The following is a 144,179-nucleotide window of genomic DNA, read 5'->3' as shown; positions in this document are numbered from 1 at the left end:
TCAGCTTTTTAGCTTTTGACTTCAGTTGTCTAGCTTAGTACATCCTAGGAATCCTTGGGCTTTTGCCTCTTTTCTTTGCCTCTTTTTTGTGCGTTGCCTCTTTTTTGGGCTCTTGGCCTCTATATTGGGCTTCTTTTTATTTATTTTTTTTTTTCAAAGAAAACACACAAAGCATCATTCTAAATTACTAATAACGCAAGGAAAATTTCATAAAAAAAAAAATTTTTTTTATCAAAGTCATATTCCCGGATTTACAGTATAAACGCGGAGTAGGCTGCATCGAAGATCCATAAAATGGTGACAGCGGGGAGTCCAGAAACTGATGACAGCAGAGGTTCAAAAAAATGATGACAGCAAAGGTCAGGAAAAAGGTGACAGCAAAGGTCCATAAAATGATGACAGCAAATGTCCAGAAATTGGTGAAAAAAACATTCACAAAATATTTTGAAAGTGTTCCTTTTTAAGATAAAATTTATTTTTATTATTATTTATTGTAATAGTGTTTTTTTTTTAATTTTCTGTTTTTGTTTTATTTTTTTTAACAATTTAGTAGTCCATTTGGTCCATTTTCATGAAATCCTGTCCTGTTTGGGTTGTCTTGAAAATTTATTAATTTGGTCAAAGGGATGTAACCAAAAGAAATTGTCAGCTTGCATCTTCCAGTCCTAATTGTCTCTCTTGTTGAAAAAAAAATTAATAAATAATTTATAGGCAATTTTTAGTAATTATAATTTTAAAGCAAATAAATGATGTATTAAATACATACACATGCACATTTTTAATAGTTATTACTTATACAAACACACACACCAATACATTCAAACTTATTTAGTTCATTGTTTAAACAGGCGTTGAACGTTGTCCAAAGTTTATGTATATTCTACGTTAATGTCAGGGTTATGTATGGAATAATAAAATGCAATGTTTATTTGTTGTAACTTTGGTATGAGTTATATCCATGTTTTATGTACTTTGAGGTTATGAATGTGATACGTCTGCACGTGATGTAAACTTATTTTCTTAATTTTCTTTCTATGTGTTTGAGAAAGAGTAAGTATGTTTGTCCTTTGTTATCTCTGCAGAATGGAAGACCACCGCATCCCTAAACGACTCTTGTATGGCCAACTAAGCGAAGGAAAGCGCTCTCAGGGTTGTCAAAGATAGCGCTTCAGGGACACCCTTAAAGCTTCTCTGAAGGCGTTTAGCATAGACCCAGCCACCTGGGAGACAGAGGCACATGACAGAGCATCATGGCGTCGCGCTGTGAAAACTGGCTCACAGGTTGCTGAGGAAAAAAGAATAATCTGGCAGAAGAAAAACGCCAGAGAAGAAAAGCAAGTCAAACGACACTAGCTCCAGCTGGAATAACCTGCCAAGTGTGCGGCCGAACATTCCGGGCTTACATAGGTCTCACCAGCCACAAGAGGAGGCATGAAACCCCAGTGCAAAGCCCTCAGCCCCCTGGATGACAAAGTGGTCATCCTCGAACCACGATGGACGAACTATATCTATATATCTCTTTGTGGAACAAGAAGTTAGATCGTAATAAATACAAGTGTATCTGAGATATTGTATTTTGAACGTATTGAAAATTGTATATTTCAAGTATGATTGGCCCTTCAACTTGTTTTTTTAAAGTATTCTCTTATAAAGATCCAGTCTTTGTTTTGTATTCAAATAATCAATCACATTCCATGTTTGTAAAAAGTTAAGACTAATGGCCCTTCTACAGTCATTCGAAAGTAAAAACGACTTGTTTTGTTTGGTTATTAATTATAGTAGTTGGATTTCCTTTCAGAATTTGCGATCTATAGAGTAGAAAATGATCTGATCATCTGCTTCGTTAACGAACAATGTTGCCAGCACCAGTCTGAAAGTGTTTTTTTTACCCAAATTACGATACAAAACTGGGTTTGGATGGACTTAGAATAGCTAAGGACAATTATGAAATTGTAATATCTTTGTCGAGATATCAAACCAAGATTTCAGTGTCGGGAGCCTAACGGTTGACTGGTTACTCTTTATGTAGTATTATTCTGCAAAATAATGGACATTAGGTTCTTCAAAATATATAAAGAACGTATAAAACGTATATTTGGTTGTTTATAAAAACGTACAAGTTTTAATAACTTTTAATTGTAGGTTTCAAAAATAATTAGAAGATAATGGATGTTTTAGATTTTTTATAATATACAATTGTAAAATATTTATCTATATATTATGCCTATTTAATTCTAAAACTAAAACAAATATCTTTTTATTATAAAAAATGCAAAAATTTTCTTTAGAAAATGTCAATAGAGTTCTCTATGTCACTCTGTTACGAAAATAATGTACGGAAAGGTCAACCTTCAAAGGTAGATAACTGTTGGAAAAAAGGTTGATCTATTTTTAATATGTATAAGTATTACTAGACTAACAATTTTAAAGGTCAACCGTAAGAAAATATGACACATAAAACCTTTTTTTTTGGTTTTGCTTATTCTTTTAGAATAATCTATAACGTCTTAGTTATTTAAAGTTACAGATTTAAAAACCAATGTTTATGAAGTATAGCCGAAAAAGAAGATTAAGATTTATCATTCAAAAAGAAAATTTATTTAAAAGTAATTTATATAGACTCCAATTTTAAATGTTCATATAGGACGTGTGGCTTTGTCCGTTAAATGGTGGCTTTTGAAGCCAAAGGTACGAGGTTCAAATCTCTCTGTAAGCACAAACATATACAAATTTTTTTTTGTCGAAAACAAAAAACAAAAATCTGTACAACAAAATCGTAAGTAAATAATGATTATTTTGTCTAAATATATATATATATATATTCTTAGAAAAAAAAACAATAGCAAGTCCAATGTATTGTTTTTTATTGTTCATATACATTTTCAAAAAATGTTATGTCTTAAAGTGAACAGATATCTAGAACTTTTTTTTTCTTTTTTTTTTTTAGGAAACCTCAGCTTTTTAGCTTTTGACTTCAGTTGTCTAGCTTAGTACATCCTAGGAATCCTTGGGCTTTTGCCTCTTTTCTTTGCCTCTTTTTTGTGCGTTGCCTCTTTTTTGGGCTCTTGGCCTCTATATTGGGCTTCTTTTTATTTATTTTTTTTTTCAAAGAAAACACACAAAGCATCATTCTAAATTACTAATAACGCAAGGAAAATTTCATAAAAAAAAAAAATTTTTTTATCAAAGTCATATTCCCGGATTTACAGTATAAACGCGGAGTAGGCTGCATCGAAGATCCATAAAATGGTGACAGCGGGGAGTCAAGAAACTGATGACAGCAGAGGTTCAAAAAAATGATGACAGCAAAGGTCAGGAAAAAGGTGACAGCAAAGGTCCATAAAATGATGACAGCAAATGTCCAGAAATTGGTGAAAAAAACATTCACAAAATATTTTGAAAGTGTTCCTTTTTAAGATAAAATTTATTTTTATTATTATTTATTGTAATAGTGTTTTTTTTTTAATTTTCTGTTTTTTTTTATTTTTTTTAACAATTTAGTAGTCCATTTGGTCCATTTTCATGAAATCCTGTCCTGTTTGGGTTGTCTTGAAAATTTATTAATTTGGTCAAAGGGATGTAACCAAAAGAAATTGTCAGCTTGCATCTTCCAGTCCTAATTGTCTCTCTTGTTGAAAAAAAAATTAATAAATAATTTATAGGCAATTTTTAGTAATTATAATTTTAAAGCAAATAAATGATGTATTAAATACATACACATGCACATTTTTAATAGTTATTACTTATACAAACACACACACCAATACATTCAAACTTATTTAGTTCATTGTTTAAACAGGCGTTGAACGTTGTCCAAAGTTTATCTATACTCTCCGTTAATGTCAGGGTTATGTATGGAATAATAAAATGCAATGTTTATTTGTTGTAACTTTGGTATGAGTTATATCCATGTTTTATGTACTTTGAGGTTATGAATGTGATACGTCTGCACGTGATGTAAACTTATTTTCTTAATTTTCTTTCTATGTGTTTGAGAAAGAGTAAGTATGTTTGTCCTTTGTTATCTCTGCAGAATGGAAGACCACCGCATCCCTAAACGACTCTTGTATGGCCAACTAAGCGAAGGAAAGCGCTCTCAGGGTTGTCAAAGATAGCGCTTCAGGGACACCCTTAAAGCTTCTCTGAAGGCGTTTAGCATAGACCCAGCCACCTGGGAGACAGAGGCACATGACAGAGCATCATGGCGTCGCGCTGTGAAAACTGGCTCACAGGTTGCTGAGGAAAAAAGAATAATCTGGCAGAAGAAAAACGCCAGAGAAGAAAAGCAAGTCAAACGACACTAGCTCCAGCTGGAATAACCTGCCAAGTGTGCGGCCGAACATTCCGGGCTTACATAGGTCTCACCAGCCACAAGAGGAGGCATGAAACCCCAGTGCAAAGCCCTCAGCCCCCTGGATGACAAAGTGGTCATCCTCGAACCACGATGGACGAACTATATCTATATATCTCTTTGTGGAACAAGAAGTTAGATCGTAATAAATACAAGTGTATCTGAGATATTGTATTTTGAACGTATTGAAAATTGTATATTTCAAGTATGATTGGCCCTTCAACTTGTTTTTTTAAAGTATTCTCTTATAAAGATCCAGTCTTTGTTTTGTATTCAAATAATCAATCACATTCCATGTTTGTAAAAAGTTAAGACTAATGGCCCTTCTACAGTCATTCGAAAGTAAAAACGACTTGTTTTGTTTGGTTATTAATTATAGTAGTTGGATTTCCTTTCAGAATTTGCGATCTATAGAGTAGAAAATGATCTGATCATCTGCTTCGTTAACGAACAATGTTGCCAGCACCAGTCTGAAAGTGTTTTTTTTACCCAAATTACGATACAAAACTGGGTTTGGATGGACTTAGAATAGCTAAGGACAATTATGAAATTGTAATATCTTTGTCGAGATATCAAACCAAGATTTCAGTGTCGGGAGCCTAACGGTTGACTGGTTACTCTTTATGTAGTATTATTCTGCAAAATAATGGACATTAGGTTCTTCAAAATATATAAAGAACGTATAAAACGTATATTTGGTTGTTTATAAAAACGTACAAGTTTTAATAACTTTTAATTGTAGGTTTCAAAAATAATTAGAAGATAATGGATGTTTTAGATTTTTTATAATATACAATTGTAAAATATTTATCTATATATTATGCCTATTTAATTCTAAAACTAAAACAAATATTTTTTTATTATAAAAAATGCAAAAATTTTCTTTAGAAAATGTCAATAGAGTTCTCTATGTCACTCTGTTACGAAAATAATGTACGGAAAGGTCAACCTTCAAAGGTAGATAACTGTTGGAAAAAAGGTTTATCTATTTTTAATATGTATAAGTATTACTAGACTAACAATTTTAAAGGTCAACCGTAAGAAAATATGACACATAAAACCTTTTTTTTTTGGTTTTGCTTATTCTTTTAGAATAATCTATAACGTCTTAGTTATTTAAAGTTACAGATTTAAAAAAAAATGTTTATGAAGTATAGCCGAAAAAGAAGATTAAGATTTATCATTCAAAAAGAAAATTTATTTAAAAGTAATTTATATAGCCTCAAATTTTAAATGTTCATATAGGACGTGTGGCTTTGTACGTTAAATGGTGGATTTTATAGCCAAAGGTACGAGGTTCAAATCTCTCTGTAAGCATAAACATATACAAATTTTTTTTGTCAAAAACAAAAATCTGTACAACGAAATTGTAAGTAAATAATGATAATTTTGTCTAAATATATATATATATTCTTTATTCTTAGAAAAAAAAACAATAGTGAGTCTAATGTATTGTTTTTTATTGTTCATATACATTTTCTAAAAATTTTATGTCTTAAAAAGAACAGATATCTAGAACTTTTTTTTCTTTTTTTTTTAGGAAACCTCAGCTTTTTAGCTTTTGACTTCAGTTGTCTAGCTTAGTACATCCTAGGAATCCTTGGGCTTTTGCCTCTTTTCTTTGCCTCTTTTTTGTGCGTTGCCTCTTTTTTGGGCTCTTGGCCTCTATATTGGGCTTCTTTTTATTTATTTTTTTTTTCAAAGAAAACACACAAAGCATCATTCTAAATTACTAATAACGCAAGGAAAATTTCATAAAAAAAAAAAATTTTTTTATCAAAGTCATATTCCCGGATTTACAGTATAAACGCGGAGTAGGCTGCATCGAAGATCCATAAAATGGTGACAGCGGGGAGTCAAGAAACTGATGACAGCAGAGGTTCAAAAAAATGATGACAGCAAAGGTCAGGAAAAAGGTGACAGCAAAGGTCCATAAAATGATGACAGCAAATGTCCAGAAATTGGTGAAAAAAACATTCACAAAATATTTTGAAAGTGTTCCTTTTTAAGATGAAATTTATTTTTATTATTATTTATTGTAATAGTGTTTTTTTTTTAATTTTCTGTTTTTGTTTTATTTTTTTTAACAATTTAGTAGTCCATTTGGTCCATTCTCATGAAATCCTGTCCTGTTTGGGTTGTCTTGAAAATTTATTAATTTGGTCAAAGGGATGTAACTAAAAGAAATTGTCAGCTTGCATCTTCCAGTCCTAATTGTCTCTCTTGTTGAAAAAAAAAAAAAAAATTTATAGGTAATTTTTAGTAATTATAATTTTAAAGCAAATAAATGATGTATTAAATACATACATGCACATTTTTAATAGTTATTACTTATACAAACACACACACCAATACATTCAAACTTATTTTCTTCATTGTTTAAACAGACGTTGAACGTTGTCCAAAGTTTATTTATGGTATCCGTTAATTTCAGGGTTATGTATGGAATAATAAAATGCAATTTTTTTTTGTTGTAACTTTGGTATGAGTTATATCCATGTTTTATGTACTTTGAGGTTATGAATGTGATAAGTCTGCACGTGATGTAAACTTATTTTCTTAATTTTCTTTCTATATGTTTGAGAAAGAGTAAGTATGTTTGTACTTCGTTATCTCTGCAGAATGGAAGACCACCGCATCCCTAAACGACTCTTGTATGGCCAACTAAGCGAAGGAAAGCGCTCTCAGGGTTGTCAAAGATAGCGCTTCAGGGACACCCTCAAAGCTTCTCTGAAGGCGTTTAGCATAGACCCAGCCACCTGGGAGACAGAGGCACATGACAGAGCATCATGGCGTCGCGCTGTGAAAACTGGCTCACAGGTTGCTGAGGAAAAAAGAATAATCTGGCAGAAGAAAAACGTCAGAGAAGAAAAGCAAGTCAAACGACACTAGCTCCAGCTGGAATAACCTGCCAAGTGTGCGGCCGAACATTCCGGGCTCACAAAGGCTCACCAGCCACAAGAGGAGGCATGAAACCCCAGTGCAAAGCCCTCAGCCCCTTGGATGACAAAGTGGTCATCCTCGAACCACGATGTACAAACTATATCTATATATCTCTTTGTGGAACAAGAAGTTAGATCGTAATAAATACAAGTGTATCTGAGATGTTGTTTTTTGAACGTATTGAAAATTGTATATTTTAAGTATGATTGGCCCTTCTATTTTTTTTTAAAGTATACTCTTATAAAGATTCAGTCTTTGTTATTATTAAAATAATCAATCACATTCCATGTTTGTAAAAAGTTAAGACTAGTGGCCCTTCTACAGTCATTCGAAAGTACACACGACTTGTTTTGTTTGGTTATTAATTAAAGTAGTTGGATTTCCTTTCAGAATTTGCGATCTATAGAGTAGAAAATGATCAGATCATCTGCTTCGTTAACGAACAATGTTGCCAGCACCAGTCTGAAAGTGTTTTTTTTTTTACCCAAATTACGATACAAAACTGGGTTTGGATGGACTTAGAATAGCTAAGGACAATTATGAAATTGTAATATCTTTTGTCGAGATATCAAACCAAGATTTCAGTGTCGGGAGCCTAACGGTTGACTGGTTACTATTTATGTAGTATTATTCAGCAAAATAATGGACATTAGGTTTTTCAAAATATATAAAGAACGTATAAAACGTATATTTGGTTGTTTATAAAAACGTACAAGTTTTAATAACTTTTAATTGTAGGTTTCAAAAATAATTAGAAGATAATGGATGTTTTAGATTTTTTATAATATACAATTGTAAAATATTTATCTAATTATTATGCCTATTTAATTCTAAAACTAAAACAAATATTTTTTTATTATAAAAAATGCAAAAATTTTCTTTAGAAAATGTCAATAGAGTTCTCTATGTCACTCTGTTACGAAAATAATGTACGGAAAGGTCAACCTTCAAAGGTAGATAACTGTTGGAAAAAAGGTTTATCTATTTTTAATATGTATAAGTATTACTAGACTAACAATTTTAAAGGTCAACCGTAAGAAAATATGACACATAAAACCTTTTTTTTTTTTTTACTTATTCTTTTAGAATAATCTATAACGTCTTAGTTATTTAAAGTTACAGATTTAAAAAAAAATGTTTATGAAGTATAGCCGAAAAAGAAGATTAAGATTTATCATTCAAAAAGAAAATTTATTTAAAAGTAATTTATATAGACTCAAATTTTAAATGTTCATATAGGACGTGTGGCTTTGTACGTTAAATGGTGGATTTTATAGCCAAAGGTACGAGGTTCAATTCTCTCTGTAAGCATAAACATATACAAATTTTTTTTGTCAAAAACAAAAATCTGTACATCGAAATTGTAAGTAAATAATGATAATTTTGTCTAAATATATATATATATTCTTTATTCTTAGAAAAAAAAACAATAGTGAGTCTAATGTATTGTTTTTTATTGTTCATATACATTTTCTAAAAATTTTATGTCTTAAAAAGAACAGATATCTAGAACTTTTTTTTTTTTTTTTTTTTAGGAAACCTCAGCTTTTTAGCTTTTGACTTCAGTTGTCTAGCTTAGTACATCCTAGGAATCCTTGGGCTTTTGCCTCTTTTCTTTGCCTCTTTTTTGGGCGTTGCCTCTTTTTTGGGCTCTTGGCCTCTATATTGGGCTTCTTTTTATTTTTTATTTATTTTTTTTTCAAAGAAAACACACAAAGCATCATTCTAAATTAATAATAACTCAAGGAAAATTTCATTAAAAAAAAAACATTTTTATCAAAGTCATATTCCAGGATTTACAGTATAATCACGGAGTAGGCTGCATCGAAGATCCATAAAATTGTGACAGCGAGGTGTCCGGAAATTGATGACAGCAGAGGTTCAAAAAAATGATGACAGCAAAGGTCAGGAAAAAGGTGACAGCAAAGGTCCATAAAATGATGACAGCAAATGTCCAGAAATTGGTGAAAAAAACATTCACAAAATATTTTGAAAGTGTTCCTTTTTAAGATGAAATTTATTTTTATTATTATTTATTGTAATAGTGTTTATTTTTTAATTTTCTGTTTAGTTTTATTTTTTTTAACAATTTAGTAGTCCATTTGGTCCATTCTCATGAAATCCTGTCCTGTTTGGGTTGTCTTGAAAATTTATTAATTTGGTCAAAGGGATGTAACTAAAAGAAATTGTCAGCTTGCATCTTCCAGTCCTAATTGTCTCTCTTGTTGAAAAAAAAAATAATTTATAGGTAATTTTTAGTAATTATAATTTTAAAGCAAATAAATGATGTATTAAATACATACACATGCACATTTTTAATAGTTATTACTTATACAAACACACACACCAATACATTCAAACTTATTTTCTTCATTGTTTAAACAGACGTTGAACGTTGTCCAAAGTTTATTTATGGTATCCGTTAATGTCAGGGTTATGTATGGAATAATAAAATGCAATGTTTATTTGTTGTAACTTTGGTATGAGTTATATCCATGTTTTATGTACTTTGAGGTTATGAATGTGATAAGTCTGCACGTGATGTAAACTTATTTTCTTAATTTTCTTTCTATATGTTTGAGAAAGAGTAAGTATGTTTGTACTTCGTTATCTCTGCAGAATGGAAGACCACCGCATCCCTAAACGACTCTTGTATGGCCAACTAAGCGAAGGAAAGCGCTCTCAGGGTTGTCAAAGATAGCGCTTCAGGGACACCCTCAAAGCTTCTCTGAAGGCGTTTAGCATAGACCCAGCCACCTGGGAGACAGAGGCACATGACAGAGCATCATGGCGTCGCGCTGTGAAAACTGGCTCACAGGTTGCTGAGGAAAAAAGAATAATCTGGCAGAAGAAAAACGCCAGAGAAGAAAAGCAAGTCAAACGACACTAGCTCCAGCTGGAATAACCTGCCAAGTGTGCGGCCGAACATTCCGGGCTCACAAAGGTCTCACCAGCCACAAGAGGAGGCATGAAACCCCAGTGCAAAGCCCTCAGCCCCTTGGATGACAAAGTGGTCATCCTCGAACCACGATGTACAAACTATATCTATATATCTCTTTGTGGAACAAGAAGTTAGATCGTAATAAATACAAGTGTATCTGAGATGTTGTATTTTGAACGTATTGAAAATTGTATATTTTAAGTATGATTGGCCCTTCTATTTTTTTTAAAGTATACTCTTATAAAGATTCAGTCTTTGTTATTATTCAAATAATCAATCACATTCCATGTTTGTAAAAAGTTAAGACTAGTGGCCCTTCTACAGTCATTGAAAGTACACACGACTTGTTTTGTTTGGTTATTAATTAAAGTAGTTGGATTTCCTTTCAGAATTTGCGATCTATAGAGTAGAAAATGATCTGATCATCTGCTTCGTTAACGAACAATGTTGCCAGCACCAGTCTGAAAGTGTTTTTTTTTACCCAAATTACGATACAAAACTGGGTTCGGATGGACTTAGAATAGCTAAGGACAATTATGAAATTGTAATATCTTTGTCGAGATATCAAACCAAGATTTCAGTGTCGGGAGCCTAACGGTTGACTGGTTACTATTTATGTAGTATTATTCAGCAAAATAATGGACATTAGGTTTTTCAAAATATATAAAGAACGTATAAAACGTATATTTGGTTGTTTATAAAAACGTACAAGTTTTAATAACTTTTAATTGTAGGTTTCAAAAATAATTAGAAGATAATGGATGTTTTAGATTTTTTATAATATAGAATTGTAAAATATTTATCTAATTATTATGCCTATTTAATTCTAAAACTAAAACAAATATTTTTTTATTATAAAAAATGCAAAAATTTTCTTTAGAAAATGTCAATAGAGTTCTCTATGTCACTCTGTTACGAAAATAATGTACGGAAAGGTCAACCTTCAAAGGTAGATAACTGTTGGAAAAAAGGTTTATCTATTTTTAATATGTATAAGTATTACTAGACTAACAATTTTAAAGGTCAACCGTAAGAAAATATGACACATAAAACCTTTTTTTTTTTTGTTTTACTTATTCTTTTAGAATAATCTATAACGTCTTAGTTATTTAAAGTTACAGATTTAAAAAAAAATGTTTATGAAGTATAGCCGAAAAAGAAGATTAAGATTTATCATTCAAAAAGAAAATTTATTTAAAAGTAATTTATATAGACTCCAATTTTAAATGTTCATATAGGACGTGTGGCTTTGTACGTTAAATGGTGGATTTTATAGCCAAAGGTACGAGGTTCAAATCTCTCTGTAAGCATAAACATATACAAATTTTTTTTGTCAAAAACAAAAATCTGTACAACGAAATTGTAAGTAAATAATGATAATTTTGTCTAAATATATATATATATTCTTTATTCTTAGAAAAAAAAACAATAGTGAGTCTAATGTATTGTTTTTTATTGTTCATATACATTTTCTAAAAATTTTATGTCTTAAAAAGAACAGATATCTAGAACTTTTTTTTTCTTTTTTTTTTAGGAAACCTCAGCTTTTTAGCTTTTGACTTCAGTTGTCTAGCTTAGTACATCCTAGGAATCCTTGGGCTTTTGCCTCTTTTCTTTGCCTCTTTTTTGGGCGTTGCCTCTTTTTTGGGCTCTTGGCCTCTATATTGGGCTTCTTTTTATTTTTTATTTATTTTTTTTTTCAAAGAAAACACACAAAGCATCATTCTAAATTAATAATAACTCAAGGAAAATTTCATTTAAAAAAAAAACATTTTTATCAAAGTCATATTCCAGGATTTACAGTATAATCACGGAGTAGGCTGCATCGAAGATCCATAAAATGGTGACAGCGAGGTGTCCGGAAATTGATGACAGCAGAGGTTCAAAAAAATGATGACAGCAAAGGTCAGGAAAAAGGTGACAGCAAAGGTCCATAAAATGATGACAGCAAATATCCAAAAATTGGTGAAAAAAACATTCACAAAATATTTTGAAAGTGTTCCTTTTTAAGATGAAATTTATTTTTATTATTATTTATTGTAATAGTGTTTTTTTTTTAATTTTCTGTTTTTGTTTTATTTTTTTTAACAATTTAGTAGTCCATTTGGTCCATTCTCATGAAATCCTGTCCTGTTTGGGTTGTCTTGAAAATTTATTAATTTGGTCAAAGGGATGTAACTAAAAGAAATTGTCAGCTTGCATCTTCCAGTCCTAATTGTCTCTCTTGTTGAAAAAAAAAATAATTTATAGGTAATTTTTAGTAATTATAATTTTAAAGCAAATAAATGATGTATTAAATACATACACATGCACATTTTTAATAGTTATTACTTATACAAACACACACACCAATACATTCAAACTTATTTTCTTCATTATTTAAACAGACGTTGAACGATGTCCAAAGTTTATCCATGTTATCCGTTAATGTCAGGGTTATGTATGGAATAATAAAATGCAATTTTTTTTTGTTGTAACTTTGGTATGAGTTATATCCATGTTTTATGTACTTTGAGGTTATGAATGTGATAAGTCTGCACGTGATGTAAACTTATTTTCTTAATTTTCTTTCTATATGTTTGAGAAAGAGTAAGTATGTTTGTGCTTCGTTATCTCTGCAGAATGGAAGACCACCGCATCCCTAAACGACTCTTGTATGGCCAACTAAGCGAAGGAAAGCGCTCTCAGGGTTGTCAAAGATAGCGCTTCAGGGACACCCTCAAAGCTTCTCTGAAGGCGTTTAGCATAGACCCAGCCACCTGGGAGACAGAAGCACATGACAGAGCATCATGGCGTCGCGCTGTGAAAACTGGCTCACAGGTTGCTGAGGAAAAAAGAATAATCTGGCAGAAGAAAAACGCCAGAGAAGAAAAGCAAGTCAAACGACACTAGCTCCAGCTGGAATAACCTGCCAAGTGTGCGGCCGAACATTCCGGGCTCACAAAGGTCTCACCAGCCACAAGAGGAGGCATGAAACCCCAGTGCAAAGCCCTCAGCCCCTTGGATGACAAAGTGGTCATCCTCGAACCACGATGTACAAACTATAATTATATATCTCTTTGTGGAACAAGAAGTTAGATCGTAATAAATACAAGTGTATCTGAGATGTTGTATTTTGAACGTATTGAAAATTGTATATTTTAAGTATGATTGGCCCTTCTATTTTTTTTAAAGTATACTCTTATAAAGATTCAGTCTTTGTTATTATTCAAATAATCAATCACATTCCATGTTTGTAAAAAGTTAAGACTAGTGGCCCTTCTACAGTCATTCGAAAGTACACACGACTTGTTTTGTTTAGTTATTAATTAAAGTAGTTGGATTTCCTTTCAGAATTTGCGATCTATAGAGTAGAAAATGATCTGATCATCTGCTTCGTTAACGAACAATGTTGCCAGCACCAGTCTGAAAGTGTTTTTTTTTTACCCAAATTACGATACAAAACTGGGTTCGGATGGACTTAGAATAGCTAAGGACAATTATGAAATTGTAATATCTTTGTCGAGATATCAAACCAAGATTTCAGTGTCGGGAGCCTAACGGTTGACTGGTTACTATTTATGTAGTATTATTCAGCAAAATAATGGACATTAGGTTTTTCAAAATATATAAAGAACGTATAAAACGTATATTTGGTTGTTTATAAAAACGTACAAGTTTTAATAACTTTTAATTGTAGGTTTCAAAAATAATTAGAAGATAATGGATGTTTTAGATTTTTTATAATATAGAATTGTAAAATATTTATCTAATTATTATGCCTATTTAATTCTAAAACTAAAACAAATATTTTTTTATTATAAAAAATGCAAAAATTTTCTTTAGAAAATGTCAATAGAGTTCTCTATGTCACTCTGTTACGAAAATAATGTACGGAAAGGTCAACCTTCAAAGGTAGATAACTGTTGGAAAAAAGGTTTATCTATTTTTAATATGTATAAGTATTACTAGACTAACAATTTTAAAGGTCAACCGTAAGAAAATATGACACATAAAACCTTTTTTTTTTTTGTTTTACTTATTCTTTTAGAATAATCTATAACGTCTTAGTTATTTAAAGTTACAGATTTAAAAAAAAATGTTTATGAAGTATAGCCGAAAAAGAAGATTAAGATTTATCATTCAAAAAGAAAATTTATTTAAAAGTAATTTATATAGACTCCAATTTTAAATGTTCATATAGGACGTGTGGCTTTGTACGTTAAATGGTGGATTTTATAGCCAAAGGTACGAGGTTCAAATCTCTCTGTAAGCATAAACATATACAAATTTTTTTTGTCAAAAACAAAAATCTGTACAACGAAATTGTAAGTAAATAATGATAATTTTGTCTAAATATATATATATATTCTTTATTCTTAGAAAAAAAAACAATAGTGAGTCTAATGTATTGTTTTTTATTGTTCATATACATTTACTAAAAATTTTATGTCTTAAAAAGAACAGATATCTAGAACTTTTTTTTCTTTTTTTTTTAGGAAACCTCAGCTTTTTAGCTTTTGACTTCAGTTGTCTAGCTTAGTACATCCTAGGAATCCTTGGGCTTTTGCCTCTTTTCTTTGCCTCTTTTTTGGGCGTTGCCTCTTTTTTGGGCTCTTGGCCTCTATATTGGGCTTCTTTTTATTTTTTATTTATTTTTTTTTTCAAAGAAAACACACAAAGCATCATTCTAAATTAATAATAACTCAAGGAAAATTTCATTAAAAAAAAAAACATTTTTATCAAAGTCATATTCCAGGATTTACAGTATAATCACGGAGTAGGCTGCATCGAAGATCCATAAAATGGTGACAGCGAGGTGTCCGGAAATTGATGACAGCAGAGGTTCAAAAAAATGATGACAGCAAAGGTCAGGAAAAAGGTGACAGCAAAGGTCCATAAAATGATGACAGCAAATATCCAAAAATTGGTGAAAAAAACATTCACAAAATATTTTGAAAGTGTACCTTTTTAAGATGAAATTTATTTTTATTATTATTTATTGTAATAGTGTTTTTTTTTAATTTTCTGTTTTTGTTTTATTTTTTTTAACAATTTAGTAGTCCATTTGGTCCATTCTCATGAAATCCTGTCCTGTTTGGGTTGTCTTGAAAATTTATTAATTTGGTCAAAGGGATGTAACTAAAAGAAATTGTCAGCTTGCATCTTCCAGTCCTAATTGTCTCTCTTGTTGAAAAAAAAAAATAATTTATAGGTAATTTTTAGTAATTATAATTTTAAAGCAAATAAATGATGTATTAAATACATACACATGCACATTTTTAATAGTTATTACTTATACAAACACACACACCAATACATTCAAACTTATTTTCTTTATTGTTTAAACAGACGTTGAACGTTGTCCAAAGTTTATCTGTGCCATCAGTTCATTTCAGGGTTATGTATGGAATAATAAAATGCAATTTTTTTTTGTTGTAACTTTGGTATGAGTTATATCCATGTTTTATGTACTTTGAGGTTATGAATGTGATAAGTCTGCACGTGATGTAAACTTATTTTCTTAATTTTCTTTCTATGTGTTTGAGAAAGAGTAAGTATGTTTGTACTTCGTTATCTCTGCAGAATGGAAGACCACCGCATCCCTAAACGACTCTTGTATGGCCAACTAAGCGAAGGAAAGCGCTCTCAGGGTTGTCAAAGATAGCGCTTCAGGGACACCCTCAAAGCTTCTCTGAAGGCGTTTAGCATAGACCCAGCCACCTGGGAGACAGAGGCACATGACAGAGCATCATGGCGTCGCGCTGTGAAAACTGGCTCACAGGTTGCTGAGGAAAAAAGAATAATCTGGCAGAAGAAAAACGCCAGAGAAGAAAAGCAAGTCAAACGACACTAGCTCCAGCTGGAATAACCTGCCAAGTGTGCGGCCGAACATTCCGGGCTCACAAAGGTCTCACCAGCCACAAGAGGAGGCATGAAACCCCAGTGCAAAGCCCTCAGCCCCTTGGATGACAAAGTGGTCATCCTCGAACCACGATGTACAAACTATATCTATATATCTCTTTGTGGAACAAGAAGTTAGATCGTAATAAATACAAGTGTATCTGAGATGTTGTTTTTTGAACGTATTGAAAATTGTATATTTTAAGTATGATTGGCCCTTCTATTTTTTTTTAAAGTATACTCTTATAAAGATTCAGTCTTTGTTATTATTCAAATAATCAATCACATTCCATGTTTGTAAAAAGTTAAGACTAGTGGCCCTTCTACAGTCATTCGAAAGTACACACGACTTGTTTTGTTTGGTTATTAATTAAAGTAGTTGGATTTCCTTTAGAATTTGCGATCTATAGAGTAGAAAATGATCTGATCATCTGCTTCGTTAACGAACAATGTTGCCAGCACCAGTCTGAAAGTGTTTTTTTTTACCCAAATTACGATACAAAACTGGGTTTGGATGGACTTAGAATAGCTAAGGACAATTATGAAATTGTAATATCTTTGTCGAGATATCAAACCAAGATTTCAGTGTCGGGAGCCTAACGGTTGACTGGTTACTATTTATGTAGTATTATTCAGCAAAATAATGGACATTAGGTTTTTCAAAATATATAAAGAACGTATAAAACGTATATTTGGTTGTTTATAAAAACGTACAAGTTTTAATAACTTTTAATTGTAGGTTTCAAAATAATTAGAAGATAATGGATGTTTTAGATTTTTTATAATATACAATTGTAAAATATTTATCTAATTATTATGCCTATTTAATTCTAAAACTAAAACAAATATTTTTTTATTATAAAAAATGCAAAAATTTTCTTTAGAAAATGTCAATAGAGTTCTCTATGTCACTCTGTTACGAAAATAATGTACGGAAAGGTCAACCTTCAAAGGTAGATAACTGTTGGAAAAAAGGTTTATCTATTTTTAATATGTATAAGTATTACTAGACTAACAATTTTAAAGGTCAACCGTAAGAAAATATGACACATAAAACCTTTTTTTTTTTGTTTTACTTATTCTTTTAGAATAATCTATAACGTCTTAGTTATTTAAAGTTACAGATTTTAAAAAAAATGTTTATGAAGTATAGCCGAAAAAGAAGATTAAGATTTATCATTCAAAAAGAAAATTTATTTAAAAGTAATTTATATAGACTCAAATTTTAAATGTTCATATAGGACGTGTGGCTTTGTACGTTAAATGGTGGATTTTATAGCCAAAGGTACGAGGTTCAAATCTCTCTGTAAGCATAAACATATACAAATTTTTTTTGTCAAAAACAAAAATCTGTACAACGAAATTGTAAGTAAATAATGATAATTTTGTCTAAATATATATATATATTCTTTATTCTTAGAAAAAAAAAACAATAGTGAGTCTAATGTATTGTTTTTTATTGTTCATATACATTTTCTAAAAATTTTATGTCTTAAAAAGAACAGATATCTAGAACTTTTTTTTTCTTTTTTTTTTAGGAAACCTCAGCTTTTTAGCTTTTGACTTCAGTTGTCTAGCTTAGTACATCCTAGGAATCCTTGGGCTTTTGCCTCTTTTCTTTGCCTCTTTTTTGGGCGTTGCCTCTTTTTTGGGCTCTTGGCCTCTATATTGGGCTTCTTTTTATTTTTATTTATTTTTTTTTCAAAGAAAACACACAAAGCATCATTCTAAATTAATAATAACTCAAGGAAAATTTCATTAAAAAAAAAACATTTTTATCAAAGTCATATTCCAGGATTTACAGTATAATCACGGAGTAGGCTGCATCGAAGATCCATAAAATGGTGACAGCGAGGTGTCCGGAAATTGATGACAGCAGAGGTTCAAAAAAATGATGACAGCAAAGGTCAGGAAAAAGGTGACAGCAAAGGTCCATAAAATGATGACAGCAAATGTCCAGAAATTGGTGAAAAAAACATTCACAAAATATTTTGAAAGTGTTCCTTTTTAAGATGAAATTTATTTTTATTATTATTTATTGTAATAGTGTTTATTTTTTAATTTTCTGTTTTTGTTTTATTTTTTTTAACAATTTAGTAGTCCATTTGGTCCATTCTCATGAAATCCTGTCCTGTTTGGGTTGTCTTGAAAATTTATTAATTTGGTCAAAGGGATGTAACTAAAAGAAATTGTCAGCTTGCATCTTCCAGTCCTAATTGTCTCTCTTGTTGAAAAAAAAAATAATTTATAGGTAATTTTTAGTAATTATAATTTTAAAGCAAATAAATGATGTATTAAATACATACACATGCACATTTTTAATAGTTATTACTTATACAAACACACACACCAATACATTCAAACTTATTTTCTTTATTGTTTAAACAGACGTTGAACGTTGTCCAAAGTTTATCTATGCTATCCGTTAATGTCAGGGTTATGTATCGAATAATAAAATGCAATGTTTATTTGTTGTAACTTTGGTATGAGTTATATCCATGTTTTATGTACTTTGAGGTTATGAATGTGATAAGTCTGCACGTGATGTAAACTTATTTTCTTAATTTTCTTTCTATATGTTTGAGAAAGAGTAAGTATGTTTGTACTTCGTTATCTCTGCAGAATGGAAGACCACCGCATCCCTAAACGACTCTTGTATGGCCAACTAAGCGAAGGAAAGCGCTCTCAGGGTTGTCAAAGATAGCGCTTCAGGGACACCCTCAAAGCTTCTCTGAAGGCGTTTAGCATAGACCCAGCCACCTGGGAGACAGAGGCACATGACAGAGCATCATGGCGTCGCGCTGTGAAAACTGGCTCACAGGTTGCTGAGGAAAAAAGAATAATCTGGCAGAAGAAAAACGCCAGAGAAGAAAAGCAAGTCAAACGACACTAGCTCCAGCTGGAATAACCTGCCAAGTGTGCGGCCGAACATTCCGGGCTCACAAAGGTCTCACCAGCCACAAGAGGAGGCATGAAACCCCAGTGCAAAGCCCTCAGCCCCTTGGATGACAAAGTGGTCATCCTCGAACCACGATGTACAAACTATATCTATATATCTCTTTGTGGAACAAGAAGTTAGATCGTAATAAATACAAGTGTATCTGAGATGTTGTATTTTGAACGTATTGAAAATTGTATATTTTAAGTATGATTGGCCCTTCTATTTTTTTTTAAAGTATACTCTTATAAAGATTCAGTCTTTGTTATTATTCAAATAATCAATCACATTCCATGTTTGTAAAAAGTTAAGACTAGTGGCCCTTCTACAGTCATTCGAAAGTACACACGACTTGTTTTGTTTGGTTATTAATTAAAGTAGTTGGATTTCCTTTCAGAATTTGCGATCTATAGAGTAGAAAATGATCTGATCATCTGCTTCGTTAACGAACAATGTTGCCAGCACCAGTCTGAAAGTGTTTTTTTTTACCCAAATTACGATACAAAACTGGGTTTGGATGGACTTAGAATAGCTAAGGACAATTATGAAATTGTAATATCTTTGTCGAGATATCAAACCAAGATTTCAGTGTCGGGAGCCTAACGGTTGACTGGTTACTATTTATGTAGTATTATTCGGCAAAATAATGGACATTAGGTTTTTCAAAGTATATAAAGAACGTATAAAATGTATATTTGGTTGTTTATAAAAACGTACAAGTTTTAATAACATTTAATTGTAGGTTTCAAAAATAATTAGAAGATAATGGATGTTTTAGATTTTTTATAATATACAATTGTAAAATATTTATCTAATTATTATGCCTATTTAATTCTAAAACTAAAACAAATATTTTTTTATTATAAAAAATGCAAAAATTTTCTTTAGAAAATGTCAATAGAGTTCTCTATGTCACTCTGTTACGAAAATAATGTACGGAAAGGTCAACCTTCAAAGGTAGATAACTGTTGGAAAAAAGGTTGATCTATTTTTAATATGTATAAGTATTACTAGACTAACAATTTTAAAGGTCAACCGTAAGAAAATATGACACATAAAACCTTTTTTTTTTGTTTTACTTATTCTTTTAGAATAATCTATAACGTCTTAGTTATTTAAAGTTACAGATTTTAAAAAAAATGTTTATGAAGTATAGCCGAAAAAGAAGATTAAGATTTATCATTCAAAAAGAAAATTTATTTAAAAGTAATTTATATAGACTCAAATTTTAAATGTTCATATAGGACGTGTGGCTTTGTACGTTAAATGGTGGATTTTATAGCCAAAGGTACGAGGTTCAAATCTCTCTGTAAGCATAAACATATACAAATTTTTTTTGTCAAAAACAAAAATCTGTACAACGAAATTGTAAGTAAATAATGATAATTTTGTCTAAATATATATATATATTCTTTATTCTTAGAAAAAAAACAATAGTGAGTCTAATGTATTGTTTTTTATTGTTCATATACATTTTCAAAAAATTTTATGTCTTAAAAAGAACAGATATCTAGAACTTTTTTTTTTCTTTTTTTTTTAGGAAACCTCAGCTTTTTAGCTTTTGACTTCAGTTGTCTAGCTTAGTACATCCTAGGAATCCTTGGGCTTTTGCCTCTTTTCTTTGCCTCTTTTTTGGGCGTTGCCTCTTTTTTGGGCTCTTGGCCTCTATATTGGGCTTCTTTTTATTTTTTATTTATTTTTTTTTTCAAAGAAAACACACAAAGCATCATTTTAAATTAATAATAACTCAAGGAAAATTTCATTTAAAAAAAAAAACATTTTTATCAAAGTCATATTCCAGGATTTACAGTATAATCACGGAGTAGGCTGCATCGAAGATCCATAAAATGATGACAGCGAGGTGTCCGGAAATTGATGACAGCAGAGGTTCAAAAAAATGATGACAGCAAAGGTCAGGAAAAAGGTGACAGCAAAGGTCCATAAAATGATGACAGCAAATGTCCAGAAATTGGTGAAAAAAACATTCACAAAATATTTTGAAAGTGTTCCTTTTTAAGATGAAATTTATTTTTATTATTATTTATTGTAATAGTGTTTATTTTTTAATTTTCTGTTTTTGTTTTATTTTTTTTAACAATTTAGTAGTCCATTTGGTCCATTCTCATGAAATCCTGTCCTGTTTGGGTTGTCTTAAAAATTTATTAATTTGGTCAAAGGGATGTAACTAAAAGAAATTGTCAGCTTGCATCTTCCAGTCCTAATTGTCTCTCTTGTTGAAAAAAAAAAAAATTTATAGGTAATTTTTAGTAATTATAATTTTAAAGCAAATAAATGATGTATTAAATACATACACATGCACATTTTTAATAGTTATTACTTATACAAACACACACACCAATACATTCAAACTTATTTTCTTCATTGTTTAAACAGACGTTGAACGATGTCCAAAGTTTATCCATGGTAACCGTTAATGTCAGGGTTATGTATGGAATAATAAAATGCAATTTTTTTTTGTTGTAACTTTGGTATGAGTTATATCCATGTTTTATGTACTTTGAGGTTATGAATGTGATAAGTCTGCACGTGATGTAAACTTATTTTCTTAATTTTCTTTCTATGTGTTTGAGAAAGAGTAAGTATGTTTGTACTTCGTTATCTCTGCAGAATGGAAGACCACCGCATCCCTAAACGACTCTTGTATGGCCAACTAAGCGAAGGAAAGCGCTCTCAGGGTTGTCAAAGATAGCGCTTCAGGGACACCCTCAAAGCTTCTCTGAAGGCGTTTAGCATAGACCCAGCCACCTGGGAGACAGAGGCACATGACAGAGCATCATGGCGTCGCGCTGTGAAAACTGGCTCACAGGTTGCTGAGGAAAAAAGAATAATCTGGCAGAAGAAAAACGCCAGAGAAGAAAAGCAAGTCAAACGACACTAGCTCCAGCTGGAATAACCTGCCAAGTGTGCGGCCGAACATTCCGGGCTCACAAAGGTCTCACCAGCCACAAGAGGAGGCATGAAACCCCAGTGCAAAGCCCTCAGCCCCTTGGATGACAAAGTGGTCATCCTCGAACCACGATGTACAAACTATATCTATATATCTCTTTGTGGAACAAGAAGTTAGATCGTAATAAATACAAGTGTATCTGAGATGTTGTTTTTTGAACGTATTGAAAATTGTATATTTTAAGTATGATTGGCCCTTCTATTTTTTTTTAAAGTATACTCTTATAAAGATTCAGTCTTTGTTATTATTCAAATAATCAATCACATTCCATGTTTGTAAAAAGTTAAGACTAGTGGCCCTTCTACAGTCATTCGAAAGTACACACGACTTGTTTTGTTTGGTTATTAATTAAAGTAGTTGGATTTCCTTTAGAATTTGCGATCTATAGAGTAGAAAATGATCTGATCATCTGCTTCGTTAACGAACAATGTTGCCAGCACCAGTCTGAAAGTGTTTTTTTTTACCCAAATTACGATACAAAACTGGGTTTGGATGGACTTAGAATAGCTAAGGACAATTATGAAATTGTAATATCTTTGTCGAGATATCAAACCAAGATTTCAGTGTCGGGAGCCTAACGGTTGACTGGTTACTATTTATGTAGTATTATTCAGCAAAATAATGGACATTAGGTTTTTCAAAATATATAAAGAACGTATAAAACGTATATTTGGTTGTTTATAAAAACGTACAAGTTTTAATAACTTTTAATTGTAGGTTTCAAAAATAATTAGAAGATAATGGATGTTTTAGATTTTTTATAATATACAATTGTAAAATATTTATCTAATTATTATGCCTATTTAATTCTAAAACTAAAACAAATATTTTTTTATTATAAAAAATGCAAAAATTTTCTTTAGAAAATGTCAATAGAGTTCTCTATGTCACTCTGTTACGAAAATAATGTACGGAAAGGTCAACCTTCAAAGGTAGATAACTGTTGGAAAAAAGGTTGATCTATTTTTAATATGTATAAGTATTACTAGACTAACAATTTTAAAGGTCAACCGTAAGAAAATATGACACATAAAACCTTTTTTTTTTTGTTTTACTTATTCTTTTAGAATAATCTATAACGTCTTAGTTATTTAAAGTTACAGATTTAAAAAAAAATGTTTATGAAGTATAGCCGAAAAAGAAGATTAAGATTTATCATTCAAAAAGAAAATTTATTTAAAAGTAATTTATATAGACTCAAATTTTAAATGTTCATATAGGACGTGTGGCTTTGTACGTTAAATGGTGGATTTTATAGCCAAAGGTACGAGGTTCAAATCTCTCTGTAAGCATAAACATATACAAATTTTTTTTGTCAAAAACAAAAATCTGTACAACGAAATTGTAAGTAAATAATGATAATTTTGTCTAAATATATATATATATTCTTTATTCTTAGAAAAAAAAACAATAGTGAGTCTAATGTATTGTTTTTTATTGTTCATATACATTTTCTAAAAATTTTATGTCTTAAAAAGAACAGATATCTAGAACTTTTTTTTTCTTTTTTTTTTAGGAAACCTCAGCTTTTTAGCTTTTGACTTCAGTTGTCTAGCTTAGTACATCCTAGGAATCCTTGGGCTTTTGCCTCTTTTCTTTGCCTCTTTTTTGGGCGTTGCCTCTTTTTTGGGCTCTTGGCCTCCATATTGGGCTTCTTTTTATTTTTATTTATTTTTTTTTTCAAAGAAAACACACAAAGCATCATTCTAAATTAATAATAACTCAAGGAAAATTTCATTAAAAAAAAAACATTTTTATCAAAGTCATATTCCAGGATTTACAGTATAATCACGGAGTAGGCTGCATCGAAGATCCATAAAATGGTGACAGCGAGGTGTCCGGAAATTGATGACAGCAGAGGTTCAAAAAAATGATGACAGCAAAGGTCAGGAAAAAGGTGACAGCAAAGGTCCATAAAATGATGACAGCAAATGTCCAGAAATTGGTGAAAAAAACATTCACAAAATATTTTGAAAGTGTTCCTTTTTAAGATGAAATTTATTTTTATTATTATTTATTGTAATAGTGTTTATTTTTTAATTTTCTGTTTTTGTTTTATTTTTTTTAACAATTTAGTAGTCCATTTGGTCCATTCTCATGAAATCCTGTCCTGTTTGGGTTGTCTTGAAAATTTATTAATTTGGTCAAAGGGATGTAACTAAAAGAAATTGTCAGCTTGCATCTTCCAGTCCTAATTGTCTCTCTTGTTGAAAAAAAAAAATAATTTATAGGTAATTTTTAGTAATTATAATTTTAAAGCAAATAAATGATGTATTAAATACATACACATGCACATTTTTAATAGTTATTACTTATACAAACACACACACCAATACATTCAAACTTATTTTCTTTATTGTTTAAACAGACGTTGAACGTTGTCCAAAGTTTATGTTTGCCATCCGTTAATGTCAGGGTTATGTATGGAATAATAAAATGCAATGTTTATTTGTTGTAACTTTGGTATGAGTTATATCCATGTTTTATGTACTTTGAGGTTATGAATGTGATAAGTCTGCACGTGATGTAAACTTATTTTCTTAATTTTCTTTCTATATGTTTGAGAAAGAGTCAGTATGTTTGTACTTCGTTATCTCTGCAGAATGGAAGACCACCGCATCCCTAAACGACTCTTGTATGGCCAACTAAGCGAAGGAAAGCGCTCTCAGGGTTGTCAAAGATAGCGCTTCAGGGACACCCTCAAAGCTTCTCTGAAGGCGTTTAGCATAGACCCAGCCACCTGGGAGACAGAGGCACATGACAGAGCATCATGGCGTCGCGCTGTGAAAACTGGCTCACAGGTTGCTGAGGAAAAAAGAATAATCTGGCAGAAGAAAAACGCCAGAGAAGAAAAGCAAGTCAAACGACACTAGCTCCAGCTGGAATAACCTGCCAAGTGTGCGGCCGAACATTCCGGGCTCACAAAGGTCTCACCAGCCACAAGAGGAGGCATGAAACCCCAGTGCAAAGCCCTCAGCCCCTTGGATGACAAAGTGGTCATCCTCGAACCACGATGTACAAACTATATCTATATATCTCTTTGTGGAACAAGAAGTTAGATCGTAATAAATACAAGTGTATCTGAGATGTTGTTTTTTGAACGTATTGAAAATTGTATATTTTAAGTATGATTGGCCCTTCTATTTTTTTTTAAAGTATACTCTTATAAAGATTCAGTCTTTGTTATTATTCAAATAATCAATCACATTCCATGTTTGTAAAAAGTTAAGACTAGTGGCCCTTCTACAGTCATTCGAAAGTACACACGACTTGTTTTGTTTGGTTATTAATTAAAGTAGTTGGATTTCCTTTAGAATTTGCGATCTATAGAGTAGAAAATGATCTGATCATCTGCTTCGTTAACGAACAATGTTGCCAGCACCAGTCTGAAAGTGTTTTTTTTTACCCAAATTACGATACAAAACTGGGTTTGGATGGACTTAGAATAGCTAAGGACAATTATGAAATTGTAATATCTTTGTCGAGATATCAAACCAAGATTTCAGTGTCGGGAGCCTAACGGTTGACTGGTTACTATTTATGTAGTATTATTCAGCAAAATAATGGACATTAGGTTTTTCAAAATATATAAAGAACGTATAAAACGTATATTTGGTTGTTTATAAAAACGTACAAGTTTTAATAACTTTTAATTGTAGGTTTCAAAAATAATTAGAAGATAATGGATGTTTTAGATTTTTTATAATATACAATTGTAAAATATTTATCTAATTATTATGCCTATTTAATTCTAAAACTAAAACAAATATTTTTTTATTATAAAAAATGCAAAAATTTTCTTTAGAAAATGTCAATAGAGTTCTCTATGTCACTCTGTTACGAAAATAATGTACGGAAAGGTCAACCTTCAAAGGTAGATAACTGTTGGAAAAAAGGTTGATCTATTTTTAATATGTATAAGTATTACTAGACTAACAATTTTAAAGGTCAACCGTAAGAAAATATGACACATAAAACCTTTTTTTTTTTGTTTTACTTATTCTTTTAGAATAATCTATAACGTCTTAGTTATTTAAAGTTACAGATTTTAAAAAAAATGTTTATGAAGTATAGCCGAAAAAGAAGATTAAGATTTATCATTCAAAAAGAAAATTTATTTAAAAGTAATTTATATAGACTCAAATTTTAAATGTTCATATAGGACGTGTGGCTTTGTACGTTAAATGGTGGATTTTATAGCCAAAGGTACGAGGTTCAAATCTCTCTGTAAGCATAAACATATACAAATTTTTTTTGTCAAAAACAAAAATCTGTACAACGAAATTGTAAGTAAATAATGATAATTTTGTCTAAATATATATATATATTCTTTATTCTTAGAAAAAAAAAACAATAAAGAGTCTAATGTATTGTTTTTTATTGTTCATATACATTTTCTAAAAATTTTATGTCTTAAAAAGAACAGATATCTAGAACTTTTTTTTCTTTTTTTTTTAGGAAACCTCAGCTTTTTAGCTTTTGACTTCAGTTGTCTAGCTTAGTACATCCTAGGAATCCTTGGGCTTTTGCCTCTTTTCTTTGCCTCTTTTTTGGGCGTTGCCTCTTTTTTGGGCTCTTGGCCTCTATATTGGGCTTCTTTTTATTTTTTATTTATTTTTTTTTTCAAAGAAAACACACAAAGCATCATTCTAAATTAATAATAACTCAAGGAAAATTTCATTAAAAAAAAAAACATTTTTATCAAAGTCATATTCCAGGATTTAAAGTATAATCACGGAGTAGGCTGCATCGAAGATCCATAAAATGGTGACAGCGAGGTGTCCGGAAATTGATGACAGCAGAGGTTCAAAAAAATGATGACAGCAAAGGTCAGGAAAAAGGTGACAGCAAAGGTCCATAAAATGATGACAGCAAATATCCAAAAATTGGTGAAAAAAACATTCACAAAATATTTTGAAAGTGTACCTTTTTAAGATGAAATTTATTTTTATTATTATTTATTGTAATAGTGTTTTTTTTTAATTTTCTGTTTTTGTTTTATTTTTTTTAACAATTTAGTAGTCCATTTGGTCCATTCTCATGAAATCCTGTCCTGTTTGGATTGTCTTGAAAATTTATTAATTTGGTCAAAGGGATGTAACTAAAAGAAATTGTCAGCTTGCATCTTCCAGTCCTAATTGTCTCTCTTGTTGAAAAAAAAAATAATTTATAGGTAATTTTTAGTAATTATAATTTTAAAGCAAATAAATGATGTATTAAATACATACACATGCACATTTTTAATAGTTATTACTTATACAAACACACACACCAATACATTCAAACTTATTTTCTTTATTGTTTAAACAGACGTTGAACGTTGTCCAAAGTTTATCTGTACTATTAGTTAATTTCAGGGTTATGTATGGAATAATAAAATGCAATTTTTTTTTGTTGTAACTTTGGTATGAGTTATATCCATGTTTTATGTACTTTGAGGTTATGAATGTGATAAGTCTGCACGTGATGTAAACTTATTTTCTTAATTTTCTTTCTATGTGTTTGAGAAAGAGTAAGTATGTTTGTACTTCGTTATCTCTGCAGAATGGAAGACCACCGCATCCCTAAACGACTCTTGTATGGCCAACTAAGCGAAGGAAAGCGCTCTCAGGGTTGTCAAAGATAGCGCTTCAGGGACACCCTCAAAGCTTCTCTGAAGGCGTTTAGCATAGACCCAGCCACCTGGGAGACAGAGGCACATGACAGAGCATCATGGCGTCGCGCTGTGAAAACTGGCTCACAGGTTGCTGAGGAAAAAAGAATAATCTGGCAGAAGAAAAACGCCAGAGAAGAAAAGCAAGTCAAACGACACTAGCTCCAGCTGGAATAACCTGCCAAGTGTGCGGCCGAACATTCCGGGCTCACAAAGGTCTCACCAGCCACAAGAGGAGGCATGAAACCCCAGTGCAAAGCCCTCAGCCCCTTGGATGACAAAGTGGTCATCCTCGAACCACGATGTACAAACTATATCTATATATCTCTTTGTGGAACAAGAAGTTAGATCGTAATAAATACAAGTGTATCTGAGATGTTGTTTTTTGAACGTATTGAAAATTGTATATTTTAAGTATGATTGGCCCTTCTATTTTTTTTTAAAGTATACTCTTATAAAGATTCAGTCTTTGTTATTATTCAAATAATCAATCACATTCCATGTTTGTAAAAAGTTAAGACTAGTGGCCCTTCTACAGTCATTCGAAAGTACACACGACTTGTTTTGTTTGGTTATTAATTAAAGTAGTTGGATTTCCTTTAGAATTTGCGATCTATAGAGTAGAAAATGATCTGATCATCTGCTTCGTTAACGAACAATGTTGCCAGCACCAGTCTGAAAGTGTTTTTTTTTACCCAAATTACGATACAAAACTGGGTTTGGATGGACTTAGAATAGCTAAGGACAATTATGAAATTGTAATATCTTTGTCGAGATATCAAACCAAGATTTCAGTGTCGGGAGCCTAACGGTTGACTGGTTACTATTTATGTAGTATTATTCAGCAAAATAATGGACATTAGGTTTTTCAAAATATATAAAGAACGTATAAAACGTATATTTGGTTGTTTATAAAAACGTACAAGTTTTAATAACTTTTAATTGTAGGTTTCAAAAATAATTAGAAGATAATGGATGTTTTAGATTTTTTATAATATACAATTGTAAAATATTTATCTAATTATTATGCCTATTTAATTCTAAAACTAAAACAAATATTTTTTTATTATAAAAAATGCAAAAATTTTCTTTAGAAAATGTCAATAGAGTTCTCTATGTCACTCTGTTACGAAAATAATGTACGGAAAGGTCAACCTTCAAAGGTAGATAACTGTTGGAAAAAAGGTTGATCTATTTTTAATATGTATAAGTATTACTAGACTAACAATTTTAAAGGTCAACCGTAAGAAAATATGACACATAAAACCTTTTTTTTTTTGTTTTACTTATTCTTTTAGAATAATCTATAACGTCTTAGTTATTTAAAGTTACAGATTTTAAAAAAAATGTTTATGAAGTATAGCCGAAAAAGAAGATTAAGATTTATCATTCAAAAAGAAAATTTATTTAAAAGTAATTTATATAGACTCAAATTTTAAATGTTCATATAGGACGTGTGGCTTTGTACGTTAAATGGTGGATTTTATAGCCAAAGGTACGAGGTTCAAATCTCTCTGTAAGCATAAACATATACAAATTTTTTTTGTCAAAAACAAAAATCTGTACAACGAAATTGTAAGTAAATAATGATAATTTTGTCTAAATATATATATATATTCTTTATTCTTAGAAAAAAAAAACAATAAAGAGTCTAATGTATTGTTTTTTATTGTTCATATACATTTTCTAAAAATTTTATGTCTTAAAAAGAACAGATATCTAGAACTTTTTTTTCTTTTTTTTTTAGGAAACCTCAGCTTTTTAGCTTTTGACTTCAGTTGTCTAGCTTAGTACATCCTAGGAATCCTTGGGCTTTTGCCTCTTTTCTTTGCCTCTTTTTTGGGCGTTGCCTCTTTTTTGGGCTCTTGGCCTCTATATTGGGCTTCTTTTTATTTTTTATTTATTTTTTTTTTCAAAGAAAACACACAAAGCATCATTCTAAATTAATAATAACTCAAGGAAAATTTCATTAAAAAAAAAAACATTTTTATCAAAGTCATATTCCAGGATTTAAAGTATAATCACGGAGTAGGCTGCATCGAAGATCCATAAAATGGTGACAGCGAGGTGTCCGGAAATTGATGACAGCAGAGGTTCAAAAAAATGATGACAGCAAAGGTCAGGAAAAAGGTGACAGCAAAGGTCCATAAAATGATGACAGCAAATATCCAAAAATTGGTGAAAAAAACATTCACAAAATATTTTGAAAGTGTACCTTTTTAAGATGAAATTTATTTTTATTATTATTTATTGTAATAGTGTTTTTTTTTAATTTTCTGTTTTTGTTTTATTTTTTTTAACAATTTAGTAGTCCATTTGGTCCATTCTCATGAAATCCTGTCCTGTTTGGATTGTCTTGAAAATTTATTAATTTGGTCAAAGGGATGTAACTAAAAGAAATTGTCAGCTTGCATCTTCCAGTCCTAATTGTCTCTCTTGTTGAAAAAAAAAATAATTTATAGGTAATTTTTAGTAATTATAATTTTAAAGCAAATAAATGATGTATTAAATACATACACATGCACATTTTTAATAGTTATTACTTATACAAACACACACACCAATACATTCAAACTTATTTTCTTTATTGTTTAAACAGACGTTGAACGTTGTCCAAAGTTTATCTGTACTATTTGTTAATTTCAGGGTTATGTATGGAATAATAAAATGCAATTTTTTTTTGTTGTAACTTTGGTATGAGTTATATCCATGTTTTATGTACTTTGAGGTTATGAATGTGATAAGTCTGCACGTGATGTAAACTTATTTTCTTAATTTTCTTTCTATGTGTTTGAGAAAGAGTAAGTATGTTTGTACTTCGTTATCTCTGCAGAATGGAAGACCACCGCATCCCTAAACGACTCTTGTATGGCCAACTAAGCGAAGGAAAGCGCTCTCAGGGTTGTCAAAGATAGCGCTTCAGGGACACCCTCAAAGCTTCTCTGAAGGCGTTTAGCATAGACCCAGCCACCTGGGAGACAGAGGCACATGACAGAGCATCATGGCGTCGCGCTGTGAAAACTGGCTCACAGGTTGCTGAGGAAAAAAGAATAATCTGGCAGAAGAAAAACGCCAGAGAAGAAAAGCAAGTCAAACGACACTAGCTCCAGCTGGAATAACCTGCCAAGTGTGCGGCCGAACATTCCGGGCTCACAAAGGTCTCACCAGCCACAAGAGGAGGCATGAAACCCCAGTGCAAAGCCCTCAGCCCCTTGGATGACAAAGTGGTCATCCTCGAACCACGATGTACAAACTATATCTATATATCTCTTTGTGGAACAAGAAGTTAGATCGTAATAAATACAAGTGTATCTGAGATGTTGTTTTTTGAACGTATTGAAAATTGTATATTTTAAGTATGATTGGCCCTTCTATTTTTTTTTAAAGTATACTCTTATAAAGATTCAGTCTTTGTTATTATTCAAATAATCAATCACATTCCATGTTTGTAAAAAGTTAAGACTAGTGGCCCTTCTACAGTCATTCGAAAGTACACACGACTTGTTTTGTTTGGTTATTAATTAAAGTAGTTGGATTTCCTTTAGAATTTGCGATCTATAGAGTAGAAAATGATCTGATCATCTGCTTCGTTAACGAACAATGTTGCCAGCACCAGTCTGAAAGTGTTTTTTTTTACCCAAATTACGATACAAAACTGGGTTTGGATGGACTTAGAATAGCTAAGGACAATTATGAAATTGTAATATCTTTGTCGAGATATCAAACCAAGATTTCAGTGTCGGGAGCCTAACGGTTGACTGGTTACTATTTATGTAGTATTATTCAGCAAAATAATGGACATTAGGTTTTTCAAAATATATAAAGAACGTATAAAACGTATATTTGGTTGTTTATAAAAACGTACAAGTTTTAATAACTTTTAATTGTAGGTTTCAAAAATAATTAGAAGATAATGGATGTTTTAGATTTTTTATAATATACAATTGTAAAATATTTATCTAATTATTATGCCTATTTAATTCTAAAACTAAAACAAATATTTTTTTATTATAAAAAATGCAAAAATTTTCTTTAGAAAATGTCAATAGAGTTCTCTATGTCACTCTGTTACGAAAATAATGTACGGAAAGGTCAACCTTCAAAGGTAGATAACTGTTGGAAAAAAGGTTAATCTATTTTTAATATGTATAAGTATTACTAGACTAACAATTTTAAAGGTCAACCGTAAGAAAATATGACACATAAAACCTTTTTTTTTTTGTTTTACTTATTCTTTTAGAATAATCTATAACGTCTTAGTTATTTAAAGTTACAGATTTAAAAAAAAATGTTTATGAAGTATAGCCGAAAAAGAAGATTAAGATTTATCATTCAAAAAGAAAATTTATTTAAAAGTAATTTATATAGACTCAAATTTTAAATGTTCATATAGGACGTGTGGCTTTGTACGTTAAATGGTGGATTTTATAGCCAAAGGTACGAGGTTCAAATCTCTCTGTAAGCATAAACATATACAAATTTTTTTTGTCAAAAACAAAAATCTGTACAACGAAATTGTAAGTAAATAATGATAATTTTGTCTAAATATATATATATATTCTTTATTCTTAGAAAAAAAAACAATAGTGAGTCTAATGTATTGTTTTTTATTGTTCATATACATTTTCTAAAAATTTTATGTCTTAAAAAGAACAGATATCTAGAACTTTTTTTTTCTTTTTTTTTTAGGAAACCTCAGCTTTTTAGCTTTTGACTTCAGTTGTCTAGCTTAGTACATCCTAGGAATCCTTGGGCTTTTGCCTCTTTTCTTTGCCTCTTTTTTGGGCGTTGCCTCTTTTTTGGGCTCTTGGCCTCCATATTGGGCTTCTTTTTATTTTTATTTATTTTTTTTTTCAAAGAAAACACACAAAGCATCATTCTAAATTAATAATAACTCAAGGAAAATTTCATTAAAAAAAAAACATTTTTATCAAAGTCATATTCCAGGATTTACAGTATAATCACGGAGTAGGCTGCATCGAAGATCCATAAAATGGTGACAGCGAGGTGTCCGGAAATTGATGACAGCAGAGGTTCAAAAAAATGATGACAGCAAAGGTCAGGAAAAAGGTGACAGCAAAGGTCCATAAAATGATGACAGCAAATGTCCAGAAATTGGTGAAAAAAACATTCACAAAATATTTTGAAAGTGTTCCTTTTTAAGATGAAATTTATTTTTATTATTATTTATTGTAATAGTGTTTATTTTTTAATTTTCTGTTTTTGTTTTATTTTTTTTAACAATTTAGTAGTCCATTTGGTCCATTCTCATGAAATCCTGTCCTGTTTGGGTTGTCTTGAAAATTTATTAATTTGGTCAAAGGGATGTAACTAAAAGAAATTGTCAGCTTGCATCTTCCAGTCCTAATTGTCTCTCTTGTTGAAAAAAAAAAATAATTTATAGGTAATTTTTAGTAATTATAATTTTAAAGCAAATAAATGATGTATTAAATACATACACATGCACATTTTTAATAGTTATTACTTATACAAACACACACACCAATACATTCAAACTTATTTTCTTTATTGTTTAAACAGACGTTGAACGTTGTCCAAAGTTTATGTTTGCCATCCGTTAATGTCAGGGTTATGTATGGAATAATAAAATGCAATGTTTATTTGTTGTAACTTTGGTATGAGTTATATCCATGTTTTATGTACTTTGAGGTTATGAATGTGATAAGTCTGCACGTGATGTAAACTTATTTTCTTAATTTTCTTTCTATATGTTTGAGAAAGAGTCAGTATGTTTGTACTTCGTTATCTCTGCAGAATGGAAGACCACCGCATCCCTAAACGACTCTTGTATGGCCAACTAAGCGAAGGAAAGCGCTCTCAGGGTTGTCAAAGATAGCGCTTCAGGGACACCCTCAAAGCTTCTCTGAAGGCGTTTAGCATAGACCCAGCCACCTGGGAGACAGAGGCACATGACAGAGCATCATGGCGTCGCGCTGTGAAAACTGGCTCACAGGTTGCTGAGGAAAAAAGAATAATCTGGCAGAAGAAAAACGCCAGAGAAGAAAAGCAAGTCAAACGACACTAGCTCCAGCTGGAATAACCTGCCAAGTGTGCGGCCGAACATTCCGGGCTCACAAAGGTCTCACCAGCCACAAGAGGAGGCATGAAACCCCAGTGCAAAGCCCTCAGCCCCTTGGATGACAAAGTGGTCATCCTCGAACCACGATGTACAAACTATATCTATATATCTCTTTGTGGAACAAGAAGTTAGATCGTAATAAATACAAGTGTATCTGAGATGTTGTTTTTTGAACGTATTGAAAATTGTATATTTTAAGTATGATTGGCCCTTCTATTTTTTTTTAAAGTATACTCTTATAAAGATTCAGTCTTTGTTATTATTCAAATAATCAATCACATTCCATGTTTGTAAAAAGTTAAGACTAGTGGCCCTTCTACAGTCATTCGAAAGTACACACGACTTGTTTTGTTTGGTTATTAATTAAAGTAGTTGGATTTCCTTTAGAATTTGCGATCTATAGAGTAGAAAATGATCTGATCATCTGCTTCGTTAACGAACAATGTTGCCAGCACCAGTCTGAAAGTGTTTTTTTTTACCCAAATTACGATACAAAACTGGGTTTGGATGGACTTAGAATAGCTAAGGACAATTATGAAATTGTAATATCTTTGTCGAGATATCAAACCAAGATTTCAGTGTCGGGAGCCTAACGGTTGACTGGTTACTATTTATGTAGTATTATTCAGCAAAATAATGGACATTAGGTTTTTCAAAATATATAAAGAACGTATAAAACGTATATTTGGTTGTTTATAAAAACGTACAAGTTTTAATAACTTTTAATTGTAGGTTTCAAAAATAATTAGAAGATAATGGATGTTTTAGATTTTTTATAATATACAATTGTAAAATATTTATCTAATTATTATGCCTATTTAATTCTAAAACTAAAACAAATATTTTTTTATTATAAAAAATGCAAAAATTTTCTTTAGAAAATGTCAATAGAGTTCTCTATGTCACTCTGTTACGAAAATAATGTACGGAAAGGTCAACCTTCAAAGGTAGATAACTGTTGGAAAAAAGGTTGATCTATTTTTAATATGTATAAGTATTACTAGACTAACAATTTTAAAGGTCAACCGTAAGAAAATATGACACATAAAACCTTTTTTTTTTTGTTTTACTTATTCTTTTAGAATAATCTATAACGTCTTAGTTATTTAAAGTTACAGATTTTAAAAAAAATGTTTATGAAGTATAGCCGAAAAAGAAGATTAAGATTTATCATTCAAAAAGAAAATTTATTTAAAAGTAATTTATATAGACTCAAATTTTAAATGTTCATATAGGACGTGTGGCTTTGTACGTTAAATGGTGGATTTTATAGCCAAAGGTACGAGGTTCAAATCTCTCTGTAAGCATAAACATATACAAATTTTTTTTGTCAAAAACAAAAATCTGTACAACGAAATTGTAAGTAAATAATGATAATTTTGTCTAAATATATATATATATTCTTTATTCTTAGAAAAAAAAAACAATAAAGAGTCTAATGTATTGTTTTTTATTGTTCATATACATTTTCTAAAAATTTTATGTCTTAAAAAGAACAGATATCTAGAACTTTTTTTTCTTTTTTTTTTAGGAAACCTCAGCTTTTTAGCTTTTGACTTCAGTTGTCTAGCTTAGTACATCCTAGGAATCCTTGGGCTTTTGCCTCTTTTCTTTGCCTCTTTTTTGGGCGTTGCCTCTTTTTTGGGCTCTTGGCCTCTATATTGGGCTTCTTTTTATTTTTTATTTATTTTTTTTTTCAAAGAAAACACACAAAGCATCATTCTAAATTAATAATAACTCAAGGAAAATTTCATTAAAAAAAAAAACATTTTTATCAAAGTCATATTCCAGGATTTAAAGTATAATCACGGAGTAGGCTGCATCGAAGATCCATAAAATGGTGACAGCGAGGTGTCCGGAAATTGATGACAGCAGAGGTTCAAAAAAATGATGACAGCAAAGGTCAGGAAAAAGGTGACAGCAAAGGTCCATAAAATGATGACAGCAAATATCCAAAAATTGGTGAAAAAAACATTCACAAAATATTTTGAAAGTGTACCTTTTTAAGATGAAATTTATTTTTATTATTATTTATTGTAATAGTGTTTTTTTTTAATTTTCTGTTTTTGTTTTATTTTTTTTAACAATTTAGTAGTCCATTTGGTCCATTCTCATGAAATCCTGTCCTGTTTGGATTGTCTTGAAAATTTATTAATTTGGTCAAAGGGATGTAACTAAAAGAAATTGTCAGCTTGCATCTTCCAGTCCTAATTGTCTCTCTTGTTGAAAAAAAAAATAATTTATAGGTAATTTTTAGTAATTATAATTTTAAAGCAAATAAATGATGTATTAAATACATACACATGCACATTTTTAATAGTTATTACTTATACTAACACACACACCAATACATTCAAACTTATTTTCTTTATTGTTTAAACAGACGTTGAACGTTGTCCAAAGTTTATCTGTACTATTAGTTAATTTCAGGGTTATGTATGGAATAATAAAATGCAATTTTTTTTTGTTGTAACTTTGGTATGAGTTATATCCATGTTTTATGTACTTTGAGGTTATGAATGTGATAAGTCTGCACGTGATGTAAACTTATTTTCTTAATTTTCTTTCTATGTGTTTGAGAAAGAGTAAGTATGTTTGTACTTCGTTATCTCTGCAGAATGGAAGACCACCGCATCCCTAAACGACTCTTGTATGGCCAACTAAGCGAAGGAAAGCGCTCTCAGGGTTGTCAAAGATAGCGCTTCAGGGACACCCTCAAAGCTTCTCTGAAGGCGTTTAGCATAGACCCAGCCACCTGGGAGACAGAGGCACATGACAGAGCATCATGGCGTCGCGCTGTGAAAACTGGCTCACAGGTTGCTGAGGAAAAAAGAATAATCTGGCAGAAGAAAAACGCCAGAGAAGAAAAGCAAGTCAAACGACACTAGCTCCAGCTGGAATAACCTGCCAAGTGTGCGGCCGAACATTCCGGGCTCACAAAGGTCTCACCAGCCACAAGAGGAGGCATGAAACCCCAGTGCAAAGCCCTCAGCCCCTTGGATGACAAAGTGGTCATCCTCGAACCACGATGTACAAACTATATCTATATATCTCTTTGTGGAACAAGAAGTTAGATCGTAATAAATACAAGTGTATCTGAGATGTTGTTTTTTGAACGTATTGAAAATTGTATATTTTAAGTATGATTGGCCCTTCTATTTTTTTTTAAAGTATACTCTTATAAAGATTCAGTCTTTGTTATTATTCAAATAATCAATCACATTCCATGTTTGTAAAAAGTTAAGACTAGTGGCCCTTCTACAGTCATTCGAAAGTACACACGACTTGTTTTGTTTGGTTATTAATTAAAGTAGTTGGATTTCCTTTAGAATTTGCGATCTATAGAGTAGAAAATGATCTGATCATCTGCTTCGTTAACGAACAATGTTGCCAGCACCAGTCTGAAAGTGTTTTTTTTTTACCCAAATTACGATACAAAACTGGGTTTGGATGGACTTAGAATAGCTAAGGACAATTATGAAATTGTAATATCTTTGTCGAGATATCAAACCAAGATTTCAGTGTCGGGAGCCTAACGGTTGACTGGTTACTATTTATGTAGTATTATTCAGCAAAATAATGGACATTAGGTTTTTCAAAATATATAAAGAACGTATAAAACGTATATTTGGTTGTTTATAAAAACGTACAAGTTTTAATAACTTTTAATTGTAGGTTTCAAAAATAATTAGAAGATAATGGATGTTTTAGATTTTTTATAATATACAATTGTAAAATATTTATCTAATTATTATGCCTATTTAATTCTAAAACTAAAACAAATATTTTTTTATTATAAAAAATGCAAAAATTTTCTTTAGAAAATGTCAATAGAGTTCTCTATGTCACTCTGTTACGAAAATAATGTACGGAAAGGTCAACCTTCAAAGGTAGATAACTGTTGGAAAAAAGGTTGATCTATTTTTAATATGTATAAGTATTACTAGACTAACAATTTTAAAGGTCAACCGTAAGAAAATATGACACATAAAACCTTTTTTTTTTTGTTTTACTTATTCTTTTAGAATAATCTATAACGTCTTAGTTATTTAAAGTTACAGATTTAAAAAAAAATGTTTATGAAGTATAGCCGAAAAAGAAGATTAAGATTTATCATTCAAAAAGAAAATTTATTTAAAAGTAATTTATATAGACTCAAATTTTAAATGTTCATATAGGACGTGTGGCTTTGTACGTTAAATGGTGGATTTTATAGCCAAAGGTACGAGGTTCAAATCTCTCTGTAAGCATAAACATATACAAATTTTTTTTGTCAAAAACAAAAATCTGTACAACGAAATTGTAAGTAAATAATGATAATTTTGTCTAAATATATATATATATTCTTTATTCTTAGAAAAAAAAACAATAGTGAGTCTAATGTATTGTTTTTTATTGTTCATATACATTTTCTAAAAATTTTATGTCTTAAAAAGAACAGATATCTAGAACTTTTTTTTTCTTTTTTTTTTAGGAAACCTCAGCTTTTTAGCTTTTGACTTCAGTTGTCTAGCTTAGTACATCCTAGGAATCCTTGGGCTTTTGCCTCTTTTCTTTGCCTCTTTTTTGGGCGTTGCCTCTTTTTTGGGCTCTTGGCCTCCATATTGGGCTTCTTTTTATTTTTATTTATTTTTTTTTTCAAAGAAAACACACAAAGCATCATTCTAAATTAATAATAACTCAAGGAAAATTTCATTAAAAAAAAAACATTTTTATCAAAGTCATATTCCAGGATTTACAGTATAATCACGGAGTAGGCTGCATCGAAGATCCATAAAATGGTGACAGCGAGGTGTCCGGAAATTGATGACAGCAGAGGTTCAAAAAAATGATGACAGCAAAGGTCAGGAAAAAGGTGACAGCAAAGGTCCATAAAATGATGACAGCAAATGTCCAGAAATTGGTGAAAAAAACATTCACAAAATATTTTGAAAGTGTTCCTTTTTAAGATGAAATTTATTTTTATTATTATTTATTGTAATAGTGTTTATTTTTTAATTTTCTGTTTTTGTTTTATTTTTTTTAACAATTTAGTAGTCCATTTGGTCCATTCTCATGAAATCCTGTCCTGTTTGGGTTGTCTTGAAAATTTATTAATTTGGTCAAAGGGATGTAACTAAAAGAAATTGTCAGCTTGCATCTTCCAGTCCTAATTGTCTCTCTTGTTGAAAAAAAAAAATAATTTATAGGTAATTTTTAGTAATTATAATTTTAAAGCAAATAAATGATGTATTAAATACATACACATGCACATTTTTAATAGTTATTACTTATACAAACACACACACCAATACATTCAAACTTATTTTCTTTATTGTTTAAACAGACGTTGAACGTTGTCCAAAGTTTATGTTTGCCATCCGTTAATGTCAGGGTTATGTATGGAATAATAAAATGCAATGTTTATTTGTTGTAACTTTGGTATGAGTTATATCCATGTTTTATGTACTTTGAGGTTATGAATGTGATAAGTCTGCACGTGATGTAAACTTATTTTCTTAATTTTCTTTCTATATGTTTGAGAAAGAGTCAGTATGTTTGTACTTCGTTATCTCTGCAGAATGGAAGACCACCGCATCCCTAAACGACTCTTGTATGGCCAACTAAGCGAAGGAAAGCGCTCTCAGGGTTGTCAAAGATAGCGCTTCAGGGACACCCTCAAAGCTTCTCTGAAGGCGTTTAGCATAGACCCAGCCACCTGGGAGACAGAGGCACATGACAGAGCATCATGGCGTCGCGCTGTGAAAACTGGCTCACAGGTTGCTGAGGAAAAAAGAATAATCTGGCAGAAGAAAAACGCCAGAGAAGAAAAGCAAGTCAAACGACACTAGCTCCAGCTGGAATAACCTGCCAAGTGTGCGGCCGAACATTCCGGGCTCACAAAGGTCTCACCAGCCACAAGAGGAGGCATGAAACCCCAGTGCAAAGCCCTCAGCCCCTTGGATGACAAAGTGGTCATCCTCGAACCACGATGTACAAACTATATCTATATATCTCTTTGTGGAACAAGAAGTTAGATCGTAATAAATACAAGTGTATCTGAGATGTTGTTTTTTGAACGTATTGAAAATTGTATATTTTAAGTATGATTGGCCCTTCTATTTTTTTTTAAAGTATACTCTTATAAAGATTCAGTCTTTGTTATTATTCAAATAATCAATCACATTCCATGTTTGTAAAAAGTTAAGACTAGTGGCCCTTCTACAGTCATTCGAAAGTACACACGACTTGTTTTGTTTGGTTATTAATTAAAGTAGTTGGATTTCCTTTAGAATTTGCGATCTATAGAGTAGAAAATGATCTGATCATCTGCTTCGTTAACGAACAATGTTGCCAGCACCAGTCTGAAAGTGTTTTTTTTTACCCAAATTACGATACAAAACTGGGTTTGGATGGACTTAGAATAGCTAAGGACAATTATGAAATTGTAATATCTTTGTCGAGATATCAAACCAAGATTTCAGTGTCGGGAGCCTAACGGTTGACTGGTTACTATTTATGTAGTATTATTCAGCAAAATAATGGACATTAGGTTTTTCAAAATATATAAAGAACGTATAAAACGTATATTTGGTTGTTTATAAAAACGTACAAGTTTTAATAACTTTTAATTGTAGGTTTCAAAAATAATTAGAAGATAATGGATGTTTTAGATTTTTTATAATATACAATTGTAAAATATTTATCTAATTATTATGCCTATTTAATTCTAAAACTAAAACAAATATTTTTTTATTATAAAAAATGCAAAAATTTTCTTTAGAAAATGTCAATAGAGTTCTCTATGTCACTCTGTTACGAAAATAATGTACGGAAAGGTCAACCTTCAAAGGTAGATAACTGTTGGAAAAAAGGTTGATCTATTTTTAATATGTATAAGTATTACTAGACTAACAATTTTAAAGGTCAACCGTAAGAAAATATGACACATAAAACCTTTTTTTTTTTGTTTTACTTATTCTTTTAGAATAATCTATAACGTCTTAGTTATTTAAAGTTACAGATTTTAAAAAAAATGTTTATGAAGTATAGCCGAAAAAGAAGATTAAGATTTATCATTCAAAAAGAAAATTTATTTAAAAGTAATTTATATAGACTCAAATTTTAAATGTTCATATAGGACGTGTGGCTTTGTACGTTAAATGGTGGATTTTATAGCCAAAGGTACGAGGTTCAAATCTCTCTGTAAGCATAAACATATACAAATTTTTTTTGTCAAAAACAAAAATCTGTACAACGAAATTGTAAGTAAATAATGATAATTTTGTCTAAATATATATATATATATTCTTTATTCTTAGAAAAAAAAACAATAAAGAGTCTAATGTATTGTTTTTTATTGTTCATATACATTTTCTAAAAATTTTATGTCTTAAAAAGAACAGATATCTAGAACTTTTTTTTCTTTTTTTTTTAGGAAACCTCAGCTTTTTAGCTTTTGACTTCAGTTGTCTAGCTTAGTACATCCTAGGAATCCTTGGGCTTTTGCCTCTTTTCTTTGCCTCTTTTTTGGGCGTTGCCTCTTTTTTGGGCTCTTGGCCTCTATATTGGGCTTCTTTTTATTTTTTATTTTTTTTTTTTTTCAAAGAAAACACACAAAGCATCATTCTAAATTAATAATAACTCAAGGAAAATTTCATTAAAAAAAAAAACATTTTTATCAAAGTCATATTCCAGGATTTAAAGTATAATCACGGAGTAGGCTGCATCGAAGATCCATAAAATGGTGACAGCGAGGTGTCCGGAAATTGATGACAGCAGAGGTTCAAAAAAATGATGACAGCAAAGGTCAGGAAAAAGGTGACAGCAAAGGTCCATAAAATGATGACAGCAAATATCCAAAAATTGGTGAAAAAAACATTCACAAAATATTTTGAAAGTGTACCTTTTTAAGATGAAATTTATTTTTATTATTATTTATTGTAATAGTGTTTTTTTTTAATTTTCTGTTTTTGTTTTATTTTTTTTAACAATTTAGTAGTCCATTTGGTCCATTCTCATGAAATCCTGTCCTGTTTGGATTGTCTTGAAAATTTATTAATTTGGTCAAAGGGATGTAACTAAAAGAAATTGTCAGCTTGCATCTTCCAGTCCTAATTGTCTCTCTTGTTGAAAAAAAAAAAAATAATTTATAGGTAATTTTTAGTAATTATAATTTTAAAGCAAATAAATGATGTATTAAATACATACACATGCACATTTTTAATAGTTATTACTTATACAAACACACACACCAATACATTCAAACTTATTTTCTTTATTGTTTAAACAGACGTTGAACGTTGTCCAAAGTTTATCTATGTTATTCGTTAATTTCAGGGTTATGTATGGAATAATAAAATGCAATGTTTTTTTGTTGTAACTTTGGTATGAGTTATATCCATGTTTTATGTACTTTGAGGTTATGAATGTGATAAGTCTGCACGTGATGTAAACTTATTTTCTTAATATTCTTTCTATGTGTTTGAGAAAGAGTAAGTATGTTTGTACTTCGTTATCTCTGCAGAATGGAAGACCACCGCATCCCTAAACGACTCTTGTATGGCCAACTAAGCGAAGGAAAGCGCTCTCAGGGTTGTCAAAGATAGCGCTTCAGGGACACCCTCAAAGCTTCTCTGAAGGCGTTTAGCATAGACCCAGCCACCTGGGAGACAGAGGCACATGACAGAGCATCATGGCGTCGCGCTGTGAAAACTGGCTCACAGGTTGCTGAGGAAAAAAGAATAATCTGGCAGAAGAAAAACGCCAGAGAAGAAAAGCAAGTCAAACGACACTAGCTCCAGCTGGAATAACCTGCCAAGTGTGCGGCCGAACATTCCGGGCTCACAAAGGTCTCACCAGCCACAAGAGGAGGCATGAAACCCCAGTGCAAAGCCCTCAGCCCCTTGGATGACAAAGTGGTCATCCTCGAACCACGATGTACAAACTATATCTATATATCTCTTTGTGGAACAAGAAGTTAGATCGTAATAAATACAAGTGTATCTGAGATGTTGTTTTTTGAACGTATTGAAAATTGTATATTTTAAGTATGATTGGCCCTTCTATTTTTTTTTAAATTATACTCTTATAAAGATTCAGTCTTTGTTATTATTAAAATAATCAATCACATTCCATGTTTGTAAAAAGTTAAAACTAGTGGCCCTTCTACAGTCATTCGAAAGTACACACGACTTGTTTTGTTTGGTTATTAATTAAAGTAGTTGGATTTCCTTTCAGAATTTGCGATCTATAGAGTAGAAAATGATCTGATCATCTGCTTCGTTAACGAACAATGTTGCCAGCACCAGTCTGAGAGTGTTTTTTTTTTACCCAAATTACGATACAAAACTGGGTTTGGATGGACTTAGAATAGCTAAGGACAATTATGAAATTGTAATATCTTTGTCGAGATATCAAACCAAGATTTCAGTGTCGGGAGCCTAACGGTTGACTGGTTACTATTTATGTAGTATTATTCAGCAAAATAATGGACATTAGGTTTTTCAAAATATATAAAGAACGTATAAAACGTATATTTGGTTGTTTATAAAAACGTACAAGTTTTAATAACTTTTAATTGTAGGTTTCAAAAATAATTAGAAGATAATGGATGTTTTAGATTTTTTATAATATACAATTGTAAAATATTTATCTAATTATTATGCCTATTTAATTCTAAAACTAAAACAAATATTTTTTTATTATAAAAAATGCAAAAATTTTCTTTAGAAAATGTCAATAGAGTTCTCTATGTCACTGTGTTACGAAAATAATGTACGGAAAGGTCAACCTTCAAAGGTAGATAACTGTTGGAAAAATAGTTTATCTATTTTTAATATGTATAAGTATTACTAGACTAACAATTTTAAAGGTCAACCGTAAGAAAATATGACACATAAAACCTTTTTTTTTTTGTTTTGCTTATTCTTTTAGAATAATCTATAACGTCTTAGTTATTTAAAGTTACAGATTTAAAAACCAATGTTTATGAAGTATAGCCGAAAAAGAAGATTAAGATTTATCATTCAAAAAGAAAATTTATTTAAAAGTAATTTATATAGACTCAAATTTTAAATGTTCATATAGGACGTGTGGCTTTGTACGTTAAATGGTGGATTTTATAGCCAAAGGTACGAGGTTCAAATCTCTCTGTAAGCATAAACATATACAAATTTTTTTTGTCAAAAACAAAAATCTGTACAACGAAATTGTAAGTAAATAATGATAATTTTGTCTAAATATATATATATATATTCTTTATTCTTAGAAAAAAAAACAATAGTGAGTCTAATGTATTGTTTTTTATTGTTCATATACATTTTCTAAAAATTTTATGTCTTAAAAAGAACAGATATCTAGAACTTTTTTTTTTCTTTTTTTTTTAGGAAACCTCAGCTTTTTAGCTTTTGACTTCAGTTGTCTAGCTTAGTACATCCTAGGAATCCTTGGGCTTTTGCCTCTTTTCTTTGCCTCTTTTTTGGGCGTTGCCTCTTTTTTGAGCTCTTGGCGTCTATATTAAGCTTCTTTTTATTTTTTATTTATTTTTTTTTCAAAGAAAACACACAAAGCATCATTCTAAATTAATAATAACTCAAGGAAAATTTCATTAAAAAAAAAACATTTTTATCAAAGTCATATTCCAGGATTTACAGTATAATCACGGAGTAGGCTGCATCGAAGATCCATAAAATTGTGACAGCGAGGTGTCTGGAAATTGATGACAGCAGAGGTTCAAAAAAATGATGACAGCAAAGGTCAGGAAAAAGGTGACAGCAAAGGTCCATAAAATGATGACAGCAAATGTCCAGAAATTGGTGAAAAAAACATTCACAAAATATTTTGAAAGTGTTCCTTTTTAAGATGAAATTTATTTTTATTATTATTTATTGTAATAGTGTTTATTTTTTAATTTTCTGTTTTTGTTTTATTTTTTTTAACAATTTAGTAGTCCATTTGGTCCATTCTCATGAAATCCTGTCCTGTTTGGGTTGTCTTGAAAATTTATTAATTTGGTCAAAGGGATGTAACTAAAAGAAATTGTCAGCTTGCATCTTCCAGTCCTAATTGTCTCTCTTGTTGAAAAAAAATAAAATAATTTATAGGTAATTTTTAGTAATTATAATTTTAAAGCAAATAAATGATGTATTAAATACATACACATGCACATTTTTAATAGTTATTACTTATACAAACACACACACCAATACATTCAAACTTATTTTCTTCATTGTTTAAACAGACGTTGAACGTTGTCCAGAGTTTATCTATGTAATCCGTTAATGTCAGGGTTATGTATGGAATAATAAAATGCAATGTTTATTTGTTGTAACTTTGGTATGAGTTATATCCATGTTTTATGTACTTTGAGGTTATGAATGTGATAAGTCTGCACGTGATGTAAACTTATTTTCTTAATTTTCTTTCTATATGTTTGAGAAAGAGTAAGTATGTTTGTACTTCGTTATCTCTGCAGAATGGAAGACCACCGCATCCCTAAACGACTCTTGTATGGCCAACTAAGCGAAGGAAAGCGCTCTCAGGGTTGTCAAAGATAGCGCTTCAGGGACACCCTCAAAGCTTCTCTGAAGGCGTTTAGCATAGACCCAGCCACCTGGGAGACAGAGGCACATGACAGAGCATCATGGCGTCGCGCTTTGAAAACTGGCTCACAGGTTGCTGAGGAAAAAAGAATAATCTGGCAGAAGAAAAACGCCAGAGAAGAAAAGCAAGTCAAACGACACTAGCTCCAGCTGGAATAACCTGCCAAGTGTGCGGCCGAACATTCCGGGCTCACAAAGGTCTCACCAGCCACAAGAGGAGGCATGAAACCCCAGTGCAAAGCCCTCAGCCCCTTGGATGACAAAGTGGTCATCCTCGAACCACGATGTACAAACTATATCTATATATCTCTTTGTGGAACAAGAAGTTAGATCGTAATAAATACAAGTGTATCTGAGATGTTGTTTTTTGAACGTATTGAAAATTGTATATTTTAAGTATGATTGGCCCTTCTATTTTTTTTTAAAGTATACTCTTATAAAGATTCAGTCTTTGTTATTATTCAAATAATCAATCACATTCCATGTTTGTAAAAAGTTAAGACTAGTGGCCCTTCTACAGTCATTCGAAAGTACACACGACTTGTTTTGTTTGGTTATTAATTAAAGTAGTTGGATTTCCTTTCAGAATTTGCGATCTATAGAGTAGAAAATGATCTGATCATCTGCTTCGTTAACGAACAATGTTGCCAGCACCAGTCTGAAAGTGTTTTTTTTTACCCAAATTACGATACAAAACTGGGTTTGGATGGACTTAGAATAGCTAAGGACAATTATGAAATTGTAATATCTTTGTCGAGATATCAAACCAAGATTTCAGTGTCGGGAGCCTAACGGTTGACTGGTTACTATTTATGTAGTATTGTTCTGCAATATAATGGACATTAGGTTTTTCAAAGTATATAAAGAACGTATAAAATGTATATTTGGTTGTTTATAAAAACGTACAAGTTTTAATAACATTTAATTGTAGGTTTTAAAAATAATTAGAAGATAATGGATGTTTTAGATTTTTTATAATATACAATTGTAAAATATTTATCTAATTATTATGCCTATTTAATTCTAAAACTAAAACAAATATTTTTTTATTATAAAAAATGCAAAAATTTTCTTTAGAAAATGTCAATAGAGTTCTCTATGTCACTCTGTTACGAAAATAATGTACGGAAAGGTCAACCTTCAAAGGTAGATAACTGTTGGAAAAAAGGTTTATCTATTTTTAATATGTATAAGTATTACTAGACTAACAATTTTAAAGGTCAACCGTAAGAAAATATGACACATAAAACCTTTTTTTTTTGTTTTACTTATTCTTTTAGAATAATCTATAACGTTTTAGTTATTTAAAGTTACAGATTTTTAAAAAAATGTTTATGAAGTATAGCCGAAAAAGAAGATTAAGATTTATCATTCAAAAAGAAAATTTATTTAAAAGTAATTTATATAGACTCAAATTTTAAATGTTCATATAGGACGTGTGGCTTTGTACGTTAAATGGTGGATTTTATAGCCAAAGGTACGAGGTTCAAATCTCTCTGTAAGCATAAACATATACAAATTTTTTTTGTCAAAAACAAAAATCTGTACAACGAAATTGTAAGTAAATAATGATAATTTTGTCTAAATATATATATATATTCTTTATTCTTAGAAAAAAAAACAATAGTGAGTCTAATGTATTGTTTTTTATTGTTCATATACATTTTCTAAAAATTTTATGTCTTAAAAAGAACAGATATCGAGAACTTTTTTTTTTCTTTTTTTTTTAGGAAACCTCAGCTTTTTAGCTTTTGACTTCAGTTGTCTAGCTTAGTACATCCTAGGAATCCTTGGGCTTTTGCCTCTTTTCTTTGCCTCTTTTTTGGGCGTTGCCTCTTTTTTGGGCTCTTGGCCTCTATATTGGGCTTCTTTTTATTTTTTATTTATTTTTTTTTTCAAAGAAAACACACAAAGCATCATTTTAAATTAATAATAACTCAAGGAAAATTTCATTAAAAAAAAAAAACATTTTTATCAAAGTCATATTCCAGGATTTACAGTATAATCACGGAGTAGGCTGCATCGAAGATCCATAAAATGATGACAGCGAGGTGTCCGGAAATTGATGACAGCAGAGGTTCAAAAAAATGATGACAGCAAAGATCAGGAAAAAGGTGACAGCAAAGGTCCATAAAATGATGACAGCAAATGTCCAGAAATTGGTGAAAAAAACATTCACAAAATATTTTGAAAGTGTTCCTTTTTAAGATGAAATTTATTTTTATTATTATTTATTGTAATAGTGTTTATTTTTTAATTTTCTGTTTTTGTTTTATTTTTTTTAACAATTTAGTAGTCCATTTGGTCCATTCTCATGAAATCCTGTCCTGTTTGGGTTGTCTTGAAAATTTATTAATTTGGTCAAAGGGATGTAACTAAAAGAAATTGTCAGCTTGCATCTTCCAGTCCTAATTGTCTCTCTTGTTGAAAAAAAAATAAATAATTTATAGGTAATTTTTAGTAATTATAGATTTAAAGCAAATAAATGATGTATTAAATACATACACATGCACATTTTTAATAGTTATTACTTATACAAACACACACACCAATACATTCAAACTTATTTTCTTCATTGTTTAAACAGACGTTGAACGTTGTCCAAAGTTTATCCATGCCATCTGTTAATGTCAGGGTTATGTATGGAATAATAAAATGCAATTTTTTGTTGTTGTAACTTTGGTATGAGTTATATCCATGTTTTATGTACTTTGAGGTTATGAATGTGATAAGTCTGCACGTGATGTAAACTTATTTTCTTAATTTTCTTTCTATGTGTTGGAGAAAGAGTAAGTATGTTTGTACTTCGTTATCTCTGCAGAATGGAAGACCACCGCATCCCTAAACGACTCTTGTATGGCCAACTAAGCGAAGGAAAGCGCTCTCAGGGTTGTCAAAGATAGCGCTTCAGGGACACCCTCAAAGCTTCTCTGAAGGCGTTTAGCATAGACCCAGCCACCTGGGAGACAGAGGCACATGACAGAGCATCATGGCGTCGCGCTGTGAAAACTGGCTCACAGGTTGCTGAGGAAAAAAGAATAATCTGGCAGAAGAAAAACGCCAGAGAAAAAAAGCAAGTCAAAAGACACTAGCTCCAGCTGGAATAACCTGCCAAGTGTGCGGCCGAACATTCCGGGCTCACAAAGGTCTCACCAGCCACAAGAGGAGGCATGAAACCCCAGTGCAAAGCCCTCAGCCCCTTGGATGACAAAGTGGTCATCCTCGAACCACGATGTACAAACTATATCTATATATCTCTTTGTGGAACAAGAAGTTAGATCGTAATAAATACAAGTGTATCTGAGATGTTGTATTTTGAACGTATTGAAAATTGTATATTTTAAGTATGATTGGCCCTTCTATTTTTTTTTAAAGTATACTCTTATAAAGATTCAGTCTTTGTTATTATTTAAATAATCAATCACATTCCATGTTTGTAAAAAGTTAAGACTAGTGGCCCTTCTACAGTCATTCGAAAGTACACACGACTTGTTTTGTTTGGTTATTAATTAAAGTAGTTGGATTTCCTTTCAGAATTTGCGATCTATAGAGTAGAAAATGATCTGATCATCTGCTTCGTTAACGAACAATGTTGCCAGCACCAGTCTGAAAGTGTTTTTTTTTACCCAAATTACGATACAAAACTGGGTTTGGATGGACTTAGAATAGCTAAGGACAATTATGAAATTGTAATATCTTTGTCGAGATATCAAACCAAGATTTCAGTGTCGGGAGCTTAACGGTTGACTGGTTACTATTTATGTAGTATTATTCAGCAAAATAATGGACATTAGGTTTTTCAAAGTATATAAAGAACGTATAAAATGTATATTTGGTTGTTTATAAAAACGTACAAGTTTTAATAACATTTAATTGTAGGTTTCAAAAATAATTAGAAGATAATGGATGTTTTAGATTTTTTATAATATACAATTGTAAAATATTTATCTAATTATTATGCCTATTTAATTCTAAAACTAAAACAAATATTTTTTTATTATAAAAAATGCAAAAATTTTCTTTAGAAAATGTCAATAGAGTTCTCTATGTCACTCTGTTACGAAAATAATGTACGGAAAGGTCAACCTTCAAAGGTAGATAACTGTTGGAAAAAAGGTTTATCTATTTTTAATATGTATAAGTATTACTAGACTAACAATTTTAAAGGTCAACCGTAAGAAAATATGACACATAAAACCTTTTTTTTTTGTTTTCCTTATTCTTTTAGAATAATCTATAACGTCTTAGTTATTTAAAGTTACAGATTTAAAAAAAAATGTTTATGAAGTATAGCCGAAAAAGAAGATTAAGATTTATCATTCAAAAAGAAAATTTATTTAAAAGTAATTTATATGGACTCAAATTTTAAATGTTCATATAGGACGTGTGGCTTTGTACGTTAAATGGTGGATTTTATAGCCAAAGGTACGAGGTTAAAATCTCTCTGTAAGCATAAACATATACAAATTTTTTTTGTCAAAAACAAAAATCTGTACAACGAAATTGTAAGTAAATAATGATAATTTTGTCTAAATATATATATATATTCTTTATTCTTAGAAAAAAAACAATAGTGAGTCTAATGTATTGTTTTTTATTGTTCATATACATTTTCTAAAAATTTTATGTCTTAAAAAGAACAGATATCTAGAACTTTTTTTTTTCTTTTTTTTTTAGGAAACCTCAGCTTTTTAGCTTTTGACTTCAGTTGTCTAGCTTAGTACATCCTAGGAATCCTTGGGCTTTTGCCTCTTTTCTTTGCCTCTTTTTTGGGCGTTGCCTCTTTTTTGGGCTCTTGGCCTCTATATTGGGCTTCTTTTTATTTTTTATTTATTTTTTTTTTCAAAGAAAACACACAAAGCATCATTTTAAATTAATAATAACTCAAGGAAAATTTCATTTAAAAAAAAAAACATTTTTATCAAAGTCATATTCCAGGATTTACAGTATAATCACGGAGTAGGCTGCATCGAAGATCCATAAAATGATGACAGCGAGGCGTCCGGAAATTGATGACAGCAGAGGTTCAAAAAAATGATGACAGCAAAGGTCAGGAAAAAGGTGACAGCAAAGGTCCATAAAATGATGACAGCAAATGTCCAGAAATTGGTGAAAAAAACATTCACAAAATATTTTGAAAGTGTTCCTTTTTAAGATGAAATTTATTTTTATTATTATTTATTGTAATAGTGTTTATTTTTTAATTTTCTGTTTTTGTTTTATTTTTTTTAACAATTTAGTAGTCCATTTGGTCCATTCTCATGAAATCCTGTCCTGTTTGGGTTGTCTTGAAAATTTATTAATTTGGTCAAAGTGATGTAACTAAAAGAAATTGTCAGCTTGTCCAGTCCTAATTGTCTCTCTTGTTGAAAAAAAAAAAAAATAATTTATAGGTAATTTTTAGTAAGTATAATTTTAAAGCAAATAAATGATGTATTAAATACATACACATGCACATTTTTAATAGTTATTACTTATACAAACACACACACCAATACATTCAAACTTATTTTCTTCATTGTTTAAACAGACGTTGAACGTTGTCCAAAGTTTATCTATTGTGTCTGTTAATGTCAGGGTTATGTATGGAATAATAAAATGCAATGTTTATTTGTTGTAACTTTGGTATGAGTTATATCCATGTTTTATGTACTTTGAGGTTATGAATGTGATAAGTCTGCACGTGATGTAAACTTATTTTCTTAATTTTCTTTCTATGTGTTTGAGAAAGAGTAAGTATGTTTGTACTTCGTTATCTCTGCAGAATGGAAGACCACCGCATCCCTAAACGACTCTTGTATGGCCAACTAAGCGAAGGAAAGCGCTCTCAGGGTTGTCAAAGATAGCGCTTCAGGGACACCCTCAAAGCTTCTCTGAAGGCGTTTAGCATAGACCCAGCCACCTGGGAGACAGAGGCACATGACAGAGCATCATGGCGTCGCGCTGTGAAAACTGGCTCACAGGTTGCTGAGGAAAAAAGAATAATCTGGCAGAAGAAAAACGCCAGAGAAGAAAAGCAAGTCAAACGACACTAGCTCCAGCTGGAATAACCTGCCAAGTGTGCGGCCGAACATTCCGGGCTCACAAAGGTCTCACCAGCCACAAGAGGAGGCATGAAACCCCAGTGCAAAGCCCTCAGCCCCTTGGATGACAAAGTGGTCATCCTCGAACCACGATGTACAAACTATATCTATATATCTCTTTGTGGAACAAGAAGTTAGATCGTAATAAATACAAGTGTATCTGAGATGTTGTATTTTGAACGTATTGAAAATTGTATATTTTAAGTATGATTGGCCCTTCTATTTTTTTTTAAAGTATACTCTTATAAAGATTCAGTCTTTGTTATTATTCAAATAATCAATCACATTCCATGTTTGTAAAAAGTTAAAACTAGTGGCCCTTCTACAGTCATTCGAAAGTACACACGACTTGTTTTGTTTGGTTATTAATTAAAGTAGTTGGATTTCCTTTCAGAATTTTCGATCTATAGAGTAGCAAATGATCTGATCATCTGCTTCGTTAACGAACAATGTTGCCAGCACCAGTCTGAAAGTGTTTTTTTTACCCAAATTACGATACAAAACTGGGTTTGGATGGACTTAGAATAGCTAAGGACAATTATGAAATTGTAATATCTTTGTCGAGATATCAAACCAAGATTTCAGTGTCGGGAGCCTAACGGTTGACTGGTTACTATTTATGTAGTATTATACAGCAAAATAATGGACATTAGGTTTTTCAAAATATATAAAGAACGTATAAAACGTATATTTGGTTGTTTATAAAAACGTACAAGTTTTAATAACTTTTAATTGTAGGTTTCAAAAATAATTAGAAGATAATGGATGTTTTAGATTTTTTATAATATACAATTGTAAAATATTTATCTAATTATTATGCCTATTTAATTCTAAAACTAAAACAAATATTTTTTTATTATAAAAAATGCAAAAATTTTCTTTAGAACATGTCAATAGAGTTCTCTATGTCACTCTGTTACGAAAATAATGTACGGAAAGGTCAACCTTCAAAGGTAGATAACTGTTGGAAAAAAGGTTTATCTATTTTTAATATGTATAAGTATTACTAGACTAACAATTTTAAAGGTCAACCGTAAGAAAATATGACACATAAAACCTTTTTTTTTTTTGTTTTGCTTATTCTTTTAGAATAATCTATAACGTTTTAGTTATTTAAAGTTACAGATTTAAAAAAAAATGTTTATGAAGTATAGCCGAAAAAGAAGATTAAGATTTATCATTCAAAAAGAAAATTTATTTAAAAGTAATTTATATAGACTCAAATTTTAAATGTTCATATAGGACGTGTGGCTTTGTACGTCAAATGGTGGATTTTATAGCCAAAGGTACGAGGTTCAAATCTCTCTGTAAGCATAAACATATACAAATTTTTTTTGTCAAAAACAAAAATCTGTACAACGAAATTGTAAGTAAATAATGATAATTTTGTCTAAATATATATATATATTCTTTATTCTTAGAAAAAAAAACAATAGTGAGTCTAATGTATTGTTTTTTATTGTTCATATACATTTTCTAAAAATTTTATGTCTTAAAAAGAACAGATATCTAGAACTTTTTTTTTTCTTTTTTTTTTAGAAAACCTCAGCTTTTTAGCTTTTGACTTCAGTTGTCTAGCTTAGTACATCCTAGGAATCCTTGGGCTTTTGCCTCTTTTCTTTGCCTCTTTTTTTGGCGTTGCCTCTTTTTTGGGCTCTTGGCCTCTATATTGGGCTTCTTTTTATTTTTTATTTATTTTTTTTTCAAAGAAAACACACAAAGCATCATTCTAAATTAATAATAACTCAAGGAAAATTTCATTAAAAAAAAAAAAAACATTTTTATAAAGTCATATTCCAGGATTTACAGTATAATCACGGAGTAGGCTGCATCGAAGATCCATAAAATAGTGACAGCAGTGTGTCCGGAAATTGATGACAGCAGAGGTTCAAAAAAATGATGACAGCAAAGGTCAGGAAAAAGGTGACAGCAAAGGTCCATAAAATGATGACAGCAAATGTCCAGAAATTGGTGAAAAAAACATTCACAAAATATTTTGAAAGTGTTCCTTTTTAAGATGAAATTTATTTTTATTATTATTTATTGTAATAGTGTTTTTTTTTTAATTTTCTGTTTTTGTTTTATTTTTTTTAACAATTTAGTAGTCCATTTGGTCCATTTTCACGAAATCCTGTCCTGTTTGGGTTGTCTTGAAAATTTATTAATTTGGTCAAAGGAATGTAACTAAAAGAAATTGTCAGCTTTCATCTTCCAGTCCTAATTGTCTCTCTTGTTGAAAAAAAAAAAATAAATAATTTATAGGTAATTTTTAGTAATTATAATTTTAAAGCAAATAAACGATGTATTAAATACATACACATGCACATTTTTAATAGTTATTACTTATTATTAGTTATTACTCTTTTTTGGGCTCTTGGCCTCTATATTGGGCTTCTTTTTATTTTTTATTTATTTTTTTTTCAAAGAAAACACACAAAGCATCATTCTAAATTAATAATAACTCAAGGAAAATTTCATTAAAAAAAAAAAAAACATTTTTATAAAGTCATATTCCAGGATTTACAGTATAATCACGGAGTAGGCTGCATCGAAGATCCATAAAATAGTGACAGCAGTGTGTCCGGAAATTGATGACAGCAGAGGTTCAAAAAAATGATGACAGCAAAGGTCAGGAAAAAGGTGACAGCAAAGGTCCATAAAATGATGACAGCAAATGTCCAGAAATTGGTGAAAAAAACATTCACAAAATATTTTGAAAGTGTTCCTTTTTAAGATGAAATTTATTTTTATTATTATTTATTGTAATAGTGTTTTTTTTTTAATTTTCTGTTTTTGTTTTATTTTTTTTAACAATTTAGTAGTCCATTTGGTCCATTTTCACGAAATCCTGTCCTGTTTGGGTTGTCTTGAAAATTTATTAATTTGGTCAAAGGAATGTAACTAAAAGAAATTGTCAGCTTTCATCTTCCAGTCCTAATTGTCTCTCTTGTTGAAAAAAAAAAAATAAATAATTTATAGGTAATTTTTAGTAATTATAATTTTAAAGCAAATAAACGATGTATTAAATACATACACATGCACATTTTTAATAGTTATTACTTATACAAACACACACACCAATACATTCAAACTTATTTTCTTTATTATTTAAACAGACGTTGAACGTTGTCCAAAGTTTATGTATGCCATCTGTTATTGTCAGGGTTATGTATGGAATAATAAAATGCAATGTTTATTTGTTGTAACTTTGGTATGAGTTATATCCATGTTTTATGTACTTTGAGGTTATGAATGTGATAAGTCTGCACGTAATGTAAACTTATTTTCTTAATTTTCTTTCTATGTGTTTGAGAAAGAGTAAGTATGTTTGTCCTTTGTTATCTCTGCAGAATGGAAGACCACCGCATCCCTAAACGACTCTTGTATGGCCAACTAAGCGAAGGAAAGCGCTCTCATGGTTGTCAAAGATAGCGCTTCAGGGACATCCTCAAAGCTTCTCTGAAGGCGTTTAGCATAGACCCAGCCACCTGGGAGACAGAGGCACATGACAGAGCATCATGGCGTCGCGCTGTGAAAACTGGCTCACAGGTTGCTGAGGAAAAAAGAATAATCTGGCAGAAGAAAAACGCCAGAGAAGAAAAGCAAGTCAAACGACACTAGCTCCAGCTGGAATAACCTGCCAAGTGTGCGGCCGAACATTCCGGGCTCACAAAGGTCTCACCAGCCACAAGAGGAGGCATGAAACCCCAGTGCAAAGCCTTCAGCCCCTTGGATGACAAAGTGGTCATCCTCGAACCACGATGGACGAACTATATCTATATATCTCTTTGTGGAACAAGAAGTTAGATCGTAATAAATACAAGTGTATCTGAGATATTGTATTTCGAACGTATTGAAAATTGTATATTTCAAGTATGATTGGCCCTTCAACTTGTTTTTTTAAAGTATACTCTTATAAAGATTCAGTCTTTGTTTTGTATTCCAATAATCAATCACATTCCATGTTTGTAAAAAGTTAAGAATAGTGGCCCTTCTACAGTCATTCGAAAGTACACATGACTTGTTTTGATTGGTTATTAATTATAGTAGTTGGATTTCCTTTCAGAATTTGCGATCTATAGAGTAGAAAATGATCTGATCATCTGCTTCGTTAACGAACAATTTTGCCAGCACCAGTGTTTTTTTTACCCAAATTACGTTACAATACTGGGTTTGGATGGACATAGAATAGCTAAGGACAATTATGAAATTGTAATATCTTTGTCGAGATATCAAACCAAGATTTCAGTGTCGGGAGCCTAACGGTTGACTGGTTACTCCTTATGTAGTATTGTACAGTAAAATAATGGACATTAGGTTCTTCAAAATATATAAAGAACGTATAAAACGTATATTTGGTTGTTTATAAAAACGTACAAGTTTTAATAACTTTTAATTGTAAGTTTCAAAAATAATTAGAAGATAATGGATGTTTTTGATTTTTTATAATATACAATTGTAAAAGATTTATCTAATTATCATGCCTATTTAATTCTAAAACTAAAACAAATATTTTTTTATTATAAAAAATGCAAAAATTTTCTTTAGAAAATGTCAATAGAGTTCTCTATGTCACTCTGTTACGAAAATAATGTACGGAAAGGTCAACCTTCAAAGGTAGATAACTGTTGGAAAAAAGGTTTATCTATTTTTAATATGTATAAGTATTACTAGACTATTAATTTTAAAGGTCAACCGTAAGAAAATATGACACATAAATCCTTTTTTTTTTGTTTTGCTTATTCTTTTAGAATAATCTATAACGTCTTAGTTATTTAAAGTTACAGATTTAAAAAAAAATGTTTATGGAGTATAGCCGAAAAAAAAGATTAAGATTTATCATTTAAAAAGAAAATTTATTTAAAAGTAATTTATATGGGAATAAACTTTAAATGTTCATATAGGACGTGTGGCTTTGTCCGTTAAATGGTGGCATTTGGAGCCAAAGGTACGAGGTTCAAATCTCTCTGTAAGCATAAACATATACAAATTTTTTTTGTCAAAAACAAAAAACAAAAATCTGTACAACGAAATTGTAAGTAAATAATGATAATTTTGTCTAAATATATATATATATTCTTTATTCTTAGAAAAAAAAAAACAATAGTAAGTCTAATGTATTGTTTTTTATTGTTCATATACATATTCAAAAAGTTTTATGTCTTAAAGTGAACAGATATCTAGAACTTTTTTTTTTCTTTTTTTTTTTTTTTTAGGAAACCTCAGCTTTTTAGCTTTTGACTTCAGTTTTCTAGCTTAGTACATCCTAGGAATCCTTGGGCTTTTGCCTCTTTTCTTTGCCTTTTTTTTGGGCGTTGCCTCTTTTTTGGGCTCTTGGGGCACCTGAAACAAACGGCCCCCCACGTGTTAGACTTCCTCATATCCACGCCCCAAATTACTATGAATCTTCAGTCTCTAGATCTAAATAAAAATAATTAAATATTGTCTTGGTTTCAAGTGAGGCAACCCATAGAAATGTTTTGAAAAATATATGCTTAAACAACTTGTTGCAAAAGTCATTAACAGCCTAGATCCTCACCAATTTGCATACAAAGCAGCTAGAGGAACTTAGGATGCCATTCTTTTGCTTTTGGACCAGCTTCATAAGCATCTCGATATACCCAAAACGTATGCACGAGTCCTCTTCGTAGATTTCTCCTCGGCTTTCAATACCATACAGCCACATCTAATGATAAACAAACTGAGTAACTTAAATGTAAGTCCTTACTTTCAAGCATGGGTTCTAAATTTTTTAACCCAACGGCCCCAGTATGTTAAAGTCAACAACACCAAATCGTCAACTCGAGTACTATGTACGGGTGCTCCACAAGGTTGTGTACTTTCTCTTGTGCTATACACTCTTTACACTAATGACATAAGAAGCATCTATGAATCAGTTAAAATCACTAAGATCGCTGATGATACTGCCATAGTCGGTCTTATTTCAGGAGACGAAACTCAGTATCGAAGCTCGATAGAAGAGTTTACAAACTGGTGCACCGACAACTTTCTAGAACTGAATGTAACAAAAACTAAAGAACTTATAATAGATTTTAGAAAGAAAAAACACACTCTACGTAAACTGCAAATAAACACTACATCTATAGAACAAGTAAAGGCATATAAATATCTAGGCGTTATCATCAACAACAAGCTTTCATGGGAAGACCACCTTGGAACTCTGACAAAGAAAACAGCCCAGCGACTCTTTTTTCTATACAAACTCAACAGTTTTAAATTAAACAAGAAGATCCTTGAGACATTTTACGGCGCGACTATACAAAATCTGTTAACATACGGAATAAGTTGTTGGCAAGGCAACGCCTCATCTAAACTGTTGCAACGTCTAGAAAACATCATTAAAAAAGTATCAAAAATTACACTCACAACATTACCACATTTAAAGGAACTTTTTGAACAAACGTGCCTAAGAAAAATCGAAAAAAATTTAGAACACAACGGCCACCCGCTCCATCAGAACTACGCCAGGTCGTCGCGAAGTGGGCGACTGCTGTCAATCAAAACAAGAACGGAGCGTTAAAAAACTCGTTCGTACCTCACTCGGTCAGACTCTATCACCGCCACTCATTGATTAGGGAACATGAAATGCATCAAGATACCTGTGTGTAGTCGCTGAATGAACTCTTTATCTTGTCTGTTGTATTTATGTGTATTTTTCTGTTGTGTTGTCTTTATATGAGAAACGAGTCCTTGTAATCACAACAAATTTCCGTAAGGATCAATAAAGCAGTCTTAGTCTTAGTCTTAGTCTTAGTCTAGAAATCATCCCAAACTTTCCCTGTCGTACAAGAAAAGCCGCAAATGTATACAATAAATATTTTAGCTTGAAACCTACCCAGCATAAGAAGTAACTCAAACTAATTTGCATGGTATACTAAGTACTTAAGTGTAAGACAACTTAATTAATTTTTGTTTTTTTTTTGTTATAAAAGAAGATATAAACACTTATACATATAACCACACGCACAATGTATAGTCTGATAGCGATTGTTCATTTATTTGTTAAGAAACAAAACTCATGAACAATTGTCATATTGCAATAACTTTCATTGATTAACTCCCCTAACAATTTTTTTTTAATTCTTCTTTTTTTTTTTTCTCTCTCTCTCTCCATTCCACCTTCCCTTAAAAAAAATAATTATAGGTTTGAATTGTGATATTCAACAAATTCTACATAAGCACAAAAGACAACGTAAAAACAGAGATCTATACAATAATGCCACCATTATTAAATAAAGTGACCATTATGAAGGTTATGTCACAGAAGCGGTCAATGTCCACAATGCGACTACTTAACTGTGATATGTCTCAAAGAATTTCCTTACCCAAGGCTAACCGGAAAAACGTTTGCCGTTTTAACATTTAAAAAAGTCAACACTGTGAAATCTTTAAGTATAACTCACCAGAGGCCCAATTTGTATGAACTAATGGTTTACATTACTAGAGATTGAAGAAAAGACTAGAGATTGAAAACTAGACTAGAGATTGAAGAAAAGACTAGAGATTGAAAACTAGACTAGAGATTGAAGAAAAGACTAGAGATTGAAGACAAGACTAGAGATTGAAGAAAAGACTAGAGATTGAAGACAAGACTAGAGATTGAAGACAAGACTAGAGATTGAAGACAAGACTAGAGATTGAAGAAAAGACTAGAGATTGAAGAAAAGACTGGAAAAGACTAGAGATTGAAGACAAGACTAGAGATTGAAGACAAGACTAGAGATTGAAGAAAAGACTAGAGATTGAAGAAAAGACTAAAGATTGAAGACAAGACTAGAAATTGAAGAAAAGACTAGAGATTGAAGAAAAGACTAGAGATTGAAAAAAAGGCTAAAGATTGAAGACAAGACTAGAAATTGAAGAAAAGACTAGAGATTGAAAACTAGACTAGATATTGAAGAAAAGACTAGAGATTGAAGAAAAGACTAGAGATTGAAGAAAATACTAGAGATTGAAAACTAGACTAGAGATTGAAGAAAAGACTAGAGATTGAAAACTAGACTAGAGATTGAAGAAAAGACTAGAGATTGAAGACAAGACTAGAGATTGAAGAAAAGACTAGAGATTGAAGAAAAGACTAGAGATTGAAAACTAGAGATTGAAGAAAAGACTAGAGATTGAAAACTAGACTAGAGATTGAAGAAAAGACTAGAGATTGAAGACAAGACTAGAGATTGAAGAAAAGACTAGAGATTGAAAACTAGACTAGAGATTGAAGACTACAGATCAAAGGTGTACTCCATTGCAGATGAGTAGAGATTGAAGACAAGACGAGCGTGAATGTGTTTCACAAACAAAACAAGTTTAAATAATATGAATAAATTGAAAACCTCCTTACGTAACTAATTCGAGACCCACAGACGCATTTTCATTGAGTGTTTTCACTTCTGAAATACCACAACAAGACGAACCAAGTAAGATTGACTGAGACAGCTCTCCGGATTAGTATAATCATAAAATTTAGTATATCCAACTTTGTCTTGTGACTACGAGTATTGATTTTAGAGGTAACTGCAAATATTATATAAGCGTTTACAAACAAATGGTGAATCACCTTGATTTGATGTAAATTTGAGAGAGAGAGGAGAGAGAGAGAGAGAGATACAAAGAGGGAGAAGGAGAGAATCTCGGGATCTAAGGGAGCCTCTGAGTCTACCCATCTCTAAAGAAAAATCTGTATATAATGAGTACATTAGCGCATGAGATTTTAAGTATGTTTTTTTTAAATGCCTCTATTCAGGTTACAACTTCATGGAACCTGGAAATTGGAGTGTGGGCGGAGGGTGGAAGGTGTAACCTGGACGCGGATCTCAAAAACGGCCCAAACGATTTTCCTAAAAATTTAACAGTTGATGTATGTCGCTTAGAAAAGAATTACTAGCTCGTTGGCCACACTAATGGATGGATTGGTCACAGCTTTAGAACAGATACCAACACAAGCGCTAGACAGACCTTAGAGTGAACCCCCCAGGGCATTAGACGCAGTGGAAGACCAAACAAGAAAGTGGCGACGTGGTGTACTAGATAAAGCCGAGGAGACAGGAAATAGCCATTGAAAACATTAGCAAGAGACCGTGGAGAGGGGCGTGTATTTACTGAGGCCGTATGTTCCATGAAGAGCGCAAAGGAAAGTTGATGATGATAGCCACACGGGGGGAAACTCTTGTTTGACTCTTATCATTTTTCAAGTTAAAAAAAATAAATGTAGAGCCGTTAGAGCCATTTTGAGATCCGAGTCCAGGTTCCATGAAGTTCTTACTGGAATAGAGGAATGGTATAAAAACAACGTATTTTACATTTTATTCTAGTTTAAATTTTTCCTGTTCTTTATTTTGTGCGCAATTTGATAAGCTGTAAAACAGAGGCATACTCATGGTCTCATGCATGGACTAAAGCACCTTCTCTGTCTCTGACTTGTTTAGTCCTAGAAAGCTAATATGCTCTACATTTGTAATTGTCACATCACAGTTGACAATAAATTCACACGTTAAGCCCATGGAAACTCATCTACACCTAAAATAAAACAAATTTGATCTGATTTAAAAAACTCCAAACAAGAGGGAATTTCGGCTGCAAATACTGTATACATTACAATCTAAAGTCGGGAGAGATAACAAGGCTGATCCTCTCTCCCTTGGAAGTCCCTTAAAGGAACGGTATGTGATGCTCTCCTTCACTCCATTTAGAACCCCAATGGCGGTTCTGCCTCACCTTCCTATTGGCCCATTCGTCTGCCTTAACACCAGAGCGACACGTTGAGGCTGAGAATAGTTTCCCACGGAATCCATGTGGGCCCATCCTTTGTCTCTTTCAAAACTGACGTATCAGTAAAAATGTTTGCTTCCAAAAGGGACGTATCAGAAACCTCATTAGTGCTGAGATTACTCCCTTAGAGCACGTGAACGGAAGCGGGAAGTGAGTTTTGAGGTCGCCTTGTGCCCGTACAAAGATAGAATGAATTATTGTCGCACATTAACCAGTTCTCTCTCCCCCCCCCCCCTCTCTCTCTCTCACTCTCTCATCCCTCTCCCAATTGCCCTTTATGCATAACGCGACATTTTTTAAGAATGTGGTTGACTGTTTCTTCATATTCCATGCAGTGGCGGCACCGTGTGTCGTAGTTCTCTCGGAGCCATCTGAAGTAAACACCTATTGGACAGTGGCCGACTCTGAACTGGGCTAGGGAGGTACATTCTACCCTGTTATGTTATGATTAAACTTTAATAACATTTATTTTTGTTTGCAATCAGAAAATGTTGCATTTGGTATAGAATTATTGGAGAATGCATGCTCTTTTCATATAACACACTTTTTACTTTCTAAAACCAAAAATTAATTTAATTAAATGGGGTCCAATCAACGATTTAGGAGAGAGAGTTAAAACGCTGGTAGTGTAATGCCTTCGCCTTGTGGTGGACAAATGTTAATTAAATTACTTTTTTATAACTAGCGATCTATAGGAGGAAGATGGTATTATCTGTTTTTATGGCCTACTATTTAACGAGCACAACGACCAACCGCCTTTACTTTAAAAAGTCTGTATCATTTCAAGTAGAGTTAGATCTATGTAAACACAGGGTGTCTTAAAGATAAGTTCAGAATCTCAGTTTTCACCGGATTATGGACCCATCCAAGGGGAGATCAGGCAGTTTACCTGATGCATTGCTTATCAGTGGTGTTCCATTTCTAATTTTAGTAGTTTTACATTATTTAAATCCTTAAAATTTCTTCCTAACCTCTTTTTCTAAACATTTTCTCATTCCCTTAATATTAATATCTGTACTGTAAACCAACGAAAAAGCATTTATTGAAAATGTTTTAATTCTTGTGTTGTATTTAAAATACTTTTTAGCGCGCTAAAATGGACGGAATGTTAACGCCACATTAAAAGTGATGTAATTTTAATAGCAAAGTCTAGATAATTATAGTAACATACAAGACAGACTAGAACCGTCATGGAGGTAATCAGCACCACAGACCTACATATTATATCTAGACTAGACATGGAGATCTCTTTTAACACTACAAATAATGCGAATTTTTTTTTTTTAAACCCGAGTTGATATGTGTTTTATATAGGTTGCACCACTCGGTGTTTAGGAGTAACATCCCTTGTAACAGTTGTTGTCAACCAAGATCATGGATGGCATACCAGCTGATTTTGGTGTGTTTAGCTTTAGCTTATAGACATAAAATCTTAGATCTAGAATCTATCTTTTTTTCACGCGCTGTCTCACGAAGATTTAAAATAATTATTAGATCTAGAACTTGTTGATGCAAATAAAACAGCGTTCCTTTCAATGTGTCAGTTTATTTCTAGACTCCAAACTTAAACTTATTGATTATTGTTTGATTGTTTCTGTTTAGACAGTTTTAAGTTTACCTAGTTCTAATTCATTGACTCCGAGTGATTGAGTCACATTGGTCTTCAGTAGACAGTCATAAGTCATAGACATAGATCTAGTATATATACACATTTGATCATATCTAGATCTAGATCTAGAAAACAAGACTAGATTCTAATGCAGATTTACATAAATTTGTGGTATCTGACAATTCAGACATGCTCTCAATGTCTCATCTCTCTTGTTCCATGTCAACCGATGTTAGGTCAAAATGCCAAAAAAAAAAAATCATAACTTTCTGTTAAACTTACAGTCATAATTTATACACCATTGGAAAGTTCTGTTAAAGTATTTTAAATGTACTAACGAAAAATTGTTTTTTCAACGATAAATTTTTTATTTCTCATCCATACTATTAGTGTCACTCTATCAGAAGCTTCTTTTTATATGTCATAATATACCATACATCCTAATGCTCCCCTCCCCAAGCCATGAATTTTAGTATCCCATGCCTCCATATGCAACAAAATTTAAAAGCCCTACAATGGACTACATACATTTCATTTTGTTTTTAATAATTAGTTATGACTCAGTGGTATATGTTTAAAATTCTTGGTCCTGACCACAAATGCATTCACTCATTAAATCAATAATTCTCACACTTGCAGTGGATGATAAAATACAAATATTTAACCTATTCTTTTTAACTGAAGCCTTAGACAACTAAGCTATTGTCTAGATTGAAACTGCAGCGGTTAAATTTACCATAAAAATTTATTTGCAATTTCTACAAGCTTATCTATATTTGAGAGCCAGCATTTTAAACTTTTTTTTGTTTTGTTTTTCTAATCTGTATGAAAGCATGTGTGTGTAAAAAAAACTTTATTCTAAAGCAAAAATTTAAAGTCCTAAAAATTGTCACAGTGAATATAAGGGCATGTTAAAAGTGTAAAGGTGTATGTGTTTGGTGGGTGGGGGTATAACACAGTTTGTAAAGATTATTCTAAATTTATAAGGTGCCTCTCTAGATCCAGATCTATGACAAAATAAAAATCAATAAGTAAAGAGTTGACTAAGTAGCAAATAAAGAAATGATTGTAGTACTGGTTGTTCCACTGAATATACAAGGGCCAAAAAGTGTAGTGTTGGGGGAGGGGGTGTTTCTTTAAAAATAATATATGTGTGTTTTTGGGAGAATTTTAATGTAGGTAGATAAGACTACTACTGATGAACCTAAGAAGAGTTTGTGCATATTCCATAATATGGGTTTTCAGGCCATTCGATTGAATGATCAAAGAGACAAAAAATAAAGGTGGCTTATAAATCTGAGGGCTAGAAAATTGTGTTAGTTGTGGGGTAGCATTTTTATGCAGGCTTTTTTATTGATGGATTCAAAAGTGTTGAAGGGGATATACACATATAGCAACTGTAGCGCAGCATGGGTATCAGATATAGCTATGTGTTTCTAGAATTCGAGGACAGCAGTTTCATAAGATTATCTACAATGGCCAAACTGATAGGCCTAACAAGTGTTTGTGTTTTTGTTTGTGAAAAATAATAGTAGTTAATTAGTGAATAATTTTTATTTTTTTTTGTAATAGGGGAAAAATGAACAGGCCAAATCTACACTTATCTTGTAGTTAGTTAAGCACCACTAGTGATCTGCTGAGTAGTACTATTCATTTCTTTTATATTCCAGCCATCTCCCCTGCATTGTTAGCCATCCATTCTTGAAATTCTTTTGTTTTGATCTCTTGCTATGTCTTGCTTTGTCACAAGATTATAAGAAGTGATTTGCTGAAACTGAAATAGATACTTTTATGTTTGTTTTTAGGTAGTTCTTATGGTGAAGAGTGGTTCAGGCAAGACCAGTATGTGGTCCATAATACTTGCTAATTGTATTGCAAGGGACACAAGAAGAATTGGTGTAACAAGTAAGTTCTACCTCGCACTCATACACACTTAATACTAATGTTTTCATGGTTTGCCAAAAGTTAGGCCATAGAGGCAGTTAAAATTGTTCATATTTCTTGTTAAATCAATTGCCTGGTTGGCAACTATTTCTTGGATAACTGAAAAAAAAAAAAACATTAATATTATTTTATTATTATTATAGCTTTTATATAGCGCTACTTTCATGCTTATAGCATGCTCAGAGCGCTTTTGGTCCAATCTCATTTGTGGACCAGGTGGGGGGAGGGGGTATCTAGGAGTTGGTTTTCCATGCTGCCTTTAGGAACTTAAGGAAACTTAATCATTCAAACATAGCTTTCAAGTAGGTTTTCTTGTAGTATTTTTGCATTTTCCCTTGTCTTTCAACTCATTGACTGCAGTGTTTTTTTGTTTTGTTTTTGTAAAGATACTTTTTTAGAAAATGTATTTTTTTCCTAACATGACTAAAACACAAATTTGTAATATAAGTACTAGCAATAACAATCGACACCAGTACTAAATCTGTCAGACTTTTTAAAAATTTAAAACAATAAGTTTTAGACATTCCTGATAAAAAACAAACATTATTGTTCCCTGGATGTGATCAGTGACAGCTGGGTTTTAAGTCAATTTAAAATTTATCTTTTTAAAAATGTATGCAAAGCAGCAAGTTATAATTTTCATTATTAATTAAAAAATCTCTAAGCTGTATATTTATCTCTGTATATCATCCTCACCTGTCCCTTAGTATATCCATTTTTTTTTTTGTCTTTTGCCTTGAATAGAATCTTTTCAGTGACAGACCCATCCATTCTTTAATGTTGTCTTCCCATCACTTTCTCCTTCTGCCTCTTCCTTTTTTCCTGGTACTGTTCCTTGAAGAGAGAGTCTTTGCAAACCCTGAGAACCTTGTAATTGGTCATTAAGTTTTAGTACCCATTTTTTGGCTGTAGTCAGCAGGTCATTGTGAGTGTGATCCAGTTTTGAATCTTCTCATAGAAAATAGTTTGTTTTTAATTGTGTTATAAACCAAAGGAGGTGATGGGGTAGGCAGGAAATTAGCAAAATAACTGTACAGGATAGACACAAGACAACATATTTCCTTCTGCATCAGTAAACATTGTCAGATGTAAAATGAGAATATTTTACTTTCTGAAGTTTTGAGCAATTAAGCAGCAGTAAGGACTCACATAAGATTGGAATCTTGATTAGATTGTATCACATTCTTAGCTGTATGGCTTGATAATTTTATTTGCACAACTATACATGCTAACTCTGTTTTTTTTATCTTAATCCTCTAAATCTGTTTATTTGAATCTTTCTCCAAACCTCTATATTATATTATGATAGATGTCATAGTAATAGCAATAAGTTTCCTATGCTGAAAGCTAAGTTTATTTTATTACAAAAAAAAATTGTTATATTAATTGTCCTATGCAGGAACTTAAACATGCAGATTATATACTACAGTAGCTATGTTCCTTTGTCAGAGATTTTCATTCATACTTGAAAGTGCAGAGAGAAACATCCTTCTTGTTTTAGAAATTCTTTAAATTCTTTAATGATGTAGTGGTAAATTGTTTTCTAAGTTTTACCTGAAACTGGGTTTTTCTATTAGTGCAATTAGCTAGAACTAATATGTGTGTTTCTACCTACTTTTCATTCATACTTGAAAGTGCAGAAAGAAACATCCTTCTTGTTTTAGAAATTCTTCAAATTCTTTAATGATGTAGTAGTAAATTGTTTTCTAAGTTTTACCTGAGACTAAGTTTTTCTCTTAGTGCAATTAGCTAGGACTAATATGTGTGTTTCTACATACTTTTGGAATGCTGTCACTACCAACCTCTCAGCAATCATTTTGTGATTATGTTTAAAAAGAATTATTTCAAATATTATTTTTTTTTTGTTTTGTCTGCAGTGTTCTTGTGGCATCCAATGATATTGTCAGGAACCAGCCGAGAGTGGAATGAAAAAAAAAAAGCACTAAAATGTCATTTGCTGGCACTGTTGCCTGAATGGCATCAAAAGTCATTTGAAATAAAATGTGCAGTGAAATGAAAAAGTAGACATTTGGTAAGTAGCCTGGTGCGATTTCTCCTGCCTAAAAAAAATAATTTACCTGTATTTTATAATATGACTTTATGGTCTTCCACACTCATAATCACAACAAATTTCCGTACGGATCAATAAAGCAGTCTTAGTCTTAGTATTGATATGCAAGATATGATTCCTTAAGTTTTCATCATTTTTTGTGTGTTGTTGTTGCTGTAATTTCTTTTTTTCGATAAAGATGTATATATAATTTCAATGACATTGTTATAAAGCCAGTCAGAATAAACATTATAATTGACATTTTAGAACTAAAAATGAGAAATAAGATGTTTAAGATGACCCAAAAATTTAACCAGCAGACACAGCTGTACATTAGTTTTCATGTCTGAAATCTTTGTCATGTGTGATACTTTTATGCAAACAAGGTTTACTACTATTAATTGACTAAAATATATGCAATATTTACCACACACTCTATATAAATGAAATTTATAAAATCATCAACACACTCCTTAAAAAAAAAAGACCATCACCAAAGAATAGTAAATATCTTTCTCTTTTTTTTAGGAATGCAAAGCTCAAAAATAGACCATCATTTAGACAAATTCTCATGCACCTTGAGATTGCCTCTGCTAAATTACTTTGGTTCAGTCGGGAGGACTTTTCTGAATCTCAATGAAGTCCTTAACTGAAAGACACAGATTCTGTCATTATCATCAAGATATTCTAAGAAAGGATCTGAGGTATTCTCATTTTCTAATTACAATATATGGATAAAAAACCTGCAAACAACAACACCGCCTATCGATAACGCTCTAACCTCTAGACCATTGGAATGTCCAAAAAACATTCTTTTGGGTCCAGAGTCATTCGCCTATATGCAAATTACCACCCCAGTGGTCAATTGTCACTGGTTCGATCCTTGGTCAGTGCAGTCCCTTTTTTCGTCACATTTAATTCACTACTTTCTCTCATTTAAAAACTCGGTCCCATGTGCTGCTGTTTATTTATGTATGTATCATTAAATGTATCCAAATAAGTGTTTCCCAAATTTTTGTAATAACAAATTTTTGCACATAGGAAAAATTTAGCTTAACATTTATCTAATTTTTAAAGGTAGAATGTTCCTCACATGTGAAATATATATTTTGAAACACATTTTCTATTTTCTATTAGAATTTATGTTTAGCATAAACTTTGTTGTTATAATCAAAATATTGAAAGAAAATGACTTTATGACTTTGGGTCCTTGAAGTGCATACCCGGTATCTTATTTAAATTAGACCCAGCAGTGGTAAGTTCAATGCTAACAAATGGATTTTGAACCCAAGAACCCAAGTTATGTGAAATAATTTTGGATCTTTTCACCTCTTCATTCATAAGTTTAAATACCCCCTAACCTGACCCTTACTTATTTATGATGTTGATGTTTTATTTTCTGTATGATTATTTTGTATCATTGCAAACATTCAATTTTAATAATGAATTTTTTTTTATCAGGTGAGAACAATTACTGACTATGTACAATAACAGTAGTAAGAGTATAATTCGTCCAATCATAAAAGTTCTAGAAAAACTAGATCGACTTGGTAAAAAAACTGACACATAGGTCAGAGTCTGAAGTCACCATGTAAGTAAATTTTCTTGTTGTGTGAGTGTATCTTTATTTTCACTATCTATAGCTCACACTCCACTATCATACCACAAGGGATACTTGGCCATGTAGGCATAAAGAGAAATGAAAAGATAGACTTATGAAAGGAAATAAAGAGGCGGACTTTTAGGCTGAAGTTAAATGACAAGGTAGACATAATGTCAAAGTTAGGGTCCTCAATTGAGGAACTGATAAGACTTGTAATTTACTACACTGTTAAGTAAATATTAACTAGCAATCATAAAGAAAATCTTTATCCATCCATCCATCCCAGTGGCGCTACAGCCCATGGAGGGCTCTGGCCTGCTTCAACACATCCTTCCATTCAGATCTCTTCTGGGCCTTTTGTCTCCATGCCCTGACCCCAAGCTGCTTCAGATCTGCTTCTACATCATCAATCCACCGCATTCGGGGTCTGCCTTTAAGTCGCCTGCCTTTTGGTTTTTGTCTGTAAACGATTTTCGCTCCTCTGTTATCTGACATTCTTTCAAGGTGACCTGCCCAACGTAGTCTGTTCTTTTTTATTTCTGTCACTATTGGTGGGTCTTCATACAATTGATATATCTCATGGTTAGTGCATGTCCTCCACCCTGTTTCATCCTGTATGGCACCATAGATTTTCCTAAGAATTTTCCTTTCCCAAGTATTAAGTAAATTTTCAGATGTTTTAGTCAGTGTCCAGGTCTCACTTCCATACATTGCTGCTGGTCTTATTATGGTTTTGTATATTATTTTATTGGTTTTCCTTGAAATTGTTTTGCTCTTAACTAAATGGTGGGTGCTATAAAATGCCCTGTTGCCTGCTGCTATTCTTTCCTTTATTTCTGTTAGTAGGTCATTTTTGAAATTAATAGTACTTCCTAGATATTTGAAAGTTTGGACGTTTTCAAATTCGTGGTCTTTGATTTTGATATGCTGTCCCTCTGTTTGATTGTCTCTTGTCATTGCAATGTACTTGGTTTTACTGTCATTGACCTCAAGTCCTGCTGGTCGAGATGCTTCTTCTAGTCATGTGAAGGCTCTAGCGATGTCAGAGGTTTCTTTACCCAATAAGGCAATGTCATCGGCATAATCAAGGTATTGTACAGGTTGGCTGTATTTTGTCCCTGTTGGTTGTGGACCCGTGTTTTCTCTCCTGAAGTAGTTAGTGATAGTTCCCCTCATGTATATGTCTTTACTTCTTATAACTCTCTCCAGTGTCAAATTGAAAAGCATGCAGGAAAGTGCGTCTCCTTGTCTTAATCCTCGTTTAATCCTAAATTCCTGTGAGTGTTCTCCTTGTATTATGACTTTGCTTTTTGAGTTGTTTGATGTCATAGATATAAGCCTTGTCAGCTTGTTGGGTATTCCAAAATCCTGTAGAGTGTCATATAGGTATTTCCTTCTGATACTGTCATAAGCCATTTTATAGTCTATAGTCTATATAGAGTTGGTGGATTGGTATGTTGTATTCATGGCATTTTTCTAGTATACATCTTAGTGTGAAGATGTGTTTGGTTGTGGATTTGTTGGGTCTGAAACCACATTGGTAGTAACCTAAGATTTCTTCTGAATATTTTCCAAGCCTCTTAGTTATAAGCCTAGACAGTATGTTATAAGCCACATTTAGTTGAGAGATTCCTCTGTAATTACAGCACTTTAACTTGGATCCTTTTTTGTGTATTGGGGTTATAAGAGCTGTTTCCCATTCTGTTGGTATTACTTCTTCTTCCCAAATTCTTTTATTAGTCTGTGTATTTGGGAATGTAAGTCTTTCCCTCCATATTTAATTAGTTCTTCTGTGTTTTGGTCCTCTCTTGGGGCTTTGTGATTCTTCATGGTCCTAATTATTTCTGATGTTTCAATGAGTGTTGGAGGGTTCACTAAGGGATCTGGTCCCCCATGTTGTTTTCTGTAATAAGCTGACCATCTTTGTTCTCACACATGTGTGATCTAGCTTGAAATCCGTGCTTTTCATCTTTAATTTTCATATACATTCCTCTCATGTCTCCCTCCTTTGCTAGTTTCTCACAACTTTTGTGGCCCTTCTTCTTGCTTCATTGTATTGCTGGTTTCTCTCTGTAGCATTATCATCCGAGCATTGTTTTTCTCTTCTATAATTTGTCTACATTCATCATCATACCACCCCATTCTCTTGTTCTTTTGTTTAAATCCAACTACCTCTTCTGCTGTTCTTTTGATAGCATGCTTTATTATTTCCCAATGCTCATTTATGTTATTTTCGCAGTCCTTTTCTAATGTTGTCAGTTGTGTTTGGAGTGCCATTCTATAAGTTTCTGCAACAAATGGATCCTTTGTGAGTTTTTGACTATCATATTGCTGTGCTCTCTGTCTTTGGTAATTGTGTATGGTACTTATTAAGCTATCAAAGGCTGGTTCATCTATGGAACAACCAGATAGACCTGTTACTACCTCACCCTAAGGTCAATGTTAGTCAACAATCACAAAGAGGAGTGGCTCAACCAATGGGCATCAGGAAACACAGGCAGAGCCATGTACAAAGAAATGACTATGCCTAACAAACTGGATAGTATTAACTTCTTCCCCCGCAAAGAACAATCTACAATCTTCCAACTAAGAACAGGACACACACTTCTATTAAATTACCACCTGAACAAAATAAACTCTACACAACTCCCCCTTTGCAAACACTGCGCCCACCCCTTTGAAACCCTAAACCATATCCTCTTTGAATGCCCCTCCCTAATCCACCTTAGGCAGACCCTACTTCCACTACAGCCCAACATAACCAACACCCTGTACGGCAGTGCTGAACAACTGAAGAAAATAGCACACTTTTTTTCCTTGGCACAGTCTGCAAAAGAGCTCACAGCTCAGCAGCAATAAAGCTGGCTAGAAGAAGTAAAATGGTACTTATTCTTTGTCTAAGTTTAGCTTTTATTATTAGGTGGTCTGAGTCAGCATTTACTCCTCTGAAACTTCTTACATCTAGTATATTTGATCCATGTCTCTTATCTAGGAGTATATGATCTATTTGATTCTGGGTGTTGCCATCAGGTGAGATCCAGGTAACTTTATGAATATTCTTATGTTGGAATTTTGTGCTGCTGATAGACATTCCTTTTACTGATGTAAAATCCACTAATCTTATGCCATTATTGTTGGTCTCTTCATGTAAGCTTTCTTTGCCAATTATTGGTATGAATGCTGGTTCCTTTCCAATTTTTGCATTGAAATCTCCTAGGACTATTTTGATGTCATGCTTTGGTGCTTCATCATAAATTCTTTCCAGTCCATCATAGAAGGCTTCTTTTGTATTATCATCTGCATCTTCAGTAGGGGCATGAACATTGATGAATGATATGTTGAAGAATTTTCCTTTCAAACGTAGTGAGCAGGGTACTGTTCCCTGAAGGAAGGTCTTTGCAAGCCCCGTAGATCTTGTTATATGGCCATAGATTTTAAGCTTGCATTTTTTTTGCAATAGTTAGCAGGTCATCATGGGGTCCGATCGCTGCAGTAACCCTGTCTCAAATCTCGTGGTTTGTGATGTGGTCTTTGAATGTGATAACTAGGATCCTTCTGTCTCATCTCAGTTTCATTGCTAGGATCCTCCTCTTATCTTCTTATCTTATCTTATATAATAATAATAATATTATATAATATATAATCCTCTCTAGCTCTGCAGTCAGCGTCCACGACTGGCAAGCATATAAAAATGTGGCCATTACCAGGGAGCACATCAGTCTGATTTTGCTGCCGAGGGCTAAGCCCTTGTCTTTCCATATTATTTTAAGTTTTGAAAGGGCTGCTGTGGACTGTGCTATTAGGACCAATAGTTTGGTATTCAGAAAAAAAAAAGAAATGAATTTTAGAATGTTATACATCTAGTTTTTTTTTTAAGAGATAGAGATGAGACAACAAAAATAAAGACACTTTTTTTTTCTCTTTAGACTTTAGGCCTGACTCTAAAAAAAACCCAGAAGGGAGCATGACAACCAGGTCTTAGCTGGTACCACAACCTCCTACGAAAATGCGTGCCAGGAAGTCTCGTCATCGTCGCAATAACAGCAGAGGGTCTATGAAAGACATTACCTCTCGGCTCAAATCTCAAGCTTCACTGGACACCCAAACATCAGACAAACTAAACTATAGATGAAGCTGATGGGCAAGAGAATAGGTTAACAACATTAAAAAACGTCAAGTTCATTGTAGCAAAAACTCATCCATTTCTGCCGCAAGGCACTCGCCAATCTCAAAACTTTTTCCTGTAAGTAAAAGCAGAACTCATCCTATGAAGACAATAACTTTAATGATGTTTGCTTTGGCTATGATGGTGGCTGCAGTGATGCTACTTATAGCAGCAAATGCTCATCCCAGGTCAGTGCTGATCTGGAGAACACATGTGACCTATGCCCAGCCCAAAACAGAACATGGAAACTATGAGTGAAAATCCTCTCCGGATATTGACCTCTCATCCTGACCTGAAACCTTATTTCAATGCTGACATAACAAACAGATGGTTTGGTTATTGTTGTATTTGAAAAACACAAATGTCTACCAAAATTAAGGCCCACTTTCTTCAATTCTTTACAAAGGTAACCTGCAGCATGTTAAAAGGATGAAGTTTGTGATAGGCTTCTTAAAAAGTTGGTTCCAATAAAAATTAAACTGAGTTAATTCATAAGTATCAATTTTAACCAGGTGTAATAAATTGTATTTCAAATGTCTAATAAGTCCACTTGGGCATTATTTGTTTATTGGGAGCTCTGTTTGATTAGCCAGTGCACTAGGAATTTTGTCTCTTTCATAAAAATTAGCATTTTAAAAAATGTCCTTTAATCTTAAAGATTATCTTAGCCAATACACAAGGAACTACTGCATATTGGTTATAAGCTAATGCACAGGAAAATAGTATTTATTGACTATTGCTAACAACCAATATAAAAAGGATTTTCAGCCAGTGCATGTTTTCAAGAGGGGAAAATTCCTCTTAAATAAATACACACAATGATTTTGTATGCAGTTTTCTTTGCTTCTTTTCTCCTCATTTTCATCTTTGCTAATGACACTTTTATTTATTTAATAACAATATTTTATCAAATCTTTGAAATATAAAAAATAATTTGAAACTAACATATCACATTTTTTAAAACTGTTTTGTTATGTATCTTAGAACATGGTAACCACTATTGGCAATCCGAGATAATAATAAAAATAGATGCATATTTTTTCATGTCTTTTTTTTTTGCATTCTTAAACAGAATGTATGCAGCCAAAACAGTGTTACCCAACCTAGTGCCTGCAGGCCATATCTGACCCATGATGCAGTGTAGTTTGGCTTTTGAAGCTTCTGCTCATGGTGCAGAGACTAATTTCATTGGACTTGCCTTTTTTTTGTGTGGCCCATGACATGTATAAGAAATTCAGCCTTAAGGCTGGAAAAGGTTGGGCAGCACTGACCTAAATCATCCCTTTTGAGTTTTGTCCACATCAATACATGATTTTATTTCCTGTCCAATTTTTCATAGACCTAAAAAACTTGTAGGATTTTTTAAATGTTGATAGAACAGAAAGAAAAAAAAGTTTTCTTTTTCAGGGTGGGGTGCTCTGTACCCTTAAGTTTTTGGACTAGTATTTAAAAATAGTATTCAGTCCTACAAAAAGATTAGTTTATTGAGACTTAAAATTGTTTTGTTGTTTTATAAGGTCCATTTTAAAAATGTCATCACCTCCAACTTGAATTATTCTCAATATGAAAAACAAAGTGTGAATTATTTTGTCATAGAAACATTTATTAAACATAAACTGAAAAAAAAAAGTTAAATATTATATAAATATTGTATATTACAATAGCTCATGATTTTTACTAACGAGTTTCACTTCAGTTTCTCTGTGGCTAATTACTCTTATTTCATACATTTATAAGTGTATATTTGTTTGTATAGATCTTTATTTATTTTAACACATATCTTCTTTTCTCTAGAACTGTTCTTAAAGTTTACCAGTGACATTTGTATTAGATGTCCAGATGATACTTATTTTTATTTGACCACATAAATTTGTCATTATTCCATTCATTAGACAAACTGCAAAAAGTTTTGCTGGATAAAACTTGCTTCATCAAAACATTGGTTTTGCTGGCTGGACTATCACCTCTTAAAAGTGTTTTCTATGTTGTTTTTTTTACGCTTTATTTTAATTGACATTTATTTTCTTTTGTTATTCATTCTCTAAGTACCAGTATGAAGAAACCAAACAAGCTGCTGAGGGAACATCTGATTAATACTTTTTTATATATATAAATTGTATTTGGTAGCGTTGTTTTTTTCTTTCTAAAGCCTTTATTGTTGACTTAATTTAAAATATTCTTTTATCTCAGATTTGTGATTAGTACATTAAAACAAAAACAATTTTGTAATATGATATATTATTATTCATCACTGTTACTAATCCATATTTTTTTTTTTAGATTTAAACACCTTGTATATTGACAGAACTCTTTTGTGTTCTGATTCCTACAATCATTCTAGTGGTGGCCATTTTATTTCTTGTCATTTGTAGAACTATGATTCAGTTGTTATTGTTGTGAATTAGTTCTGCCAATGGTTATTTATGTATTTATATGGTTTAAAATTTTTAAAAAATTATTGTAAAGACAATCTAAATAATGCCTGTCCTGTCAGGACTTTATTTATGATTAGATTTTTAAATGTCTAGGTAATTAAGTAAAATTTTAATTGCAATATGTGTGTGTATTAAAGAATAATTGTTATCTTTTGCTTGATGATTATACATAGTCTCGAAGTTCAGCCTAACAGACATACCATACACACTCAGTTTGTTCATAAAATAATTAACAATATGTATGATAAGTTAAAAAAAAATATGAGTTTAATAGAATAATATTTATACAATAATATCGAAAGGAATAATGTGAATGATAATTTTTCACAAATAAATATAAAGATAAAAAGTCATAAATTCATTGTAAGTAATAACTTTAAAAAGCATAAATAAAGTAAGCACCAATATGTTGCTTGAAAACACTGACTTCAACATCACAGTTTCATATCGTATGCCAAAGATTGGTCTCTGTAATAAGTTCTGTATAAACTGCCAACGGACATCAATCATGATAGCGGCATTATAGAACTGTCATTAACTTCTGACCAACAATACAAAGATGACGACGACAATGTCCAGGGTAATACCAAAAACCCACAGCATTGAATCAACAATGAAATAATTAACTGAAACCCTATAAAAATAACAATCTCTAAAACTAGAAATACGAACAAATCTGTTTAAAGAATATTGTTACAATATAAAATACAACTCACCCTAAACAGAGGTCAAATAGTCCTAACAAGAATTAATCCAAGGCAATATGGTAAGGCTGACCAGTAGTATAAAACCAAGATTCCTTCAGGACCTCAAAAAGTACATCTTGTCTATCAATTACAATAAGGCGAAAATGCCCCCAAAATAAGAGCTGATAAATTACGTCACTCATGACAATAGGACAAGGAATAAAATGTTGCACAAAATATTGATACCATGAATGACGTCATCGCCTACAGAAGAAAGTGGCGCTATTTGATAGTGTACATTTTTACAAATATACTCAACAACATTACTAGTACGGGCCTCTTGGTAAAGAGAGCAGTTTTGGAGGACATGGTCGGCATTATCTGGTGACACTCCACATGGGCAGATTTTGAGCTTCCGGGCTCTATGTTTTTATTCTAGACATTTGTATTGTGCTAGCATTTTAAACATTATTTTATTGTGCATTAATGTTTATGTAAGAAAAATTTTCCTTATTACTGATTTTATTATGGATAAATATTTGTACAAAGTGAAAAGAATAAGATCGAACTGTAGGCATACAGTTGAATAATTATATCTAGGCCTATATGTCAAATTCAACCCCCCCCTCCAAAAGTTATGAAAAGTTTGTTTGGTTAACTATATTTTGAAATTCATGATAAAATTTTAGTTTAACTACTTTATTTTAGTTGAAAACTTTAGTGCAATCAATAATCAAACTCATTTTGTTATAATAAAAATTAAACTATTTTGTTTTTAAAGCCATAATTCAAATAATATTCTCAGCCTGTACCCAATTCATAATTTGAAAAAACTGGAATTCTTAACATTCATAATCATTGGCTGTACAGATAAAAGCAACAAGGGTGAGGTACAATTCAGTATTTAATCACAGTATTAAGTTACAAAATTTCAAATCTAGAATTAACAGAATTCACTGATCTTTATGACAATTGAAGAAAGCCACAATACAAAGTTGACACTGTGAAAAGTCTTCTAAGAAAAAACTGTCATGCTGTGAAAACTCACTCTTTTTCATTTTGGCTGAAAGAAAAAAAAAGAAATAATTTTATTTAGCTTTTTTATTTTAAACATTAGAATACATTGAATACCAAAGCACGATATAGCTGGAGTATATTAAATGAAGATGTGATGCTCTGTTGAGTTTATAAAAGTTTAGGGCTAGTAGCGGATTCTTTGTCCTCACATGAAATGTATCATGTAATGATAATGCAAAGAACAATCCACAAGTTGTAATTTGTACACTGTAACTTAAAGAAATTTAACAAGATTTAAAAAAAAAAAAAGGTTTAAAAAAAAATACCGCAGGTTATAAGATGCTGTCTTTTCCAAACAGAATGAGACTTTGTAACCAAAAGTATGTTAAGAACTTACATAATAATTTGTATCAAATCAAATCATATACTATCAAATATCTTAGTTTATGAGAACTGATCTGGTTTTCGAAGTTGGCTATAACAATGGAATCTCTAATTGCAGGGGGGCGGTTGCCCCACTAGCTACCCCCTACGGCCACTACTGCTTTAACTGAATGTATTGAAATATAGCCAATAAGAATAATCTTTCATTTACATGAAACATTTTATGAGACATTGACAAATATTTATAAAGATATTTAAAATTAGTTTTAATTTATTTGCATTTTTATATGTATATATTGTGGACACACCTGATTTCTGTATGTGTCCGCAGACCGCATATTATGACGGGTGGCATGCAGCCCATAATTTGCTAACCCTGCTATAGACTATAGTCTAGGTCTAATATTTAATTTAAGTCATTGGTTAATATGCATGACTGAATGCAAGACGCGTTGGATGTAATCATCTTCTTTTTTGAAGTAACGTCTGTATTATAGAAGAAGAGGAAGAGCAATCCCTTTTCTCCATTTCAAGACTTGTCTGTTTCAACCACAAGTGAATATTTTTACAGAAAAAAAAAAAACAAGCACTAATCTAGAACAAAAAAGTGCTAAAAAGAAAGTGTTAGGCAAGATAATTACCGCTCCAGTTCACTTTTGAGTCTCTGGAAAAAAAAAAAAGATTTTAATCTTCTTTCTCTCTCTGACACCTTTAAGAAAAAAAAATGTATTGTCTAAAAATTTTCATAGCTTTTTTTATTCTTACCTGGATTTCTTTGTCTTTCTGTCTGGTTATGTAGTTGTATTTCTGAAGAGAAAAACAAATATTTGTTAATCAGATTCATTTTCTTATTCTATTCTTATCACAATTTTACTTACAGACTTTGTATCAAATAAAAAGGTAACTAGATCCTACACCTTTCAAACTAGTTATGCATGTTAATCAATGACTTTTTGCTAAGTCCTTGGTTTTCCTGGATGATTTGAGCAACCCTTTCCATTCTCTAATGGCACTAGGGAAGAAGGAGAACTTGCAGGAATTTGTTTAAGCATATGGAATAAGGGGTGGTGGTGGATGAGGGGTTAAGTGCTTGGCTTCTGAAACTGGGGTCCTGGGTTGGAATCTTAGGGAAGACTGGGAATTTAAATTTCGGGATTTTTAGGGCGCCCCCGAGTCCACCCAACTCTAATGGGTACCTGACTTTAGTTGGGCAAAGTAAAGGTGGTTGGTCATTGTGCTGGCCACATGGCATCCTGCTATTTGACAGTTGGCAATAGAAACAGATGGCCTTAACATCATCTGCGCCATAGATCTCAAGGTATGAAAGGGAAACTTTACTTTTTTTTTCTGTATGGTCCTTAAGATCAACTTTGATTGTAAAAAGATATAACTTACTGATCTAAATTGTGTCAGCTGTTTTACTAGCATGATTTTTTCATGCTCCACATCCTGAAAAGAGAGCAATTTAAAATATACACAAATTGTCTTGAAAGATATAAGCTACATCCTAATAGCATTTCCCAAGACAAAATTTTTAATCAATTTCTCTAAGACTGATAAATTTTAAGAAATTAAAGAGTTTACCAAAAATTAACCATTTGATATTGAACATTGTATAAACCCACAACATCCTACCCCCGATTACCTTTATAATCTTAAGCAAAAGAGAAGTAGGTCACATTTTTGTATTTAATATAAAAATACAGACTACAGCTAGAAAAATAGAGATTATAACTGAAAATAAGGTATAAAGATTCTTCCTTTTAATGAAAAATAAAATCAGTTTTCTCCAAAATGATTTGTAATTAACCTAGCAATGAAACTGAAGAAATATTTAATTTAAAAAGTTTCAAATATTGAAAAGGGGTTTTAGGAACATCTAATAAAAACAGTATAGGACTAAAACGTTCTGGACAGCAGAAGTGGCTAATGGGTTTAAATGTTGTTTTGTTTGTTTATTTATTAAAAAAAAAACCTGTTATGTAAGGTCATCTGTTTCTGTGGCCAAAGGTTAACAAAGGTGTCATGTGGCCAGCACAACAAACAACCACCTTTACTTATCCTCAACTAATGCTAGGTACGCAATCACAAAAATTAATATCCATCTTCATCAGGACTTGAACCCATGACCCTTTGGTTCAGAAGTCAAGTCCTTTACCACCCAGCCACTATGTTATTTGTTCACCTTGGGTCAAAAAGCTGATAGCATGAGAAAAACCTCAAAGAAGAAGAGGAAGTGATAATTACTAAACTCAATTTAAGTCAGTTGTCTTTGGTACTCGGAGCAGTACACATGTATTGAAGTGGCTAGTTGTTACCCACTATGATGGCTAAGTACCTGAGCAAACATGTCTCTCAGTGAGCTACCACTGTATGCTCTAGCGAGTGTACCTGAGTGTACCTTCACGTGGTGGGGATGTGAGAAAGGCTTGCTAACCAGTTCAAAACCCACCGCTGTTACCCCTATGGGTGGTGAAGGTCCCCTCATGGGTGCGGGTTAGGGTACTAATTGATTAATTTTTTAAATTGATTCTTGTGTTTTCAGGTAAAAGAAATAATTGTACAAATTTCAGCTTAAGATTGGGTGTCAGAGAAATATTGTGTACAAACTTTTGGCCAGACAGACAGACAGAGTGAGTTGATATAAGTTTTTAAATACTTACTATCAACCTTGACTTTATGTTACTAACTTCATTGCTTGTGTTTCTCAAGTTCTCTTCACTCCTAGCTATAACATAGAGATGTAGTTTTATTAGTCTTTTTCTAAGGCAACAAATATTACAAGATTTTAGCTTATTAAGCACTTTGCCTGTATTTCATCAAACAGGAAAAAGTAACAGTTTTTCATCAGCGTGTCATTATTCAAGAAGAAACCCAAAGGTGTCCAAATGGTTTTCCAGACTTTGAATTTGTCCTTCATCTCCATATGAAGTCAACTTTTTTTCCAATTCACCCCAGAGATGGGCCAAACTGAAAGAAGCTGGAGCCTGGAGTTTAAAAAAAGGACAGTAATACAAGGTGGTCTGCAAGAGAGTAAACTACGTGGGCAGTTTCTTTGCAGCTTGACAAAATCATCAAGCTGTTGAAGAAACTTTCTGAATCAGCAACTGTAGGATGGACACTAGAAGCAGCGCACAGAATGAAATCTCTTCAGCACTGCTTCTCTTATTAAGAGACATTTTCACTACTTCAATAGCTGTATCTTTGTATGCATCATCTGACTAGTGGTACTTTTCTTCAACACGTTCATGGTCTCCTTTGTTTTCAGTGCTCTTAAACTACCCTTTATACAAAGTTACTTCCTGAGAGTAACACGGCACTAGTCAGCGCTACGGAAGTTAATCCTTGAAATTGAGGATGACCCCGCATGGAAAGAGTTAATACTCTGTGTGGAATACATGCAACAGGGTCACTAACTGATATAACAATGTGAAAGGCGGGATTACATGAAAGTGACGTAACATTTAATTTATTTAAAAACAAATTTCAGACACTCAATTTGGGGGAATCTTCAAATTCTCCCCCCCCCTCCTCTCCTCACCCGAGCTACGCCACTGGCTTCAGGGCATTTTTCTTAACTTTTGGAAATCATGTAAAATACAAATGGAAACAAAGGCCAACAAAACAAAATAAAATAATGAAACAAATCAAAATAGTAGGACAGGTTCAGTTCAAAATAATCAAAGAACCAGCATCACAGAGGCACAATAGTGTCTCATCTCAAAAACCAAAACAATGGTTTACAATAATATAATAACTGTCATAATCAAATGACAACATCCATGAGACACACTACTGTCTCATATCAAAACAAAAGATGTCTTTTACAAAAAAAACCATACATACTATTTACATAAACCAACTTACTACTAACAAATAAATAAAGTCTACTTAGTTCGTTAACGAAACACTCTTCCCATAACAGTTGCACACTCTTCTTGAGTAACACAGTCAGAGCACAACAACACAAGTATTAGTTAAACATTATGGATGGAGATTTCGTTCAAAATGCACTGGTCAGCTCAAGAGAGAGTGGCTATTGTAAACAGTCAACCGAGAATTAAATAGTATATTAAAGGGAGCTAACTCTTACTGAAAATAAAGTAGCTACCCTTATTGTCCCTCTTGTCACAACACACAAGAACAGATCAGTTCACAATACACAACAAGAACATAAATACACAACAAACACTATTTTAAAAAATTTAAATAAACATTTAGAAATTACACTGTGACAACACTATGGAGAAAAATTTTTAAAAAATCATTTTTTTCCGGCTGGGCAGTCTGGGATTCTATCAGGTTAGTATCTCTGCCCCTGCCTCTTTTACTTTTTTCTGAGCTAATCATGTTTTAAAAAAACAAAAACAAATAATTACTAACAGAAAATTCAGCGATGGCTACAAATAACTAAAGACCAGTATAATAGTGTCTCTCTACATATGCATACATATTTATATATATGACTGCTTGTCTTGACCATTACTTGTTGTTTTTTTTCAAAAATATTTCAAGATAAGTATAAATGAATAATTCAATAAATGATGGCTTACACGGAATGGCTGCTTGGTTGTTCATGGTCTATTGGCTGCCATCCCACGTCTTCCTGCAGGAAAATTGAACTGTCTCTTGTAAAATATTAAATGTGCAAAGAAGTTAGTTACTGATTTATCCATTCAAGATTAAAAAAAAAAAAAATATTTCTTTCTAATTGTTTAGCTTTATTTATTTTCTTTCTGAATTCAGTAAGCTTAAATTGCTTTTTTTCCTTTTGTTGTTTCAGAGTGTGAGTAAATATAAACAAAAAAATACACCATACAAGTAATGCTAGAGCAGACAATGTACAGAACATAGGGTAATAAAAAGACTGGAATATACCAGTCAGCTCTGCTTCATGTAATTTCACAAAGTTGAGAAACAAAATAATATATTTGATAAAATACTTGTAATTTTAATCAACACTCACAGATCTATTTCAGTGCTGTCAGAGTCGCTCAAATGTTCACATTGTTTGTTTTGCTCTTTGACCTGTGCAAAAAACAACATATGTTATGTGCTAAGTTGAAGTAGAAGCAGAAAGCATTATCAGAGTCAGAATTGGAATATGTTGTTTTTTTTGTAAAATGTTTTACATCAGAGTTGAAGATAGTTTACTTAGTCCAGACCTCCTGCAGAATGATGGGGTATTATATGGGGTGTTCATTTTGCAGCTTAATGTATTTCTAAAATACCAACAGGAGCCATAATAATTTTTAAAAATAAATTTCAAAGAGAGTTTGTGTTTTCACATAAGATCAGAGGGAGCCCTCCACTAGATCCACCTAGGCAGGTAAAAAAGAAATATCAATAGGTATAAACTATCAACAACCACAATCCTATCTCCTTCTATACAAAGTAGATGTGTGCAGGAGAAAGTATTTTGTTTGGCTGACTGCTGAGGTATTATTATTGTTATTACATTCTTAATATTTATAATGGGGCGCAGTGGCTGAGTGGTTGAGAACTTGGTTTCCAAATCTGGGATCCTGGGTTCAAATCTGGGATTTTTATGGCGCCCCTGAGTCCAACCAACTCTAATGGGTACCTGAAATTAGTTGGGGAAAGTAAAAGCAGTTGGTCGTTGTGCTGGCCAAATAACCATCCATCCATCCCAGTGGCGCTACAGCCTGCTCATTAACCATTGGTTTAAGAAGTAGATGACCTAAGATCATCTGCCCCATAGATCACAAGGTCTGAAAGGTAAACGTTACTTTTTTGTTTTGGTAACTTTTTAATATTAATAACAGGGTTTGGTAGTCAAGTTCTTGGCTTCTGAACTGAGGGTATCTAGATTACCTGACATGTTTTTTTCAGTGAACTGATTGTTATGAGGATAAAGTTCAGTATGAGCCTAACCTAATGATTGTATTTTTCTGAATTACATTCTTATTGTTTAAAACTTATAGCATAAAATAATGTTTTTGTATGTTGAAAAGAATGCACACAAGACTAAGACTTTATTGATCCTTACGGAAACTTGTTGTGATTACAAGGACTCTTTTCTCATATAAAGACAACACAACAGAAAAATACACATAATTACAACAGACACAACAAAAAGAGTTCATTCAGCGACTACACACAGGTATATTGGTGCATTTCATGTTCCCTGATCAATGAGTGGCGGTGATAGAGTCTGACTGAGTGAAGTACGAACAAGTTTTTGTACCGCTCCGTTCTTGTTTTGATTGACAGCAGTTGCCCACTTCACGACGACCTGACGTAGTTCTGATGGAGCGGGAGGCCGTTGTCTTCCAAGATTTTTTCGATTTTTCTTAGGCACTTTTGTTCAAAAAGCTCCTTTAAATGTGGTAATTTGTGAGTGTAATTTTTGATGCTTTTTTAATGATGTTTTCTAGACGTCGCACCTCAAGGATCTTCTTGTTTAGCTTAAAGCTATTGAGTTTGTATAGAAAAAAGAGTCGCTGGGCTGTTTTCGTTGTCAGAGTTCCAAGGTGGTCTTCCCATGAAAGCTTGTTGTTGATGGTAACGCCTAGATATTTATATGCCTTTACTTGTTCTATAGATGTAGTGTTTATTTGCAGTTCACGTATAGTTTGTTTTTTCTTTCTAAAATCTATTATAAGTTCTTTGGTTTTTGTTACATTCAGTTCTAGAAAGTTGTAGGTGCACCAGTTTGTAAACTCTTCTATTGAGCTTCGATACTGAGTTTCGTCTAATGAAATAAGACCGACTATGGCAGTATCATCAGCGAATTTAATGAGTTTAACTGAGTCATAGATGCTTCTTATGTCATTAGTGTAAAGAGTGTATAGTACAGGAGAAAGTACACAACCTTGAGGAGCACCCGTACATAGTACTCTAGTTGACAATTTGGTGTTGTTGACTTTAACATACTGGGAGCGTTGGGTTAAAAAGTTTAGAACCCATGCTTGTAAGTAAGGGCTTACATTTAAGTTACTCAGTTTGTTTATCATTAGATGTGGCTGTACGGTATTGAAAGCCGAGGAGAAATCTATGAAGAGGACTCGTGCGTATGTTTTTGGGTATATCGAGATGCTTATAAAGCTGGTCCAAAAGCAATAGAATGGCATCCTCAGTTTCTCTAGCTGCTTTGAATGCAAATTGGTGAGGGTCTAGGCTGTTATTGACTTTTGCTACAAGTTGTTTAAGCATATATTTTTCAAAACATTTCATAACAATAGGTGTTAGGCCCAGTACCTAGTGAATTTGTATGATGAATGCATGTATATATTGTTAAATACATCTATTCAAGCAGAACCTGACCCCTAAATGTGGTGTTTTTTCCCCGCTAAATTGTCGAATATGAAGGCCCCTTGAGATGCTGGGCTTCTGGCCTTGTAATGGCAGGGGTAACTGAGCATTGATCACACAAGACAGATAATTAAATGATCATCTATTGTTGATGGTTGACCTTCTAACCAAGAAACTGATGAATGGCCAAACTCTCATTCCTGACTTCTGGAAAAAGTCCTTTCCTTGGATACAATTGAAATGGCCACAGGCCAAGCTTACTGATTATAGAAGCTGGTAATAAATAACACTAAAAGATGCCTTGATTAAAAACATGAATAAATATAGGTGCTTACAACTAGAATATGCATTCTTAAAAAAAAAAAATATTTTTGGTAAACTTTACTAACCCATATAACAGAAAACACATTAATTATATATATATATATTTAGAGAGAGAGAGAGATGTGATAGGCCCTATATATATTGATAGACAGATAGATATATCTGCCTGGTCGTGCGGTTTGCGTGCTGGACTGTTGTTCAGATTTATCGATGGTCCAGGGTTCAAACCCTGCCCGCTCCCATCCCCTGTCGTCCTGCGGGAGGTTTGGACTAGGAAGTAATTATCTTTAACTCTGAAGGAACATCCGAAACATGTAAAACATTTTACAAAACATTTTACAAACATTTTGATATGTAAAAAATGTGAGATGATTACAATGAACATAAATGTCAATTCTGGTTTTTAGATCTTCAAATTCTTTCCTGCAGGGTTCACTGTCGCCGCCTCTGTCTTCACTTTCCAATAACAAACCAACAGGAATGTCTTCCACCCACTAGAACACCCTTTCCACAGTTTTCCTAGGCAACTAACTTCCTGACTAGACAACCCACACAAAGAACCTTGCTGAACCATTACTCTAGGGGGATCAAGCCAAGTTCTTGTCTAAAATATTATATTCTTTCCTTTTCCACTTAGATGGAATTCCAGTTGCTCCAGTTCATATACAGTGATCTAATAGTGCACTGTTGCGCCTTGTGCATGCAGAATGACAACAATACATAATTTTGAAAACAAAATGGTGCGCTATTTTATTACCTAATCCATGTGCTGCGCTATACTTGAAATAGTTGTTACTATATGTTTATTTATCCTTTAAATTGAAGACAGTAGTAATACAAGGCTGTCCCTACACAATAAAATCTGAAAGCAGTTCTTTGGCACAAAGACTTGAACAATAACAACTAAGAATACAGACAAGCTCCAGATATTTACCAATGAATGATGTTTATAATGATCTAGAAGGGTAGGATAAGAAAGTAAAATTCTTTAAAAAAAAAAAAAAAAAACTAACATGCTGATGGGTAACGTTAAAAATGTTCAAAATAAGTTTCTGGCGTTGGTGCTTCTATCAAAATAAAAATCAAAGCACTCACTTTAAAAAATAGCTTATGTTAAGGCTTCCGCACGGTGTTGCTTCTTGACAATATGTCTAGTGTAGATCTGACTGGAAGTAACGCTGAACTCAACTAATTCAGTAACACCGGCGAAAGGCCGAAACAATCAAATATGTAGTCGACGCTGGTGTTGTTCTATAACGATATTTAATACTCAAGAATGGAATCGTCTGATGTCAGCTATGTCCGTAAATCTGTATCTATTCTATTGTACTCAAGTCTACTACTCTACAAGAAGCGTCTTCCTTTTAGTGTCGCTTAGAGCGTTCTTATTTTTTAAAGATCTGTCACGTCACTTGTCGCTAATTAATGTCATAACACTTAATAAAAATCTACAAATAAAAATACATTCTACCAGTGAATATGAATATCATTTGACATGCACTTCTCATTATTGCTTTTATTACAAGAGAAATTAAGGTGTCAAGTGTCAATAAACTATACCTTTGTTGGCTCATTGTTTTCTTGATTTTTCTTGTCACAGCTGGATTTTCTGGTTGGTATTTGTGTGATCAATAATACGATTGCTTTCTTTCACTAGTTGGGCATTTAGCTCCTCAAGAGCAGCAAGTTCCTGGCATTGAAACATAAAACTGATCAATGCAATACCAATTTTATAGAATGACATCAGTTCAATTTATATATTATAAGATAAGATAATTTTATTGATCCAATCAAATAGAAATTCAGTTTGACTACAATTGACAACATCAGCGTAACTACTGTACAATAACAGTATAGATGAAGAATTCAAACAACATTCACACACGAAACACATACACATTCCCAACCAGCGCTTTATGAATTTGAACTTCTATGTACTTCTATGTACTTCTCGATGACGACAGCTGATCTTGTAACACTCTGACCGAAAGTGGGATAAAGGAGTTTTTAAATCTTTCTGTTTTAGTTCTAATGGAACTTCTTTCAGATTTTATGTAACAGTGGTTTATTGGGTGCAGGTTGTCCTTAAGAAGCGAGAGTGTTTTGGAAAGGCATCTTTCATGAAAAAGATCTTCAAGATATGGTAGCTGTATTTGAGTGATGTGCGATGCTTTTTTAATTAGTCTATTTAGTCTAAGTCTTTGTGCCAGTGAAGTGTTACCATACCAGCAGGTGATGGCAAAGTTAATTAGACTGCTGATGGTTGCTGTATAAAAAAGTGAAATAATGGTTTTGTCGATGTTAAATTTTATCTTTCTAAGGTAGAAGAGTCGCTGGTGAATTTTTGTGTAGAGGTTTTGACATTTCAGTTTGTTGTTGATAGTTGTTCCTAGATATTTATATTCTTGTATTTGTTCTATGGTTTGATTGTTCATCTGAATTTCTGCAATATGGCCCAATTTTTCATAAGTCAATAATCATTTCTTTAGTTTTCTGAACATTTAAAATTAGAAAGTTGTCTATACACCATTGGTAAAAGGTGTCAATTGTTGAAAGGTACAGATTTTCGTCACCTGAAATAAGGCCAATGATTGCTTTGTCGTCAGCAAATTTTATGATGGAAGTGTCAGCTGATAGGCTCTGAATGTCATTTGTGTATATGGTATACAATACTGGTGACAGGATGCACCCCTGCAGCGCTCCAGTGCTAAGCTCTCTTGTGCCTTACACATGCCATTCACATTTACATATTGTGGGCGTTTGATAAGAAAGTTTAGAATCCAAGCTTGTATGTTTTTGCTAACGTTCAGTTCAGATAGTTTTTGTTTCATGCGATGTGGTTGGATGGTGTTGAATGCAGATGAAAAATCTAAAAATAATACTCTGGCATAGTGTCTCTGAGTATCAAGATGATGGTATAGACCAGTGATGCTCAAGTACGGCCCGCCAGATCCGGGGGACGTGGTTTGGACCGGCCCACCAAAACATCTACACAAAATGTAGGGAAAAAAAGGTTGAAAAATGAATTTTTTTCTGTTAGGACTCTAGCTTTTTCTTTGATGGACTTCATTCTATTTTCTTGTACTATTCATGTTGATTTGTTTTCTATTTTCAGCAACAAGAATTGACAGTTGTTTTAGAGTCTTGGACAATACCACTGCTATATAGAGCTAGCTGTGTTCTTGACATCTCATGTGTGTAACACTGCACATCTTTTCTGCATCATTTTGGTTCGTGTACTTTTGACAGCAACATGATTGGTACCGTTCCTTGTAACATTTGCACGTTAATGAAATGGGGGAGCTGAAGAAACGAAAATTGGATGTTGAAACTTTCAGGTAAAGTTGACAGATCTTTTTTTTGTTGGTGGAACATAATAAGCCAACATGTTTGATCTGTAAAATGTGTTTTAAGGAACATAGCATAAACGGCACTCTAAAACAAACCATTACAAAAATATGGTGGCATTGTTGGCTTGAGTCACCAAGAAAAGATCACAAAGTTACGTCTAGAGTTGAGTGATTGATGAAAATATTTACCAAGAAGTCAAGAAATGAGTATACTGTAATGGAGGCTACAAAGTTGCTCACATTAACAAGAGAAATGAAGCATAAAAAGGTGCTTGCTAGCAGTGATGGAATAAAATCAGCCTGAAAAAAAAATGAAGCTGTCAGCCTTTCTGGCATGACAATAGCAAAACGAGTCGATTAGACGGTGTTGGTGAAAATCTCTTCAAAACTAAATAACAGAGCAGCAGATTTTGAAATAATTCCTATTGCCGCTGAGGAGTGACACCAACTGGAACTGATTGACTTACGAATCCAGATTTCCAGCTTGAGAAATTTCGAACAATAAGGACAATAGATTTCTACGCCGTGTTGTCTACATAAGACTTGCACATTTCCGAACAAAAATTGATGGTATGATCACAATGTTTACAAGTACTTATTTTAGTAGAAAACTTTTTCAGGTATAAGACAACTGAAACCCTTGTTACGTAACTTAATTATGGTGTAAGTAGGCCCATTGGAGCCACAAATTTGTAATATAACTATTTAAAATGGTTTATTCTATATTTCATTTTTTGGTATCTTTTTGTTAATGTGGCCCGCGACACGAGTGTTAGAAATTAAAATGGCCCACAGGCCGTATAAGGTTGGGCATCACTGGTATATAGACAATTCAGCATGAATAGTATTGCACCTTCTGTACTTCTTGACGGTTTGTTATCGAACTGGTGCGGCGGTCAAGACCTGTTTCGACTTCTTTCAGTAGATGTTTTAAAATCATTTTCTAAAGGCACTTCATTGGAATTGATGTAAGTGCTACTGGACGTAGCAATGATCTTCTTTTTAGGTACTGGAATTATTTCAGATGTCTTCCAAATGGAAGACATTTTGTGCATTTGCCAGGACTTGTTGAATCTAGCACAAAAGCCAGTTATTCCGCACATAGCTTTACAAGTTTGCCACTTACTTTGTCGGGTCCCGATGCTTTGGCGGTGTTTACTTGTTTAAATATCTTTAGTCACTTCTTGTTTATTGAACAGTTCTTGAGACTGTTTTTTTTATTACTGTTTTCAAATGATGCCAATAAATCATGGAGGTCTTTCTCAAGCAGTCAAATCGGCAGTAGAAATCATTTAATTCATTGACAAATTTGTTATTGTCAGCGACGCATGTTGCTTTGCGCTTGGGTACGTAGCCAGTAATTTGTTTCAAGCCACTCCAACAAGCTTTAGAGTTATTTTTCTTGAAAGAGCTTTCAATTTTTTCCTTGAATATCTCTTTTCCTTCAAATAATTTCTTTTTAAGGGCTCTTTTGGCTGAGATGAATTCAGAAGAACTGCTCTTGAACATTCTTTTCTTGTATAGAATCGCTTCCTTTATTTCTTTGGTCATCCAGGGTCAATTATTACTGAATGTTTTAATTTTCTTCTTTGCTACAATCTTGTTTTCACAAAACTGGATATACGAATTAACGGTTGTGGTAAGTTCATCTATGTCTGGGCAGTTGTTTACAAACATGCCCCAATCTGTTTGCTCCAGACAACTTTGTAGCTGTAAAACAGCGTCGTCAGACCATGACTGGATGGACTGTACTACAGGTTTTGTTGTTTTTTACAACTGGTTTGTACTTGGGTGTAAGATGGATCATTGTGTGGTCCAACCCTCCGAGAAATAACTATCGAGATGTGTAGGCCATTTTTATGTTGCTATAACACATGTCCTAGGTTTTATCGAGCCTTGTAGGACAATTAACATATTAACATGTTTTTTTATAACAATAAGCTATAATGTCAGTAGTCATAGATTTGACAAAGACAAAAAAATAAATGTTATTTCTAGTTTACTAAATTCTTACATCTTTGAGGTTTTTTTTCTCTTCTTGAAGACTTTTAATCTTAGAACTCAACTCTGACTGTGTAATGATTATCAAGTATTTTTTGAAGCCTGAAAGTAAAGAAAGGTTAACATTCCTAGTGAATCACTAGAGTTATAAAAATCTAAATCCATCATCAATCTTTTTTTTTCACTCTTTTATATAATAAACACACTTCTATCATGCAAACATTTTGGGAATTATGTAACAAGGATTCAACTGCCTTGTTTTCATAGATCCTTGACATAATGTTAAGTTATACTTTACAATCAATATAGTAATATAGTATTGTCTCTGAAAGGTTATGTTGGAGTGTGGTTTTATATGTGGTTACACATAACATAACATAACATTACAAAAATTTTAGGAAATTTTGGTCCTATTCCCCCCCCCCCCCTTTTGTGAACTGGCCTGTCCCAGCGACTTAAAATAAGATGTTGCAGAAATTTAAAATATTTTCCCAGCATGTAACTAATGTTCTTATATATAGGTTATATAAGTTACTGCAGAGTTCAGCGACAATGAAAACATTTCCATCTACAGCTGACAATCCCTCAAGGCCAATCTAGAATCAGTCCTCTTCAAAGTGAATTTGTTTCAACCTAAGTTCATCAAAAAATAATGAGAACACTCACTGAGCTTCAATACTTTCTTTCTCCTGGAGTAGATTCTTAAATTTGGCATCCAGCTCTCTGTTTCTCTGCTGCTCCTGTTTCACCTCATGCTCTTTTTCTTTCAATGAACTTTCTAGAGACTTGACCCTGAGATCAAGAAAAAAAATTGAAACTAAATAGAAACTTCTGATGCCTACGCAATGAACTTTTAGTTGACATTTCTGGCAAAGCCTATTACAGTTGAAATATAGGGTTGGGACGTACTGGTTTCATTTTAAACATTGTCAATCAAAAAAATGAATTAGAAATAAAGTGTTTAGTTGAATCATTTAGAAAACTGAAATGAAACTATCCAAAAGTGAATGTTGACTAAAAAATTTTTCTTTTTTTTTTTTAAAGTTAAAAAAAACAACAGCTTCTGAGATCAATACAGATACACAAATAAGACAAATGTCCTCAAGCATAAAAAAGACTATTAATGTTAAGGCATGATCGCAAGAAGTCGAGAGAATTTCAACCACTCAGACATAAAGTCACATTTGCAGAGTTACTTTGAAATGTCTTCATGCGGTCACATCTCACGAAACAGTATACATTTTTAAAAGGTCCTTCTAAAAAGATGAAGGATGCCTTTTATTTAAAATATTTTGATTTATTGAAGCAATGGTAAGAATGACATTTTTTGTGTGTGTGTGTTAATATTCAAACATGGAGTGATAACTTTAATGACATTCAAACTTTTATTTTGCTTCTAAAATTGTATTGACTGCCCCCATCCCCCTTTGTCAGGACCTTTAAGACCCTCTCCCTTTCCCCAGTATGAGAAACACTGGAATTTAAATATAGAAATGTGGTGGTTGTACTTTTCTCAGCTCTCCTTCACCTACAAAACTCTCTCTACTGATTGTCCATATCTTGTCAAAATATTTTACAAATGCTCCTTCTTCCCTAGTGCTATTAGAGCATGGAATGGGTTGCCTGAGCTAGCCAGGAAAACCAGTGACTTGGCAGAATTTAAGTCATTGGTTAATATGCACGACTAAATGCATGACGCGTAGGACGTAATCATCTTCTTTTTTGAAGTGGGAAGCGTGGTTGAGAGGCCAAATGCGCTTGAACTTGGCTTGGCTTGGCTACCTAGAAGGGGGCTCGAGGTTCGACACCCGACTCGGGCAGAGTTGTGTTTACTGAGCGCCTAAAGGCAGCACGGAAAACCAACTCCTAGATACCCCCCACCAGTCCACAAATGAGATTGGACCAAAAGCGCTCTGAGCATGCTATAAGCATGAAAGTAGCGCTATATAAAAGCTGTAATAAATAAATAAATAAGTAACATCTGTATTATATAAGAAGAAGAAATCTCATTTTTCTATTGTTGCAGTTTCTTCTAAGACATGTTCATAGGCATTAAAAAGATCATGAGTTGGTCTCACTCTTGACTAAGGTGTATATGTTTATAGTAGGCTAATGCTAATCTTTTTCTAGTATCTTCAACCTTTTCTACTAAAGCTGACAATAATTGGATCATCTGATAAGCTTTTTTTTAAAAAAAAAATATTTTAATTTCACTTTTTATGTATTTCAAGCTAAGTCTGTCTGAATAAGTCAATAAATGAAAGCCTACATTTTTTTGATGAGTGTGCTAAGAGGATATATACTGACTTTACCATTAAAAAAATATTTGCCAAAATGTTTTGCTTTATATATTATGATGTTCCTTACATTGTTTTCATAATACATTCACTAAGTTAATTATTTTTTTTTTCCTTTTACTGTTTCAGAATGAGAGTAAATATTTAAAAAGCTTTGTTCTTGTTTTTTGCTAATTCTAGGATATTATTTTGTACATAACAATGTCTAACAGTGTCATCCATTGGTATTAGTAGGAAATTGCAACTCTTAAGTTTAGTAAGTTATCTTATTTAGACATCCTATTATAATTTATGTCCAAAATGCACATTAGCTGGGGCAATGTAATTTTAAATCTTAAAGTAGACAATGTACAGAACAAAAAGAGGGTAATAAAAAGGCTCTTTAATGAAGATATTGTTCTATTCATATAGAATTGAGAACCCTGTTTTATTTGCCTCATATTTTAAGTAAGAAAAAAAACATATTCATATATTTGATAAAAACATGGTAAAAAAATAAGTAAATAAATATATTTTTCAAGACTCACAGATTGTCAGCTGTTATATCCAGTTCCTTTACTTCACACATTCTCTTCCTAAGGTTTTCTTTAGTTCTTTTTTGCTCCTCTAGTTCAACCTGTCAAAACAAACAGCAACTACTACTCTCGAATGAACTTAAGAAAAAAAAAGTGTAATTTAGACTTTCCTAATTAAGAATAACATAGTTGATTGAAGTGAAAGATTACAATGAGCCCTGCATTCTAAAGTTCAAGCATCAGAAAATGGTGACAAAGTTTTTTACAAGCGTGAAGGCAAAGAAAGATGGTTGGGAACTAGTCTTTCAAGATGGAAAAGTTTTTTTGTGAGACATGGCAGTGTATTTGCCAGAGTGGCACTAAACAGACTTAATAAAGCAAGCCTGGGTGAGGAAGAGAGAGTACAGAAGATAATGAGGAGAACACAGAAACAATTCAAGACGTTGTCAAGAGTGGTGTAAGCGAAATATTTGATGGAGATTGTGAACTTATTAGAGATGAAAGTGACACAAGGACAGACATTCATTTTGTAGCTTGTTTGAAGCCAAATGAACAAACAGAATACAGAATGGAAGCCTTTTAGAAAAAAAAAAAAGTTTTGTGAATACAATGAATAGTTGAAAATCTGGGCAGAGACCAGTAACATTCTGTACAATCATAGCTCAAGTAGGAAGAAAACAATTTTTATTTGTCATGGTACAGGAAATAATGTTAAGTGCCTTAATTCCAAGAATAAGTTAACTAGTCAAGTGGGCTAAAAGTGGAGTGTGTGAGTGAACGACTAGGTAAATAGGTCATTCTTTTAGATGACCTTGAAGAGATGTTTAGGTAAACATGCATGAGTAGTCAGGAATAGGTAGAAGACTAAGAATTATGTAGCAAGAAAGGCCAGGCAACACGAAGCTTCCTAGATGAGTCATTGTTCTGTGGTCATTATTCGACTAGTAGTTTATGTACTTCAGTTATTTGACAATATTGTAAGATAGCCAGCTATTTCATAAAAGTGAGTCATGTTAATTTTTGTATTGTTGGATAGCTTATTTGATTGAATCAAGTTTGAAGAAATTAAACTCAAGAAAGATATATTCTAATTAGATTTCTTCAGTGTGATTGAATAGAGACAATACTACTCTGCAAAAGAGCTCATGACAGTGAGGACAAATACAATATATGCTTGAATCTTACATCAAATTTTTCTATTGCAGATTCCAATAGATGAATATGGTTTGTGTTGTTATCAACTACTTCTTCAAATAAATTGTCAGCTCTTAAGTGGGTGCACTGCACTTGATAGGTCTCTTACAGCTGGCGGTATCTTTGGTGGGTTGACAGTCTCTTCTTTTGTCCTCTTCGTCTGTTATCAAGTCACCATTTTTGTCCTTTACTGGCCTCTCTGACATGGCAACTTTTCCAGATATGTTTTTGATGACTGGTTAAAGTTCTTTGGTACTGTTCTGAAGAGCTGCTTCTTTTGCTAGTGCTTCAATGTATTTTTGCCTGTCTGTTCTGATGCTATGCTTGATACTCCTTATCTATTTCAGCATATTCTTTTTTGTGCTTTTCCTTTTGCTGCTCTTGTTTTACTGTTGTTCATGCCTGCTTTTTTCTCTCTTCTTTCCTTGATCTTCTGAAGAGTTTCTGCTGAACTCCACTCCTTGTGGGTGTATGACTTGAGACCCAGTACTTCTTGGCATGTGAAGGTTACTGGGTTTTTTTTTCAGTTTCTGCCATGTCTGTTCTACTGTCTCCTCTTCTAGGAGCTGGAACTTGTTTGATAAGGTGATCTTCAACTCTTCCTGTTTTGTGCAGTCTTTCAGTGCAATGGTAGTGTAATGTTGAAATTGGCTGGGCTCACTTGTTCAAGTCTTCTTCAGCTAGCATATTGACCTCCAGCTTTTTGCCTTCATTCTGAACCTGGTAAGTCAGGTACAGTGGCTACTAAGCTTGCCATATTTCCAACAAGCTGGGACAGAGCTGCGTGGCTATTTTACATTGGTCGTGGCCATGAAACCACAACCAAAAAAAAAAAAAAACAGTTCTTCTTGACCACACCAGGGCAACCACAATGAGGTGGGTGCTGGAATCACACTAACCAGAAGTGTGTATACATTCCATAATAATATACTAAATATCTCTACCATTCTAAAAAAGTCTATAAAGTATATATTAAACACAGAATACAGCTAGAAACTAATCTAGATTACTACTACTAGACTAAATTAGATTGTCTCCATGATAGAACATAGAGACTCTGACCAAGTTAAGATCTAAATTCAGAGTAGTTCTTATAGTATTGGATCTTCTTATAGTTTTAGATCTTACCTAGATTCTAAAAATCTTTATCAATTTTTAGTATCATCTACTCTGTCACTATGTAAAGTCTAAATCTAGAGTAATCAAGATTTTCCAGATCTAGACATCTAGCGTAATCGTGACGCTAGTCTAGATGACTAGATCTAAATTAATGATAGAATGATTAGATCCTAAAATTTACTAGATTTAGTAATTAGTATAAAATTTAGATTAAATTATAATCTAATATTTGTTGATCTAGAACAGTGATGGCAAATGGGGTTGTTCCAAATTTCTTCTGAGTCACATGGTTATGTTTACATCACATGGTTGTGTTTACATCTCATGCTTACTTTTGTTAATTTACAGTGGGAAGCTGAAGTGTTTTAGAACAATAATTGGTGGTTTTAATTAATTAATTAGTGCCAAACTATAATTTGTTTATAATAGGAGAACTTAGATGTTTATCTTTTTTATAGTTTCAACTTAAAACAGATAGTTAAACATTTGACAGATGGTTCGGAAGCGTTGGCCTATATAATAGATTCTATAGTCTGCAGTACTAAGATCTAGATTTCTTGACTTACACATTTACAGTTATCTGCTCAGAGCATCTGGGTAATCAACCCTAGAAAAAAAAAAGTAACACTTTCATCTACACCCCTCCCTCTCTGCCCTAAAATAAACAGGCTAGAACACTTAATGTTGGACAGTAGACCATAAATGTGTGTTGTATTGGTCTATTGGTCAGATAGGTCTAGGGATTCTAGTCTAGTCGATTATTTGCTTTAAATGATGAAAAGACTGCCAGGTGTTTTTCCTTGTGTATAATAGGGTTGAGTTGTCTAGCAAACAAATAACACATCTGATAGTCAAGGATAAATCTAGATATACTTTTACACAGTTCATATGTGTTTTATCCAGGACTAGATTTGGGAAGTAGAGCAAAAGGTTAATAGAAGACTTTTTTTGCAGCTCCTGAGTCAGGTCGGCTTTAGTTTATGAAGTAGTAGATGTTTAGATAATACAACATTCAACAGTTCCCTTCATTACGTATTAAACTTCTTGTTCGACATTGTTCATCAGCGTTAACTGCCTTAATATTTTTGGCCTTACACCTGTGTTATTTCCTTATTATAGTGTTACCTCTTCTTCTTCTTCTTCATCGTTCTCATTGTTATGTTGGAGTGTTCATATGACTAGACCAATACATGAGATGAACTGCGCAGTGGTTTCCAAATCAGGGAGCTCTCCATATAGTTTTCTTTCTATTGGGGTGATTTGGGGCCAATGTCTTATACGGGCCTCTTGGTAGAGAGAGCAGTTTTGGAGGACGTGGTCGGCATTTTCTGGTGATACTCCACATGGGCAGATTTCACTGGTTCCAATTTTGAGCTTCCGGAACATGTGTTGTCGCATTCTGTTGTGCCCGGTCCTGAGTCGAAAGTGTTACCTCTGATTAGACTTATCTATACAAGACAAAGAGAAGAGGTGCCTAGAAATTAAGATGCAGTCCTTAATATAAGAATTATATTCTATAATTTAGCACATCATATGTGTTAGCTACCTTGAGTATTAAAAGAGGGTAAAGCTCTTCGCTCACATGAAAATCAATAGAAAAATCAAGAAAAAGAATTGAATGAAGGCCTACAAGCGAAAGGTCATAGAAAAACCTGTGATAGTAAGTGAATGTGTTTTGAGTGGCTGGTAGTGCAGTGTGTGTGCCTGTGTAAGAAATGACCAGTTGATCTTCATTGTAAATGGTTGAGTGAACAGCAAAGAAAGTGTGTAAGTCAGGACTGTGTGTAAAAGTGGGTCAGACTCATAACAAGATGCTGGAGTAAAGGAGACGAATGGAAGACTAAAAAAATTCAATGTGTTAATTGAGACTCTTGTTGTTATAGTCTATTACAAAGCCTTTCACCTTTCACAAAGTAAAAGACCCTCTTCTTGAATTCATAGCAATGTAATAGATAGCCTATAGGGGTGCACCGGATAGTCGCTCCGGCTTCTGTCGAATATTTGGCCTTTTTTCCCCATTCTGCCTTATTTGGCTCCGGTCGAATATCACTGCCAGGTAGTTGGCCAAATAGTAAAAAGTACACCTATTTAATATGTACAAAGTGGACCTCCTTCCATCTATGTCTGTTATAGAATGTATTAATGTTAATATTAAAACATAATAATGTGCTTAAAAATAGAGCCTACATGAATATGTACCAAACATCAAATATTATAAAGACAAGGTGTGTAGAAATTAAACTGTACATTACATATGTGTTTTACATATAGAGCAACAATGGTATGCAATTTCATTTTGTCTTGACCTTTGAGCGGGTTAGTTAACATGTTAAGATATTATATCCCTTGACTACGTCATGCTGTCTAGCTGTGCGGGTATATCTCCAGATGTAGAAATGAACAACTCCCACCCCTCTCTTTATTTGTTTAGTCCATCACATTGAGTCTATTGATAGGTGACAACAATTCAAATACGATGGATGTAGGTTTAGTGCCAGCATATTGACACTCTCTAGAGGTCACACCTTACGAGAGAGTTTGTTTACTTGGTAGTAAATCATTAGTAGGGGGTTGGACTTCAAGCCACACCTCTATACGGGTAACCAGGTATATCTTCAGGGGTAGAGATGAAAAACTCCCACCCCCTTTTATTTTAGTCCATCACATTGAGTTCAATGATTGACAGGTGACCACAAGTCAGATACAATGGAAAGGGGCACATGGGGGAACTGAGTTTGTTTACTTGGTAGTAAATCTTAATTAGGGAGCCACACCTCTACACGGGTAACTGGACAATAAGTTTGCTTATTTGTAGAAAAATCTCAATCATGTGACTGTACTAGTGGCCACACCTCTTCCTGTGTGCCTAGTTACTTGGATATAAATCTCAATTAGTTAGCTGGAATAACTAAATGAGTGACCTTTTGCTACACAGAACAAACTCAAAGCATAGCCCAGTTATCCAGTAACTAATTATTTTGTAGAAAAAAGTACAAGTCTCAGATTTGTGTATATTGGCGTAAAAGACACGACCAGGCCTATCTTTAAACACCCCTATATTTTATTTCACTCAATTTACTGATAGAGATTGACCATTTTTAAGCCAGAATGGAAAAACACAATGTGCTAAGGAAGCATACTATACTGTAAATAAATATTACGGTTGATCTAATTTTCCTAACACCTATAGGCTTATTATCGTGCCATTTTGTTAGTTACAGAAACCACAATAAAATCAGAAATAATTAAGGAAGATAAATAAAATAAAACAAAGATGTGCATGTGAAGAAGTTCATTTTTTTGTTTAATTCTATTGACTTATTTTATAATGGAAAAGCTTACAGTAAATTTTAAAATCACATAAAAGAAATTGATCTACGGCACGCAATTATATCTAGCAAAGAAATAACAAACATATACTGGAGTGTTAAGAAACACTTAACCCCTGTAATTAGTGTACGGGTATACTAAGTCTACATGCTTGATTGACCAGGCCAATCCTTTTGCCTGACGACCACTCAACACTGTTGCATATGCCCAAGGTAAAAAAAAAAGTGTGATGGTCAACACCATCAACAATACAAACTACACTAGGACTATATGTGTAAGCCCACTACATCTATCTGACCAGGTTGTTACAATCAGTCAAACATACAGTCTATTAATGTTTTTTTGGTAGGGAGGGTGTGGAAGAGTTTTTTTTTCTTCTATATTTGGTTTTCCTAAAGCTCTTAGACCTATACAACTGTAGATCTAAACAGATCTCAATAATAGGCCTAAAGACTACAATTAAAACTATGGGTTTCGGCACCATCTAAGGTTCAAGCTATAAATAGGTATTATTGATGCTCCCGCTGTTAACCTAATATCATTTACATCAAATGGATTAATCTAAAACAATAAATATTGATCTACAACGCTTCAGATTCCAACTATTAACTAACAGCTATTATCAGTATAAATCCCTTGAAACCAGAACCAGAAGTGGTCTTTGGACTTTAAATTTAAAGTCTGATGATCAGCTGTTGGTCTGAAATTCATGAATACATACATCTACCCACTATACAAGCCAGATTTTACTTTTGAAAAATTTACTTTAGTAACTAGTTACATATTTTCATTGACCCTCCCACACACACCCACTACAGTTGGTCGCACATACACAGACACTCATGCTACACAGATTAGTTAATTAGGCAGGGTTGGGTTAGGGCCCTAACCCTAACCAGTAACAAGAGTTTAAAACAATAAGGTATATACAAGGAAAAAAAAAATATAGGTATGTTATTTAACAGTTTTGCAAAATTTTCATCAACACAAGGTATTTACAAGACATGTAGGTATCCAGATTCGGCCGAATATCATATTTTACTATTCGGCAATATTCAGCTCCGGCCAAATATAAAAAAAGTACTATCCGGTGCACCCCTAGAAATAGACCATATGATGTATTCTTAGCAAGCCTTACATCTGATAACAGAATATATTTGTAAATGGAAAAAAAAAAAGGATTACCTCGTTTCCATCGCCTCTGTTTCCTTCATCTATTTCAGCAGTTCCTTTCGTCCAGTATAATTTTTCATCCACTATAGGAAACATAAAGATGTTAAGAGGTGGCTTAGTAAAGCATAAAGCATTCTGGATTAAAATACAACTACATTCTTGATTCTGAAATCAAGAAATATCAATTTTAATATTTAAAAAAAAAAGATATGTTGTATGCATAGTTATTTGCTTGTTTCATAATCTAGAAATCTAGAACTTGTCCAAAAAAAAACAAAAAAAAAAACAATTAATCAGTTTCAATAATAATACATTCTGAAGTGGATGTTGTCATCTGTGGAGAGCTGATGTGTCCCTCATGTTCGTCCAAGATCCTCTGACTTTTATAGCCTTTTGGGACCTGAAAGAAGGAAAAAATTTCAGAATAAAGAAAATAAATTTTGCACTAGTTTATTTTGTATCTTAATTCAATCTTTAAAAATCTGATCAGCTCAAGTCAGACTTAATCTTGGATATTGGTGCCTAAACGGTTTTAATATTATGTATTAATCCCATATTATTATTATTTACAAGCAAATTTCAGTTTGAACATTTGTCCAATGGCTACTTTTTTTATACATTCTATAAGTTGCAGATTATTACATTTAAGAGGAAAATGACAATGCTGTAAACATATAAGACAGACTCATGCCAAAGGGAAGGACAAAACAACTTAAATGCACCTTAAACGTAGGTCCATGTCCTGGTATGATAAAGTCAGCCATCTCCAATATGGTATATCTTGATTGCACCCGGAGATGTGGTCGCTCACTTTTTTTAGCCAAAGGGAGGGGGAGAAAAGGTCACCTTCACAATAAAATAAATCCCCTGTGAAACACAAAATTGAAAAAACATTAAACATCAGTTTGAAAATAAACAGGAGGCCCAATGGCTGAACAGTAAAGCCCTTGGATTCCGAACCAGGGGGCCACAGAAACATATGACCTTTACATCATCTTCTGTTTAATTGCAAGGTTGGAAAGGGAACTTTAACCATACTTTTTAAAGCTGGATAGTACAATCCTTCAACATGATTTTCTGTGTCATGCAGAAGGTTGTACTTTTCTTACACCACCTAACAACAACAAAAAAAACAACAACTAACCAACCACTGCTAATACTCCAAGATTAGCCTTCTTCACCACCACCGACACATCATTTCCTGTATGACCAGGTGTTGGCCCTATTTCTACATCCTCATCTATGTTGAAGGGCATCCCCTGCAGGAAGAACAAATAAGACCTGCAGTATCAAGAATAAATAAAGAAAAGTTTATCCATAATGTGCAGTGACATAGGGTAGGACTCAGAAAGATATTTGTAAAAATGTAAACATGAGATATTCACTTAACTGATGGCTTCTTCAAGCTATTTCAAGATTGAAATGATGTTTTTATTCAAACGAAATGATTTGTATTTTTATTTATTAAGAAATTAATTTGTTCTGATTTTTTTATACTAAGTTCTATTTTTTTTAATACTAAGAAATTAGCACATAGAAAGGATCTGACATATAAATTCATCATACTCTGTGTTGCCCCCGAACTTAAAGGAAAGGATAATGATGACATTCAAGGTAGTTCAGCACGCAAAGATATTTAAAGAAATTAAACATTGTATGCAATTATTAATGACAAATGAAAAGTAGTTGATAAAACAAGCCATTTGCTTTATTTACTAACAAATGAAGGAAATAGGGAAAAATTACTTAGCTCTATTTAAACAGTCAGTGTAACAATGAAGTTTTCTATTTCTTATCTTGTTTTACACAAAAATAACTCAAGGATATCAAAAGTAAACATCATCAATACAAATACATAAACATGTTCAAAATGCAAGCCAGTCAACAAACAAAACTTCAACTTCAGCATGTCAAAAACTAAAAATGTCTAAATCAGGCTACATCATAATGACATGGTATAGCAGAAGAGGAATTTAAATGGAATGTGATGGGTTGGATAGTTCGATTCTGTTTGAGAATTACCTTAAAATTTGAGAACATTTATGAATGTTTTTGAGTGTTTAAGAATGAATTTGTAGAACAATCACATTTTCTGTCTACATTAAGATGTCTGTCCAATCTTCCCATAGAAAAGTTACATTTAAGACCTGATTAGAATAATCTCTGAGTTTGACAAAGAGCTCTTCAAATGGCCCAGCGACTGATGAACTTTTACTTCACCAGCTATATGGATATTAAGATAGCAAAGGGAAGCTTCGCTAGTTGCATTATTATGTCTACAAAATCTTTATCTATGCAACTACTGCAATCGTAGGGGAGCAATACAAAGAATTTAAACTGTGTCTGCACAAAACACTAAAAACAAACAAAAAATATTAGTCTGTAGATACCTCTTTCAACTCATGCAGTAAGTACTGATCATGTCGACAAATATCATAGCCTACACATTGGACAGCTCTAGAGAAGAGGTTGAGGTTGCCAATCTGTTCTATGTGTCCATTTAAGCAAATAACATAGTGGATGTTTTCAGGTTTCAAACCCTGGTCACTCAAAGCTGCAGAGCATACACAGATTCTAAATAGTAAAAAAAGATCTTAACTCTTATTTTATGTAAGTCAGATCTTATGTATGTGAATTATGATGGAGAAAGTTATTTTAGGTTGTCAAAATGCAGGCCAGATGACTAGTCGCAAGAAAATGATGTACTGGAATTGTCTCATGAATGGCTTGGCCTCAAAGAGAAGAGTACTTGTCTTAAACTAAAGAGTACTTGGCCTAAAAAGAAAAGGGTACTTGGCGTCAAAGACAAATGCACTTAACCTTAAAGCAAAAAAAGTATGTGGCCTCAAAGGGAAGAGTACAGTATTTAAATGTTTGAAAGTAGTAACAATATGAAGACAAATATAAATTGTGTCTAAACATCTGTTTTAGTTTTAAAAAACAACAACATTATTTGTACTGTGACAAGTGTTTTGAAGTTGATTCCTTCTCATGGTGCCCTATTGACTACTGATAAAACCATAAACAATGTATGGTCATGTTACAACATCATTTGTCCTTCATCTGGTGAATTATAAAGGGGGAAAGAATCAAGCAAGGAGTGGACAGAACTGACTCTGTGACTGTCATTCTGAGTGCAGAGAGGGATGCAAGCAACTAGTGGACAGAACTGACTCTGTGACTGTCATTCTGAGTGCAGAGAGGGATGCAAGCAACTAGTGGACAGAACTGACTCTGTGACTGTCATTCTGAGTGCAGAGAGGGATGCAAGCAACTAGTAGACAGAACTTACCCTGTGACTGTCATTCTGAGTGCAGAGAGGGATGCAAGCAACTAGGAAACAGAAGAGATGGCTGCCTAGTTATTTTGGTATGTGTTTTAGAATGTCACCACTATGGTCCAAAGTTAGAACCAGACTGCTTCTATCCCTGCAAGAGGTTTTGGCTAGGACAGTAGTTCTCAAACTGTGGGGAGTGACAATTTGAAAAAATGTGAAAAGGGGGTGGAAGAAAAACAGCGAGTCAATGAACATTTAATACAGATACATAAATTTGGATTCTATACATATTGTAAATATTTATGATAAATAAAATCAGAATATTGTTTTATAATAATATGTCTTCTTTTTCATTACATTCTAAAAGCCTTCATTGTAAAAGCCTACAGCGCTAAAAATTTCTCCAGCCAACTTAAGGCGGCACAAATGAAATTCTTATTGTTTTCATCCAGCAAATATTTGAGAAATACTTGGTTTGGAGATGAAAACTGATCTTAAAGGCTAAGCAAGAATTCTAGTGTGACCCACAGTCCCAAGAAGAAATAGGTAGGGTACCTAACTTAGTTGGGAAAAGTAAAGGCAGTTGGTCATTGTGCTGGCCACATAATCATCTGCACAATAGATTGCAAGGTTCGAAACAGGAACTAGTGAAAGATTAAAGCATGTTAATCATTTTTTCCAATTATGGTCTAATACTTTAAGTGCCTTTCTTTCTGAGAAATAGTTCAAATAGACATAAAATATCTGTCTGAATTAGCCAAAATGAAAAACTAAACATCTGTAACAATGTTAAGAAATGCACGAGTCCAAGTATCAGTATTATATAAGAAAAGATTTTACTGGATGAAAGACAGATTTATAGACAATTAGCAATACAAAGCTATTTAGATGGAAAATATTGGATCGAAGCAATCCTATATGTATTCGAAGCAATCCTATATGTATTCAGTAGGTGACCAAAGAAGTTCAGATACAAATCTAGTCTGGCCTATATAAAGTTCGTATACAAATCTAGTCTGGCCTATATAAGGTTTGGATACAAATCTTTTCAAAAAGATGTGCAGATCATCTAGAGGTAAATATATCCTAAAAAAGGGAAAATAAAAAATGAAAGTAAAATTAAAGTTTACCTTTGAGAAGTAAGTCCCTTTCCCCAAGGGTTCCCGGTATTAACAATAATGTTGCGGTGGGGACATTTTAGTAGTGTCACGGTGCTACATGATCTAACAGTTCCTTCAAAGTAAACGATATATTAATATCATTGTAGATTTTGAAAAAAAAAATATGTATACAGCAAATTTCATAATATTAAAGTAGGAGAATAAATTGGTCTAAAATTTTATAAATCAAAGGAATGAATATTTTCTTATTCATTGGTTGTTGTTTTTTTATATTTTTTTTAAATGTTGCTCTAGTATAAAAAAAAATATGTGTTACCACATCTTTTCAAATTGAATCAAATTATGAACTTTATTTATGATGAAGCCTTTTAAAAGTAGATTATAAAATACAATAGCACTAATTATCAATAATAACACCATTTGTATGCAATTATAATGATTTGACATCTAGCTTAATTACAATAGCTTATGTGAAGATTTGGGGGGGGGGGGGGGGGGGGTAAAAGGGAAAGAGGCGGGGTCAAATCAAACCCAGAATAAATCATTGAAGTCATTATATCACATATAGATCTTGCAGTTAGATCTAGATCAACTAGGACAGAGAGAGAGAGAGTGCATGTAGGTCCCAATAGTATGTCAGAATATGTAAGGATAGATAACTGCCAACTTATTGAGCTGAGAAGCCATGGTCCCTAAATTAAAAGTTTTACCATCTATTGGCAAATACAGAATAGGTTTAAAAAAAAAAAAAATACAGAACCTTTAAAGCCCAGGGTCTCAGTAATATTTAAACATTTAAAAAATATCAATGGGTTAAAAGTTATAAATGAATAATACCATTAAGTCCTTAAGTATTCTTGAATTTAAAAAAAATGATTTCAAGAAAACAAAGAAAAAAAATAAAGTCTATACCTTGTGAGTCCAGCTGGGTGTAACCTTCTGTTAGAACAATAATGTCAAACATTTTACAGTATTTCTATATTTATTTATACAGAATGATTTTAAAGTCAACAAGCTGATTCAAAGATCTGTAGGTAGAGAAAACAAAACGTTAATAAATAAAAGCCATTTCAGAACAAAAACATTTTAGACCAGTCACTTGCAGAGTAAGACTCAGCCAAAAATTGGAGCATACGTTAAAAAGGCCAAAATTTCAAAGTTTGACTTTGACAGCGCATTATTTGATAATTGTTTGACATAGAAACGAAAATGAAGTATTAAAATGTTCTTTAATTTATGAAGAAAAGGTTGTCTACTTATTTTTGTACCCCATATCCTATATTTTTTATTATATTTAAGGTCAAAGAGACCATGTGTCATTATTTAATTTGGACAGATTTGTCACAGTTTATTTGATTTCGGACACCATAATTTATTTCAGGCTTCAATAAACTCAGATTTTAATTTTATATTAATATTAACTAAATTCTAAGATACCCCATGCATTTCCAATAAGACAATATAGATTTATTTTTAATTTCAAAGTAGTTTTGTCATACTAAAATCAGTTTATATTGTATGACTGAATAGAGTTAAATGATGAAGATTGTAGCATATAATAATTTGTAGTTTATTTTATGTTTGCATGTTTTATTGAGAGCTTTACTTTAATTTGGACTTTTTATTTTATGTTGTGTGTATTAATTTTTCACTATTCTTATTAATATATAATTTTAAATTAGGTTTTATTTTTTTTTTAATTTTTTGTTTTGTGGTTTCTGAGCATGAACATGTTATTAATATTATTTACTTTCACCAAAAAGTAAAAAAAAAAAAATTAAAGAAAAAAAAACAAAGATTTTTTTACAGGCTTAGAAAGATTTATATACAGCTGTATTCAAATTTATATATTTACAATTTCAATATTATTCACAATTGGTGAAAATAAATAAAAATAAAATTAAAGTGACCATCTTTAACTTTTTAACAATAATATCACAATAACAATAATTATGAATGCTATAATATAGCATGAAATAATGAAAGTATTTAATATAGAAATGTAAAGAGTTAAATAAATATGTATGATAACATTTTTTTAAAAAGTTTAATGTGAACTAACGATATTGATCGGGGCAACAGGCGGAACACAGAAGGTTGAATTTTTCTAATCCTTCTTCTGCATTCTGAGGGACTGTTGTGCAACAAGTGTGCCACCACTGATCGCATTGTTCACATAGAACCTAAAGAGTGCCTTTGTTTCTTATAAGGCAACCAACAGGACAATCTTCATTCGTTTACATAGAACCTAAAGAGTGCTTTTGTTTCTTGTAAGGCAACCAGCAGGACAATCTTCATTTGTTTACATAGAACCTAAAGAGTGCCTTTGTTTCTTGTAAGGCAACCAGCAGGACAATCTTCATTTGTTCACATAGAACCTAAAGAGTGCTTTTGTTTCTTGTAAGGCAACCAGCAGGACAATCTTCATTTGTTTACATAGAACCTAAAGAGTGCTTTTGTTTCTTGTAAGGCAACCAGCAGGACAATCTTCATTTGTTTACATAGAACCTAAAGAGTGCCTTTGTTTCTTGTAAGGCAACCAGCAGGACAATCTTCATCTGTTTACATAGAACCTAAAGAGTGCCTTTGTTTCTTGTAAGGCAACCAGCAGGACAATCTTTCATTTGTTTACATAGAACCTAAAGAGTGCCTTTGTTTCTTGTAAGGCAACCAGCAGGACAATCTTTCATTTGTTTACATAGAACCTAAAGAGTGCCTTTGTTTCTTGTAAGGCAACCAGCAGGACAATCTTTCATTTGTTTACATAGAACCTAAAGACAATCTTCATTCCCTACTCAACAAGGCTGTCAGAAACTTTATCACCACTTTCATTGTCACATTTTTTCTGTTCAGCCTCCTTCAGTTTCTCTACCTCAGAGTCATCATTCCTGACAAATTTTTTTTTTTCTTCCTTGCATCATCATCTTTCTTCTATTGTCTCTCTACCTTCTTTTCTCTCCAGACTTTTCTTTGCAGTGCATCTTCATCTTTTCATCCTTTTGTCTCATCTTTGTCTACCTTGGTTTAGCACTACTTTTGTCCTTGCTCTTAAAGGAGGGTATCTTTAAAATGTCCTCAGAGAGGGAAAGTTCACTAAATTTTTCAAATATAATTTTGTCATGATGTTTGGAAAACTCTTGTTAGGAGATTAGCCAATATTGAAAAAAACTTCCATATGAGGTGGAAGGTAAAGGTGAATCAGGTGATGTTGCTGGTAGAGTTGAGGAACAAGAGCCAGATGGAAGAGGTGGGTTATCATGGGAGGTTGAAGGAAGATGTAGAATATCATTGGAAAAGGAAGCAAAAGGTGAGACATCATGAGTGATGGCAGGACTATGGGAGGCAGAATCAAAGAGTTAAGACATTGTGGGAGGTGGGAGAAATAGGTAGGGCATCATGGAGTGGGGAAGCAAAAGGTGAGACATCATGATTGATGGCAGGACTATGGGAGGCAGAATCAAGAGTTAAGACATCGTGGGAGGTGGGAGAAATAGGTAGGGCATCATGGAGTGGGGAAGCAAGAGGTGAGACATCACAGGAGGTGGAAGAAAGAGTTTGCACAGCCAGTGAGGCAGATGATGATGTTTGTGGTCTGTACAGTAAACTGGGACCCAACTTTCCAGCTTTGATTTAACTGTTTCTGGACTGAAAGGGTATATCCCTGCAGCCATAAAGCCTTGCTTGACTAACTCAATTTTAGCACATTTTTCCCACGTAGGCTTAAAAACATTAGCAAATGTTTCTAAGGACACACCATCACCAGTTGATGCCACGTGCTATCTTAATGCATCCTTCCAAGCATTCTTAATGGCAGCAAAAAATGCCTGATCAAGGGGCTGCATCAGGCTTGGGGAAGAGGACAATTCAAAATGATTTGGTAATCAAAACAAAGTTGGGATGTTTCAATGAGGGAAGTGTGAGAGGTGTACAGCCCATCAATAATCAGAAGAATGGGTTTGGGGAAATGGCTAGCTAATGGGATGAAGGTATCATGGAGCGAGGAGTAAAAAATGGGTGCCATTGGAAGAAATTTGAATTGGTGCTTCTGGAAAACCTTCTAAAAGATTTTTGGTTGGTATTCTTTTGTAAGGATAAAATTATCTTATAAATAGACTATATTTGATAAATATTTATTCAATTCAATTCAATATAAAATAATCTGGAGTCTAATCTAAAAATTGAATTTAGAATCTGTAGTCTAGAATTAATTGATCTAGTCTATAATCAAAAAGAATTGTTTAAAAAATAAAAAGCAAAGAAGAGTGAAAAAAATATTATAGGCTAAGACTAGATTAGAAATAGGAAAAAAAAATATTTAGTAAATAGAAAAATCTCATAGACTATCAAAAGAAAATAGACAAGGTCTGGTTCATAGAAGCATAAAAAAAAAAATAATTTTGGCTAATTTTTTTGGTCATTTTTATTCTTGGAGAGTTGTCCGAAATAAATTTTCCATCGCTTTTTAAAATCTGAATCCCAACATCCCTTTAAGATTTTAATGACACATCTGTGAAGCACAGTCAATGTAACAAGTGATGCTCTGTCTATAAATGAAGCACAGTCAATGTAACAAGTGATGCTCTGTCTATAAATGAAGCACAGTCAATGTAACAAGTGATGCTCTGTCTATAAATGAACGTAATTATCAATTTTGAAAGTGCACAACATTTAACAGGAACCAAAAAAAAACTTTAAATCCGGAAGCTAGCTAAGTTTATCCAGGTGACAGAAATAAAAATGGCTTACCATGCAACTTTAAAAATGATTTATACTGTCTGGAAAATATTGAAAACGAACGAAATTGACATAGAATTGATTGAAAATGGACATGCACAGTGCACAAACCCTCACTTTTGCAAATAAATCGCGTCAAAATGAGGTAAAATCAACAACACTTCAAGTTGTCCAAATTCATGTCACACTGGACTCACTGTACTGAACTTGACTTCGTCTCGTACTTGTGAAGTGTCCTCACTTTGAATCCAAACCAAACCATTTTGACTGTCACCTTCTCTCTTTACATAGGTTCCCTGAAAGCCTTCTCAAAAACCGATAGAGCTTCACTTGTCCTTTCTGGATGTCACCTAACCCATCCTATGTGACTGGCCTCAGTACTGTTTACAACACAAATCTATGCTGAATGGTTGCCAAGCACTTGCCACTGTTATCTGTGTCAGCTGATTACACACACACAATTCCCCTATCTGCGTTGCCTCCACAGTTATAACAATATCAAGACTTCAAAATTAGATCTCTAGGCCAAAAGCATGTATACTATATAATATATATCATATATATGTCTAAAAAGACACTTCCTGGCATTGACGCCTTGATCTTAATATTTTTTTTCTTTTGCTTTAGAGGGAGATACTACTGACACCGTCAAGCCGGTAAACTTGTGACCTGATTACTGAAGCAATAGACAGCGTGGCGCTGCCACTTGCGTAACATTCTTCAAAAGGGTCCTTCGATGGGAAGTTTTACCACCTGATTGTGCATATCTAGTCATGTAAACTAATACTTTGATATATAATTACTAAATTAGATAGAGACTTATATTAAGTTATTAGTTAATTTATATCATATATAGATCTATACACAAAAACTTCAAAAAACACTCACTCAGTGTCAGTCGCTCACTGCACTGTCACTAAGTCTAAACCCCTGTTCTAGTCACGCCTAGTGTCACTAAACGCACTGTCACTGGCCTGGGCGTGACTGGGACACTGTCACTGGTCCTAATAACTAGAGTCTAACTAGACTAGTAACTTATTATATAACTATTATAAGTACTATTTAGTACTAAGACTAAGTTTTAAGTAGACTCTACTGTAGTCGAGTATTAATTAACTGACTGAGTTAAGTATAGTAAATAGTATATAAAGTATACTTCCTAATACTATAGATCATTAGATCTAGACTAGATTGCTGATTGATTTAGTCTTTTGACTCTTTTTTTATTTTTAGAATAGTCGATAGATCGATCTAGTATCTACTACTACTACTACTAGCTACTAGAATCTACATTTAGACTTAGACGCCTTAGCAATAGATCTTGAGTCAGATGATCTAGACTGCTACTACTTACTAGATCTACTAGACTAGTCCATAGTTACTCAGAGTCATAGTATGGCATAGTTACCATAGTATAATTAGTATGGTTTCTATATTTATATTATTTATTAGATAATTATAGTAGCTTCTTATATTAGGCACAGCTCATCGAATTCTCCTTTAAGAAACACGTCGCTTTTTTTGTTTATAATTAATTTGTTTTTATGTTTGGAGCTAAAAACGACGTTTGGGGACAGTGCATGTCCAATTTTAGATAAGTTCCTGTATTTTTGTTCCGCTTTTCCAAAGCAGATGGCAGTTTTTTAGATTCTCTGTAACCAAGTATGTAAAGCTATTGTTTTAACCTCCCCCGGCAATTCATACCCATATAAGGGATGAAGGCTATATTATGAGCCTGTTTGATCGTAGGCTGGTGGATCTATCAAAATAAGCTTCCAAACATCTTTAGAAAGACATTTCAATCACATTTATTCCGTAAGCTGTTAAATAAAATTAAAAAAGGAGGTGTTTCAACATTAAAAATGAATTTAACACATTCTCCTATAGTGCACAAGGCAAAATCGTAATAAGAAATATTACTGGGATTAATAAATCTATGATTTTTTCAATGAATAAAAGTGACCTAGATCGAGATATCTAGAATATATAATTTATGAATGAAAGAAAAAGTGCGGGCTGCTAATTTGAAGCCAGAGACCATGCCCACTGCAGGTGATCATACCAGGCGAGCGCTGGTGGTGAGGAGAGGTATACACTAAGCGTGTAGTGTCACAACCTATCATACAGGCAGTGGAGGGAATGGGGAGAGAGTCATGAAAAGAATTATAAGCATCTATGGGAGGGAGGGGATGTTAAGGTGTAACAAAACGAACATCCAAAATATGAAAAGAAGAGGGTCCTTGGATGGGAATTAAAAGAAAGAGACAGAGAATACATGTAGCCTAGTTGAAAATATCATGTTTATTAAATTATAATAATTAATTTATAGATCTATGATTTATAGAGATTTATTTCTGTCTGTTTCTACACATAGATTATATAGGTAGGCAGCATATATAGAGAGACAATATACTATAAATACATATTGCAGAAGTGAATCTACTTCTTTTAATAGGCCTACAATCTAAATAATTTTTAATTAACACAGATATAATTTATTAGCAATAACATAGTCACATCATAGTGGTGTTTCTTAACGGTGCTCGATGTGCACTAAAGGAGAAAGCACAAAAACTGCGTTTATTATAGGAGCATGAAGTGACCTGATTTATTTTAAAATAAAATCTTGACTATGAGTGGTAATTCAAAGAAACACAGCTATTTTTATAGTCCTTTAGTTGCAGAATAAGAATCTGCTTTCAGTTTTTTTGTAAGTTAAACCGTCACCAAATAAAAAAATAAAATAAAAATTTGACCTAGTTCCCGAATACGGTGTGCCTAATATAAGAATCTACTATAGATGCGGCAACCACTGAACCAGTCATCTAAGATTCTAGATCTAATATAGTAATAAGAATAAAAATAAAGAATAATAATAGATTCTAATCCTAGATAGATCTAGATGTCAGTCTAGAGTCTAGATTTAGATCTTAGCCAAAATAGAATCAGCGGTAAACTAAAACTAATCAGCTAGCTAGGTACTTACTTTACTTAGTTATGCCTAAGGGCACTAAGGCCCAGGGTTAGGGATAGATCCTAGATAGATCTAGATGTCAGTCTAGATTTAGATCTTAGCCAAAATAGAATCAGCGGTAAAACTAATCAGCTAGCTAGGTACTTACTTTACTTAGTTATGCCTAAGGGCACTAAGGCCCATCTAGACTCTAATTAAAAATCATGTAAAAATTGTAACAACGAAAAAATCTTATTTTGTTTAACAGAAGAGCTCATTACTACCCAGACGAAAACCGTGTCAAATAACCCCTTTTTTTTCTCTCTGATGTTGATCCGAAACGAATACCCATGTTTGAAATGAAAAAAAAGATTATATGAAACATTTTAAAAGTATTTTTTACTGACAGTACCATAGATTATATATAGTCTATGACAGTACTTATATCTATATGTCTATACTAACTGAACATGCTATATTATATCAATGACCTCCACGTTATTTTCTTTGTTATAATAATAATAAGGCTAAGTCCGAAGATTATATCTTATCTTATATAATACAGGAATGCAGTATTTCCTGTTTCCTACTTATTTTGCCACATCCAGGGCAAGCATAACCATTGTCCGCAGGTGGTCGATTTAGATTTTCTTTTCGCCGTCTGCGTTTGTCATAGGGAGCAGATTTTCATTTAGTCTCAAATGTGTATCTCGCGGCATTCGTGAGTGACCTCCAGCTGTCTTGTTCTGATGCCGCATATGCAACCAGGTACTCTCTTCTATGTCAGCCAAAGAAAGTTGACGCCTAAGCTGGTCTTTGACTTGTTTCGTGGGGCGCTTCTGTTACGTCGATCACCTTTTAGTTCACAAAAAAAAAAAAAAAAGACTGCCTTTGGCATACGTTTGTCTCTCATTATTATAGCTTTTATATTGCGCTACTTTCATGCTTATAACATGCTCAGGGCGCTTTTGGTCCAATCTCATTTGTGGGGGGAGGGGGGTATCTAGGAGTTGGTTTTCCATGCTGCCTTTAGGCGCTTAGTAAACACAACTCTGCCCGAGTCGGGTGTCGAACCTCGAGCCCCCTTCTAAGTAGCCAAGCCAAGCCAAGTTCAAGCACACTTGGCCTCTCGACCACGCTTCCCACGGGATACGTGCCCTACCCAGCGCAACTGTCGCACCAAAAAAAGTCCCTCTATACTGTCCATACCGGCGTTCGCAAGGACATTGCTGTTTGTAGTGCGGTCTTGCCATCGTATATCCATGATGGAGAGCAAGCATCTTTGGTGGAAGCGCTCAAGAAGTCTTAGATGTTTCCTATATAGTGTCCATGTCTCAGAGCCATACAGAAGGGTTGAGAGAACCACCAACTGGTAGACACTAATTTTTGTAGGCAGGCGGAGCGATCTGTTCCGCCAAACTCTCGCCTGAAGGCGTCCAAAAGCGCTACTGGTCCTGGCGAGACGGTTATCAACTTCCCTTGAAAGTGAGGCGTCATTTGACACTATACTACCTAGATATGTGAAGTGGTCTGCCACATTAAGGGGCTGTCCGTTTACGGTGATCCTTGGGGCTGAGTATGTTTTATTTGGCGACTTCTGGAACATGAATTCTGTTTTCCCGAGGTTAGGGTTAGGCGGCAGCGTATGTAAATTCGTTGACCGCGTTCTGGAGGTCATGTTTATTGTGAGCTAGCAGGGCGCAATCATCGGCATAGGGAAGCTCCGTTATGACCATCTCCTTTGTTTTTGTATGGAATAGTAGACGTCGAAGATTGAACACATTGCCGGTAGAACGAAGCCGGATATAGATGTCTTCGTGCAATCGCTGCCTCAATGGACCCATCATTATCGAAGGAATCGCTTGCAAATGTCCCCCAGAAAACAATGAGAGAGGAGCTCGACGACCTACCGACATCTGAGGAAATTGAGACAGCAATATCTAAACTAAAAAAAAAAAACACAAGGCACCTGGCTCTGATGGACGCTGAAATATTTAAAATGGGTGGTGTCACCCTGACCGAGAGGCTAACAGACTTGTTCGCTCTATGCTGGGAGAAGTGCGTGGTCCTACCTGAATTTCGAGACTCCGTAATCATATCCCTATACAAAAAGGGTGACAAGTCTATCTGCTCAAACCTTAAAACTATCGAGGCATCACACTTCTGTGAGTAGCAGGAAAGATCTTTGCTCGAGTGTTGCTCGACCGACTAACCCACTCTTTAGTGGACTAGGTCTTACCTGAAAGCCAGTGTGACACAGAGGTGCCCTTTCTGATCACTTTCCAATAGAAAATGGCGTAAAGCAGGGCTGTGTACTTGCTCCTACTCTATTCGCTATCTTCTTTCTTAGTTATAATGCATTTATCACTTACTTGATCTATAGTATTAAAATAGAATGGCACCCTCCTTCAAATTCTTTGGAGTGAAAATACAAATGTAAAACATAGAACATGTTATATCCTCATGTTTACTTTCACTAACAAGAAAAGTACGTTTGTAGAATATACATCATGCTCAGTTGTTTCCCTTTATTCCCAGCTCCCACTTACTTCAAATTTAGCATATTCCACAGCCTTCAGGTCTATATTATCTCTCCTTATTAATATTTTATACATTTAAAGTTTACTTGAAATTATATAATTATTTTCATTGGTCTAATCTAAATTTTGAACAAATTTAAAGAAATGTTGAGCTTTTTTTATTTTTCAATTATTTCAAATCTTGAGCTATAAGTGAAATGTGATGAACAGAGCAACCAGATCAACATGACACTGAGTCAGAACTAGAGAACTATAAGGTGTGGTTTGGTATTTAAAGTATAGAAGCCACTTGATGACCCTATTTATATATCCCAATAAAATTTGTGTGATGCTTCTTACTCTGTTGTAAATTCTGCCAAGTAAAAGACAAATTGATGAAACTTGAAAACAAGATTAGAAAATAAATAACTTTATTTTTCACTCATTAGAACATTTTGTTCAGTAAGGCATCAGTTGTGGTGTAATGACAAATGTTATGAAAAGTAACAGAACCAAATCTTGTTAATCCATGAAAGCAATAAAATATCAGCTAATATAAATCACATATTACAATATCACAAGGCTAATTTGAAGATGTAATAGTGCTAGGGGCCTTTAACAAAAAAATTGATTGCTATAATTATAAATAACAACTACTACTCGTAGCATAGTCATTGTAGGGTCACATTTCTGTGGCTTAATGTTAAAAATTACACCTTATTCTATTTAAGATATTGATTCTAACTAATGGCAGAATGTACAGAATGTTTGTATGTTCGACACTTCTGCAATTAAGTAAGTAAGTTAAGTTCCCCTTTCAGACCTTGTGGTCTATAGGGCAGATGATGTAAAGGTCATCTGATTCTGTGGCCTACAGTTAACGAGGGTATCATGTAGCCAGCACAATGACCAACCGCCTTTACTTTTCCTCAACTAATGCCAGGTACCCATTAGAGTTGGGTGGACTCAAAGGGCCCAAACTTCTGCAATTACGTGATAGATAAATAGTTACATATCTACCAGGCAGTGGCCCCGAAGCACTTCATTATGGCTCTCAGATTTGGCAGCTAAATGCAAAGCATTTAAGGGTGTTAGAAGGATTGAACCAAAGGAGTCTGGGTTCAATTATGGGCATAAAATGGCAAGAATACACTAAATATAAATACAGACTGCCACAATGAAACAAAGATGACCCAAAAGAAAAACTGAAAGACCAGACAGACAGTTATAATAGAGCTCATGGTCTGTGTTGATAATAAAAAAAACTTCCAACTTCCTTAAAATTAAGACTGTCATAATAAACAGCAATAGAAATTATCTGATATGAATATTTACAAACATATTATACAAGTAGTTTAACATATAAGTTATTCAGAAAAATCAAAACACCAACAAAAAAAAAAAAAAAGGATTCAAGACAATACATGAGATCAAATAGCTATTTCTACTAATTCTTTATGTACAGTACATATTTACAATAGGACGGCTTATTTATGTATTAATACAGTTGTAGCTGTGTAAAATACAACCATGCCTAAATAGCCTACCTATAAATTCAACCTTGCGAGCTCCTACAAAATGGTCATATTATTTTTCTTAAATTGTGTCAAAATAGGAGAAATATTTGAGCTTTATTTTTGTTCTTTCTAGAAAAAGATAAATGTGGATGCTCTTTCTCTTTGCTCAATTTAGGAAACCTTGAGGCCTAGTTACATTATTTGTACATCAACAGAGATGACAAATTTATCCAAAAGTAGTCAATTTTATTTAAGGCCTCTAGTTCATAACTTATGAAAATTTAAACTACTAGAGTGAAACACCTCTTGTTCATTTTATTACAAGTATTGACATCAAACATATTCCAATAAAGCATACTTTTAAGCAGAGGATATTCTATATATATATATATATATATTCATAAATATTAGATATAGAGGCACATGTAACAGACATTTTCAATTCCACAATTTTTATGAGAAACAAATGGCTAGTGAAATGAAAGACAATTTCCATAAACATCTTTTAAAATTCCATTGTAGAACTTATTGACTAAAAGAGTGTAGTAGCTTGAACTTAAGAAAAATCTTAACAAAAATATCTCGACATATTTCTTTTACAGTCAAACTGTGTAGAAACACAATTATTTGTCTAGAGTCAATGCCAATCTTGGGCATCAAACTAAAATATATGTTTATTTAAATACTGGTAGGATTCAACCAATCGTTGACATGCTTACAAGTACTGTATCTCTTGTACTGGATTTTTTAAGAAGAATGAAGTGGCTTTCAATTGAATTATAACCATTGATTGGTATAAAAAAACAAACTTTATACTGCTTTTACCAAAACAGTGACTCTTTAAAAGGATGTTATTAGTTCATTCACTTTTTTTTACTTCTCCAAGATTGTTCATTTATTTCTGGCATTTTTGTTTCTTTTATTAGAGCTCTTCCTGAAAAAATGTAGCAGAAAAATAGAATCAAAAAAATACTTAACAAATATTTTTAATGAAGATCTATGTACTTACTACTTTATCTATACTAATAGCTACTAAACTGTAACAAATAAATACATTTGATACATTCCTTGCCCAGTTCACTTCAACACAGTGCTAGGAGTTAAAATCTAAAGTTGGATTTTATTCAATAATTAATTTGCTATGGAAACACAAAGAGTGTTTGATTCTGTTTTTGTGATCAGTGTCTTTATAATTGTCCATGTAATAGTAAATGTTAAAATTGTGACCCAGAGGGTGTTTATCTTTAAAATCTTTATAATTTTCTTAATGTTTTCCTCAAATAAGTATCCAAGTATGGTTTGTGTTAAATGCCAATGATTGTACTTTTAAGGGCGTATTAATTTTATTTTTAATGTTCAGATTACCAAACCAGGCAGATATTGAAAAATAAAATATTACAGATGACAGCATAGTACATTGACAATATTTTTTGTAATGCATAATAAGGACATTGTTTTGGTAGTCTTAATCTTTGTTGTCCATTTTTGGTGATATAATTGGGTGATATAATCTGTGTGTGTAGTGAAATATAAATATATAAAGTGTAAAGCATTACTATTCTGGGCATAATTACCTCTAACCGAGCCATTTTTTTCTGAAGATGACTTTCTCTCTCCAGGCTCACCAATAGCACCTCCTTGCATAGGCACAGCACTCTGAAATTCAGCACCCATTTTATTGCACTAAAAAAAAAAGATAAATAACAATAAAGTGTAAAATAATTGTGTTGAAATGAAAACAAGAAGAATATGTTCTTACAAGTCAGTGGCATAAACTACTTGGCTACAAGGAGGCTTCAGTTCAAAACCCAACTAAGTTGTTTGCTGACGGCCTAAATCAGCACAGAAAACCTTAACCCATATACCCCTCCCCCTACATTTCCACACAAAAAAAAACCTTAGAGCAATGATCATGTTCTAAGCATGAAAAAGATACTATGCAAAAATGTTAAAAATATATAGAATGTATATAGTCTATATCCTTTCAGTAATTTTGAGTACGAGAACAAACACATTCAATGACCCTAACCCTTATCAATAGTGCTAACATGGCCAAATTCAAATTTAACTTTCCATCAGGACAATCAGTAACAAATGTGGTATGGACTGAGCAATGCAACTCCAGTTTCCAAGCCTGTAGCATACTTTTTACTTTTCCTGTTTTCTACATCAGGAATTCCACGTGTCTTTTAACCTCTTAACATGACGTGAACATTAAATCAGGCAATGTCAACTGAGACTGTGACAATCATGACCATCTAACGACAGTCCAGAGCACAAAGCACACGATCTGGCAGCCATCCAAGAAGCAACATAGACTCAACTGAAGGGAGTTGCCCAGAACAGACACCCAAGGAGTGGTACTGTTAAAGCCCTATGCCCTTCTGGGAGTCAAAAGGAATAAGTCAAGTAAGTCAACATTGTGACCATCTAATGACAATTAGACAAGGTAGACATCCCTGTGTTAAAATGAATCATTCAAAAAAAGTAATAGATTATTAATACCTTAAAAATAGTGTTTTAATTTGCATCATTGACTTGAGGAAATTAATACAAGTTACAAAATGTCTTTAAAATCTATTCAATCTAATCTATTCAATCTATTGTTTTCATGAGCAGGAGTTTTTCTACTTATAAACGGGATGTTCAGCTGAATGGCAAAAGCTGCATGGCTAGCCATCAAGAGTAGGAAGTGTTTGAATTGTGTGCATGTTCTCAATGTTTCAAGGAAGTGTTGAATTGTGTGCATGTTCTCAATGTTTCATAATAATAATAATAATAATAATAATCTTTATTATCCGTAAGGAAATTTGTCTTACAATTTGTGCATTACACCAAACAAAAAACATTATAACTATAAGAAACCAAAGTGTACATTCACACCAGACTCACTCATAATTTACATGTGACAAAGTTTATACCAGATTGTTCTTATTTAATGATTTGATTGCCAGGGGAACAAAAGAGTGTTTGTGTCTGTTTGTCTTTGCTATCGGTGTCTTGTATCTCTTTTGTGATGGTAAAATCAATGAAGTTTTAAAAGATTCCACAGAACAGCACTAAAATGTAAGGAAAAAAATTGAAAAGACAGAAAGGATTGAGTCAAAGTAAATTTTGTTGAGTAGAGCCTAATGTTAAGGCTTGTGATACTATAAAAAGTTTCCTTCTCAACTGGGTGGGCATGATGCATTTGTTAAGATTTAACGGTGTGTCATTGAATTTAAGCTGTGAGGGGATCAACATAATCAAAGGGGAGTCCCAGAATTCACCAGTTTCTTAAATGAACAGATGGCATCGTAAAGAAAAAAAAAAAGGCTTAATATTGAAGGGAGTGTCTTAGTAATCCCTAGTTTGCTTGATGAATCAATTGTAAAGTGAAGGGGGAAAACAATGCAAAATACAAAATATACTTACATTCCTGTCTTTTAAAACAGATGCATGTGTTTCCCTGGCAAGGTGAAGTTCCTCTTTTAATTTTGCTACTTCAAATAATAACTCAGCTACTTTTTCTGATTGAAAATAAAACATGTATAGTTACAATAATTACATGCAATATTTAAATGATATTGATCACAAGGTGGTGTAGCTGAGATATTCAGTTACAAGTGTTCAAAGGAAATACAATGACCATTAAAAGAATGATAAATTAGAATTTCTTAAACCTTGCAAGAATAACATATTAGTAAAAGGGTTAAGTAAACTTGACTCATAAAAACAGATTACAATCTAAACAAGTAAAATTAAACATAATCAATGCTGAGTCCTTAAATTGGTGAAGAATCATTGTATTAATTAAGAAAAAGGCAGGGTTTGTAAAAAAAAAAAAAGGCATAGGAATTTTTTTTTAATGTTACAGTTTCCTTAACAGTTACAACAGTTAGACAGTATCTTTGATACTTACATCTTTGCCAAAGATTGACCTCTCAAACTCTTCCATCTTGTGGCTATAGGCTAATTCAATTTTCTTAATAACTTGAAAATTTGGCACTTCAGGAGCTTTCTGCTCACAAACTATTGAACACAAAAAAATTAGAATAATTTTATTCCAGAAAAGTCAAAATTATACAATTATTCTTGCTTGATCATTTGAATTTGGTAAAGACCAATGACCTTACAAACTACAGAGCTAAATAAATAAACACAGAAGAAGCTTTTTTATTTCATTAAGTTGTTTTATTTTGCAGTTTTCTTGTTTCAAAGTATTAAATAAAAAAAAAAAGTCATGATACTAAAAGAGAATTGAAATAAAGTAGCAAAGCTAATAGGTTAGAGGCATTAATGCATGTGTTTATGTTTTTGTCATGTTCAGTTTTTTCATTGACAGAATTTGTCCATTTTGAGATGATCTCACATAGTTGTAGTGGGTCAAAGTTATCTATCTTGTTTAGTGACGCTCATTTAATAAGACTATACAACTATACAACTACAAGTGTCATAAGTTGTATTTTCTTTTGAACTTTTAAAGTGTTTAATTCATACAAGAAAAATAATGTGACTTCCCTTTCCTAGGTTTTTCAGATAATTTTCCCCTCAAAAAAGCCTACTGCCTACAATGACAACTAGGTATGGATGGGCTACCTGGTCCTTTTGACTTTTTCACTTATATAATTTACTTTTCATGAGTAAGCATAACAAATACCACATACATCTATTTACAAACCAAAGTAATAACCTTCTGACATTGTTAATGGCAAGGGACTATCATGAGAACCTGAGCTAGAAATTTCCTATTATCAGAATGCAATGTCAAACAACTAAGCAAATTTATTTCTGAAAGTTACAATAAAATATTTGTTAGTAATAGGGCAGTCTTACCTTCTGTGTGCTTCAACATAGCTTGTAAAACTTTGTTGTCTTTTTCAAATTTCTAGAAATCAAAATGAAAGTTTTTTTTAACCAATTATAATTTTTTAAATAAGGTTTATTGTACATCCACTCCCCTCATTAAAGAATTTTTAAAATTTGCCCTTCCATCTAGATCAGGGGTGGGCAAATTATGGCCAGCAGGCCACATGCAGCCTGCCGGAGCATTTTATGCCGCCCGCTGACACCCAAAAACATTATATATGCCCACATAATGTGTAAAAATATAATGATTTTAAAAATCTATTTAAATTATTGAAACTTCTGATTCTTATGACGAAGACGCTAAAGAAACATTTCTATATATGCCATTCTAATAAGTTTAAAGTAAAGGAGGATTTTTGTAATTGGTAATATGTCGAAACATTTAGTCAAAGACACAAACTCAGGCCATTTTTTTATTCAGTACTATAAAGAACTAGTTGAAAGTGTTGGGTTGGCATGGAACAAGATGGTGAGTTTAACAACATGGTGTCCGAGCTTTGACTGAGAAAAACACGCACAAAGCTTTCCTAATAAATTAAAGAACAATATCCCAACCATAAACTCTTACCTCTTCACTGGAAAGTTTGTGAAAAGCTGCATTGAATATTAGACGTTATTGACCCAATTATCTCAGAGCTCAAAGTTATCAGAGCTAGGGGTCTTGATCACAGGCAGTTCAGAAAACTACTTGGATATTTGGAAACATATCATTCCCATGTTCGGTACTACAGTGTTATCCGCTAGCGTAGCATGTTCAAGGTAATGAGAAAAACTTGAGATCTCAAGGAAGAAATTGTCTTGTTCCTGTGACTTTGTAACTAATATTTCTAAGGAAGAGGGAAAGACAGCCTTTATGTTTGCCATCAACATTGTCGCAGCGGCAACTGGTTATTTGCACATGAAATTATGTGCATGTTAAATCTTTTCAAACAAAGTCATCCCATTTCTCCAGGCAAGCAAGTAAAGACAGGTTTTGACATTTGCTGAAATGTGAAACTATTTCTAGCAAAGGGGTTGAAAAGTACAAGACTTATTCTTTGATTGTGGAATTTGAAAGCAAATTTTAAGAAGTCAAAAACTTAGAAACAGTTTTCAATATCATCAGTTCACCAATTAGCTGATTCCACTCTAGAGGACACACCTCCAAGCAAATAATGACCTGAAAGAGAAGTTCAAGTAAGTTCTTCCACAGGAGTTTTATGGGTCTTTTCTAGAAACTGCATTTCCAAACTTAAAAAACATTGCTGTTAAAGTTTCCCATTATTAGGGTCCACATACATCTTTGAAAATATGATTGAAAATAAACAAGTGTAAGCAGTCAAGAGGATAACAACCAGTAAGCTAGTTCCACAGTTCAGGAGCATTATGCACAAATGTAAACAGTTAAATACTTCATATTGACAAGAACTATAATATTAATGTCTTCGATTCCGAAGATTAAGGATGATTACAGTGTTTCACATGACTTCACAAACCCAGTTGCAACCTGCATATTTTCCCGCATTTCGTTCAGACAAAGCCATTGTGGTGAAATGTTATAATGTTGGAGGCCACTATGAAGAGATTATTAGTAAAATTAATTTAATTTACAACTCTTGTTGTAACTTTTCAATAGGGAGTGTAAAAAATTAAAGTAAATGTATATTACAGTACATATGTGAATTAAAAGATATACATAGTTATCATTTTTTTCTAAGTTGTAAGTACACATATATACATATGTATATGTGTGGAACCCCATCCCCAATTTTTTTTTAAATGCGGCCCTGGATGAAAAAATGTTGCCCACTCCTGATCTAGACAAACATTGTTCCTTAAGGTACCCTTTCTTCAAGTTAACTATTCAAAGCTTTAGAGGAAAATATTTTGTATTTGTTTTCATACTTATTTTTCTTGTTTTTTTCTGTGTTTAAAAACTACTGACATAGACTTTTTTTTAGGATCATTCACTCAAGAAATTCACCTGACGAGTCATGTTCACTCTTTGCAGTTCTTCTTCTTTGGCTGTCAGCTGAGATTCATGATTCTGAGGAATATAAAATATTTTGTTTACTCCATTTGTAACTTAGTTTGCATATTTTCTATTTTTTACACTTTTACTTCTGTATCAAACTTTATTATACTGCAATGTTCTGAACTTAGGGCTATTACAGCTTTCATTGTGTTTATTTCCTCTTCCATCTTTTCTTTTAGTGACTGGTTCTAAAACTAAATCTGTCTGTATTTCCTGTTCAAACATCTCTGGGCTTATCACCTTCGATGAAGTCCAGTAGGAAATCGGCGCCGGAGGCGCCATTATCCTGTTGATGGTTATAAAGGCTTTTATCCAACCACCAGGCCTGGACATGGGGCTCTTCACCCCTGTCCTGTCTGAGGGCACCCAATGGTAGGCGGCCATATCGGTTGACTGAATGGGAAAACCGGGCCGTGCCGTGTACACAGCGCACCGTCCCCGCTCTCATACCACTCGCTATAAGTGGTCGAGGACAGTACTAACTGCGGGGAGCTTGTCTCATATTCCTATTCTGTAATCGCCACAATTCCGTGCGGGAGTCGCCACTCCAGGCTCCTGGTACTGATGACGACCCCCTTTGTGGAACGGCGTGGCAGACTTTTTGGACTGGGTTGCAGGTTACTTGTTCCATCCCCACCCCAAGTGAGATAAAAAAAAACAAAAGCTCACTCAGGGAGACCTGCTAGAAGGCCTGGTTCGCTACTCGTTCTTAGCCTGTCCAGATCCACCTCTGGATGTTTCCACCGGAGGGCCACGCTGAAGCGACGGGTAGCTGGAATATCCTCTGGGGGCTTATTACCAGGAGTTTCTCCTCAAGCTCTCGGGCCTTACTTTCCAATACTTTTTTCTCTATGTCTGTTTTACTATCCCTTTGTCGTGACAGCGATTTCTCTTTAGAGATCAATTCATCCAGCTTATCTTTTAAAAAGTTCTTCTTCAAGTTTCGGCTGGTCATTATTCTGTTGAACACATTTCGTCTTGCTTCACTAGGTCCATGCTTTTCCTATCTTGACTGATTTCAAGCTTATCCATCGCACATTTTCTTATCTCATCTAAACCATTTGCAGTGTTCATGTCTGTCTGGATGTCAATGTCTCTTTTTTTCAGTTGTTCAAGATAAATTGCTTTCCTCCTCCTCTTCTCCTTCACTGATGCAGTCTACTGCTGGGGGCTTGGAGCAGCTGTGGTCCTTAAACTTAATAAAAAAAAAATTAAGCATTATCAATAGATAATTTTAAAGAAAACTCTTGTATTTGTTACCTCAAAAATTGAAAACAATGCAACATCTTTTAAGTTTGAGAGAGTGGTGTGAGACAATCATTCACTTGAAATCATCTTTCTTTACATCTTGATCACGTGGACTTTAACCATTTTAACGTTTAAATAGAAAAGTTTACAAAGTGGGATTCTTTTAATAGGTAACGTAAATGGTGTTTGAAGCTTAAATGTTAAACAAATAAAAAAGTGATGGTCAGTAAAGTTCCCCTTAGTGAAATATAGGGTTATCTGTTTCTGTGGCCCACATTTAACAAGAGTGTCACAAGGCCTGCATGATGACTAACAGCCTTTACTTTTCCCCACTTAATGTCAGGTACCAATTAAAAGGCGCCCAAAGATCCTGAAATGAAAAATTCCAGGCTTCACCAAGAGTTGAACCCGGGACCCCCGGCTTGGAGGGCTAGCATTTACCAGGCCTCCTAAAACAAATGAAACATGACATATAACATAAGCACAATAATTGCTGACAGAAAAAAGTGAACAAAATCTGGTGAAACAAAGATAGGCTCTGACATTACCCTGGGTAACAATACAGGTCTACAGACCAAAATAACTCTACTGGCTTGGAAGCTTTTTTTTCTGGGGGGGCCTGTATGGCACAGTCAGATGTTAGCTTAGTACTTGGTCAACATTGGCAGTTCAGAACTCTATGATTTAAGAGCTTATGCTTCACCAAATGTTATTAACTTTATACTTAAGTACCCTAGTGCTGCTTTGAATTGTTACATGTCATTTTTTTATTTATCCATTTTAAAAGCTGCTGCGCAAACAAAGAACTCATTTTAAGGCTATTGTTATCCCATATGGGAGACAAACGTATGCCAAAGACAGTCTTTTTTGGTGAGCTAAAAGGTAACAAAGGCGCCCTACAAAAATGCTTCAAAGACCAGCTTAGGGGTCAACTTTCCTTAGCTGACATAGAACAGAGCACCTGGTTACATGCGGCCTGTGATGTTGCCTGTTCAGGCTGTCTTGAGGTCAACTATGGATGACTGTTGAATTTCAACCAATTACTCTGCAAGCGTTTGGGTGTAATTGGTCGGGTGTATTCCGTGTAGTTGAACAACAAGCCAGATAAACAAACAAACATCTGTTTTAACTAGTGAAGAGATGTAGTCAACACTGATGAACAACTTCACATAGATTTATTCTAATAAAAGGCCACAGTAGAATTCTCTGTCACTAAACACGTCGTTACCCTGGAGTATTCTATCGCTAACTGATTTTCCGGTCTCTAACCCAACATATCCCAAACGTCACTAGTCCCGTTCAATATGCGTCTTCTATGGTGCGTCGCTAAATAACTAAACTATATAAATAAGGTGTCTAACAGGCCTCAGAACGAGACAGCTGGGGGTCACTCACAAAGGCCGCAGGATTCACATTTGAGACCAAAAGAAAATCTGCTGCCGAGGACAAACACAGACGGCGAAAAGAAAATCCAAATCGACCACCTGCAAACAATGGTTATGCTTGCCATGGATGTGGCAAAATATTTAGGTCACAGCTGGGGCTGAGGAGCCATGGGAAATACTGCATTCCTTACTAATCTTTGGACTCGAAGACAAGCCTTATTATTATCATACAATACATAAATATTGGTTTTATAAAAACTTTAAATGAAAAGTGCTAATTTATTTTAGCTATCACTAACAAACCTCTAAGTGATTCATAAAGTTCAACTTTTCCAGCAAGTTTTGATTTTCTTGTTGAAGTTTACTAATGACAGCATACAATTTCTGTCAATAAATAAAAATAGACAGTTTTTCACAGACCCCTAATTCAATTAAAAAAAAATGTATATACATGATATCTTATTTTCTCTTTATGAGCACAGGTTTTTTTTCAAGTTCAACCAACCTTAAATGAATCCTCCTGTAAAAAGATTTTTTGATAATCTTTGAAAGAAAGATTGAAATCCTCTATTTTTGGAGATCTGAAGTAAAAAGTTAAAAATTGATTATGTAAAACATATTTAACTTACTAGCAGAGATTTAGACTTGTTAGAGTGCATGAGTTTGGCCTATTGTATAGTACACATATGGTCTTTTAATGAGCATATATAAGTTTCAGAGAAGCAAAAAACAAAAGTTATATTTAATGTTAACATAAGTTTGTTTAATTTTTAGACAGATGGTTAGGTCTAGTACGAGGCACAGGTTCAAATATTTCTTGCCATAATTATTTTCAACATCTGATGGAATTATTAACTTGGCATGTTCATCATTCACTACCCTGTTATGATTACATTTCAATAACCTTTTTGTTATTAAAAAAATGTTATGATTGATAAAGAATTAAGGAGAAATGTATGTCCTTTTTAATAACATTAAATAATCATTAAAGGACCAAAAGTTATTTTAGTTTCAGATAACAAAATAAAAAATGAAAACTCTCCTACTATGGAAAAGTTAAATCTAGATTTAGAGACTAGTCTATATATTATGCAATCATTTGCAAATAATCTGACTTTTGTTCCTGAACTAATGCAATTTGGTAAATCGTTTTTGTAAGGCCCATTCTAGCTGCACTGTCCAAAATGATGCTGTTGTGTGTGAGAAAGAAGTGCCAGGTCATCTGCAATGTCAAGGTCGTCTAGCTTCTTCCACAGTGTCCACTGTATACTATTCTACTTCTGAACAGCAACTTCTGCAAGTCATCCCCTAATATGACTTCTGGATGATATTTGTAATTTTTCAGGCACCCCATACTGTCTCAGTAATCTCCAGAGGGTCTGCCTGTCCATGCTGTCAAACATCTTCTCATAGTCTATAGAATTGACAGAGAGAGGGGAGTTCCATTTCATGGACTGTTCCACAATGATTTGTAGCATCGCTACCTGATCTGTGCATGATCTCTCCTTACAAAATCCGGCTTTCATTCAGTTAAGCAGAATGCAGTTAAACACTTTACCTGGAATGGACAGCAGTATTATCCCTTGAAAGTTGGAGCAGGAACTAAAATCGCATTTCTTGGGGAGTTTGATGAGGTAGCTCTCCTTCCACTCTGGTGGCACTTCTTTTTCCCATATCTTGACGAAGAGGGGTATGGTTACTTCACACTGGGATGCTGTCAGGTCCTGCAGATATGTCATTCTTCAATTGCTTGATTGAGCTGCAAATCTCTTTCTTAGTGGGTGCACTGCACTTGATAGGTAGGCCTCTTGCAGCTGGTGGTATCTCTGTGGTGAGTTTGCATGAGTAGATCTGTTAAGTAGCCTCCTGGAAATCCTCGATCCATCTCTTTGTGATATCACTTCCCCATTCTTGCCATTTACTTGTCTCTCTGGCTTAGCAAATTTTCCAGATTTTAATGACTTAGTACTGTTCTGAAGGGCTGTTTCTTCTGCTTTTGCTAGTGCTTCATTGTAGTTCCTCCTGTCTGTTCTGATGCTATGCTTGGCATTCCTATCTATTTCAGCATATTCTTTTTGTGCTTTTTCCTTTTGCTGCTCTTGTTTTACTGTTGTTCATGCCTGCTTTCTTCTCTCTTCTTTCTTTTATCATCTGAAGAGTTTCTGTTGAAATCCACTCCTTTTGTGTTTATGACTTGGACTCTAGTACTTCTTGGTATGTAAACTTTCTGCCACGTCTGTTTTCTACTGTCTCCTATTCAAGCAGCTCTTTTAGGAGCTGGAACTTATTTGATAAAATGACCTTGAACTCTTACCATTTTCGCCATCTTTCATAACAATGGTGCTGTAGTGTTGGCATTGGCTGGACACTCCAGTCCAACTCTTCTTCAGCTTCAGTCTCACTCTGGCGATCAGAAGATGATGATCTGAAGCAACAACTGCTCCTTGTCTGACACGTTCATCCTGAAGAGATTGACAGAACTTCTTCACAATACAGACATGGTCTGTTGCCTTGTTTATTCGTTTGTGTGGGAAGACAGTTACTCCTATCACCAATTTGCTTGTGGCACACATATCTTCAAATCTTTCTCCATTTTTGTTCCACCTAGTCCATGCTTTCCCATGATCTCCTGGTAGCTTTCTGTCTCTCTGATCCTGCCAGATCAATTAGATTTATCTGTGATATATTGCTTTTTTGGAAACCACCTACTTCCTCCTAGTATATATATTTAGTTCGTCCATCGTGGTTCGATGATGACCACTTTGTCATCCAGGGGGCTGAGGACTTCCTCCTAGTAGATCAACACAGACAAAAATAAATGTCTATTTGTACATTAAGTGTACATGTTTTAATTAACATTAACATTTAATTGAAATAAAAACTATACCTTTGACTCTATTTTAACTGTAAAAACAGCATGAGAGCGCGAACCCTCTCTGAACCCTCTCTGTTCATGGAAGTAAGAGCTACTCTACGATTCAACCAGCCCTTGATTATTAACTGAAGACAACAAAGTATGTTTCATTCCTTTAAAACTCAATTCAGGCATATTATTATCAAGAAAAATCTTACAAAAAACAAAAATGTGTAAAACAAGAATTAACTCAATGATGGCTTTAATACCTGATAAGCATCTTTTGGGTTGCAGATAACTTGCTCAATGAGTCCATCTACAAAGACACCTTTGTTCATATTCTCACGTAAGCAAATACCTTGTGAAGCTGTATCCAAAAGATCAAAGATTTGCTCTTGATAGATTTCTAAAAAGGAGCAGCGACACAAAAACTGTTTTTTACTGCCATGCTGTGAAGAGAATTAAAAAAATGTTATGATTCGTGTTTTAAACAAAAGTGGGGCAGAAAAAAAAAGGAAACATTTAAATCTAATGGTTTCATTACACCAGTTAAACCTTATACAAACAATTGTATACAATAAAAGAAAGTTACATCTTGTTGGTGAGCTATTACACTAAAGAGATACTCCAAACTTCTGGGAATCACACCACGAGCTTTCCAAGTTCTCAGAGGGACCTTTAATAAAAAAAAAAGATTTAAAATAAATTTCTCTGTTAAATGTTTTTCTTAAACATCGGCAATAATGCAATTTTTACTAGATCAATATATTCAAATATAGATATTTATAAGTACAATTAAAATATAACTAATATTTTGTCCTTTGAAAAAAAGCTTTCCCTTTTGTATGCATGTCATGTCTAAACACATAAACACAAGGGGAACTATTACTAACTACTTCAGGAGAGAAAACATGGGTCCACAACCAACAGGGACGATATACAGCCAACCTCTACAATACCTTGCTTATGCCGATGACATTGCCTTATTGGGTAAAGAAACCTCTGACATCGCTAGAGCCTTCATACAACTAGAAGAAGCATCTCAACCAGCAGGACTTGAGGTCAATGACAGTAAAACCAAGTACATCACAATGACAAGAGACAATCAAACAGAGGGACAAAATATCAAAATCAAAGACCACGAATTTGAAAACGTCCAAACTTTCAAATATCTAGGAAGTACTATTAATTTCAAAAATGACCTACTAACAGAAATAAAGGAAAGAATAGCAGCAGGCAACAGGGCATTTTATAGCACCCACCATCTACTTAAGAGCAAAACGATTTCAAGGAAAACCAAGAAAATAATATACAAAACCATAATAAGACCAGCAGCAATGTATGGAAGTGAGACCTGGACACTGACAAAGACATCTGAAAATTTACTTAACACCTGGGAAAGAAAAATCCTTAGGAAAATCTATGGTGCCATACAGGATGAAACAGGGTGGAGGACACGCACTAACCATGAGTTATATCAATTATATGAAGACCCACCAATAGTGAACGAAATAAAAAAGAACAGACTATGTTGGGCAGGTCACCTTGAAAGAATGTCAGACAACGGAGGGGCGAAAATCGTATACAGGCAAAAACCAAAAGGCAGGCGACCCAAAGGCAGACCCCGAATGCGATGGATAGATGACGTGGAAGCAGATCTGAAGCAGCTTGGGGTTAGGGCATGGAGACGAAAGGCCCAGGAGAGATCTGAATGGAAGGATGTGTTAAAGCAGGCCAGAGCCCTCCATGGGCTGTAGCGCCACTGGGATGGATGGATGGATGGATGCATGTCATGTCTCCCTACTTGAGAAATGCTGGCCAAAGAACTCATAAAATCTAATTCCCCATTAAGACCTTGTGGTCTATAGGGCAGATGATGTAAAGGTCATCTGATTCTGTGGCCTATAGTTTGTCATGTGGCCAGCACAATGACCAATCACATTTACTTTACCCAACTAATGTTGGGTACCCATTAGAGCTGGGTGGACGCCTGAAGATCCCAAAATTAAAAATCCCAGTCTTCACCAGGATTTGAACACTTGTTTGGAAGCCAAGCACTTTACCACTCAGCCACCGTGCCTCCTTCAGAAAATCTATTTAATTGAAGGTCATTTTTAAAATTAATATTCGTTGTAACAAAAAAATAATACAATATCATAAATGCCAAGATTTATTTTTTTTAATGATGAAAGAACACTCACCAAACATAGTAAAACTTTTTCCTGAGCCAGTCTGACCACTAAGAAAGTGCAAAATAAATAAAATGTTAACAATAGAGAGAGTGAAATGTAAGTGTACAGTGTTCAAACCTCTACCACTGCCCCTGACAGAGTCTTTGTATAAAAAAAAAATACTGTTACAAGTTCAAAACAAATCTGAAACAAAGGTGAGCTTTAAAATTATTGAAGCTTAAGAGGAAAGAGCTAAGACTTGACAAACACGACTAGACAATGATGTATTTATCATTCCATCTTCTAAATACCTTCAATAAATTAGATTTCACGACTTACTAAGCTAATATGTATCCATTGTAGCCATTTAAACAATCTTCAATAATCTTTTTACCAACTAGTGAAAACACAGCTTCCTGGAAATGAAAAAGAAATGTTTTAATAATATCTTGAATTTTATCTTCAAATCTAAAAGATAAAATTAATAAGCAATAACCTAACCAATTGGATACAGGTACCCTAGAATCAATAGAAAGCTATCCAAAAATAGCTATCCACATATACACTTCATTCTTCAAAGCCATTATAAATGATGGTCTTAAGTGTCCTCCAGGTCTTTCCCGAAAATAAACACTTAAGGATAAATGTAAAATGTGGAAAGCATTGGTAAAATATTGAAGCCAAAATGGATGCAATCTCTATTTCTTTACATACAGTAAGAAACAAAGTCTATAACAGCTATCACTATCAGAGATTATTGTCTTAACAGACTCATCTAGCCCAAGAAATCTTGATAACCTATACAGTACAGTAGTTACCCTGAGGTTGTCAGTTGTAGTCAAACTGAATTTCCATTAGATTGGATCAATAAACATTATCTTATCTTATATAATGTTGAATTTTAACATCACTGTGACATTACAATAGATCCTTGGTAACACAGGCATCATGGGAAATGAATAGGCAAATTATGCATGGAAAAACCCAACAGACCATTTAATTGCCACACTCAAAACTCAATGTTAGCGAGCAATTGCATGACCATGCAAAAACAAGCTTTATCTAAACAGTATCAATTTCTTACCCTTAAAACAGCTATCTACTTTCTTTCAACTTAGAACAGGACACAAAGCTTGACATTTTCACCATAACAGAATAAACCAGACCCACCAACCCCTCCGCAAACATTGCGCCCAGCCTCTTGAAACTGTCAATCATATCTTCTTTGAATGCTCCAATCTAATTCACCTTAGGCAGACAATATTACAACAACCTATCATAGCCAACACTCAGTATGGCAGTGTGGAACATCTAAAAAAAAACATTCTAATTTTTCCTTGGCACAGCTCAGCAACAAAAAGCTGGCTAGAAGAAGAAGGAAATCTTCAATTCTTCAAAACTAAACCTATTCTATTTGTCTACTGTAAATCATATCTCTTGTGTATATAAAAATATACACATTTTCATCTCAAATCATACATGGTTTTTTCCTGCTTGCAACATTGAATTATATAGATAGACTTACTAAGACAGCGGCAGAAATTTTGATAGAATTTCTTGCAATTAAAAATTTAATAGAGTGAACATTTGTTTTTAATTGTATAAACTAAGTTGCTCTACTACTGTCTGGACCAAGCATTCACACAATTTAAATGTTTCACATTAAAAAGGAATATTAAAGGAAAAGTAGTTTGTAGCATCAAAAATTTGGATAAAACATTCTAATTCATTTCTTTTGTTTTTTTTTCAAAGGTTAAAGGTTAAGAATAAAATTTCATTCTTTACTGTGACCAACCTGTGTGGTGTCAGCATCTGCTACATTGTCATAGGTGAAAATTGTGGGCTCTGGCTTTGTGTGAAGAATAATGGCATTGTCTGCAGTGTTAACATCCAGAACTCGTGGTGCAAAGTCTTTTTCACTTGGATCAGGAGGGCGAACTCTTAGCAATATTTGAATTGAATCTCTTTGTAAAGATGTAGACAAAGAAAGCAGGTTTACAAATACTGAAACTTAATATATTTCATAAGCTATTAAGCTAAAAAGCACTTAGCTTCTAAACAGAGGGATCTTAGGTTCCAATCTGATTGATTTTGAATTTCAGGAATTTAAGGATGCACCTGAGTTCACTCATCTCTAATGGTTACCTGAAATTTTTTGGGGAAAGTAAAGGCAGTGGACCATTGTGCTAGCAGCATGACATCCTAATCAGCCATAGAAACAAATGACATGTACATCATCTGTTCCATGTATTGCAAGGTCTGAAACTAGGTACTATTGAAATGCTTAAAAAAATAAATAAAAAAAAAAAACATGACTCTTCAACACTACATGACTAGCACTGCAACCATGCATGTGTTGAGTTACTCAGCAGCTTTACTATTGATCTTAATGTTAAAATTGTAACAAAAAAAAATGGTTTGAAAAAAAAAAAAAGCTTAAACGAAGTGTAATTGTATCAATTAGTTTGGATCAGTCATGTAATCAAATTTCTAATAGATTATAATTATAATAAATTATAATAAGAAATTATAGTAATATAGAACAACAACAATAAAACTGTACGATTAATAATATTTTTACCAACGTTTTTTTTTTAGAATTATTTCATGCTTTTAGCTTTCTCAGTATGCTATGACACTTATCTGGACCAGGGTGGATGTTACTGTAATTGATTTTTAAAGGCATTTAAAAAAAAAAGGAATGACCTGAATTCAAACTAGTATCCAGGCTCATGCCTCCTTGGGCTGAGGTGCTAACCAGTCTGCTAGTGAGGTACTTATGACTGGAAGATTGTATGTTTGTTTCCATTTAGAGGGGCAACCTAAAAAGGGGACATTCAATTTATACCACCACTTCAGTCAAGTAACGGAACAATTTCTTTCCCTCATTCAAGATATGAAACAAAATAATAAATTACCAATAGTTATTTTACTAAATTTGTTAAATTATTTTATTTAGATTGTTGTATTATCAGGTAAAAGAAATAGTTGTGAAAAATTTCAGCTTAATCCGAGATTGGGTGTCAGACATAACATACAGGCAGATAGAGAGTTGATATTTAAGCTTTGTAAAAAGGTTCAACACCTAATGTATCTGGCATAAGCATCACTTATGTTATAAGAAATAATAAAGTTAAATAAATAAATAAAGGTCAACAAAGATGATCAATTATGCTTAATGTTTTGTTATAAATTACAGGGTGATTTTTTAAATTACCGGTACATTAAAAATAATTTACAATCATGAAAAACAGTATGAAATATTGTGCTTTAAAGAAAATAATTAAATAAAATAAAAATGCTTAACCTGATTGATGGACCCATATATATTGCAGCTGTAAATTAAAAAAAATATTGTTGTAAACCTGGTGGTGACACAGATGGGGGTAGTGCTGTGTGTTTTTAGCCTACCCAAATCGCCACAGTCCAGCGCAGTATGAGCGGTCAACTGTGACCAGTGACAGTACACACCAGTACAGCAAGGACCAGTGTAGTAAATATTACGGACGCAAGTCACGGGCGAAAGTGATCAACTGAAGTGGTCAAGAAGGTTCGAGGCCAGTAGAGACACTATATAAGAGCGAGTGTGTCAGAATCACTTTACGTTACCTCGCAATGTGACCAGACGAGGCGAAGTTAGAAACAGCACAGTGTGTGAAGTCAGGCGGAGCAAGGCTAGGTTTTTGGACAGTTAGTGTGATGTTGTTGCCAACTGTACAGTATTTATAATGTATTTGAAATTAAATTGCTACTGTTACTTTGGAGCCCTGATTTGTGAGGTTCTTTGAGTTTGTTGTGTCGTGTGGTGCAGTTTGAAGGGAGCCTGGATAGTAGAAGGAGAGATACGTAACAATATATTGTTAATGTGTTGTTCTATCCAAAAACAAAAAATGTGTTCTATAAACATTGAAGTATAATTAAATACATAAATATTTAAAACAAAGCATAATAATCATTTTTATGTAACAGTACATCAGAGCTATTAGTATTCAGAGAAAAAAAGAAAAACAAAGATTATATTAAGCATCTATAGCTGTATCAATAAGTTTGGATCAGTCATGTAATTAAATTTTCAAATAGATCTACACCAGCATTTCCTAAACTTTTAACATATGCATACCTAGCCCCCCCCCCCCACCCCTAACTGAGATGACAGATCATCTGTTCCTGGTTGTTAATTTTAATCTGAGACACTGTGCCACATCTGTTCCTATTTTTTCAATTTAATGCTGAAAAAGTAACGTCATATAAATTTTAATTTTGAAAAGGCAAGATATATTTCAGAACTTTTTCTTTTAAAACCGGATACACATTTGTAGCCTTTGAAAAAGTCAATTAGGAAATCAGAGTGCTTGTAACGCTCTCCATTATTCATTTGACTGTTAGAAAGTATTTCTCTTAAGGCCAGATATGGATCAAAATCTCTTCAACCTAAGTCTTGTCTCAAGGTTCCACAAAGGCAGCAACCATTTTTAGATTGGGTTGTGCCACATACATAGTGCCCAGACTCCGGTCATGAGCCCACTTACTACAAGCGGGCAAAGGCCTTGCTAACCACAGGTTATTTCTTCATAAACTTATTTTGTAACTACAAAAAGCTGTGTAAGTACCTCTATTCTGTGTCCTTAATTTGAAAAACGAAGTGTCGGACTTGCTAGGTTGTCTCTTTCTGTTGGTGATATGAAATGATAATTTTATTATTGTAGACAAACAATATTAATTTTAATAAGACTCTAATCTCATACACTAACTGTAACAAAATCTACTAAATCTCTAGGATCTAGAATATTCTAGATTATAACAATATTAATAATAAAATGGTACTATAAATGTAGACCACTTCACATATCTAGGTAGTATTGTGTCAAATAACCCCTCACTTTCAAGGGAAGTTGATAACCGTCTGGCCAGGGCCAGTAGCGCTTTTGGATGCCTTCAGGCAAGAGTTTGGCGGAACTAATTGCTCCGCCTGCCTACAAATATCAATGTCTACCAGGCGGTGGTTCTCTCAACCCTTCTGTATGACTCTGAGACATGGACACTATACAGAAAACAACTAAGACTTCTTGAGCGCTTTCACCAAAGATGCTTGCGCTCCATCATGGACATACGGTGTTAAGACTGCACTACAAACAGTGATGTCCTTGCAAACGCTAGTATACACAGTATAGAGGGACTTCTTGTGGTCTGACAGTTACGCTGGGCAGGGCACGTATCCTGTATGGGAGACAAACGTATGACAAAGGTAGTCTTTTTTAATGAAGTAAAAGGTGGTCAACGTAACAGAGGTGCTCCACGGAAACAAACACCAGCTTAAGTGTCAACTTTCCTTAGCTGACATAGAAGAGAGCACCTGGTTGCAGGCGGCCTCAGAACGAGATGGCTAGAGGTCACTCACGAAGGCCAGTTGGCAAAAAAAAAAATCTAAATCAACCACCTGCAGACAATGGTTATGCTTGCCCTGGATGTGGCAAAATATGTAGGTCACAGCTGGGGTTGCACAGTCATGGGAAATACAAGCATTCCTCTCTAAGCTTGGGACTCAGAGACAAGCCTTATTATTATTATAAATGTATAATAAACTACTACTACTAACTGCTTTTTAACTAGATCTAGATCAAGTCAATCTATCTAGTTAAATCTAGTAGTAGATATACTTAGATCTATAGGATACTATTACTATAGTTATAGAGGCTATATATTAGTATATTAATATTATTCGTCGTCTTAACTAGGCCTATCAGGCCTATGTGAATATTATTATGATATTTGTTGGTAATACTTTAGATCAGCACTCAGAATAAAATGTATCCAAAATTTAATTTATATGTCAATAGTGTTTTTTTTAAATTCATTTTGTTATAAAAAGTTACTTGTATTTTTTACTTTACATCAATAAAGTGCCTTAGCGACTTGTGGACTGTGCGCTGCTGTATGTTCAAGACTCAAAAGTGGCCGAGTTTTATTTTTGAAGTGTTAGGGGAACGAAACAATTACTTAAGTTTATATTTTTACCACAGACATAAAAGCATATATGTCTGTGCTTTTTTTTTTTTTTTACCTGTAAAGTTTCTAAGGACAATATCAAAGTAACAGAACAATATTTGTTATGGGAGATTGCATACAATCAATTTAGGCCTATTTCGAAAATAAAATTTGTAAGAAAGAAAATGCTTGATGACTGCTTGGTGGTTTGGCTTCCTAACCGATGAGTCTCGGGTTCGAATCTCGGTGAAGAGTGGGTTAGGAATTTCTGGATTTTTAGGGTGCTCCTGAGTCCATCCAGCTCTAATGGTACTTGACATAAAGTTAGCGAACGTAAAAGCGGTTGGTCGTTGTGCTAGCCACATGACATTCTAGTTAAGCGTCGTCAACTGCCTTATGGATTGCAAGGTCTAAAATAGGTGCTCTACTCTATATGGGAAGCGTGGTCGAGAGGCCAAGTGCGCTTGAACTTGGCTTGGCTTGGCTACCTAGAAGGGGGCTCGAGATTTGACCCGACTCGGGCAGAGTTGTGTTTACTGAGCGTCTAAAGGCAGCACGGAAAACCAACTACTAGATACCCCCTCCCCCCCCCCCCACCGGTCCACAAATGAGATTGGACCAAAAGCGCTCTGAGCATGCTATAAGCATGAAAGTAGCGCTATATAAAAGCTATAATAATATATATCTGTCTGTCTGTTAGGGGTGGACTGGGTATCAAAATCGGCCCAGGCATTTCTATACCATCCGACCCATAAATTGTATATTATATGATGGACATCCAGATCTAGTTCTACCTGACGTCATAATCATTATGTTAAATTTGAAAGTGTATCGAAAGATGTACACATCCTTACAGTGAACACTGTTTCCTTATAAGGAATAAAGGCTTTATATTGCTTTTTAATCGCAAAGTGTATAGGCCCTAAAAGGATTAAGCTCTATGGATGTAGGCTATTAGGCCTACATTATTTCGGAAAATTAATAGGCCTTAGTAGAGTATATTAAAAAACAACAACTACTTCGCTCATGGGCCACTGCCCCTGAAAAAAGAATATTATAAAACATTTAACAATTTAATAGTGGCATCCATGCGGCCCTTATCTTATAAAATACAGACGTGATTTCAAAAAAAGAAGATGCTTACTCTAGTCCTACCGGCTACCGGCCCATTTGGATACCGGCCCACCGGGCATTTGCACGAATGTCCATATAGCCAGTCCGCCCCTGTTGTCTATCTATCTATTGTGATGTTGCTTATTCAGGCTGTCTTGAAGTCAACCAATTACTCTGCAATCGTTTGGGTGTAATTGTTCGGGTGTATTACGTGTAGTTGACCAACAAGTCAGACAAAAACAGGCACACCTATTTTTAACTAGTGAAGAGATGTAGTCGACTCTGACGAACAATTGTACATGGATTTATTCTGATAAAAGGCCACAGTAGAAGTCTCTGTCACTAAACACGTCGTTACCCTGGAGTGTTCTATCGCTAACTGATTTTCCGGTCTCTAACCCAACATATCCCAAACGTCACTAGTCCCGTTCAATATGCGTCATCTATGGTGCGTCGCTAAATAACTAACCTATATAAATAAGGTGTCTAACAGATTCCTCCCCCCCTTGAAAAAAAATATGTCAATATTTTTCCACTACTGTCAAGTCTTACAAGGGCATTTTCAATTTAAGGGGAAGACCACAAACATAAAATCTTGATCTCTTCATCTTGACTTGACAGTTCCTCATATACATGTCAATGTTCATAACATTCCAAAGTCATCTTCATTAGTACACAGTTCATCATGAAAGAAAATGTGGCATCTTATGGGCACGTCATACATCACAAATGTTCTTCACTGGCAGTAATCTGATAAAATACAATATTTCAAAAAAACAATTATAGACTTTATTTACACATTCAATAAATTTTTTCTTACCACCCTTTTATACGCTTTTGTCCATTTTTCTTTTATACTCACCCTTTTCCATAGAACTAACTTTCGTCAATGATATATGAAATGATTCACACACAAAAAAAATATCCATACTTACTTTTAAATGCTTAACATCAACTTTACTTATCTCCCTTTTTCATAATATATAAATGGTGTCAATATATTAATATATATTACATACTCAATATAATCATAGTTTATTTACAAACTTATTTCATTTCAATGTCATTCTAGACAATAGATCAGCTACAATATTCACAGATCCACTAATAGCTTTCACTTCAAATTTATATTCCTGTAGTGCTAAGAACCATCTATAAACACGACTGTTTTTCATGCTCTTTTGCTGTATATACTGAATAGGTTTATGATCAGTTAATAATATGAATTTCCTTCCTATTAAATAGCTCTCTAGCTTAGTAATTACCCATATTACAGCTAAGGCTTCTCTTTCAATGACACTATATTTTTTTTCTGCCTCTGATAATTTTCTACTTACATATAATATAGGATGTAAGTTATCATAGTTCTGCATTAGACAACCACCAATAGCATTACCAGATGCATCAGTTGTGACATAAAATATTTTGTCTTTATCAGGTAGTCTTAATATTAATTCATGACTAAAAACATCTTTAATTCTGTCAATAGCTTTCACACATTTCTCATTGCAAACTACTTTTTGAGGTTTTCCTTTTTTAAGTAAGTCATTTAATGGATTCACTATTTCTGCTAAGTTCTTTATAAACTTTCTGTAATAATTTACTATTCCCAATATGCTTTTAATTTGTCTTCTTGTTGTAGGTATTTCAATATTAAGTACTTTCTTTATGTTATCTTCAATAGGGCTAATCATGTTGTTATTTACTTTATGTCCTAAGAAAATTATTTCCTCCAATCCTATTTCTACTTTTTCTGCTTGAATTGTAAGTCCACTTTCTTTTATTATTTTGAATACTTCTTTTACATCTACCAAATGTTCCTCCCAACTATTATTAAAAATACATATGTCATCCAAATAGCAAATAACATTTTCTTTGTTTCCAATTATCATGTTCATCATTCTATTAAATGTGGCAGGTGCATTTACTAATCCAAAACTCATATAATTCCATTGAAAAATACCATATGGTGTTACAAATGCTGTGTAAGGTTTTGCATTTTCTGTTAAAGGTATTTGCCAATAACCTTTAGTTAAATCCAATTTAGTAAAAAATTTTGCTCCATTTAATTTATGTAAAATATCCTCTATATTTGGCATTGGATATGGGTCAAATTCTGTGATGTTGTTAAGTTTCCTATAATCAATACATAACCTTATATCTCCATTCTTCTTTTTGGCTATCACAATTGGTGAAGCATAAGGAGATGTTGATGGCTCAATTATACCTGATTCTAGTAAATTGTCTATTTCTTTCTTTACTTTGTCTTGTAAATGTAGCTGTATTCTATATGGCTTAAGCTTGATAGGTTTTGGGTCTGTTACTTTAATGTCATGTTTAATAATATTTGTTTTTCCTGGTATACTGGAAAAAATTTCTTTGTATTCCTGTATTATTTTAGTTATATCTTTTGACTTTTCCTTAGTTAAATTATTAAGATTAATCTTTTGCCAAGTTTGATTCTCTTTTGTTTCTATTACAGGTATTTCCTTAATATCATTTTCATTGTGATTTTCATTTGTTATTATCATCAAGCATTCTTCTCTTTCTGAAAATTTATTTTCTATTTCCTCCTGAATGTTTTGTATCAACTCATCTTCTCTATCATGATACAGTTTCAAATTATTTATGTGATATGTTTTAATTTTCCCATTTATTTCAATTTGATAATTCACATCATTAATTTGTTTTATCACTTTAAATGGACCTTTCCATTGTTTACCAATTTTATTTTTCAGGTCATTTATTAATATTAATACATTGTTTCCTACTTCTAGTGTTTTCAATTGTCTTTTCTTATTTAGATTCTCATGAGCACTTTGTTTGTACTTCTTATTGTTGTTATATGCTTGAGTCCATATTTCTTTCAATTCTGTTGTGATTGTTGTTTCACTGTCATTATTTAATTTATTCTCATTGTCTATTAGATTTTCTTTAAAAATATCTAATTCATCTCTGGGTTTTCTTCCATGTATTATTTCATATGGTGAAAATTGTGTTGCTTCATGGATGTTGTTTCTATGAGCAAATAGTACATAGTTAATGTAATGATCCCACTTGTTCTGATTATTCTGAATTATCTTTGTTAGTGATCTTTTTAATGAACCACCATATCGTTCACATAAACTGTTACTCTCTGGGTGGTAAACCGAAGAGTATATGTGTTGTATATTGTATTGTTTAGTCCATTTCTTAAATTGTTCTGATTTAAACTGAGATCCCTGATCACTCAATATAATTTTAGGTATACCATGTCTTGTAATTACTTTTTGAGTTATGGCATTAATGATATTTTCTGCACTTGTATTTGATAATGGGATTGCCTCTGGGTATCTACTAAACATGTCTATTACTGTTAGAATGTATTTGTTATTATTTTCAGTTTGAATTAAAGGACCTATTAAATCAATAGATACTTTCTGAAATGGTTCTGTCGGTTCATCCATTTCTTGAATAGGTGCTTTATTCACTAGGCTTTTGTTAGTTCTCTTTTGACATATGTCACATGAGTTTATGTATTTGTTGATTGTTGCTTTCATTTTGGGCCAAAATACTTGTTTTGACAAATTCTTATAACATTTCTTTACTCCCCTATGTGCTGCTAAATTATTATCATGTGTCATGATTAAAACATCTTTCCAATATTTCTGTGGTAAGACAAGTTGTTTTATTTTCTTGTTATCATTACTTGTTTGTCTAAATAATATTTTATTCTCTATGCAAAATTTCTCCATTGGATTATTATTGTTTTTATCTGATATTCTTGAATAAATTTTCCCAATAATATTGTCATTCATTTGTTCTAATGCAAATGTGGGTGTTGTTTCTTTTTCACTTTGAGATATTTGTGTTTCAAGACTATTTTGTGTTTCATTTTCTATCTCTCTTTCCTTAACATCTGTATTTTCTATTTGTATTACATTACTGGTTTCTTTTTCTTCATCATTACTTATTACATTTATTGTATTTTCCTGTTTCTCATCTTGTTTATTCATTGATCTTGTTATTATCATACTTGTTATATTTTGTGTTTCTATGTTTTCATGATTTTGTCTTATGTTTTTGTATTTGTTTTGCCAGTCTTCTAATTCTTTTCTTGAACATTCTTTAACTCCTTTTATGTTTCCTACTAACATATCATATCTCATTTCTGGTATTGCAATGCCATCACAATAACCAGTGAAAAATGGAGTTTCAATGTACACCCTTATAGCTTTAAATTCCCTTACAGTGCCATCTGCTAATTCTACTTTCCTAGTAAACCCTTTATACCAATGAGGTTTGACAAATTTAGTTTTTACTGCCAAGGTGTTACAACCTGAATCCCTGATTAATTCCACCGGAATTCTATCTACAAACCCTGGGTACACTACAAAATTGTTCCTATTTCCTTCCATGAAATATACCCTATCTGTACCTTTACTTTTGTATTCCCTACTGTAACTCCTATTTCTATAATTTCCCCTGTCATTCCTATCTCTACTCCTATATCTACTGTTATTTTGTTCATTGTATCTATTTCTACTTCCAGACCTACTATTCCCTCTTCTACAGTTAGCTGCTATATGACCTTTTCCTTGACATTTAAAACAGGTTATTTCACTATATTTTCTATTTCCACTATTTGATCTGTTTCTATTTCTACTTCTATCAACATTTTCTTTGGTGTATCCTATTAAATCTACTTTGCTCTTATCCCTATCAGAAAATGGTTTATTTGGATAGGCATTTTTGTATACCCTCATTATCTCTGTTATTTCATCTATAGTTTTTGGATTTCTTTCTCTAATAAAAGATTGTAATTGAGGATCACATTTATTTACAAAGTTGTCCACTAGAATAAAATTTTTTAATCCCTCATACGAGTTTGTCACTTTTTCTAATTTTACCCACTTATTGAAAAAATCCTTTTCCATATTAATGGTAGTTTGGGGTTCTATTTCTAATGATGGTATATTGTCAAAGTATTTCTTTCTAAAAGTTGTAGCATTATGACCATAGGCATTCAATAACTCTCTTTTTAAAACCTGATAGCTATCATCAATATGATGGTCATGATTTTGGCATATTGTTAGAGCTTGACCATGAACAAAGTCTATCAGTATTTCAGACCATTCTTCTTCAGGCATATTAAATGTAGACATTTTTGCCTCATATCTTTTCAGAAAATCACCAATGTCATCCTTCTGTTCATCAAAACTTTGTATCTTTCTCTTTAGCCATGTCTGCGAATTAGGGTTGTCTCTTTGAGTGGTATAATTATTTGAGTTATTTGTGTTATTTCCTTGTTCAGTTTGAGCTCTGGCTTGTGCTGCATCCAATCTCATCTTCTCCATTTTAGCTTCATGTTCTCTCTGCCTTTCTTGGTCCTCTTTTTGCTTTTCATATTCTTCCTTTCTGATCCTATCCTGTCTCTCTATCTCTTCTTTTTCCCTTCTTATTTTATCTTGCCGTTCCATTTCTTCCCTCACAACTTGCTGTACATAAGCAGCTAAGTCTTTTCCTTTTAACTCCATGGCCTTTCCATCCTGCATAGCTGTTTCCTTAACCTCCTTAAGGTCCACATATGATGATGTAGCCATTTGTTTTATATTTTATATATATTTTTACTTAGCCTATATTGGTTATGGCTATACTTTAAAAGTTTTTACACACTTTTATACAAGTTTTAAGTGTTATGTCTCTATCTATAGATTTAGTAAATGTGTAAATCTAGTCTGAGTTATTAAAATTATGGTTATATTCAAATCTGTATATTAGGTCTAGTATCACACAAATTTAAATCTAGTATATTATAGTATATATAATAATACCATTTAGATCTATAGTTATCAAGAGCACTATGACTATTAGTATGAATAACTATGATCAATTTTAAAATTTGTCGAGTAAATTCAAAGACTGTCTAGAGTCTAGATCTAGAGTAGATAAGATAGATTATCATAGATTTCTTAGATCCAATCCAGAAATTATGGTTCTATTTAACCATACGAAATAAATATGTGTATACAATGTCAAATATATCTTCAACAAGATATATATATCTAGAATGTACTACCTTCATTCATCTTTTAATTAATAATATTCTCAAATTAGAGTCTAGATGATTTAATTGTACCAAAGAGATGTACAACAATTTGCAGATCTAAATTTAGCCAGACGATAGTGTTTGACTACATAGCCAGTTTCGGCATTATTCTCATGGCAAAATCATAATTGATTTTAACCGCTCAAACTAAAATTATTTTAGTCTGATTCACAGTAAAAGAATCCTACCCGCACTTTCTATCATTAAGTGAAAAAAAATACAGATCTAATTAAATTAATAAAAATAAATAATTTAAAATAATATAAACAAATGAAATAATTAAATGAGACTATCGCTATGGGTTGGGATATGACAATATGGCACACAATGATAACGTCACGAAGTAACTAAGCAACAACGGATATGACGTTTACACAAACAAAACAAATTACAACTCTAAACGTATAATATAGCTTTTCATCTAAATTATGTCTTTTCCCCGAACGGGTTTAAGGCTTCAGCACCACCTGAATTTACTCAGGCTAACATACCAAATTTAGACAAAATCTATTTCTAAGGGCAATCTAAACATATACTAATAAGAAAAATGGCACTTAGCTTTTGATAAGAAAGATCCCTTTGTTCGGACTCCCGAATATGCTAGATCACAACAAATTCCACTGCCTCTCTTCCAGTTCTGACTCTGTTCTCCG

General features: G+C 33.0%; 1 protein-coding gene, 2 long non-coding RNA genes and 1 pseudogene across 4 annotated transcripts; 1 reads left to right on the top strand and 3 right to left on the bottom strand.

Moving 5' to 3' along the window:
- Positions 1-62,583: 62,583 nt before the first annotated feature.
- Positions 62,584-73,253, top strand: LOC106059092 (uncharacterized). Its single transcript, XR_008775133.1, has 6 exons — positions 62,584-62,627; positions 64,643-64,742; positions 66,659-66,813; positions 67,360-67,535; positions 68,293-68,422; positions 72,368-73,253. It is a non-coding gene; the product is annotated as an uncharacterized LOC106059092 (long non-coding RNA).
- Positions 73,254-81,674: 8,421 nt separating this feature from the next.
- Positions 81,675-108,863, bottom strand: LOC106051867 (metallo-beta-lactamase domain-containing protein 1-like; annotated as a pseudogene).
- A 6,203-nt stretch (positions 108,864-115,066) lies between these two features.
- Positions 115,067-133,686, bottom strand: LOC129923200 (kinesin-like protein KIF15). Of its 2 annotated transcripts, XM_056013216.1 has the most exons (8): positions 133,648-133,686; positions 132,136-132,304; positions 122,632-122,694; positions 120,636-120,687; positions 119,722-119,831; positions 119,235-119,329; positions 117,395-117,503; positions 115,067-116,754 (listed from the first exon to the last, which is right to left on the bottom strand). In XM_056013216.1, the coding sequence occupies exons 1-6, from the start codon at positions 133,662-133,664 to the stop codon at positions 119,321-119,323; spliced, it is 420 nt and encodes a 139-aa protein (XP_055869191.1). In that variant the 5' UTR covers positions 133,665-133,686; the 3' UTR covers positions 115,067-116,754; positions 117,395-117,503; positions 119,235-119,320. The 2 variants fall into 2 exon arrangements, with proteins under 2 accessions (XP_055869191.1, XP_055869192.1); XM_056013217.1 differs by lacking the exons at positions 115,067-116,754; positions 117,395-117,503; positions 119,235-119,329; ... (1 more) ...; positions 120,636-120,687; positions 122,632-122,694 and adding exons at positions 128,254-128,315; positions 128,439-128,618; positions 128,762-128,845; positions 130,371-130,408; positions 130,680-130,756 and having other exon boundaries at positions 133,648-133,679.
- Positions 123,391-128,253, bottom strand: LOC106066382 (uncharacterized). The gene is made up of 5 exons (XR_008775131.1): positions 128,203-128,253; positions 127,630-128,106; positions 125,821-125,896; positions 125,619-125,699; positions 123,391-123,877 (listed from the first exon to the last, which is right to left on the bottom strand). It is a non-coding gene; the product is annotated as an uncharacterized LOC106066382 (long non-coding RNA).
- Positions 133,687-144,179: the final 10,493 nt, after the last annotated feature.

Source organism: Biomphalaria glabrata, chromosome 15 (genome assembly GCF_947242115.1).
Source record: "Biomphalaria glabrata chromosome 15, xgBioGlab47.1, whole genome shotgun sequence".
NCBI lineage: Eukaryota > Metazoa > Mollusca > Gastropoda > Planorbidae > Biomphalaria > Biomphalaria glabrata.
Note: the sequence above shows the minus strand (reverse complement) of the source record. Positions and strands in the feature narration are given on the sequence as shown.

Excerpts from the sequence above, each read along its gene's own strand:
- LOC129923200 (XM_056013216.1), bottom strand. Across the intron at positions 120,688-122,631 it reads GAGTGAACATGACTCGTCAG|AAATTTGAAAAAGACAACAA; the intron begins GTGAATTTCTTG and ends TTTGATTTCTAG. Across the intron at positions 119,832-120,635 it reads TATGTTGAAGCACACAGAAG|TTTGTGAGCAGAAAGCTCCT; the intron begins GTAAGACTGCCC and ends TGTGTTCAATAG.